Below are 144,179 nucleotides of genomic sequence, written 5' to 3' on the forward strand. Positions count from 1 at the left end.
AGTGAATTTGCAGGGTCATAATGTTTATGCTGTGTAGATCAAAATGAATAGGTTAACGTAGAAAACTTTATGGCTTACATGTTGACTTTTTTCCCAGTGATTATAGTGAAGTAAGGCATTTTAGTTGTGTCTAATAGAGTGGACAGTAGGTGTAAACAGTGTTTAAAACTCCAGAAACACTGCTGGGTGTGACACACTTATGCCAAAACAACACCCACTAATATATCACTACAACATCAGTGTCACTGCAGTGCTGAGAATGATCCACCATCGCAATAATACCTGCTCTGTGGTGGTCCTGCAGGGGTCCTGATGAATTGTGAAGGGTTAAACAATTCAGTCTAATGAACTCCATTCATCTGGCAACACTCGTAATCATTTTGCAAGATGGCGAGCCACTCTGAGGTGACCAAAAACTGTAACAGTAGGTTGTTCAGATGAAGGCTGAAGGGATGACTCTTTCAGCCATTGCATGAAAAGCTGGTCATTACTAGAACATGATTTCTAGAATACTGAACTTTACAATGACAGTAATTCATTGGTCGTCTACATAAGATAAATGCACGAGAGAACAGGATGATATGGAGACTTTCAATGGGGAATCATTCCACACTGCAGTTGGAATTGCTCACCAATTCGGCACTGAACAGAGCAGGATTCTGTCTCGGCATACAGTGTCTCCCCGTCTGAGAGAATTCAGACTGAAAGCATAGATAGAAGCAGGTAGAATCAAAACACTATCCCCAGCAGATAGAATCAAAACACTACACTAACCTTTGCTGAGGAGTATGTTGTGTGGATGGGGGAACAATGGTCCAAGGTTCACTTTAGTGAAGAAAGCAAGTTTAATTTAGTTGGATCAGATGGGAAACATAATGATGTTCGGCATCAAACAGAGGACAGACTGAACCCAAAGTGTGTGAAGAAGTCAGTTATGCTTGGAGGAGGAAGTGTCATGGTCTGGGGGATGTTTCCTGCAGCAGGAGTTGGGCCTCTTATACAGCTACATGGCATGTGAACCTCCTTCAGCAATATGCAGGTCCTTCCCTGCAAACATCTCCAAATTAGCTAGCAATTTTTATGCAACACAGTTCCTCTTGTCACACTGCAAAACAGATACAGCACTTCCTTGAAGCTGAGAGCACTGAAATAATGAAATGGCCAGCCCAGTTCTGATCTGAACCCGATCAATTATCTCTGGAAAGTTATTGGTGATAAAGTTATGGCTAAGAAAGCCATTACAGTTACAGAACTGTGGAAGAGACTGGAAGAAAATGGAACAAGATCAAAGCAGTGTGAGAAGCTGATGTCTTGGGGGTGCAGATGTGTTGAAGTCATTCAAAGCAAGAGGCTGTACACTTCCTACTAATTTTTGAAAGCTGTAACCATCAAAGATTTCATTTGTAAGCTTCGTCTCTGCTGCAGTGGTTACTGTTCTCTAATTTTGATCACTGTATCTTCCACAACATGAAGGTTTTTGTTGAATTGTCTTGGTTATTTCACATAACATGGTAGTAGAACATTGGTATGTCCACAGCTAATATTCCTTCAAATTCTGAATGCTGAAAGTCAACAATATTATAGAAAAAATCAAGTATTTTATGAGTAATTCTCTAATTTTGATCTCTACTATATGTAACTGTAGTGGTAAAATAGACAATGAGTGTAGATACACTATAGGTGAGTAGGTGTACCAGTAAGTGTTCATCATTGTTCACAAAGACATTTCCCAGTATTGTAAAAGACTTTAATTGAGAATAGTAGCTGTAGGCAAAAATACACATATAAAACATTGTCATATAGTATTGCTTATACAGTAAGGCTTGACTGTGCCTCCTAATACAAGTATGCCCAGTTTTACAATTAGCACCAAAGAGAGTTTCAAAGACAATGCAGGAATCATAGATAATAGTAACAAAGCAAACTGTATGAAAGAATGTAGTGAGAAATCCAGACAGGAACATCATGCTGAGCAGTAGTAGCTAAGTGAGACATTGCAGGCTGGAGTGCTGGAGGATGAGATATTAGTTTAAACTTTCCCTCAACAGTTTAATCTGTTTCTCATATTTACTGTGCCTGGTTGGTTCTAAAGTAAGCAAATAGTGCCTTTGTTAATGTTTATTTGGCAAATGTGCACTTTCTACTCTACTGGCAACATAATGTGACCTAATTTGAGAGAAATTTCACAGCAGTCTTGTTTTCAAACTTTAAAACTTTAAAAGCCAGCTTACACAATGTTACTGTGCAAGCAAAACCATGCTAAGCTTGCAATTCTAGGTACTTTGCTAATAATTCATATGGTGATATCTGTCAGCTAGGCTATAACTCTTTAATGTATTCATCATGTTGTTAGTCTGTGGAACACAGTACACAACAAACGTCTGCTCCTTACAACATTTAATGCTTTTATCTTTTATCTTCTTTTATTTCTGCCTGCTCAACTAGTATATTTACAGGCTGAAACAACATCCTTAAAAGTAAATTAACACACAAACGACTAGAAAATAATGGGACTAGGTTCCCACTTTAGCTTTACACTGCCCATCAAAAGTTTGGAGACACTTTTAGACTTCTAATTAATGCTCACTATTACTTTTTCAGTTATTACATATTACAAACAATATTCCTTTGTCTTCTTTTCCAAGCTGTCATTGTGTGTCACTGTGTGTCATCAAGCACACAATGAAAGCGCAGTTTTAACCTTAAAGGTTTGAGTAATGAGAGTTGAGAGTACTTTTGTTAGTGTTGCCTCTATTTTATACTTTTTTTGCACAGAAAACATGCAGTATCTGCACAGCTTTCTTATTAAAATGCTACTGCAAACCATCAAAGGACACCCTCTTTTGATTTACAGCAGTTCATTTATTGATTTTAAAAAGCTGAGTGTCTGCAAACTTTTGATGGACCGTGTATGCAGTAACAAAATTTTGCAATGATAATGATAGCCATCACCAGCTAAATAGGCATACCGTATCTTTCATGAAGCTCCCAGCATAAATGGTGTATTGGTGATATGTTAAACAAAAACTATCATTAAAGGCCCCTGTAGCTATGCAATAAGCACAGAAAATGAAATGACAACTGGCACAAAAATTATAAATTTGGCTTTTCACATTTTTGTTGGACAATACACAACGATTTCATTTCGATTTTTATTCACATCCAAACACTTTCACTTAATTAACCTGGTACTGTATGTAGTGTAGCTGCACTGGAGTGGTCAAAGGCCCTTATTTGCCAATGATTACGTTCCTGAACCCTTTAACATGGCACAGTCTGTCGCTGTTAAAATCCACCAGCAGTTTGCGCAGGCCGGAGCGAGTGGGAGTGAAGTAGATTTTGACCTTGGCTTCTTGCCCAGGCTCCACACTTTTTGGGAACCTGCGAAATATAAATATTTAAACATTAGTCTCAAACTAAAAGCACTACTCATACCCCTCTAATCAGAATGGCTTACAACATTAACGGCTATTATTTAAAAAGTGTAACTGTTCAGATTCTGGACAGTTCAGTGTGACAGAGTTCCGTAATATCAACCAACATGGACTGAGACACTGGACAGAACCCATTCATAGCAACCTAAAAGTCAAACATTACGAGGACACACACAGTGGCTAAACATCTGTTTTTGATCCGCTATTAGATCAGCGGACAACCAACATGTAGGAGACTATAAGTGCTTTATTCCTCTCTTTTCCAGCAAATATAATTTCTGACCATTTCTTTACCATTGATGGAAAATCTTGATTTTCAAAGTTTTTGGCAAGTCTTTCTGGCTTGTATTCATGCACTATTTATCTTATCAAGCCCACAGTGAACTACGTTACAGTGGAAGCATTTTTCTTGCCTCTCATTTTTCAGCCTGCTGTCTCATTCATATATTCAGCTGGTGAATGGTTTTTAATCATCCAGCACCAAAGCAGATCAGCAATAAATCAAACATCTGGGACTTAAACACAAATGCTGACAGCCCAGTGCTTATTAGTGATGTTATTTCAGATAAGAATCTTGCCAAATAGACAGGGTTTAAGGGGAAAATCTCTGCAGTGTGCAGCTTCCATGTTATAAATGCTTTTGTTTGCTTGTTAAGTTTTACATGCCGAGTCAATATTTTAGGCCAGCTCACCTAGTAGGGATGGGCAATATGACAATATTTACTGTTATTATGATAAAGTATGTCACATTACCTCACTAAATGTTGTTCTGAACGTAGAGTGGATATTGTCAATACTTACGGATAATTAAGTGCTCCATGTTTCATTACAAAGACATCATGATGGTATTTGATACTAAATATGGCACTGCTGATTCTTTTTGTCTGTTCCCACTCACCAAACCTCAGAAAGACTAAATATTGTGAAGCATATTGTGTATTGTGAAAATCTCTTGAAGTATTGCCTATCCCAGTACCATCTATCAAATGATTTTGTATCAGTTAACCCACAGATCTACACTATACATCCAAATGTATGCGTGCACCACTTCTCATTAAGGGACTGGGATATTTATGGTTCAACCTTTGCTGACGAATTGCTTGCACACAGCCATGTAATCTCTAAAAAAAAACATGATGCAAATGGTGCAGATGGTGTAAATTGGCCTGAGGAGGAGTAGAATCCCTTTCTTTTGAGTAATCAAGCATCACTGAATAACTTTAGAACCAGAGTGCTATTTCCAAGCAAGATCTAACTTCCCAACATCTGTGCCTGACCCCACTAATGTTCTTGTGGTTGAAGGGGATCAAATCGCATTCCAGCATTAAGCACAAAGCCTTCCCAGAGGAGGAGAATGATTATTGTTGTTGTTATTATTAAGTGCTGTCAAGTTGTTCCTAATTCCTGCAAACCATATGGTTAGTGTTTCTCCAGAATCCCCTGTCTTCTATTTGGCCTTCAGGCTTTTGAATGGCTGGTTCATGATTCCTCTGACTAGCTGGTCGTCCTCTTCCTCTTTTACCTCCAACTGTTCCAATATTAATGGTCTTGTCCAATGATTGGTTCTTCTGAGAATAGTCCAAAGTCTTCACAAACATCAAACTTCAAGGGCATCAATATTTTCCTGTCTTACTTGTTTACTGGTCAGCGTTCACATCCATAAAAAACCACAGAGAAGATCATAGCCTGGACAATTCTGATCTGTGTCTGTAGAAGCGATTATTTCAGCAAAATAAGAGCCTGCTCACTATTAATATTCTTGATTTTAGAAGAAACGTTGGAAGAGCAGCTCTCTGGATTTTGACGTATAGTATCTTTTAAACCATTAAATAATAAAGTTTGCAGGTTTTGTAAATGTGGTACTTGACACTACAGGTCCTCCTCATGCATGCACAGATTAACATAATTAATCTTTCCTCAACAAAACATACCTTTCAGTGATGGTCTTGCCCGCAGTAAGGTTGGCTCCCTCTATGCTGAAGCAGCATGCCTCTAAAGGATCTGGCAGTGAGTTCTGCACAATGAGTTCTGCTGCCAGCTTACGGTTCACTTTGGGCTCTCCCAAGATCTAAAGCACAAAGTATCAATTACTGAAGTACTGAAGATCTAACAACCATTTAGCAGCAAGTTAAATTAGCTTCAAAAGAAAAGACATGGTTTGGTTTCCTTGATGATGTGATATTTAGATAATTTATAATGTAATTGTGTGACAGTATTTTGAATTCATCTTCAGCGTCATTGGTATGGTAACTGTTTTGTGAGTATAACTTGTCATGGTTGTGTGTCTTTACCCTGATCTTGATCTCTGGGTTTTCAAGGACGATGGTGCGCATGGCCAGAACAGCGTCTCTGGTGCTGTAGTCTATCAGCAGAGCTCCCAGGCGGATTAGATTGTCCTGAGTTATAGCGTTGCAGTATTTACTGTAGTTCAACCTCAGAGGCACCTTCCGCTCTACAGGGCAAACAAATAGATACACGTTACATAACATAATGGATAGTACCTGTGCTGATTACATAAGGTTTAAACTAAGCTGAAAAGAAAATAAATGACTACAATTACATAAATGACTCAAAAGGAAGGCCTCAAAAGTCCACTTATGACATTTGTTAAAACGTTAATAAATTTTGATCTCAATAAGAAAAGCTCCAGGATTTTACTTGTGGCCTGTCTGACCCTTTTTTATTTTGTGTGCAAGCCATTTATTTTCTTGCATTGTAAAGTTACATAATGTAAACATATTTTGCAGTTTCATGCACAGACACATTCCCACCAAATACATACACACCCACATACCTCCTCCAGGCGGCAGCTCCACATTCAGCAAGTCTTTAAACCCGCACTCCTGCCCAATGGATCCATCGTAAGACATGGCGCGGGAGGCAAAAACCAGACGACACTTCTTCTCCACCGATGTGGTGTTGTTAACCACGGCAAAGACATCAAAGTCACATCCCTTCCTCATCTCCATGGAGACCTTGATATTGACGTGGAGGCCAGTGTTGACCGGCTGCTTGAGCAGTTTATTTTGGTGGTTGGCTTTTTTAAATGCCTCTCGCTCCTCAGCAGAGCCTGAGCCAGGGATAGCAGCACAGCTGAGTCAACTGTCATGGTGGTCATTAGAGAGCTCACACTGTGCCCAGTGTGTCATTCATGAATATACCTTACCTTCTTTGTACTTATAAAGGTGCGTGATGTCCTCTCGTTCGTCATTTCCAACACTCTTGGTACTGATCTTCTGGCCGACCTGGCTAGTGCCGGTAATCTTGCGTGTGCTGCCGTCCTTATACTTCAGGAATGTCTCCACATCTGCATTTACCTCCGCAAACACAAATGGAGCGTCATACTTAAACGTGAGCTCTCCCTCCTTTATCGCTCGCACAGGGACCGGCCCACAGCAGTACACTCCTAGTACATAAGAATAAAAGAATAAAAAAAAGATTTAATTAATTTTGCTGCCTTTTGGAATTCCTTGAATCTCTTGTCATATTTAATATTTTTTGTTGTTTGTTTAATTGCCAACTTGTAGATTTAAACATTAAAAAAATACATAAAATGCGTCTAGTAGAGATGGGCATTCTGTGACTAATTTTGTTCGTGGTTGAGCATTCTAACAAAAAAAGAGTAATTAAAAATTCTGACTTGAGTGAGAAATTTATATTGTATTCTTCACAGCACCAACGTAATAACAGAAACAGAATTGCTTTTTTTTCTTTATTTTGCGGCAGATTAGATAGCTGCTTAAAAAATAAGTGAAAAACGACCTTAACTTTCATCAAGCTAAATGCTAAAATGCTAACTAGTCACCAGGAGCAACCAGTTGCCTGCTCTGCACATCATGACAACAACAAGCTTTTCTGAGCAAAACACAGTGATTGGATTGAAAAAAAAACATTTGTGAACTTCATGGCATCTCAACTTTAAAAGGTATTTTATAAGTATTTTGTAACAAGCAAACAAGATATCCTCACTTGTTTACTGTGTTTGAAGGTGTTTTGTTGTATTATTTTGACATCACACAAAACAAGTCTGTGTTTAGTCACTATAATTGTCAGTCAAAAAGCCCCTTCCTGTCCAAGTAGATGAATCTTTGGCCTCATTGACCGATGAAACCCACCAAAGGAAAACAAAGCAAGCGACACCACTATGACATGTATTCAATTGTAATTTGAGATACATATTAGGATATTTGACTGCAAAGTTACCAATTTTTCAAATTTAAATTACTATACAAGTAGCTGATTATGTAATGAGTACTGTCTTTATCAACTACTTGTGCCTGTCCTTGTTATTCTTATTATTATTAATATTTTTATTGTTATTATTATTTACAGTTTTCTTAGTCATTTTTGAATCCTCTACAGGTCTGTTTATTTTTCTAGACATCTAAAATTCCATACTTTAAAGAAATCTTATTTGAAATAGTACTATCATCATATTAGAATCTGATTGGATTTACATTATTGAAAACATTGATTCAAAATGTTTGAATGGTAGTGTACATTCTGTATCCATATCTGTAATAAGATTTATTCAACAACTGTAAAATAATATTAAAAACAGTGAGAAAATGGAGTGTGCGTATACCCTCGCTCTTCTCCTGGGGTGTGGGGTCACTCGCCTGCCAGCCATCAAAGCCTGCTTTCAGATCAGGACGAGTCATCCAGCTCTCCACCCAGCAATGGTAGTTCCTACAGCAACAAACAAGAACACCTTTTCATACTCACACATAAACCACAAGCCAGTCATTTATGTACCTCCTATTAAACGCATTTAGAAACTGTGTCTCTGTCCTTTCTATTGCACAGCTCCTGTTCAACTGAACAAAATGTAATCTCCATATCTACACCAGTGTATTGTGTATTTTAGGGGTCCAAACAACTTAATATGTGAATTTTTATTAGTGACACTTTACCTGCCAATCTGGAAGGCTTAACTAAGTTTAATTTTCCTACTCTGGTAGCTAACTCCTCTTATTACGTATGACACAGAGCAAATTCAAAAATACTTGAATAGCTTCTGTCTAAATGGGAGGGTAACAAGTCCAGCACTGTGGGGAGAAACTGAAGCTACATTAGTTGACTGACTGCAGATTAAGGACAGCTCCAGGGCCACAAAGGATGTTTGTAACTAAGAATGTTGTTAGTGCTCTTTAACTGGCAAAATGCCAAGTGACCCTTTTCTACTCACCTCTTGTGTCCAATAATTCTATACTTTCTTCTAAATTCAGCATCACAATCATCCAAAATTATATCACATCAGCTTCTTTCCCTTCATCACCCACAAGGCATTTAACTTGGATTACTGCTGTGGAGTTAAATTTGACATAAACTGGACAAACTTGTGCTCATGCCAAAACATGCATATTTGTTTTTACTAGTAATAAGAGTTACTGTGTAGTCCTTTCAACTGATTTTACTCTGTAAGCCTGCACTTTATATGCGTTATTATTGCCATTGTTTAACTGGACTATGCTGCACCTTTGAGACTGGAGGCTCTTACTGTTATATAAGTAGAGTTTGAATATCTTGGCATGGCTATTAACACTGTTTTGGGAGTAACTGATACAGGAGCATGTGTCCAATGCTGTGACCATTCATCTTGCTGCTTTCTCCAGCAGAACTCATTTCTGACATACATTTCTGATGCAATAAGCATGTTCCTACCAAATCATGTCTTTGCTGATGTTCTGCAGCTGGCCATTTTCATCAACGTAGCGTTCAATCACCAGGTTAGCGTTGGTGTCATGAGCTGAGAGGTAGTTTGTCACCACTCTGCAGGGGATTCCCAGAGCTCGAGACACTGACGACAAAGAAACAGCCAAAATGCTTTACTCTTTTATTTAGGATGACATGTAGGGTCATTACTATGTCAAATTAATCAGTTATTAAAAAACAGGAAAGTGAAATGAACAACTATTTGCATTGGTGTTGGGCCTTAACAAGGTGCTAATTATCAGTTATATTTATGAACCCAGAAATTCCATATTGGTGTATACCTATGTAGTGATGTAAAAATGACAAGTAACACTTTTTTTGAAGGCTAGCGACATAGGGACTTCATAACACATGCATAACCATTTAATTGCCTATTTATAAAGCCATACTTGAGTGTTTATGAACAACTTGTGGTATTGATTGCAAGATTATACAAGATTTTATGAAATAAATGACATTGTATTGACATATGGAGGCTTAAACCAAAGTGATGGACATTTGTACTAGGTTAGCTAGAGGCTGAAATATCTGAAATATCAGTTCTACATATTTTTGCTTGGGTTTAAGTACAAAAGTACAGTTTCTATTAAGGTCTATATATATATATATATATATATATATATATAGACCTTATATATATACACACACACACACACACACATATATATATAAATATATCTGTTCATAAATACTCAAGTATTGCTTTTTAAATATGAAATCCTTATGCAAGTAGCCTTCCAATAAAGTGTTACCAAACAACCAAACCTTTTTCTTACCAGTGCAGGCAACAGCTGCAAATACCCAGCACTGGCCATAGCGGACAGGCAAACAGGAAGTAGAGTTCCAGGTTCTCAAAATCTCCACACTCCCCCTCCATGCCATGGGGCTGATTCCACCATCAAATGTGTCTCTCCAGCAGCCTTCCAAAACTCCATTATCTCTGTCATTACTATTCACCTGTGAATGTGTGTGAGGGAATGTGGATTAGATGTTGATAATATTTAATGTTCACAAATAATAACAGGATCATCTTACACTTTAATATGCTTTTTATGTCCAAACCTGATCATTTAGTTAGTTACTGGTTCTCACCATAGCACTGAGCACTCTGCAGACGTATATAGGGTTTCTGCGGCCAGAGCAGTCTTTTCCAGGGTTCCTCTTGTATTTAGGGTTCTCATCCAAAATTTGCAGACATGCGTCCAGAATGCCTTCTTCAAACTGACAAATACATAAGAGAAATTGCTGAATTCAACACTATCCAATCCATTTGACTACCCTGAACTGGAGCTTTCATGACTAGACATTAGACACTTTAGACACAAACATGAATTCTCATGAATTTTCCACCTTAGCACAAACTGAAACTTCAGTTCTAAATGTAGCATGCAATTAACCCAAACACAAATGCTTAACCCTAACTTAAGCCAAACGTTATGTTGAAAAAAGAAATGCACGACTATGTACCATGTTTGGAGTTATTGTTGTAAAATATATTATAATCTAAAATGCATGATCAATAGACATTAATGAAACACACTGAAAAACATTTATAATTAACCCACTAAAATCCTAGGCTTATTACATACTGAGGCTTGTTATTTAGTAACTACAGGGGTTTAGTGAAAACTGGTTGAACTATTCTTAGGTTATAGAAGTGTGTAATAAAAGTTTAGGGCAGTCGGCAGGCCCTGGTCATTTAAGGGGTTAATGATTTATTTCTCACTTATTACCATTGGCTCACATAATACTTTCTTGTACCATTCTGCTCTTTCTCCACGTTCTTTCTGTCTATTTATCATTGTCTTTCTCTTTTATTTCTGCCTCTTATCTTTTTAACGATGTGAAGGGAGTGTTGCTTTTGGTGTGGATCCATTTTTGCAGGGAGTGAAGTAGGAGGTGATAGCTGATAACATAAACTGTGTGTGTGTGTGTGTGTGTGTGTGTGTATGTGTGTGTGCGTGTGTGTGTGTGTGTGTGTGTGTGCATGTGTGTGTGTGTGTGTGTGTGCTTTATCACCCACATCACCCACCTGGCCAAATTCCCAAGCTGATGGAATGGGATATTTAGCATCACCCCGGTAGATTAATCCATCCTGAGCCAAAACATACTCGTCCAGTTTCTCGTTACTGTCCATGTACACCGCATCTCCTGTCCACCAAAACAAACACAACCACACATCCTGCATGACCACACCCTTCAAGTAGCCTGTGTGTATTTATGTACATATGTTGGAAGAACACAGTATGCTATACAGCATGAGTTCATCAGAGAGAAATGTCAAAAGACACTGAGTGTATGGTTGTGCTGCAAGGGGTGGCCAATATGGTAAAAACATAACACCACAATACTTGAAGACAATTTCATGATACATGATATGTAACATGATATTTAGTTTTGCAAACAAGTTGGAGAAGATGGCAGTGGCACATTTAATAAACGATTTAAGAAGGAACACAAGGAAAAATTGAACAATTGGCAAAATATCAATGATTAAAAACATTATGAAAATCACATAATGCCTCACATTCAATCAGCTCTTTGTTACAGTGCAGTTTATGCAGTTACAATATATTGTTTTTGTTGTTTATTGTTTATGTTGTTTCTATAATTGGTCTAAATCTGTTGTATTTATGATACATACTGATGATACACTGAGAAAAGCACACTGCACAATAATTTATCAAGATAATTACAACATACTGTTTAGTGTTAGTGTTACTACTGCAGTAACAACATATTATTAACACCACTATTTTTTTTGATGACTTTAACACATTCTACTAGTTTTACCCTTGGACTGTTTCCCTGTTCTGTTGATGGTTCTCTTAATAGAAGTTATTTACAGTTATTGCTATGCTGTGAATATGTTTATCGGAGAAGTACGTCGAGTCTGAAGTATCATTTACAAGTAAAAAAACACCATTGATGAACGAACAAACAGTGATATCAGTAACATTAGCACGGGAGGATGCCTTTAAAGGACTACACTGGACACCCCTCGGAGAAGAACTATGGATAAAATAAATGAGCAGCAAACTAAAAAAAGCAATAGTGAAGAAGAAAACTACAGTTCCTGACAAACAAGATATAATATGGCTTTATGAGAGCGAAAACCTACACTCCCAGAGTGGGAACATGCAGCCATTGTTGCTCTCACTGGATGTAAGTGATGAAAATTGTAACCTGCATTCACAAGATTCTAGGTTCAAGTTAAATTATTAATGGTAATAAATCAATTCCGATTAAGCTTATTTTGTCCACTCATTTAGCTAGAACAACATACTTTTGCACTTTATATTGAAAAAAATCTTTCTTCAGGATCAAATCAGAGCAAACAAGACAAATGCAATTAATTACAATATATTAACAACATTAATATTACACAATACTGTTAATTGTGATTAATTATTTTAATCATTTGACAGTTTTATTTTGCTTAGTGTGTTTACAGTAGGACAGGGACTTCAAGATTTGCATGTATGTGTGTGTGTGTGTGTGCATGTATGTGTGTGTGTGTGTGTGTGTGTGTGTGTGTGTGTGTGTGTGTGTGTGTGCATATGCTTTTACTCACGAGGACACCAGGGGTTGAAGAGCAATATCAACTTAAACTGGGCACAGCTGTCCAGAGTTAGCTTGTAGTGTCCAATGGGGGCATCAGGAGCAGAACAGATGGACAAGGAGACTATGTCCCCAGGCGGACTGGTTACTGCAGCGCTCCAACGCGTGTCATCAATAGCATCACTCAGACCGAAGACAGCCTTGGTACCATACTGCTCCACAGGCTGTGGTCCTTAAGAAAATAACAAACATATAAAGATCATTAAAATACAACATTATCAATGCACACAAAGCTAAATACAAAGAAACCAATATACTCTATACTATTGCAGTTATCTGCTAAATAGTTATAGAAATTATTAACCTTTAGTGATATAGGATCTCAGATCACCTAGAGCTGTCACGATTACTCAATTAGACTCAAATACTGGATTAAAAATGTTGATTTAAATATACTTTCTCCAATAACTAATTAACTATTTGTACTTTTTTTAAAAAATTGGACTTTCAGAATAAAATAGTGTTTCATGGACACACTCACACTCATTATTTACTGCATAGTATTTTTATATACAGTATTATGAAGTCTTTTCAAAGGCTTCCTTCTTTTTTTTGTTCAACACTGTATGCATGGTTTGGCATTGTTCAGTTACGTCAATTTTAATGGTTTGGCAATTTTAATGGTTTTGAGTATTGATTACTCAAGTGCTTATCAAATTAAATGGTAGAATATTCAATTACTATAATAATTGAAATTGAAAGCCCTAAATGGTCATAGTACAATCATGGCCTTAAGTGAATATTTTAATAGACAAGGCTGATATCACTAAGAATGAACTGAATACACTGACTGCACTATTTCCAATATAGACATAAATTATTGAACAACTTCATCACAATTGGCCTCATCAGTAATAAACCTATCTGTATTTTATCTGCTGTCATAGCCAGTCTATTAAAGCAGCTGCCAACTGCGATAATCTGTATCAAATGTGTCTGGAAAAGCAATTCAGTGTTCTTTTCAGCTCTGATCAAATGGAACAATTGCAGCAATAAATACTTAAGAGTTCTTTCTGATTTCACCAGGCATGGTGTCACTTTTAGGAAACCGAACTCTGCAATATGTCAATTAAACCATCTTAACAAGACCACATTGTTCTACACTTCTCTTTCTGTGAGGATAAGCATGAAGCCACAACATGAATGGCTGAAAACCAAGACAGAAGATCTTAAAAACCCCACAAGAAATTTCCCGGTCCCTGGAATGTTCTGTGCTAGTGCACATAAATGATCTTATAGAAAGCGTAAAAAGCAAAGCAGTAAGACAAGAATGTGTGGGAACTCATAATCTTAGACTGTGTGTGACCCTGGCATCAGAATAAAGTCTAATGGACACACGCATTGGAATTCCATTATGCTGGAAGTGGGAAGCGTTCCAGGAAATCATTATTTTTGGCCTGGTAGCACGAGATAGGCTCTCTCAGATATACCAATTGAGTATCAGTGTTGCGTAATGTGTGATGGCAGCACTATTACTGTTATTACTGTTACAAGTTTAGCCTTTGGTAGGGGTAAAATGAGTTTGGTAAAACATTCCAAGGCTTTGTAAGTTTCAGCTGATCTCAAGTTTTATTTACTATGTATGCTAACAAGAGATTAGTTCTCTTAGTACATCTTTAATGGGCTGATCTCAGCAAACCTACAGCAACCAGCAGATAAAGGAATAATAATCAATCCCACTTACACAGCACAAATGCCACTTTTGGAAAACTGGATATTGTATTGACTTCTCATTAACAGCAAGGTCTAACTTGATTTAATTCTACTGCATGGCTGAAGAAAAACACATTTTCTGCAAGCTTCCAAATAAGCCAACACAGTGTATATATAAGGGCTTCCTTGACAGTGTGGTTATTTTCCACTAACCAGATGCTTTCTGACAAAAAACATTATTTCCTGTGTTGTAACTGCTGAAGAGACCTATTTGTTATGTTTGCCCAAATGCTTCATCAAGCGTCTGGAATAACATTTGTACTGTACATGGTTCAGCTGTTTTGACATCTGTCCACTGATGAGTTTGGTGCAGTATCAAGTGACAGAGGAAGCAAGCTCAGACTGACTCGTATGACCTCTCAGCAATATGAGCTCTTTTACACTGGTCAGTACCATATGACTTTAATTACCTCTGGATTGTTCTGGCTATGGCTATAAATAATTATGATCCCTCAGCCCACATGCTCAATTATGTCTCTACTTGGAGCCTTTAACAGCACACCAAGAGTGTCTCCAACAACAGCTTGCAATCTAAAAATCACTCAAACATAGAATTTAATGCTACATAAGGTAACATCATGTTAGTAGTGTTGGTTTTAAAGTAACTATCAGACTAAAGTTTGTGTATTAATGTGACCTGACTTTATTTACTGAAGTAAACTAACACCAGACTGACTTTGTATTTTACCTACGCTATTAAAAATAAAGGTGTCAAAGGTTCTTTGGAGCAATGTCAGTAAAGAACAACTCAGGTTTTTTTCAATGAACAATTCCCTTAAAAATCATTTTTGTAAATGAGATGTGTGAGTGTAAAGAGTTTCAGAGTTTGAGGAACCTCCCCTGTCGATGCCAAGGTCCTATATCATTTCAATGTTTTTCTCAGAACTGTACATCCAAGCCAAGAACCATTTAGGAACCTTCACTTTTAAGAGTTTATCAAACTGGGAAAGCTAATTTGATTAGGATGGGCAGAGACCTTAGTTTTTATTCAGTAACAAATCATTGCTGCTGGAACAAAACTTCATATCTCCAAAATAGTAACTTTACAGGAGAAGGAAAAACATTCTTAACTTTTAATGTAGGTTAATGTAAAGAGAATTTATTCTAAGTAATTTTGAAGCATTTTCGTGGTTCCATTCATCACAAAATTTTGACACAATAAAAAAAGGCAGCTTGCGTTTCCAAATTATGTGAAAAAATGAAAAAATAAGATAGAGGTTTTGTTTCCACAGCAACGATATGCAATCAGTGTAAGATATGTATCATGTTGTATTTTAAAAATCCCTTCAGAACATGTAAACAAAGTCATGCTCAAAATATTTAGCTACTTGTTTGATTTATTAAACATCTGAAGAGTTTGTGTTGATAAAAAGAGACTGAATTTAAGAAATCAAGTATGTTAAATAAGCTGTTAAGTTTTAATATTTTTTTGTTGTTGATCCACATTTTGTTCAGACAACAAGAAGTGTCTTTAATTGCTTTTCTATCAAGCTTTGTGAAGATACTACACTTGGTATCAGTATCAAAATCAAAATACTGGTATTGTGACACACACACATGTTTAAGGACATATACCATGTAATTTTTGTGTATTATATATTAAAACTATTAAGCGCCTTAAAAGGCCCACTTTTATTAACCCGAGAATAACTCAACCAGTTAGGAGTCCCTGTAGTTACTGAATAATAAGCCATAGTATGTAATAAGCCTGAGAATTTAAGAGGTCAAATACCATAATTAGTACAATATAAACTTTGTTTCAAAATGTTCCACTCCCCAGTCCATTTGTTCCATATACAGACAAAAAACCATTTTGAATTTATTGTTTTTGTGATGTCACAAAAACCAATGCATTTAAATATATTTGCTATTCAGTCTACATTCACTTTTCAGCTTACAGCAGTTCCATCCAATTTACATTAAAGTTATAAGGACTGTTTCAGCATGGGCTGCTGTCTTAACAGTACAGTATCAAAACAGCCTGTTTAATTTTATGGCATGAAGAGAGGTTGGAAAATAGTCATGTAAAAAAATAATTGTCAATATTTTTGGTATGTTACTCACACAAATGTTTATTAATGATAATAAACTACAAGAAAAACAAGTTAAATACGACCCCTTAAAAGTGTCTCTCTCACTTCATTGTGTGCCATTTCGCATACCACACTATATTTATGGTGACAGATTAACAACTTTGTCGCTTGCTGCCAGGTATTTATGGACACGATAATCTGCTGAGATCTAATTCTGACATTTTTAACTGTCACACCTATGAGTATATCCTATTATATCCCACAACACTTCATGGTAACAATCAGTCTTGTTGTATAACTTGGAAGCTGGTGAAATGTTCCTACAGTAGCAAAGCCTAAATGATATTTCAAACATTAATTGTAAAAATAATTTATTTTCTAAATTGTCCATGACGCACTTACTCATATGTGGTAATGCAGCACTTTTTTTCTCACAATCTATGCAGAAAGAGTGAAGTGAGGAGCTGAAATGTTCTTGGACCTCTTAAGAGTTTCTGCATAACTTCACCCTTTTAGGGCATACTATTTAATTATGACTCACTCTCTCTCTCTCTCTCTCTCTCTCTCTCTCTCTGTCTCTCTCTTATTGTCTCTCTCTCGTTCTTTCATTCTTGTTCTCTCTTTATCTCTAAGTTTCTCGCTGAACATTTCAGAATCATGCTTATCTGAGCAGTCCTGGACTTTAGGCCACATAAGGTAATGTTTTCTTTATACGGTGGCCGCTATTTAATCTCTGTTATTGTCTGGTATTTAATCCAAACTACATCATCTTTCCTGTCTCTGCTCAGAACAAATGGTACAACTCTCTACAATAGAACTAAGAGGACAAGTCAACCACACATGCAACCTCACTGGTCTAAATGCTTATAGCCTTTGGTGATAGGCAGGTTTACCTGTCTCTGCAGTGATCTGGAGCTGATGTACTCCAGGCTCATAGGATCCAGAGCGGAGATTGAGGTTGATGGTGAAGGGCTGACCTCTCCGCACAATCAGCCGGTCAGTGCCGTTCAGCTCGGTACGGTGGTCTGTGTTATTGAACTCACACGCCAAGTCCCAACTGCCAATGTCTAGAGCTGAGAAGTTGGAAAAAAAGAATAATTAAGATTGAAAAGAGTGCCAAGGCAACTGGAATGAAAACACTTGAATCGATCACAAGCAACCAGTTCACTCAATCCATACAGTCCATATGTGGAAACTAAGCTGAAAATGGCTAATTTTAAATTCACTGTTTTGCGCTGTCACCTAAAGCAAGATATTTACATATATCCACCTGCTAATCCCACAGCAGTTTAGCCCCACCTGTTCAGGCAGAAGTTATAAGGAGTGTCTCACTCTGGGCTGCTTTTTGAATGAGACACAATACAGAGTAGCCAATCAGAACAGAACTTATTTACATGTATCATAAACGGACACAGAACATCATGTACCCTGCCCGGGAGAGGGTCACCGGGACCTACCCCTGGAGCCAGGCCTGGGGGTAGCGTCCCTCGGCGAGCGCCTGGTGGCCGGGCAGCCCACGTAACCCGGCCGGGCTCAGCCCGAAGAGGCAACGTGGGGGGACCATGTGGGCCCACCACCCGCAAGGTCCAGCATGGGGGAGTGGTGCAGTGCCGTACAGGCAGTGGGAGATTGCAGGGGGGCCCTTGGTGGCCTAGGCCCCTGCGGCAGAAACTGGCTCTTGGTACGTGGAATGTAACTTCACTGGGGGGGAAAGAGCCGGAGCTTGTGCGGGAGGTTGAGAGGTACCAACTAGATATAGTTGGGCTCACCTTCACCCACAGTATCGGCTCTGGAACCAAACTCCTGGATAGGGGTTGGTCCCTCTCCTACTCCGGGGTTGCACAAGGTGAGAGGCGCTGGGTGGGTGTGGGGATACTCACGAGTCCCCGGCTGGCGGCAGTGCAGTTGGAGTTTGTCCCGGTGGACGAGAGGGTCGCCTCAATGCGTATTAAAATCGCAGAGAGGAAAACTCTGACTGTTGTGTGTGCTTATGCACCAAAAAACAGGTCGGAGTATTCGGCCTTCTTGGAACAAGTGGGCGGGGTTCTGGAAAGGGTCCCGACTACAGACTCTATAGTCTTACTGGGAGACTTCAATGCTCATGTTGGCAATGACTGGGAGGCCTGGAGAGGCGTGATTGGGAAGAACGGCCTGCCCGATCTAAACCTGAATGGTGAATTGTTATTGGACTTCTGTGCCAGGCATGGATTGTCCATAACGAACACCAAGTTCGAACACAAGGATGTTCATAAGTGTACATGGTACCAGAGCTCCTTGGGCCAAAGGTCAATGATTGACTTTGTTGTCGTTTCATCTGACTTGAGACCATATGTTCTGGACACTCGGGTGAAGAGAGGTGCTGAGCTGTCAACTGATCACCATCTGGTGGTGAGTTGGATCAGATGGCAGGGAAGACTGAGGGTTAGACCCGGTAGGCCCAAGCGAATAGTGAGGGTGTGCTGGGAACGACTGTCGGAGGCCCCTGTTCGGAATGATTTTAACTCCCACCTCAGGGAGAGCTTTTCTCATGTCCCGGAGGAGGTAGGGGACATAGAGTCTGAATGGACCCTGTTCAAAACCTCCATTGTGGAAGCTGCCAGGCATAGCTGTGGCCAAAAGCTTGTTGGTGCCTGTCATGGTGGTAACCCAAGAACCCCCTGGTGGACACCGGTGGTGAGGGAGGCCGTCAAGCTGAAGAAAGAGGCCTTTAGGGACTGGATGGCCCGAAGGACTCCCGATTCAGCAGATAGGTACCGACAGGCAAAAAAGGTGGCAGCTGCAACGGTGGCAGAAGCAAAATCCGGGGCGTGGGAGGAGTTTGGTGAGGCCATGGAAAAAGACTTTCGGTCGGCCTCGAGGAGGTTCTGGACAACTGTCCGGCGACTCAGGAGTGGTCGGGGTGGCTGCGCCCAGGCTGTATTCAGCAGGGGTGGAGAAACTCTGACTTCAAACGAGGATATTGTCGGTCGGTGGAAAGGGCACTTTGAGGAACTCCTTAATCCGGGTGATATGCCTCCCTCACGGGAGTCAGGGCCAGAGGCCTCTGGCGTGTCAAGTTCCATTTCCCTGGTGGAGGTCACTGAGGTAGTTGGCAAGCTCTTCAGTGGCAAGGCACCGGGGGTGGATGAGATTCGTCCGGCTCTGCAATAGTGCATGGACCTCGGGAACAGTACCCTTGGACTGGCAGACTGGGGTCGTGGTCCCTATTTTCAAGAAAGGGGACTGGAGGGTGTGTGCCAACTATCGGGGTATCACACTGCTCAGCCTCCCTGGGAAAGTCTATGCCAAGGTGCTGGAAAGGAGACTTCGACCGATAGTTGAACCTCAGATTGAGGAGGAACAATGCGGATTCCGTCCTGGCTGTGGAACAATGGACCAGCTTTTCACCCTCTCATGGATTGTTGAGGGGGCATGGGAGTTTGCCAACCCAGTCTACATGTGTTTTGTGGATTTGGAGAAGGCTTACGACCGTGTTCCCCGAGATATCTTGTGGGAGGTCCTCCGGGAGTATGGGGTGCCGGGGTTACTACTCCAGGCCATTCAATCTCTGTACGCCCGGAGTGAGAGCTGTGTTCGTATACTTGGCATTAAGTCGGACTCTTTCAGTGTTAGCGTTGGACTCCGCCAGGGTTGTGCCCTGTCTCCACTCCTGTTTGTGATATTCATGGACAGGGTGTCAAGGCGTAGCCGGAGTCAGGAGGGCATTATGTGTGGAGGCCGGAGGATGGCGTCTCTGCTATTTGCAGATGATGTTGTTCTTTTGGCTGGATCACATGGATGCCTCCAGCGCACACTGGAGCAGTTTGCAGCTGAGTGTGAAGCGGTTGGTATGCGGATCAGCACCTCCAAGTCTGAGTCCATGGTCTTAGCCCGGAAAAGGATGGTATGCCCACTCCAGGTAGGGGGAAAGGACTTGCCCCAGGTGGAGGAGTTTAAGTATCTCGGGGTCTTGTTCACGAGTGATGGGAAGAAGGATCGTGAGATCGACCGCAGGCTGGGACAAGCGGCAGCAGTAATGTGGTCGCTGTACCAGACTGTAGTGGTGAAGAGAGAGCTGAGCCGTAGAGCTCGGAGTAGAGCCGGTACTCCTCCGCATTGAGAGGAGCCAGCTGAGGTGGTTCGGGCATCTGATCCGGATGCCCCCTGGACGCCTCCCGGTGGGGGTGTACCAGGCACGGCCTACCAGAATAAGACCCCGGGGTCGTCCTAGGACCCGCTGGAGGGATTATATCTCCAAGTTGGCCTGGGAGCGGCTTGGGGTCCCCGGGAATGAGCTGGAGGAAGTTGCGGGGGACAGGGTCACCTGGGATTCTCTGCTCTCCCAACTGCTACCGCGACCCTATCTGGACTAAGTGGTTAACGATGATGATGATGAGTCTTAGGGCACAGTAGTAAAAACTGTTTAATTCTAAGGGATAAAAAGTTGGAAAATAGTCATATAAAAATGAATTATGACTGGTTTTAGTACGTAATACAACACAACTGCATTAAATAGACTTCCAGGAATACAAGAAAAATGTTGGATATGTGGGTTTAGAATGTGTACTAAAGCAGCAGCACACAACATCAGTTACACTTTATGGTTCTTCTGATTAAATCAGATGATAATTTGTAAGTTTAACACTATTTTCACTATACACACTATTTACTATAACACTATTTATATGCATTAAAGCATCACAGGGCATCAGCCTGAGTAATGAATCATAATAACATTCAGCAAATATGCACTCATTTCTTGGCCAAAATACATTTTTGGCCTTTTATCAAATAAGATAAAATTATTTGGTGCTGATTTCACTGTTTTACATGCTTAAATGTAATGTTAGAAATGAGGACACATGAAAAGAGCTCATATAAAAGAGTCACTCTGCACTAGGTGGTGAAGTTAAACTCCCTGCCCTTTCTTTTTCTTCAGGGAATGAAGGAGTGAGAGGAAGACTGAGTCATTTTTCCTCTCCCTTTTCCTGATGGAGGAATCACTGTAATGTTAGTTTCCTTGAGACAGGTGTGGTCTGTCCCATAAGAGGAAAGATCATTTAAATTCAGGGGAAAACACAATGAAAACAAGGGACTGCACTTTCAACCTAGTTCTCATACATGTGACGCTGTGCAAAGATCTTAAGCCAGGCATGTCAAACTGGGGACCTTCTGGGACAAAGTGCTGCAGAGATTAGCGTTTACCTTCTTCTAACTCTCTGAATTTAGTTCATGAAGGTCTTGCTATTTAGCTGAAGAGCTGAATCAGGTGTGTTTAATGAGGCAGCGTGCTGAAGTCTGCAGTGTTTTGGCCTGTGGGGACTGGAGCTTGACACATGCCTAGAAGCCAGGAACCAAACCTGTATTTTTCAAACTAAGATATTAGAAGGGACAACCATCTTCTCAAAAAAAATCTTTTCAAATGTAGAGATGTAAACAATCATTGAGAGTGTTGTTATGTGAAATGGTTAATTGTAGACAAACCTATTGGAATGGTGGTCATAGGAAGCAGAGGTCTCGATATCTACAATGCAAATATAATGCAAACGAACAAAAAAAAACTGGTGTTTTATCTATTCTAATGTGACGAAGCATTTATGGGCAAAAACACACTTACTGAAAAGATAAATAGTTTTAAAAAGTTTTCATGGCTGCCTAAGACTTTTGCACAGTACTGTATATTCTTTATTTACTCTATTACTCTTAGTCTCTGGCAAGATGGCAAGAATTTCGCACAGTATTTAGAATCAGGTGTTGCATATAACAGTGTTTCTCAAACAAGTACTCAGAGCCTCTCAGATGGTCTGCATTTTTGCTCTGTCCCTATGTATCAGGAGCATATGGGGGACCCTGAGGGCTGGTTTGAGAACCAGTAAATACAGCATACAACACTGAATACAACACAAAACAACAGGAACAGCCTACATGCCTGACTTTAGAGCAACAGTCAGTACTAGATCTAGACCAAAAAGTTTTTTTTCATTGTAGAATTCATGAACATGTGATGGTGTTCAGTAAGTATAGAGGCCAGTTATATAGTACAAGTTTCATCTGTGTTTTATTGTGAGGTATATGGGTCTAAACAAGAATGTTTAAGAGATTAGAGAATTCATTGAGAATGCATTTGGCTCATGTCCAACAGGTCAACAGATGTGAGCTTTAAGATGCCTTCTTTATGGGCCTCTTCAAAAGGAAGTAGTTCACATCAACACATACCACAGATAAAAATGCCCATTAAAGACCTTCAGTATACACCCATAAAATCTTCCTATTACACTTTTAAAGGTGCTGAAAAAAGGGTTCTTTAGAGCAATGCCATAGAAGAGCAACTTTGGTTCTCTAAAGAACTTTCAACATTTCATTCTTTAAAGGCTTGGTCCTCAAACTAGTCCTGAGGTTCATCCAGACGGTCTGCATTTTTGCTCTGAATAGAGGAAAAATTCAGACAGTCAGTGAGGCCCTGAGGTCCAGTTTGAGAACCGTCTCTAGAAAAATTGTTATTTTTATTTTTCTGTTTAAGCGGCAGCTGTCTTTTACATTGTGTAAAAATTTCAGGATGAATGGACATATAGAAATGCTTCAAAACAGAAACGCTCCAAAGCACAGATGACCAAGGACAGAAGTTGTAATAAAGTAAAAGGGTGGACACACTTCATTGTTATAGAACTCTACATCCAAAATGATAACTATTAGGAACCTTTTCACAGTGTAGGGTTTGAATTTGGACGTCTTCAAACTAACTGATCCTTGTAAGAGCCGTAAGAAAAAAACACTGAAAGACAATTGTATACACACCCAACAACACACACACACACACAAATGTGTATATATATATATATGTGTGTGTGTGCACATGATATATGATACTGATATATTTATATACATAGATATACATGTCATGAATGTGTGTAATGTATTCTAATTTGACTGGTTCTTAGTATAGAAGTGTGTGGGTGCATGTGCGTGCGTGTTTATGTTTGCTTGTTTGCTTGAAAGTGTTACCCTTGGCCAGCTGACACAGGGACACACCTCTGTTTTACTTCCAGTCTGCCCTCTGTGTAGAGACTGACTGTTAAGTGAGTAAATGAATGAATCAGTAAAAGAGGCAAGACTTCTGTAAACAGTGAAGAAAAAGAACAGGGTCACATTCAATGACCTTCTTGTGCTTCTAAAAAAAAATGTTTTTGGAAATGTTGCTGCAATGTTCCGTTTGTGTTTAGCTCAGGGCTGTAGGCTCCTCATAATCAGCTCCTGTGCATAAACTATCTGTAAAGTCGCTCTCGCTGTCCGGCCCCTGAGTTAATTCAAACTTTTCAAATAACAAGAGCGTCCCCATTATAACTCAGTCTGAAAAAACACTTGGGTACAACTTAATTTAGCCCTGTTAGACACACATGCCAGGCTCCACAGCTGAAACTGGTTATTCTGCACAGGTTTCAGCTGTGTTTCATTGGGAGCTATAGGGGTCTAAACAAGAATGTCCGACAGATTAGAGAATTCATTAGCATGCGGCCAGCAGGCCAACAAACGTGACCTTTAGCTGCTCTCTTTAAGGCCTTGTCAGACACACACATGTCAAGTCATTATTAAATGTGATAGTCAAACGAGTCCATACATGGAAACTAGGCTGCACAAACAACCCATTCTAAATATGTTGATTTTGTGATGTCACAAAAAACAACCACATTTACATATAGATGCCACTTGACATTATAGCACTTTAGCCCCACCCATTCAGATTAAAGTTATGAGTGTTTCAACCTGAACTGCCAATCAGAACTGTGCTCCTTTACATAGACAGTCTTCAAAAACAGTAACAAATATAACCTGTTTATTCTATGGGATAAACATGCATAGCTGTGTAAAAATGAATTGTTATTTGGGTGCATGAAAGCACACATATATTGTAACTGGAGCTCAGGGAAAACAATGAATAAATAGCATACAGTAAAAATGTAGGATACGGGCACTTTAATATCTTCAGTGTCTAGACCCTTCTTTAGTTCTTTAGGAAAAAAGTTTTTTAGTAAATATATAGAAGCATAACAACTCAAAGAACTATTTGAATGCAAATGCTTAGGTGGTTCTTTGCATGGTTAAACGGTTCTTCTGTGTGATTAAAGAACATTAGAAATGGTTATATGTAGCACCAAGAAAGATTTCTGCATGAGCAGCATTTTCTGGCCTATATAGAACCAAATGTATTGTCCAAAATACACTTAAGCACACGCAGAGCCACAGCCTGTAGTTTCTAAAAGTCACACCTCCCACAGATAAACTGTTTTTGAGGTTGTGGAAGTGGAGAGAGAGGAAAAAGGGGTTAGGACGTGCTGACACTCACCCATGCTGATGCGTGAGATGTGGTGATGTCCTCTGGAATGCTGGAATGATCTGCCTCTTCAGTGCTTCAGCAGTGCATGAGCTGTGGAGCGAGACTTTATTTGTAGTGCAGCAGCACGTCACTGAAATTCTTAGGAGCTGTGCGCGTGTGTGGGTTTGGGGGCGGGGGCTTGGTGTTGGGGGGCTAGTGTGTGTGTGTGTGTGTGTGATGGGGGAGGGGTAAAAGACTGAGTCTCTCAACACTTGAAGGATGAATGGCTGGAAGGCATATGTGTGCAGCAGCAGGTTGCTCTGTTGAAAACCGATGCCTTCCAGCCATTGTCTAATACTGAAAGGAAGGAAAGGAGAAAGTTTGTCAGTTCATCTGAAAAATGTTCTACTTGATTACTGAATGTGTTGCTATTCTATTTTTATTCTAATCTATTCTATTCTATTTAAAGAGTTAAATGAGGTAATACTTTATTTAATACACAGCCCCAGTTCATACCATTGGGCCTCATTCAACAATTTCTTCCTAAGTGTTTTCTTTAATGTGTTCTTGAGAAAAGTCCTAAGAAAAAGTCTACATCGGGTTCATGACATGTTCTTAAAACCACAGAATTGTTCGCAGCTTTGTGCTCTTGAGTGTGTGTAGATTCTGTTCTTACCTAAGAACAAATAATTTACATTACAATGTCACATTTGACACAGGCAGGCAAAGGTTCTGTTAGGAGTCTTGCCTAAAGACACTTATTAGTATAGGGTAGGGTGCTTGCCCATGCAGGGGATTGAACCCCAGTCTACAGCGTAGAAAACAGTGGTGTGACCCACTACACTATACCAACCATTTAACCCCAAAAAATCCCAAATAAGAAAACATTAGTGAATATGAGTTTATATGAGAGTAAAGATTAAACATGAATGTAAATAATTTGGTAATATTAAATACTATATACCATGCAAGCTATGTTGTTATAAGAGAGAAAAACTAATATGCTGGCCAATACAGGGACCCTTAGGATCAAATGAGATGCATTTTGAATTTGAATTAAGCTTTACTTCTAATTCTGTTTAATCTTATAATTATTTTATTCGCTTTAATCTTCTCAGCATAAAGGAAAAACAAAATTACACCATTCAGAATTTTACAGAAAACAAGAACTGGAAGTGAGGTTGGAGGAAACAACCAACAGATTTATTTCCTATGAGACTCATCTGAACTTATATTGTTTAGAAGCTTACAACGTAAATTCTTATGGTCCAAGACAGACATGAGGCTGTTTTTAAGAGCATACTTTTTTCAAGAACACCTTTTCTTTTCTTGCAATTGTTCTGAAGAGAGGGTTAAGAAATTAAGAGTTTTTCCAGAGTAACAATGTATCATAACTAAATAGGAAGTTGAGAAATATTTTCTTTCTTGGTGCCTGACGTGTGTGTGTGTGGAAAACGCTTCCAGCTCTCTGAGAAATAGATGTTCTCTAAACAGATGCAAAGAGGTGTTAAAACTAACATGCAATGTGTCATTAAGTTGGCTTGAAAAAGCCAGCTTCTGTTCTTTGTTTTCTTCCTTATTATTATCATTACAAAGTCATGAAATTGCAATGCCACTCCTCCTACAGATTTCAAGCTGGAGCCATATACTATACTATACTTGAATAGGTCTCAACTTACTGTGTTTGTACAGTGCTTGTGCAAACATTTTTCCCCCAATAGGAATGAATGGGAAAATGCGCAACATCCTGAAACATCTTATATAATACTTAACCTCTTATTCTACCACAGTCAGTAGACTCTGCAGCTAAACAGACACTCTTTTATGTCACCTTCATACAAGTATGGTAAGCAACACTTAAGTAACTGCCTGGGAAAACATAGCATACCTTACCATACAATACAATAGCAATCAAAAACATTCAACTTTGTCTGCAGCTGCTTTAACTTTTGAAATGTTATTAGCTGAATTTGTCAAGCCAACTTAGTGTCTAAAATCTTTTCCCCTTATTTATTTTAACACATCTGTAGTTAAGGACAGCACATTTTGAAAGACAAACAATGCATTATTTTCTATTAACATATAAAAAATGTCTGTGTTCAATTTTTTTCAACCAAGATATGTTGTAATTTCTTATGTCCTTATGGTCAGAATACACTATAATAAAACCAAAAAAAGAAAAACTCAATAGTTACATCAATTCATTTATAGTTCATTAGTTCAAACAAAAACGTCAAATGTTTCAACATGTTTGTGGTGTTTCAACACGAAATGTGTTAAAATTGTGATAACACAGCATTTCTGACAGTGAAGGAAGTGGACGTTTCAGAACTATTACGTTTGTTTCACTCCTATGAACTTCCCATAAAGGTTTCATCAACTCCATTTGACCTCATTCTGGAGGAAACCAGTGAAACAGTAACATTGTGATTAGGAGCGTCGTCTGGAACTGTGACGCATCATGTGGGCCTGGTATGTGACGTATACACTGCTCTATTGTTCTTGTCTGTGTATGAATTTACAGAGCAAAATCAGGCCTATTTACTCAGACAAGATGTCTACTCCTGTCACTGTAGAACCACAGGTATAAATAATAGTTTAATCACTGTGAAAAGATATATAATGTTTAATGCATCCTTCTGATTTCTCCAACCCTAAAATCCCTCTGAATGTAAGACAAAGCTTAAAAGATGGAAAAGATCAGACTATTATTTTTCACTATTGGTCAAATTGTGTATTTGTTTTCCAATCATAGCCCAATCACAGTCTGTGGTCATTTTGAGGACGTAGGTTTAAGAAATAAATTTCAGGATGGGCTATGATTGGGAAATAAATGCACAGTTTGATGATTGGGAAATAAATGCACAGTGGTGAAACACTTAACGTGAATATGTCAGTACTAGAGGTGTAAAGGTGCAAAACTCAGACATGATGATCTTAAGGCATCAATTCAGCTGTGATCATTTTAGAATTTTAGAATCAATTATGATTAAATGAAGTTTGCTCCTATTTTTCGAACAAAATAAGAATTTGGACTATTTTCAAGTGAAAAAGTAATAACAGTACAGTTTATATTTACAGTTACTTTCTATCCATGCCTCTCAGTGAGTCAGCTCTTCCTCTTTTCTAATCCAGCTAATTCACGTTTGGGGATGTGGTGATGATTTACATTATTTTTTATAATTGAATAATTTGCTGTTTTTGTGACCAATGCTTTTATGACAGTTGAAGCGTTGACTGTTTTTGCCTCTCTGGAACTCTGACAGTAACCAGTCATTTCTAGTATCATCAACAAGACACTAGAACTAGAACAACCATCAACTAGAACTACTGTGTTTGCTCTTGGGTGCTTGCCAAAAGTCCTACAGAGCAACTTATGATTATCAGGTTCCTGACACACCATCTCTTGGATGCATTAGGGGTGAGCTGCTGGGTGGGGCATGTCCAAAGAATAGGGTTACGGTAAGTATTTTAGTATGTTTCTGAAGAAAGCAATAGTTCCCCTTTCCTGCAAAAACCTGCAAGAACTAGTAGACCCTTCCAAACCTCAGTAACAGGGGGCATATCAGGTAAAAGGTTAGGTTGTCAATGGAGCATCCATAGGTATGTATCCCACAATACAGTTCCACAGTACCAGGTGTTTTCTCACTCACACACACACACACACACACACACACACACATCATCTAAACTGCTTATCCTTCTGGGTCGTGGTGGGTTTTCTCACTCAGTACAACTGAATTAAGTACTGGGTAACCCCTTAAACACTACAGATGTTTTTTCTGTTTTCTGTGTGTGTGGAATGTTTTAGTATGTTAAAATAACTTAAACTGAACCTAAGTGTGGGCCTATATACTATACTATATCCCACAGTCTCAAAATTAAACAAGCCAGTGTAGTGAATGTGCAGCATTTTGCTCCATTTGTAAGCACGATCCTCCTTTAATATCACATAGCCTTTTGGCTCTTTTGATATGAGTTCAAGTGCTGTTCTCTTTTTTATTTTCAATTACACTTGCTTAGAGTGCAGCAATATCCCACTTACAACAAAGCAATCTGAACCTGTTAGTAGGTTTGGGAACAACATCTGAAATCACACAGGAGTCTGTTAAAGAAAACGGATACAGTTATGAGATTTTTTGGGAGGAAAGCCTTTATCTGTAAGGAACGGTTACCTTTTAATGGGTGCTATGGGGTGGGACTACAAAATATCACTAGATGATTACACTTATAATATTATGCACAACTGGATATATCTAGTTAGATGTCAATATTAACATTTCTATTTGAATTCAATAAATACAAAATAGTGAAAAAAGAAGCAATGAACAGGATAATAACTGTCCAAAAAGCAAAAGAGAAGAAATTGCTCTTTGATGAAAGCCAAACGGCTCTCAAACACCAATATAAAATCCACACAGCTCAGATCAACACTCGTACACACACACACTCACACACCCACACATCCACACACAGAGTAACCAACAATGTAACCATAACCTTGCCTTAGCTAGTAAGGTGAAGATTCATTTTGAATTTGGTTAACCAAAAGGCTATAAAAACAATACACTGCAAAAGAGTCAGCAGAAACTGCTAGTGTCCACAAAAGCCATCAGAAATAATATATAGTATGCTGCACAGTGATACACCATCCCAAAACTGTCACACTCTCCAGGATAAGGTGTTCTGTGGTTTGTTAAGCTGAAACATCAAGCACTCCATGTGGTCCATAGCACTGAATGCTGTATATAATATTCACAGTTAAACTTCGGTTGATTTTCCCACGTGATTGTTCCCTTGAACCTGCATTGTAAAGAAAAACATTTATTAGACAACATCCATTTACAACAGATATAAACTATGATTCATTACAAAATATGACTGGAGTATAGTAATAAAACTAGGAATGCACAGAATGGAAAAGTCCAAGTTCAACATTGGCAGAACATGCGATCAGCAATCAGCCAATTAATTACTTTTTACTTTGGCCAACCTGTGTTGCAATTTTATGATGTGCATAATGTGAGCTAAGTAAGTACATTCGAAATGTTGTAGCATAATTGCAGCCACACTGCTTTCCTCCAATGTAGTACCTTATCTGATTCATGTTATATTAATTGGCAAGTTTCATTTAAGAATTTAAAATGTCAGTTTAGTCCATTCAAGAGCAAATAATGTTATTTATGTTGCAACTTTGCCTAACAGAAAGTACTGTAAATATGCTTATGTAGTTCATGTAGCCAAGACACTGTGAGGTTCAGGTTATAAAAAGGTATATAAAGATATATAAAAAATAACCATTGGCCAATTTGTCTGAGAAGCTGGAACTGTAATTTGGCCATAAAAATTCCTGATCTGTGCATCCCTAATTTAAACCATAAAAATCCAAAGATCAGCTAGAACCTTTTGAAGTCATTCTCACACTTGTACCTTTTTGAGTGGTTGGTCCCTTATTTGGCTTTGTGGTTTAGAAGATATTTTGGATTTGTTTTTGTTCCTCTCCATGTCGTTGGGCCCTGCTTTCCTCACACCAGTGGCAGGCATCTCTGAAGAATTTTCTTCATGTTCCCCTCCAGTCACAGACTGGCAGCTGTAGCCAGAGCTGCTAAAGCCACTCACGCTCTCTCCTGAGGATTCAGAACTGTCCACTGAAACAAAACAGATGAGACTTAGCAAAATATCTACATTCCATGCAGGCATTCTGACATTACAGTTCTTAAAGACGATTCAGCAATGGCCATTGCTCAAAATGTAGACAGAGACTGGATGCCATGTTATGACTGCCTCACCTAGTAGACTTTGGCTGCTATTTTCCTGCTCTATGTCATACTCTTCTAAGACTCCTGGACTAGAGAATCTTCCATGGCCAGACTCAGAAACTGCTCTTCTACTGGGACCAATCAGGTAACCCACAGGTGACATGCTGCCCCGACCAGAGGAGGAAGAGGAAGATGATGTACAGCTGGCTGAACCTGTAGAATTTGGCCTCTGGACTGGGAAGCTGCCCTGAGAGTCAGCCATCCCAGAAAAAGCAGCTGCCTTGCAGTCTGAGAACAAGGAAGAAATGCACATAGAATTAAATAGTTATTCAATCCAGTGATAAAAAACATGCCATTCCACGGCTATTTTGTTTTTTGTCGATAGCAGCTGAATTCAGATTGCTGTTGAACACACTTTATCCACAGTATGTATGTGTTGGTGCAGGATAATATATTTCATCTTTATTTAAAATGCTATCGCTGTTAGTACATGAGGAATGTTTTCACTGCTTTCTCACCTCGTCCTGTTAGAGCACAGTTGATGGCACGATCGCAGATGGCAGCTTCGCTGGGCATAATGTCCATAAAAGGCTTGTAGCCAATTCCCATAAACACCCTCTCTTGCATACGGATCTCTGTGTGAAGCAACCAGTAATAGTAGAAATAAATTTTGAGGCAGATACACTCTGATGTCAGTCACACACCTTTCTGGCAGTTTAGAAAACATGTATAGTACTGTGCAAAAGCCAGAGATCATCTTTCATTTATTTCATTTCCAGTCAAAAATTCCATTATGTACAAGTTATTCATTTCCAATATTAGGAAGAAAAGCAGAAACATGTTTAACAGAAACTTTATATACTACATTTTCAGTATTTAGTGTGTCCTCACTTGTCTTTATTACAGACTTTCTTTCAATTTTTTAAAGAAATCTGCAGATATTTTTTCCACACATTCAAAGACGCTGTTTACAATTTCTGCTTCTCACACTCCAAGTAATCCCAAACACATTCACTGAGTGTATTCACATGCACTTAATAATCTGATAACAGCAGAAAATCAGATTTTGTTAGTAAGAGCTTCTTCACAGCTACACATCCTTTCAAACCCACAGCGTTAGGCTGTCTTCTCACAGTGGAAAAATAAACAGAAATACCAAGATAAAAGCTTTAAGTACTCTTGTATCTCATGTTGATAGAGTATCTGCTGGTGATAGTTTTGGTGGTCTGCTGTTGTTAGTAGTCCCATTCTTTGATATCTTTTAATGATCTATTTATACTCCAGTTCTGGGAACTTTTTTTCACTCATTTTCTTTGACCTTCCTGTTTCTTACGCAAGTGGATTGCCTCTTGTCAAAATTCCTCTGAAACCTCTCCTGAAAAAATAACTTGTACCGAAAGGCCGTCTTTTGGGACATATGAGAAGGAAGAGCAAGACATTAAGAAAGGGTGTTAACACAGAAGAAAAGGTTGTGGTAGGTTTGAGAGATGAGCTGTCTAGTAATTTAATACGTCTCACAACTCCACCCCTGTATATTCATCTGTTCATATGATCTCGGTTGGACAGTTTCACATTTAGTTTAACGTCAGCTCAAGAGCACTAAAGCATAAATACACTTTTCCATATCTGTGTTGGGATGTTTGCAGGGTATCTTAAGTCTTGATGCTCATGACTTTATATATGAAGGTTTCTGATTTTACTGTCAAATAGGAAAGAAGTTCCTGTTCCAAACTGCTCTCTTCTCAGTGGAAAGAAAATGAGTGACTATAAGACAATGAGCTACCAAACTAATGAGATTAAAAGTGAACGCAAGTTCCGATAAAGATAAAAAAGCACAGTGTGCTAACCCTTGTTGTGAACAGCCTGCTCCCACAGGATCCTCTCCAAGTCTTTGGTCCAGGCTTCCTTTATCTCCCGGGTTCCTGCCTGAAGTGTATACGTGTCCTGAGACTTTCGCCTTCGAAACCAGATTTCAAAGCACAGTCCAGAATCTCCACAGTTATGGGTCATACCAATGTCCGAGGTCTGGCAGAGTACAGAGAGATAGAAATGAACAGAACAGAAAGGAGAATTAGGCCCAATCCCATTTCACCCCTTGCCCCTACCACTTAGCCCTTAAGATAAGATAAGATAAGATAACATAAGATAAGATAATCTTTTATTAATCCCACAACGGGGAAATTTGCAGTGTTACAGCAGCACAGAAGACAGAGCAGCAGGAAATATACAAACAATATTTAAATAGAATAAACAATAAAAGTATAAAGATATATATGTATATGTACAAAGATTATAAGAAAAATATACAAAGTATTAAATTTAAATTTAGAAATGTAGAAATGTATGTATTGTAGTGAGTATTGCACAGTGAATAAAATAGCAAATAAATAAACAGTAAATAAATGGAGAAATATTGCACTTGACATAATTGCACATAATGGTGGTAAACATGTTGACAATGATCCGCAGTGAATATACTATGCATGGTGGATTGAGATATTGCACACAGTAAAGTGCTATGGCAGTGATGTTGAGAGTTCTTGCACATGGAAAGTAATTGTAAACTACTGTCTACTGAGTGCCGTGACTGTTATAGAGTCTGACAGCGGCTGGGAGGAAGGACCTGCGGTATCTCTCCTTCACGCACCGCGGGTGCCGCAGCCGGGCACTGAAGGAGCTGCTCAGTGCTGTCAGAGAGCGGTGCATGGGGTGGGACAGGTTCTTCAGCATGTTTGTTAGCTTAGTTCTCATTCTCCTGTCCCCCACCACCTCCACTGGGTCAAGAGGACATCCCAGGACAGAGCTGGACTTCCTGATGATCTTATTCAGTCTCTTCCTGTCAGCAATGGAGATGCTGCTGCCCCAGCACACCACTCCCTAAAAAATGGCTGATGCCACCACAGCGTCGAAGAAGGTCCTGAGAAGTGCCCCCTGCACGCCAAAGGACCTGAGTCTCCTCAGGAGATGTAGCCAGCTCTGGCCTTTCCTGTAGAGGGCAGCTGTGTTGTCAGTCCAGTCCAGCTTGTTGTTGAGGTGAACACCCAGGTACTTCACAATCTCAATGTCCATTCCCTGGATGTTCACAGGCACCGGAGGAGAATGTTTGGACTTGCGGAAGTCCACCACCAGCTCCTTGGTTTTTCCTGCGTTGATCTGCAGGCAGTTCCTCTGGCACCATTCCACAAAGTCCTGCGTCAGTTCTCTGTACTCCCTGTCATTTCCGTCTGTGATGAGGCCGACGATAGCAGAGTCGTCAGAGAACTTTTGCAGGTGACAACTGGCAGAGCTGTACTTGAAGTCCGCAGTGTAGACGGTGAAGAGAAAGGGAGCGAGGACAGTTCCCTGTGGAGCCCCCGTGCTGCAGACCACCGTGTCCGACTGACAGCCCTGGGTCCTCACATACTGCGGTCGGTTAGTGAGGTAGTCCAGGATCCAGGTGGTGAGGTGATGGTCCAGGCCCGTGCACTCCAGCTTGTCCTTCAGCAGTGTGGGTTTGATGGTATTGAAAGCACTGGAGAAATCAAAAAACATGATTCTCACAGTGCTCCCAGCATTCTCCAGGTGAGAGAGAGAGCTGTGTAGGAGGTGGATGATGGCATCCTCCACTCCAATAGCCCTTAGCCCTGTTTTGCGCGTTCACGTCTACGGTTATGGTGTCCCAATTTTAGTTGAGATAGAGGGGTAGGGCGAAGTGTTAGGGCTACATGGCCCTCCAAACTGAGATTTTTCAGAGGCACACTCCAAACGGAGTGTTATGAAAAAAAAAGAATAACCGGCAAGATGGCTGTGCGAGCGACAGAAGAAACCCACAAATGTGACAATTTTCTACTGCACCATTTAAGGTGGAACGGGAAAATTCGAACAAGAAGCTAGCGAATAGATGACTTCAGCTTCATATCATCAAATAATTGGAGTGGGTGATAATAAATGATTGTCTTATTCCCCTCTTTGAGAGCATTTGATGCGCTAAATGTAACTAAAGCCCAGCAGCGAGGTTGCTGAACTTCTCCCTTCTCTGCTATCACTGAAGACGCGCTGGGTCACCTGCAGAGCAGCGCTAGAAGGTCGTTAATGAAGCGATGTTTTGTTTTTGTTTTTTTTTTTTAAGGGTTGTCCCGTTTCGTAGGGCAAGTTTTTAACCACTACCCCAGTTCCAAGGGGTTAGGGTGACACTGGAAAACAAGGGGTGGGGTAAAAAGAAGAAATGGGATTGGGCCTTAATGTATGTGTTCATGCACTTTTCTTTATCATTATACCTGTGGTGCCAGTGCACAAATTGTACTCTGGCTTTCACTTGTTAATTGTTATCGTAAAATTGACTTTTGTCGTACCGATCTCAGAAAGCACATAATAATAATAAGTAATAAATTCATAAAAAAGTGGTATATTGCATATTATAACAAATCAGTATAACTTTTACTGTGTGCTGAGAACATCTTGAATAGCATTACAAATGAGTGTTTCTGTGGGTGCTTGGGTAAATCAAAAGATTTGCATTATCCAACTAATGTAAACCATTTTAGTAATTAAATCCAGTGTTCAACCACATAAGGATCAAGGATTCCTTAATGTGTTTTTAATATATTGTATATTACATGATGATCACAATATATAAAAAGTTTGTCCATCATCAAGTTGTCATTTTGTGTAATATGCTGCTGTAAATGTATTTATTTGTGATGTTGTGAAAACAGGTAGCAAATGAAAACGAGATTTCAGTTTTTGTGCTCCTTCAAAAAAATACAAGCTTTAGGATGATGCTGCGTGGATCATCAAATCATAAAAAAAATTCATACTAGAACATGAAAACATTTTTTTCTGAAATGTTGATGAAAAAGCCAGTGGTACCACATTTAAAAAATATTATCAAACCTTTTGAGTACAAATTGTGATATTGTGCTACACGACATTAGACAGGACTAATTCTGCTCTTTTCCACTGAAATAGAGTTGATCAGTGTCCTAGAAGTACTGACAATATCCACAATATGCTCAGAAAAGCATACTGTAAAATATTATGATCACAATAATGTCATATTGCTCATCCCTCATTCAAATAACAGTAATAAAAATAAAATCGGGAAACATGTAAATATCAGATTACCTTGAATGACTGTTTGTAGATATACGTGTCATTCCCAAACTCTGTCTTCTTGGTCTTGCTGAAGAGGATAAGATCTTGGAAGAGGAAAATATGCCTGTAACATTTCTTTTTTCTATAGGAAACCAGGAACTCATCTTGGCGAATCAGCTGCCCTTGTTCCTTCAGGTTCACCTGTGTAGATATAGTTGATTTTTTTTTTTTATAGTTGTTTAAATATCAAGGCTTCTTAATAGTAATAATGCTACTGTCTAACACCTTTCATATTTTTCATATATTTAAAACACATCACAGTGTATCAAACTACATGTATACACAAAAACAATCCAGGAATAACGTGCATAAACAAGCTATGGCATTAATAAGATATACTGGGTAAATGTTGCAGTATACAAAGTGGTGGAACATACTCTCTAAATGAACGTTGGGATTAATCAGTCCTCAGGGGATAGATCAGACTGCACCATTCCTGATTTAAGTGGCCAAAAATAAACTTGGTAAACCTCATGCTTTGTTTGTATGGATGATATTTAAAAGGGGAAATTTGAGCTGCCCGCCAAATCATCTACTTGCTCACCAAAGCTACACTATTATAATTGTTTCTATATTCATGCATGAGTTAATGAAGAGAAGATTATATCTCCCGCTTCCATTACTTTGACAAGAATGACACCCTCTCTTTTTGTGCAGAACTAACCTCTTTAACCAGACAAAAAGTGAGAGCTGGCACTGTGGAACAAATTATTTGAGGCGCAGTGACTTTGTGTCCAACCCCGAAAATTCATTTAATCCTCTAAGTGTGAAAGATTTACTGTCCGACCCCCAACTCACATCACAATCCTGGATGTCATCCATGGCAAGGAGATTGTTGCCATGGCGAAGCTGGAACTGGATGACCTCAAGTGCAGCCTGTATCTCAGCTCGCTCGCGACCTCGTTGTGATCCCAAATCGCACTCCTGCAACATGTCTTGCAGTAGCAAGCTGTATTTACTGATGCGCTGCACTGGCTTCAGCAAGTATGATGACAGGTCCATCTTATCCCCCAGCTGCTGCTGCTTCTGCTGCAAAAGTACCAGAGAAGTATATCTTGTCCGGAATTACTGAGGAATGAAGACAGATTAATCATTCCTTCTTGTTTTGGCCTTATATGGCTTATGTGGATGAATTGTTCTTGGATATCATTAGAGAAATAGCTCAACAGGACGTTTCATGATATTCTTATCAAGAAGTTTGTACAAGTCCGTGCCTTGTGTCTACCTGTTAAGGCACAGGCCTTACCTTGAAGAACTCTTTACCGTGGTGAATGAGCAGGTTGTCTGAGTGAGGTTTATTCTTGCTGTAGAGAGCGTAGAGACCAAAACTTTCTTTCTGGGTTTGGGAGAGGAAGCAAATGTCAGAATACATTGAGGAAATTAATGCAACAGAAAAATAACTGGTCAGAATGGACCACTGGAGAATTTTTATCATGTGATAAAAAGTGTTTCTGTTGGTTGTATAATTGTGGCCGCACAAAGTGAATCATTTGAGGACTCTACTTTGAATGTGTCGTATGCAAAGAACTAAGGATGCACCAACAATTCAGCCACCAAAAATCTTTGGACAAAAAAGGTCAAAATGGCAGAATTTTTCTGACTGCAAAAATAAAACAACAAAACTAAATGAGCGCACAACAAAGTGAACAATACAACAAAGAGACTGCAAATACTAATGTTAATGAAAATGAGAAATAGTGATTAAAAATGTGTTTGCTTTCCTGAGCCAGTCAGCACAGACATGTTCAAAGAGTTTGAGCAGCAGCTGTGTGGAAGTATTTCATGGTGTGACTTGTAATCACTGTTCATGACTAAGATCAATAAGGGCTACAACACCTTGGATTATCAACTGTACTCTTTTGTCAAGGATTTAGGACTTCATGCCACATACAGTTATTATTACCGTATGTAGGCTACAGTAAGTTTATTTATGTAAACAAATTTTTTATTGTCAGCTTCTTTTTGCTTTCGTTTTTCGTCCCAGTGTGTCCCAACATTCAGTTTTAGTTTCAACCTACAAATTTCATCGCAATGCTACAAAAAACTTACATGTCTTAGAAAACAACGTCCCACACGAAAAGGCTCTCTTAGACAAAGTTCTAGCTCTTTAAGAAAGTGGTGTTGATGAAAGTCTCTGAGCTTTTCCAGGTTTCCAAAGATGCTTCCTCTCTGGCCCCTCAGGTCTTGCGGTACATCAGGGCGCTCCAACTCTGGGAAGTAGTGCTCCATGACATAGCCCAGCGCTTTCACATACTCTCTTTCAGTCCGCAACAACTCCGCCATGATGTGCTGCAGCTTACTGCCAGAACAACACAGCAACAAGAAGAATCAACCATTTTTAGACTTCAACTCCTTAAAATCTTATCTAGGTATTATTCAGTTATTAAAGGGACTTCAATGCAAACTGGTTAAGCTGTTGTTAGGTTATAGAAGTGTGTAATAAAACTTTGGGCCTGCTAGCGGGCCCTGGACACTTAAGGAGTTTAAGGGGTTTTATTCACAGCCTTACTTTCTTGCAGAGCACTGTTTCAATTTTCATTTCATTTACATTCAAAATTTATGCTTCACAACAATAGCAATATTTACAGGAGTGCATAGCATAGCAGTGTGAATGGTAATCTACAGGAACAGTTTGCTAGGTCTTATCAACAACTGCACACTAAGGGCTGTGGCTTATGTGGTGAGCCATTTCGGTATCTCTCCAGGTCTTTCTACCGTTTTAAGTAAGAAAAAAGGTCACTATGATTAAGCGGTGAAAATGAAGATACTGTGAAACTGGCTTTAACCGGCTAGTAATTGTCTAGCTAAAACATTGGATCTAATAGGCCTATGTATTGTCTAGCTAAAACATTGGATCTAATAGGCCTACGTCTTGAATACCCAAAGTGAGAAATCAAATCCTGCTTCCCATTATGTCTGATTAAGGTCAGGGCTTATCACACACATACAACACATTTAATCATCAGCATATGTTTGCCACAGATGCCTAACTGACATAATTTCCTGTTAAGATAAATGGAAACAGAGAACAGTCCTCAGTCCTCATTTCACCAGAATAAATAGCCAGTGGGCTGTAAGTGTCTGCACATGTTGGTCTTACTACTTTGGAAGACTCATTCCTCACAGTAAGACTGATTACTTACAGTAAATTACTGCTGTTTTCCAGGGCTATAGTAGGGCTGTTGGCTGAGCTGTTTTCTAGTTTGTCTGGACATATAGCGTCTTCTGGGAAGGAGCCTGAGGATCGGTCATTCAAGTGGATTCCACAGCTTTCGTCCTCCTTCATCCAGCCCTGTCCGGGGCTGGATACGCTGGAGCAGAAGCTTTCCTGTCGAGATATCAGAGATTGCTCTTCATCCTGAGGAACACTGGGCTTGTCTTTGCTATCAGTTTTTGTCCACTGTGCTTGTGTGTTGGGAAACTCAGAGTACAGTCTGTCTTGATGAGATGCTACAGAGTCCTGGTCATCCAGTAACACCTTGTGTTTGTCTGTAGAGTGTTTTTTGCATGTAGGTATTGGAGAGCAGGTTGATATAGAACCAGAGGCACTTATGCAGGAGCCCTCGCTATGCCACCGGCCTAAGGCTTGTTTCCATGGTGACCTGTCACCCTTGGCTGCAAGGTGAACAGCCTTGAGGTCAGGCTCACTCTTGTGTTTGCGGGAGAATGTCCTTAATTTTATTGGTAAAACATTTTGTAATGAGGAAGCATTATCTATGCTTGATATTAGGACAGAGGGAGGATGGATGGGTTCTTTCAACTGGTTCTGAAGAGCACTGGGAGAGTTTTCCTCACTTGTTGACCTTATGAGCTGTGGGTTTGTTTGGGTTTGCTCTGTCTGTGTTTGAGATAAAAGTTCAGCTCTGACCTCTTCCTCACAGTTTTTAGTTTCAATCAAGCATACGTCTGAGACCACCAGAGGTGCATTGCCTCCTTCGCTGGCTTTCCCCTCAGGCTTATAATGGATTTTTAAACAGCTTACAGCTTCACTGTCACTTCTGGCACAACTTTCCTGGCTCTGTGTCCGACTGTCTGCTCCACTCCACTCAGGGTTGGCCTCCATATCACCACAGGAGGAGTTGGGTATGGAGGGTGAAAGGGCTTGCAAAGAAGCCTCAGCATTTGCCAGCACCCCGACGTCCGTTTGTGAAGGTCTCTGAGGCTTCTGGATCTCATCACACTCCAGCAGCTTCTCCTCCAGTTTCTGCTTGACATCTTGGCACTCTGCCCAAGCCTCCTTCCACATGCGCAGCTCTCCTGAATGTTTCATAGCCACAACATTACTCTTCTCCTCTTCAAAGCGCTGGGGTGAAAAGGCTTTAAATCTCTCTTGGAAAGTCTGCAGCTTGCTTATATTGACCTTCACTGGGTAGCAACCCACCTCCATCTGTTCCAGATAGTGACTGCATTCTTTGGTTTGAGATAAAACCTGACAAACAAAGACAAATGTTATTTAATTTGTTTCATAAACTTATGTCACTTGATCTTCAGTACCATGTCATTAAGTTCAACTTCTTTGTGTAGAAATGTAATCATACCACAAAAGCTTGTGTGCTAACCTGCTCACAGAAACCATGCAGACGAATGAACGACTCCAGGTCCGATTTATGCTGCTCGGCTTGTAGCAGAAAAGCAGCCATGTTGGTTTTGAACTTTGTCACGTTACTGTGAAAACTGTCAGTCTCAGGATAGCATGCTCCTTGGATCTTCCTCTCCACTTCTTTCATCATGGTCATTCCTTTCTCTTTTCTCACCTGTGGATAACAGAAATTCCTTCAAATATGCCTGCTTTGGAAGTTCTCAGAAACAGCCTAAAATGTCAAAGTACTTAGAATTTCATTTAATCTAGTATGAACACAGCGTTAAATTGTCTTGCCTTTTTTATGCATAGTTACCGTTGGACTACAGTTTAGCATTAGCCAAGTTAGCATACTCACAAAACATTCCAGTCAAAGCGGCTTTTAAGTACAATGTACTCATTTATCAGTGTCAGAAAAAAAAGAAAAAAAACATTTTAACAGAAAATGATGCAAAAGAATACAACACTGATTATAAATCCAAATCTAAAAATAATAAATTGACTTTTGTCCACCCTACTGCCACTTATGCACTTGTGCCACTGCCACAAGTTATAGCTGTGTTCATCCAATAAAAGGTGTTCCCAAAGTTTTCACTGACAACAGGCCTAAAAGGACTGATGTGCAGACATCAAGAAGCTGTTATTGAGAAAAGGAAACAGACAAAAAATAAGAAAATTTTGCCCTAGAGTTAGTGATTGTTAAGTCCCCTTGTGTGTTTTTTCTCTGTTTTGAGTTCGTTAAGTGCAGGTCCATAATAGGCCACATGGGGTGCCCTCAAGTATACAAGTTGTTCATGGCTCTCTCCTCTCTGACATGACCTGGACTTTCGTTCCACTCCACTCTTCCTTTTGTTTGAATGTCTGAAAGCTTAGTTAGTTCTGTGAAGCTTGTGAACTTTGTAATTTCTATTTGTATTCTGTTATTTGTATTTTGTTATTTGTATTCTGTTCTGGTCTAGGGTCAGGCCCTACCAGAAAATGTGGGTTCTCTCCTCAGACCAGCTGCCAGACAAAACATCCAAGACCATTTAACCAGAAAACTGCTTGAGTTCAGGGACAAGCGCATGCCAAAATAACACACAAAACTAAAGATTTTAACTAAACCTGAAAACAAAATAAATTCAGGAGAAAATGTTATAGAAAACAAATAGCGCTCGCTCCCTACTTTTCCCAGAAATCACAGTTATCAAAGTTCACAAAGCCCATGTGGCCAATCATGGACCTGCACAAAACAGAGAAAAAACACACACAAAATCCTAGCACAAGGCACAGAGAAGGAATATTACGACTGGGGATTATAGCATAGACCTCAACATCACTGAATGTGTTTATGATTACTTGGTTTGCCAAAAGCAAAAAATGTCTAAGATAGTTCTCTGGAGGTGTGGAAAGATATCCCTGCAGATTTCTATAAAAACCTGCAAGTAAGTCTCTTGAAAAGGAAGCTGTAAGAAAGGCAAAGCATGGACACACTAAATACAGAGAATTCTGATATCATATTTAGTTATTCAGGCTTCTCTGTAATTTCTGCTTTTTGATTTTGTGGCCACTTCGACTGGAGATTTAATGAAAATAAAAGGCTGGTCTCTAATGTTTGCATAGGACTGTATACAAGTATCCAATTCATTTAATTATGAAAAGTAAAGTTCATAATAACTAATGGTAAAGTATTATGGTATCCTTTAAAGCTGACTTCATATATATGTGCCTTTGCACTCACAGACAAGAAGATTCATACTCTTTTACTCTACCTTTGCCTCAGTGAGGACAGAATGAAGGTCTGTTAGTCTTTGCTCCAGTCTCTCTCGAGTTTCTTCTGTTAGGTCAGTGTCTCTCTGCCATCTCTGTCGCTCCTCCTCGCACCACTCTCTGCTCTATTAAGTACATGGAATTTGACTCAGAATATACATTCAACATTCCGTTGCTGTTAAAAGAAAAACGTTTCTCCAAAACAGTAAGTTTAAAAAAAAACTTAAGTGGTAAAAGCATTTTATTCCAGTTCATTTTGGAGCATTTCTATTGGTCCATTCTTCATCAAATTTTACATAATGTAAAGGACAGCTCACAAGTTCAAATGATGTAGAAAAATAAAAATCAACAAAACTGGAGATACATGTTTTTCTTTGGACAAAGACGATTTGCTCATTCTACTTATGTGTTGCTTAAAGAACAACCATGCAAATGGTAGTTACAACGTAATTGAGCATTGAGTTATTTGTTTTATTCTACTGAGCACTGAGGTCCTACAGTGTTGAGTTGGTCCTCTGTTTCTCTCAGCAGGAGCACATGGTCGAGGTGCTGCAGTGACTGGTTGGACCTCATCACCAAAGTGTGAACTCCCTCCTCCACCTGGTTATACAGAGAAGTCACAGACTCCATGGAGTCCCTGAGAGAGAGAGATGAAATGTATATAAATGTTAACTTTATAGAAGAAGGAAAAAAGTTTTTAAGTTGAATGTATATTAACATAGCAAGATTTTATTGTTAGTAATTTTAGATTCTTTCTATTGATCCATTCGTCATGAAACATTCACACAATGCAAATGGAAGCCGATGTTTTCCAGGGGTGTAAAAAACGAAAAAGAGGAAAGTGCAGCTCACCGCGACCCAGAAGGATAAGCGGTTTAGATGATGTATGTATGTATGGAAAGTACAGCTATGAGGTTTTGATAAACTAGCGATGACACTGGAGAAGCAGTTGTGAAATATAAGATACTGTCACGATATTACACATCTGCCCCTTTGTCAAAGCGATGAATATAATAACAACTGCTTACTTGTAGTCTTCAGACTGGGCAAATTTAAACTCTTCCTTCTTCATTCTGGCTAGTATAGCGCCACCCTCCCTTTGAAGCATGACCATTCTTGCATCTTCCAGAACCTCTTTCATGGAGCTCTTCTGTTCTTGTATGCAGCTCTTTACATCCTGTAGCATTGGGTTTGTTAGTCAAATTATAGATAGCATTTAGCAATTTAAGAGAATGACTCAGTATCTGTTTTTACCTCTGCAGTGTCAGTTTTCTTGCTGCTGTCCAGTTTCTTTATAGCTTTCTGTAATAACAAAGCCGCCCCTTGTAGGTCCAGTTCGAAGATGGACAGTTTCTATGGTGAAGAAAGTAAAAAATAAGTAAATAAGGTTGCTGAACTAAAGATGGAGCCTCAAAGTGATAACAAACATCATATACTTTATTACACATGCCAATACACCAAAGAACAGGAAATGGAAGTAGCAGTCACAGAAACAGTTACAATTCTTCTTTAAACAGTGAGGTGCAAAAGTCAGAGCCCTTTATTTAACTTCCAATCAGAACGGCTATGAATAAGCATTGGATCACGAAGCCATCCATGGCCAGGAGTCCAAGAGAGCCCTCCCTCTCTCTCATGATTGAGCATGATGCTAGCCAATGTGGATGTCTGTTAATGTAGCAGAATTGGCAATTAGTGTTCTCCTCCAAACATGTTGAGCTATCCAATGACGTTGCATTATCAGCAGTCCGAAAAGATGCACTTGCGCTTCACATGACACAGAGATAGAAGGTGTTAGCCTTCACCCTCCCAGCTTGGTAGAATTGTGCGAGAAGACCTAGCTAGCAGAAGGAATTTGCAAAAGACTAAGTTGGGGAGAAAATAGGGCTAAAAACTGCCATTAAGTACAAATTATTTATCTTTCAGTGTGAAGAAAAAATAGCAGAGAAAATACAATACTGTGCACAAGTATTGTAGCGCATGAGAAAAAATAGATTTGAAAAGATATTCATCTAATCAATAAGCATTTATTTATCCCAAAAAGCACTAAAAAGGTAAAATAAATACAAATAATATTAATACAAGCAGTGATTTTATGGACGTCAGTGTGCTTATTTAACCATTTGCAAATCTCTCCTTGTGGCAGCCCAAATATCATCCATTACCTGGTTTGACTCTCAATCTTTCATCAATCCTTTATTACTTTAGGATGTGCTGGTGATGAAATTAAATCCATGCAAGACATCTGGAATCAAACTTTGTTATTCAATCTACTATTTTTACTTTTCACTGCAGTAATGTTTGAATGTCTCTGTTATGGAGTTTTCACTGACAGAAATAAATGGTTTTGAACAGTTTACTAAGATGCCTAAGACTTTGGTACAATAACTGCATATTTGACAGAAAACTACATATAATCCTCAACAACTAAATATGATATCACATTTTTCCATATTTAGTGTGTCCACCCTTTGCCCTTATTACAGTTTATATTCTTTTTAGGAGACTTGCAGGGATCTTTCTTCATGCCTTAGAAGTTGATCACATTTTTTGCCTCTCTACCATCTACCTTCAGTGATGTTGAGGTCTGGATTCAGGGGTATCAAATTCGCTAAAAACGTCAAAAAATCTCAACAAATCCATGGGCCAGAGGACGTCCTTCTTCATCTCTGCCACTTTTCTGATGCCGTTGCTATCTATCCGACTCTGCGGTGTTTTGTTTCATAATGGTACTTAATGTGGTTTTCCTTCATTACGGCCACATCATCTCTGCAAACGAGACAGATAATGGAAGTAAAAAGGTATCTGAGCTCCCACTGTCTTGAAATCCCCAGCATTCACTGTTCACTTCTGACTTTCAGCAAACTATTTTTAGCTGGTTGGGCTGCTGCTGAACCACAGCTAGTGTGTCTGGTGATGTGACTGGTGTGGTAGGATTGAAGTGTAACTGCTGTCCCATAGATTGCTGTTGGGGGGAGGGGGGTTGGAGTGCACTTCACGTTGCAGTGCATGTTGGGGATTGTACTGCAGCACACGATGAAATGGGCTAGGTATGGGCTAGGTAAAAAGGTATGTAGCTGTCAAGAAGCCATTGTTAAAGATTAGACTCCATGTGTCAAACACTGGGCATACGGGCCTGACTTTGAGTTGTCTTCTCACAGTGGAAGGAAGGACAGAAATACTTGAATTTTTCAGATCTGAATCAATAATGGAGCTTGATTTTCTCCTTTTCATTTCAAGGATGAACGTAATGTTTATCAGATGATGACAGTTTTGGTGGTCTACCAGGTCTTGCATGGTTGTAAGTCCATGTTCTCTATATCTTTTATTATTTTTCACTCATCCTTGTGTAGGTGAATTATATTATTATCTCCTCAGAAATATATCCTTAAATGAGTAACTTGTACTTAATGGCTGCTGTGAATGTAAATTAAATAAACACAGGATGTTCTCTGACTTTCACATAGTACAGTATATTGGAGTAAAGATAAATGGTCATCTCCTAGAAAACTGGACTGTGCATAGTTTTAAACTAAAATAAACTTACTCTCCCAGTAATTCAGATTCTGATCACTGGCTCATTACCACAGATACCTGGTTGCAACTAAATCAGCTACAGTGGACAATGGTCAAAATTTAATTTTTGGCTCTGTACTCCATAATAATTTGATTTAAAATTAAAGCAAGTTTTTATATCACGAAGACAACTAGCAGAGGAATGGTACACTCTCAGTGCTAGTGTGTGTGAGCATCCATCAAAGCAACAACACATACTTACATACTCCCCATTTCTGTATCTACTCATTCTATCCTTCATTCATATAGCCTGCTACACCCACAGAGCCAAGAACACTTACTGCCTCACACCTATGCTCTCCTATGCATACTTGCACACACTCACTCAGACACCCAACAGTAACCATCAGCCATGTGGAACTGTGCTGAAATGCCTTTCCAAAACCTTGTAGTCTAATCTACGGCTATGCTGTACTGAAGAGCACCTCTCTGACCACTCATGTAGTTGCCTTAAGAACATTCAACTTTTTGGCCCTGAAAAATTCCACAGTTGCTAAAATGTTATGGGTATTGGAATTACTTTAATCATGAGAAGAAAAAACAACCAAGCAACTTCTAAGACTGAACTTTAAAAGTGTGGAAAATATTCCTGCAGATTTGTCTGTTGAAAAGTATATAAGTTATAACAAAGAAAAAGGGGTGGAATAATTAGATGTTATATTTATTTGTTGAGGCTTCTGTGTCATTTTCTGTTAAAAATATGTTTTCTGCTTTTTTTTCTTATGTTGAAAAATGAAAAAAAAATTAAATTAGTTAAAAGTTGTCTCTGTCTTTTGCACAGTATTTAATTATTTAAATACCCACGATTCTGTGGCTGTTCTGGATACTATGCTTGTCTTAGTTTATGGTGGTGGAATGTGGCTTTGATAACTTTGCCTGAACATTTACTTGGAAATTCTACTTGCACAGACATCCATGCTGTCTTACTTTACCGAAAAGCAAGTGGACAAAATGATTTATAGGAATTTCAAGTGAAAGGCCTATGGGTGTTGCACAGCCACTCTCAGCATATTTTAGACATGTAGAATCTAGCTGATGACGTGTAGTACATCACTGTGCTTTGCCTGGACCAGTGCTCTCCTTCACTTTAACATGAAAAAAAAACACTCCGATATCCAATAACAGCCCATGGAACAAAAGACCGGGCCCTTTATTCACTGTATGTTCTTACCTGGTGGAACTGAAGCCAGTCCGTGTGATTATAAGGGAAAGTTCCTTCAAATTCAGAACTCAGTTGCTGTCCATCAATGGTTTTATGAAGAGCTTTCAGTGATGTAACAATATCCATCTGAAAAAGAATCAGGGCAGTGTGTGTGAGTTAAAAAGCACCAGAAGATGAAATTCAGCATGTAGATAACAGCAATTTTGAGGTAGAAAATCTGTAACTGGTGGTACTAAATCACTGTTACCTGTAATCCTGGTTGCCTCTCTGGTCGAGGACTCTGGTCTTTATCCACCAGCAACAAAACAGTGTGCACAGCATGGAGGGCCTGCTCCTACAAGATAGGTCAGGTCAGTGTGCACAGATGTCAACCTCTAGAGATGGTAACCCTTATATTCACAGTTTCAAAACTATGTACATTCACCCATGTATCACATTTCTAATCTTAAAACCTTAGCAACAACAAGTCAAGTCAAGTCAGGCTTTACTGCCCTTTCAGCTATATACAAGGACACAGTGAAACGAAACAACATTCCCTCCAGGACCATGGTGCAACACAGGAACACAAGTGCGAGATAATACAATAAGAGGTTTATGCAGTTTTGATTTTTTTCTGTGATATATTCCTCCAGTAATCATACTAATCAGTTTCAAACAGTAAAAATGTACTTTTACCTTATTTGAGTGTTAAAGAGCTAAACAGTCTGTCACATAGTTGAATGCACATAGAAACACAAGGTACTCAAGAGGTAGGCAAACAGAGAGAGAGAGAAAGAGAGAGAAAGAGAGCTGACAGACTGAAAAATCTCTGATGACGTAGCATCAATCTGCTAGGTGAGCTAGAAGATAAATATCTTTGCTAGTGCATCCAAGGTTCAACATTAACAATTGCCTGAAAACTCTAATTGGGAACAGCAGCTGTGACAATCACTTGCCCATTCAGTTTGTGAAGCTGTGGAGAAAGTTCATGCTGAACCCTGGTATCTTTGTGTTTAGACCGTTGTGCTATGTGCTCAAGTCCATATTTAAGGAACACCAAAACTAAACTTTCGCATCTGTATTAACGATATGCTTATCACAGCATAACTGTTTAGTTCTAAGGAATGACACTTTGATGTTTTGACTTGTTTATCATGTGTTTAGTTTTGTTTGTGTACAGTGTGCATGCAACAACAAAATTTCACAAAATCAGCAGACTCCCCCTCCAGCCTGAGCACTTGGGCTAGGACATCTAATAAAACACAGAGTGAGAAACAAATCTGATTGCATCAGAATTACTGATGTTAATTGTCCAAAGTTTACGAGGAAAACTGCATTAGACCACATTTCCCATATCCTGGCCTTATATGGTCGTATATTTCCAAATTTGTGGAAAAAACACACTTTACACAGGTGAACTGTATGGGATGACACCTATGAGGATAGGCCATCTAGCTTTAAACATGACATTGAAAATGGAGAAAAGTAAGTTTACAGAGATTTAGAGATACAGAGAGTTTAGGGTATTTGTTATTTAAGGTTTTACTGGTCCCTGCTGGTCTCTGTTATCTGGGGAATGGGGATTATTTAATCATGACATGTTGATTGAAGCTATGGAGATACTAGACTCACCTGCAGCAAAAACAGAGCTTTGTAAAGCACTGAGGGATGTGACCCCTTCCTGCTGTCAATCACAACTGTTAATCCAAGGTCTCGCACCTCTCTCCTATAATGGAGTACATATAGTGTTAACACCTGTTATTATCTTAGCCGTTTCATTATCATATTGCTGTAATATCAAAATTTCACAACACTTTTTTGTTTTGTTTTAGAAAACATCAGCTTTATATTGTACAAACATCATGACAAATAGATAGACAACAGTCCATAACATATATATATATATAATATATATATTATATATATATGGATGAGTATATTTTATTCATATAAAATAAAATAGGAATAAAAAGATTTTGTTACAATAATTTGTTTCTTTGTGTTCTGTTATAAGTATGAGGTGCAATCAGTTTATCTGCCTGTTGTCTCTCTGAGCAGGAGATAAGAGAATGGCGAGGACTCATAAGGTCTTGAAAATGAAAGCTTGCAACTGTTTTAAACTTTTACAAATAAAGGTTTTTAAATGATTATTAAAATGTATGTACAATTCAAGAAAAATACTTTTTATATTGTTTAGAGTTTGTTTAAACTCTAGACAATATAAATATAAAAGGTTCTTCTGAATCATATCTGTCAGTGAATGGTCTCAAGAACCAAAAGAAGTGCTTCAGTGGCATCACTCCAAAGAACCTTTAAAGTACAGAAGTGGCTAAGGGCTTTTAAAAGTACTATATAAAGCACTGAAAGTACTAAGGTGCTCAAAATACACTATGCTGGACTAATACATTTCAGACAGGGCTCTAAAGGTTGCACTGAAACCGGCTTGTTTACACAACCACTGTTGGGATCAAAACCCTTCATGCTGACTTAGAATAAGGAATTAATGATAAGGCATTTCCTGTGAATTCTTCAATAAATTTTGCGCTGCCTTTTACTGCACTCAGAATATGCTGATGTTGTTAGGTGGAACAAACACGTATATCATAGCTCATTTTGCTCTGCATTGAAAATACTTAAATAAATAACCACTCTGAAGCCTACAGTCATTTGCTGTTATGTTACTTAGCAACTTGTCGCAACCTAAAAATATTCACATGTATATATACCGATCAGGCATAACATGACGACCTCCTTGTTTCTATGCTCATTGTCCATTTTATGAGCTCCACTTACTATATACAGGACAGGATACACAGGACACTATACACAGGACGCTGTTGGCTGGATATTTTTGGTTGGTGGACTATTCTCAGTCCAGCAGTGACACTTAGGTGTTTAAAAACTCCAGCAGCGCTGCTGTGTCTGATCCACTCAGACTGCCGCAACACACACTAACACACCACCACCACATCAGTGTTACTGCAGTGCTGAGAATGATCCACCACCCAAATAGTACCTGCTCTGTGAGGGTCTATGGGGGTCCTGACCATTGAAGAACAGGGTAAAAGAGGGCTAATAAAGTATGCAGAGAAACAGATGGACTACAGTCTGTAATTGTAGAACTACAAACTATATAGTAAGTGGAACTGTTAAAATGGACAATGCCTGATCCTGATCGGTGTGCATGTATATATATATATATATATATATTTATTTATTTATTTATTAATTTTTTTTTTTTAAAGTGAACAGTGTCATCTGAATGTTTGTGAAGCTGAATTTTGAATGAGCCAGTTGTGAATAAAGGGTGGGTGTGGTACCTGGGTATGGACTGCAGGTAGAGGAGCAGTCTGCAGAGCTCCAAAAGAGAGAGCAGAGGGGACCCCCAGCCTTTCTTCCCCCCATAGACTTCAAGCACCGCTCGTCCTGCTCTGTCACGGCTGCCTAGATTTACACAGCAGAAAAAGTAATGCTGGATGTGCATGTAGTGTAAAGTATATATATATATATATATATATATATATCTATATATATATAGCTGTTGTCGGAAAAAAAAAAAACCTCATATCTCCATTTTGGTCATTTTTCAGTTTTTGACATAATTTGAAAAAGTCTGTTGCCCTTTACAATGTATGTAAATTTCATGATGAATGAACCAAAAGAAATTGTTCAAAATGACTTGGAAAAAATTCCACTGACTTACATTAAAAGTAAAGTTTGTTTTTCCCTTCTCCTGTAAAGTTACCAATTTGGAGATATGAGGTTTTCTTACAACAACAGCGAAATATGTTAATGTTTGTGGCTCTAGATATAAACAAAAAGATACAGAACTGCACAAAATCTGAGACCCCTCTTTGGTCTCAAAGACCACTCTTAACCACTATTTATTTAATTTCCAGTCAAAACAGCCAGACTTCATTTTTCAGGAGATATTTCTGAAGAGAAAATCCACCTACATCAGGGGAAGGAAAACATCTAAAGAAATAAGTGAAAAAAGATTAAACATCACAGAGAAAACGGGACACTGTACAACTGTGCAAGACCTGGTAGACCACCAAACCAGATAAACAGTACTTAAAGCTTTCAGGATACGAGAAAATCAAGCTCCACTCTTACTTCATATCTGAAAAAATACACAGATGTTTCAGTCCATCCTTCCACTGTGAGAAGACAACTCAGTGCTATGAGTCTAAAAAGATGTGTAGCTATGAAAAAGCTGTTACTGAGAAAAAAATAAAGAAATAAAAAATAATTGTGGAAATATATCCCAGTAGATCTCTTTAAAAATTGCAAGCACATGTCTCTAAAAGAATGGAAGCTGTAATTAGCCAAGCAGTGGACACACTAAATACTGAACATATTTAGTTGTTGGGGCTTCTGTACAATTTGCTATGCATTTGTTTCTGATGCTGAAAAATGAATAACTTGTATTTAATGACCATTTTAACTGGAAATGAAAGAAATGAAAGTTGGTCTCTTGCACTTTTGTGCAGTATTGTAACTCATTACTTGTGAACCTATGAACACGCACAGAAGAAAGAAAGCATTCTGAGCTTGTGGGGCACAGCCCCACCTGCTGGGGGAAGGAGAAACGGTGATAGTAACTAAAAACCACAAAGTAACTAAAAACCACATTACATACAAATTATATGCAAATATACAAACTGCATCCAAATTATCCAATATACATGATGTACAAATTATGTACCCAGTACTAGTACAGTATGGTGACACTCCCTTTTGTTGTCAGAAGAAGTGAGAATAATAACAGGAATGTATTGAGGCAGAATATTACACATTTTAACTACAGGTAGATGTCCTGTTCAGTTCACCTGGCAAACAGATGATGCCCAGCTGTAAAAGGCCCTTGATGGAGGGGTCTTGGGAAAGAAGAATAAGCTGATTTCCTTGTCCAGAGGAGATTTGTGCTCGGGTTGCTGAGAGGAGCGCCATGATGGGGCTTTGGAGCACCACCCCATTCAAAGGTGGAGGAAACTGAGGCTCAGCTGTGCTAGATGTGGATGTATCTTAAAAGAGAAAAGACAAAAAGTCATAACTAGTTCTCTTGCACTTCATAGTTCAGAAAAACCTAAAGGACTGTTTTGGGTAACCTACTTTTTGAATGAGGCACTATACAGGGTAGCCAATCAGAACAGAGCTCATTTACACATACCAGTCAGTTACAAAATAGCCTGTTTAATTCTAACGGAAAAGGGATAAGTTAGAAAATGATAATGTAAAATAAAATATGGGTGTTTCTGGTATATAAAACCACACAAACATCATAAATGGATCTCAACACATTTTTTACAATTACTAAAATACTGAAATACTGAAATATTAAAAAAACATCCTTCTCCTGCCTAGAATTCATATCAATAAGGCACTGTTTCTTGGAGTGCAGGTTTAACCCAATGCGCCCCATACATTTCTCTGAAACTCTATACATTCTCTATGTAGCATAAGCATTGTAAGTTAATACTATTACTAGACTGATTACTTCACTTCAGCTACACAAGGTGGCGCCATTGGGCTGGGTAGGTCTGTCTCTGACTAAAAGACACCGCACACAACTGAGTGCTTGTTGTCTTCCAGTTCCAGTTCAGACATCAAACAGCCCTCTCCTAAAAATGGGGGCTCAGTTATTTCTGTCCATCCACACTGCCGTTTGCTTCAGCATAAATGCCCTCATTCTGTTAAAGTGGGGAGAGGACTGAAGGAATTCTCTGCTGGAACGCTGTACACGCTCCTGACCTTCGACTCTTGACCCCTGTGTCATTATGTGCTCTTTTTGGATGACCTTTTCAACCTTGTCATCCCAGCACATTCTTCTCTCTGTGGAGGAGATGAGACCAAGGTCGTCTGTAAATCAGCCCATTTGTAAAGGACTGGTTTTGGTACGAGTATGTAAAATGACATTGTGAGGACCCTCTCGCCGGATGCTGTCCAGACGTGCCTCCCCACACAGTTCCAGGGTCGTCTATAAGGCTGGCGTGTTTTCTCTTCAAACAATCACTCACATTAATCATGCTTGCACAAGCTTATGAGTAATGTGGCGGTCTAAAATAATAACACATTAGGCAGAGGGCTGTCTGAGAACAAATAACATCTCGTTCGAAAAGAAAAGTGAGTTTTTTTTCAAATGAAATATACCATGAAAATAATATTACACCACTGTAAGCTTACATAAAAAATAATAGGTTCATTTAATAAAAAAAAAATCAGGAAGCTTCATACCATTTTTAGCCCCTTTCCGTCTGTCTAGTTTCGGGGATGCTAGTAAAAAGGGAGTGTATTTCTTGTTCTGCATAGAGTGGATTGCAGGAACCATGGGAATGATCTCTGGACAGACATCACTGCGACTCCTGTTGGTCATCTTGTCCACCGGCAGACACTCTCTGGCTGTCTCTGACACTGAGGATACAGAGCGGCCTTTGGATCTGCTTTTCCCTGAAACCTTCAACACTTGTACAGGTGAGCCTGGGCCTCCAGCACATGCTTTGTTGTCACAGAAAGGCTTTTGGTCCATAGGACTGTATTGATGTTGAAGCATGTTCTCACTGTGCTGCGGAAGATGAAAAAGAGAAGGTCTCTGCTCTGTGGGTTGTGTCAGGTCTTTAGGCTGGGATGCTGGTCCATATGGAACCATAATTTGCTTCCTTCCTACACCTGGACAGTTGTAGGCATTAGCCTCTTGTCTGTGGCTGCTATGATCAGGCAAAGCCCTTAGTCCCATTTTGGGTAAGTGTTGAGTTTTGGCATGTTTCTGGCTGCTCATCCGCATTTGGGAGGGTTCTTGCCTTCTGGCTTCACTCAGGCAGGGATGTTTGTTGTCAGAAACTATCTTACGTTCCAAAACAGTCTTATGAAGATCTTTAGTAAGTAAGGGCTTTGGCTGTTGACATGTGAGAGGGCTTGGCTGTGAGTTCTGATGATGTTTTGTGTTCATATTAGGCTGAACTAAGTTTTCATTTTGTTGGCCTGAAGTCTTGTAGGATTGTATTGAGTTTTGGACAGGCTGGGTTGAACCCTGGCCTGTTGAACAGCTCTGAGACTCAATTCCAAAGCCTTGTTTCTCAAAAACTATTTCTGCTTCCCCTAAACCTGGCCAGGTTTCTTTTAGGGGTGCCATCACACTTGCTTTCTCAAAACTCACAGGGTTTCTTAAAGCTGCTAGGTAAGACTGACGATGCCTACACTTGGATTCTGAACCCTTCTGTAAGTCTTGGGACAACTGCTTGTTTTTTGAACATGGAACGCAAAGCTCATTCATCATTCCTGAAGCCTGGACACAAGGGACACCATCCCTTTTTGGAGGAGGGGGAGCAGGCCTGAAGGACACTGGAACTGTAGGTATTGCAGCTTTGTTGAAGGCCAAAGTCTCCTTCTCCTTGGCAAAATCCAAGAGATCGACATACTCTCCTTCCAGCTCTCGATTATGCCTGCTGTCCCAGGAATTAGGGGACACCCAGCCAACAGGCTTTCCCACAGAACTGCTCATAGCTTTTCCTTGATCCACCTTAATAAGTCTGCTGCTGCTCTCAACCAACCGAACTGAAACTGCAACCCCATCTTTTGCCGGAAGAATCATGGTTTCTATTTCCAGAGGTGCCATGTTTACAGGAAACTGGGACTGAGGCTCTTGCTCAGGAGACTGATTATCTTGCATTATTAGTGCTGCAGTTGAGCATGATGTCATTTCTTCAGACCTGATCTTAGCCTTTGGCTTGTCCAGAAATTCTGGGTTGACCACTTCCGTCCAGGGCACCTTCACAATCCCCTGATCGGAGGAAAGCACACACTGATGTAGCTGGTTACCATGACGGCCCTCATTCACCTCCTGTAACCAAGCCTCAGTAAATATACAGGGGTAGGATGTCTCTGGTATGGGAGTCTCCTCCACTGTTGGGCCCTCTTGCACCCTGAGACCTGCTTGTAACACCAGATTCTCCTGTGCCAAGAGGTCCTCCTGCACAAGGAGGCTCTTAAGGACTATGCGGGCTGACTGTTCCCCAAAGGGCTCCACCTGTAAGTAGAAGTCCCCAGGACGTAAGAGTAAAGGATTAATGGGGGCTAGCTGGATCACCACACGGTCTCGCAAACAGAGTGGCCAACCTTCACAGCGGAACAACACATCAGAGTACTCAGCCTAGGCAGGGGAAGAAAAGGAGAAAGAACATGGTTGAAAAATTTGAGCTTTCATGAACCTTTATTTAAAAATGGAACTGTAAATGGAGTGAATTTCACTGTCAGTGAAGAATTACCACACTTTTAGTCTACACTTAGGGTTAATCTAAGTCTGCAAAACTAAAACTAAGCCCATAGCGTTGCATCATATCATTTTGTTTCATTTTATTTTTCTACAGATTCTAAAAGTTTGTATATGTCTACAAGGTTGGTCAGACTTATATCATTGTTGCACAGTTGAAAGAGTAGAGTTGAAAAAGGAGAGCTCATTGGCTTGCATGAAAATTCTTGAATCTCCTTCAGAGAAAATGTCTTGGAGGACTTTTACTTCTTTTGAAGATGAAACAAAACGATCTTGTGCTGACTGGACAAGGAAACTAGCTTTCTTGGATCTGTGCCACAAAATCCACAAGGACTAAAGGACAGCAAAGAAATGTCTTTAATACCGTCTCATAACCTTGTACTGACCCCTGTTTTTAATGTTATAATACTGAAAAATTACATATTTATCACTCACAAGAAATTTTCAAGCATGTGTAGAACTGAACAGTCTACGTTTTGCCTTTACTTTGTGAATTAAATTAGGTCAGGTAGGTCTACATACGACTACATGTTGCTTAGTTGTTGTTGATACCAATGAGTTAGTAACATTGAGCACTCACACAGGCAGCTTGCTGCACGCTCTCTAGGATATGTTTGGCCGGAATGAGGTAGTCCAGCAAGCACTGTAGTGCATCTCCATGGTAACGCTCCTCGATGGTGCGAAAGAGCTGGCTCAGGACAGTTGGGGCAGTGGCCTCAAATGGAGGAAAAAGAGACGACAATGCGCTCTGAATGGACCAGTCCAGAGAGGAGGGGTTCTGAAAGAAAGAGCGAAAGGGAGAGATAGAGAAAGAGAAGCAAGAGAGAAAGAGGAAAAGAGAAAACTCAGTCAAGTGTCTTGTAAATTAGGAATGTTGCAAGACAAGTGTAATTGTAAGGCACTGTGTCAAGCCCGTAAGGCTCCATTTATTAGGGCAGAAACCGGGGATGAACAATTGGAATAGCCAGGAGTGGAACTGTTAGATTTTTTTTTCAAACACATTACTGACAATCTAAAAATTATTTTTACTGTGTTTCAGTTACACCTGCTGCTGCACCAAAATATAGAGACATTATTGTGCTAAATAGCCAGTGGCCTCTTATGTTTGATATAGCACTTTATTCGACTCTTATTCTAATAGGAAACTGTTTTCTTTACAAATTTAAAATCCCAGATTGGCCCAGCAAAGAGCAAATAATATTATTTATTGCACCTTTGACTAAAAGAAAGTTCATGATTCATGTTCATATAAGTAGGCAACTGATGTTTCATTTATTAATTGAAAATGCTAGTTTGGCCAACAGAAATCGGCCAAAAAAATCAACCAGCAGTCAATTTGGTTGTTAAGAAACCAGAATCTCTGGCAGAAACTCGTTTCATAGTGAAGAAAAAAGTGTAGTCCCTGAAGGAAGTTAAAAACAGGATTTTTACAAGTTCACCTCAAATTGCACTAAAGGGAAATTGCTGATAAAACATGAGAAATCAGAGTTTCATGGTTTTGGCTTTATAAAATCTGACATGGCGTGCTGAGGTTCAGCTTAGCTCTGTATGTGCAAAGAGTGTGTTCTTGGAGTGTTGTGTCTTTTTCCAGACACAGCTCATTTGAGATGGCTAACTGCGCACAGGAGACAGTCCGATTGGAAAAGATGAAAGAGAACAAAGAAACACATGATCTGAATCACATGGCTGTAATTGTGTGGACACATACCACTTTAAGTAAGTTTATGTGTGTGTCTATGTGTGTGTGAACAATATGCTGAACTCCTTAGAACACTGAGCACCAATTATGGTAATCATCACAAAAAAATAAACACAGTACCGTCTGTCTTTCAGGAGTGCCGTTACTTTTGTGTGTGCAGCTTTGAATGCTGTTTCTAGTTCGCAGTGTTCATGGTTTCCACTCATGCTTTGTGACATCTTTGGACACTATTTTGGATTTGTTTACTCTATTCAGTATTCTCTTCAGGTATTTTCATCTTCATGTCATCCCCAATTTATGCTCTGTTACAAACCCCGACCACTTAAGATATGTGCATGTTCACTGCCTTAAAATCACAGTTGTACCAACTGTAGCATCACGAGTCCGACTGAGGGTTTGACTTTGAGACTCTATATGTTACAGCAGTTACAGCAGTCATAGCACTGACACTTCCTTTGGCCTTTATACTAGGGATGCACCGATCATGAATTTTTCCAATTTCTTTATGCTCAAGTTGAATTTTTTATTAATCTTTTAACCCAAAGCTCACAATGTTTGGAATAAATGAAGACAAGAAACACATCGGCACAGTACATTCAGCCGTAACATAACATTACTTGCTCTTTAACGTGCTATAACAGCATTATAAATTTGTAAATAAAAAATCTGTTGCCATTTTATCAAATAAAATGCTACATCAAAAGTAAAAGGCAACTAGCTATATAGGACAATGAGTTATGCATAATTAGGCTATGACATTTTGGTACAGGTGTAGCAGCAGCATTCGAAAACGGTGCAACTGCATGAAACACATATGGACAAATCATAAATAAACACACACACATGGTGCAGTTCATAAGCCTTTCAATAGTTACGATTTTGGTTTGTTTTGATTGTTGGTTGTTGTATGCCAGCATATTAGATTTGAAATGACTGTGAAGTGACAGCACAGACAGCCTAATTCAAGTATATGTACCATGAGTGATCCATGTAGGGATTCTAGCTGTTCAGTTATGTCTGTGTGTGTCATGGCCTCGTAAGTTCTGGCACAAGAAAGACAACAAGAGGTTTACAGTTGATTTTAGATGTAGTATTTTCACCTGCAGCTGCGATTGTCTCTCACCATAAGGACCAAAAAGTACCAATGCCCATTAGGCCTGCCACACTTATTATATCTAATTGCAATTATTTTCCACAGTTGTTAGCTTTCATTATCATATGTTACAAAAGGAATGTGAATAGATTATGTTTTCAGTCAGGCTGATGTGACCAAAACAACAGGTTTGGTACATTTTTTTAGAAACAGATTACTCAATGGTGAGTAATCTTGGTAAGCCAAAATTCAACCACTGAGCAGCTCCACTGAGAATGCTCTCTAGGATGGAGGTGTGTCAAAGACTACCATAAAGAGAAAGATACACAAGTGTGATCTCTGAGGGTCCACCGGAATATGCGAAACACTGGAAAGCATCAAGAAAAGAAAAGCCAGGTTATAGTCTTTATCAATGATGTGACTAGCAGCATGAGAATGAATGAAGTTTACAGAAGCATCTTAAAAGGGAAATTCCACTTATTTTCTGTCTAAATTTCTGCATTAAATGGTTAAGATATAAAAAAAGTCATTCAGAGTGATCTGATGTGAAATTCTACATTCTAGAGAAAAAGACAAGGTCAGAATTTTTCACAGTGGTGGTGAAAGCAACCAGATGCCTGACTCTAATATCTCTAAAATCTACCTCACAGAAAGTTATACGCTGCATGATGTCTGTTTTATGATCGGTTTTGGCCTGATTCAACAGTGATTTTCAAAAGCCATTCATGGTAAAGAGGTAAATGTAGGGCATTGTAAGGCAAAATAGTATCCAAAACAAAACATTTTTGTAGATTTACCACTATTTCACAATTACCAACATTGCATATACATTACACATGCGTAGATTCAGTGCTAGTTCTGGACAGTAAATGTGGCAATACTTGCACTGTAGACATTGTGAAGTCTGGTTCTTTTTACCACCACTGTGAATAACAAGTCAACAACAAGATTTGTTAAGTTTCTGTACAGTGAACTATTTCACACTGATTGACTTTGTGTGTATTTTAACAGTTTAATTATACAGATATATTGAAAAATCAGAATTTTCCTCACATCCAACCCAAAAACATACCGCTAAACATTTATGGTGTTTTATGTGGGTTAAAAAGTGACCTGACCTGAATCACATTAAGCATATTTCACTTACTGAAGATGGAAGGCAAAAAAGCGACAGAAACAAACAGAAAATGGCTAAAACACAAGGAACGAAGTCTTCTATGATTTGCCCTGAAGCCTTATAGAAATCCTGCAGACAAAACAGGTGTCTAGAACAAACAACAGCATTACATGTGATAAACACCTACTCCCTAAACCTCCAAACTTCCCCTTCAAGCTGCATTTCCTGCCATTGGTGTGAAAATATAACACTAACTGTTTTTGAAGTCCTAATACCTCTTCCTCTCATGGCTGCCATGACCTATCATTTTGCGGTTGCCATTCTGAATTGAAAACAGGGAGATGATAAAGAGCTTCAGTTTCTCCACTACAAAGGCCACATCCCCAGCCAAGGCCTGAGTGTGGGGCTCATTGTATTAGTCATACAGTAACACAGACAGCAGAGTCTGCGAGTCCCTCACCTCACCTCAGAAGAATGCTTGCGTTGGCATTCTTCCTAAGCCTGTTTCTAGCCATAATGAGCTTTATTTGATAGAGAGAGACATTGAGCCGTGTTGATGTGTAGACTGTGGAGTGGAATCCGGAGATTTTGTTCAAGATTGTAATGCTTTGCAGCTGTAGCCCTTCACGAGAGAAGAGATATGATCCTCTGTTTGTCTTTTCATCAAGACCCGTGCATTTACATTCAGAGTCTCATTGCAATAGCATGTTCTTATAATCAAATACTCAGTGTATACACCTTTAAGCCAGGAGAAGTAAGCATACTTGTACTGGAGCTCAAGAACTTGTAAGCTGTAGGTTGGAAACACTTAAAGTATAGAAGCACAAGTGAAATTTATACAATATGACTAATAATGGACAAAAATGGATGGCTAGTTAGGATAGAGTATAATGTTTATGTTGGTTTGTAGCAAGACAATTTATTTCAGGTGAATAGCCAGAGCTGAGCAGTTGACCTATTTCCCTGGCACGTACATCTACTTCAGGGTGGTCCTTTCAGAGCGATGCAACCTCCGGGGTCCTCTGGCTGACTCTTTTGCTCTCCCTCTTTTCTTTTTTTCTCCCTCACTCCTGCTCGGTACACTCTCCTTCTTTCTCTGTCTTCTCTGTCAGTAAACATGCTCTATTTCTGTGCTGCTGTCCCACTACCTCTTTAACTGTGGCTCTGGTCCCGTAGGTCTACTCCCATCTTCTCCCTGGTTACACATCCACACCCCTGCATTTCAAACACTCTGGAGGCCAAACACGGTTCAGCAGAATCTGGTGGCTCCGCAGTGAGGAATGCTGGCAGACTGGCATGCCTCTCCTCATCCGCTATTTGCATTCAGGAGACTGTGACTGTTTTGGTGCCATTTTAATGGCTTGCATGGGTGGCCTCCCAACCACTTGGCCAACACCTGAGCATTAGCCTCAGGAAGCGCCTGGCTGTTCTTTGGTCAGGTACCCTCGTAAACTTATTTCTGCCTCTTTTACGCTCACTCCTTTCACAGAGTGGTCAGGTCAGGAGTGGTCACCAGTTAACAGCTGGCTCCTTTCCAGAGCTGAAGTATAAAGATACTGCAATCTTCTCTAGGGCTGGTAATTATCAATAACATAATATGATAATTAGCAATAATAGCAATGAAATTAATAACTACAATTTATCATTTTCTCCTTTTTCTTATTTTTCCTCCATTTTCTTTTTGAGGCAAACATAAAGGAATGGCCGACCTTTTGTGGTTAGCTTTAGCCTGACATGGACACCAGAGTGCTTCCTCTCGTACTGCTGAGGTGCCGCCTGACTTGGTCAGCTGCTTCAGACAAAGATGTGATCGACCAGCTGGTACTGAAAAGTGAATGACTGTAACATTTTACAAATTCCAGTAGTTTCTGACAGTCTGAAAGCACATGTATATGGGACGCACATGAGACAAATGCTGAAGTTGGCTTCTTATTCGATCTTATTTCCTGTTCCACATTAAATGGTGCAGCAGTTATGTTCAAGCATCTGTATTGCTGCCAAAATGTTTCTGCTGCTCCATTTAAGGTGGAGTGGAAAATGATGAAAAATTGTCCAAAAAACAACAAATAAGAAGCCAACTTCAACCTTATGGAAATTAAGACATTATACATTTAGCACTATTTTGCTGGGCCTGAGATGCTGGAGTTAGCAGGCAATAGTTTAATCAATATATTACTCAATTTTTTTTTTCTACTATTTTGCACAATAAAAATATTTCAGATTTACTTTGGTTGTTAAAAATGTTTTTTAAAGAGTAAAAGGACATTCTAGGATACTCCTACATCCTTGCTTAAACATTAAATGGTTTTATAAAAAAAAGTATATATATTGTGATGCATACCAAAACTGTCAAAAATTTTTATTATACCATGATATACATTTTTAAAAGTTCAACAGACACAAACGAGTTGAAGCTTTGCTGCAGTGCTGTGTGGTGGAGCTCAAAGATTTACTTCAGCTCGAAGCTCATTCATTAAAATGAACAAACAATCTAAAGAAGCGAACACAAGTTCTAATGTAAAAGACAGCATTAGTGTCAATCTATATGTTTTAAAAACTTGGGCTCTATTTGTACAGACCTCACAGTTTTGTCGCCCCCTCTGGTGCAAACGTAAAGTGTCCAAGATGCACTGAATATAACCGTAATATACACATTTAAATAATTTTAAAAAATCAATATTTATCAAACATTTTGTCTCGATTTACCAAATTTGGATTTTTCAAAATGACTTATCGTCCTAGTCCTACTCTTCACACCTTTCAGTTTTTACTGCTAGATAAGATCTTGCCAACAGGCAGTTGTTCAGGATTGTTCAGCCCATTCATCTCATTCTCTCAGCACCATAATTCTGACCTTACTTTCAGATCAGTGTGTAATATTACTACTTCCATGCTTTAACAAAGAAGACTATGCTTTTGCGATAGATATTATCTAAAATATGATCTCATATCCAAGACTCTTCATGCACCGTCTTAATAGCATGATGGATTCAAACAATAGCCTTTGCCTTGACTTGTGCATCTGGCAAATTAACCAGACAGGAACGGCCAAAAACCTCAAAACTTTCTTGTGAACTGAGGTCCTCTGTGTTGTAAGACAGAAAAGAAAAACAACCGATGTGACTGGCAAGTGAAAAGAAAAATCCAAGTGGACGAAACATGTCTTCAAACAGGCCTCAATCCAACATGTGTTAAATTTTCAGCAAGACAAGTCTTGTACTTTCAGCTGTCAAATTCCAACAGCCCCTCTCCCGCTCTCTCTCTGTTCTCAGCAGGTCTCTACCCTCCTCTCATCCTTTCTTCCTGTCCCTCCTCTGTGTCTTCAAGAGGACAGTGTTGTCTTTGTCTCAGTGCCTGTCTTGTTAATTCCTCACAGAGGGAGCTTTGGCATAATGCTCCCCATTCACACTGTTTCAGTCCCATTCGAAATCTTTCTAACACTGCAACCCAACAAAGACATTGTGCCCAACTCGAATTGGAGAGGGATCTAGAACCATCTGTCTGCTTACCCATCCATCCATTCACCCATCTGACCATCTGATGCTTCAAACTTTACTTCTAACCCCTTGGCTCTCGAATCTGCCTTCTAAAATATGTACTAATATGTCTCACATACTGTGTTTGTCCATCTCTCTGTCTCGCCCTACTTTTTCTAACAGTGAAGATGTGCCTAAAGCTTTGACATTTGGGGGTCTCTTGGAAAGAAACCTATTTCTAAAGGCTAACATGACTAGCTTTGATTCAGTTTGGTTAACAGGCCATATAAACTATGTATCATATGTCCAATACTCTGTTGTCTTTCTGCCTCACATGTGTGCTAAAGAAAAAAAAGGCTCAGTGACTCCCAACTGAGATCCAAGAATGCCAAACACAGGGACTTGCAATTCTCCAAAGTCTTAAATTTCATTTGATTTTAATTTGGGGTCAAGGAGCATATTTTCAAAACAAACACTCTTTTTTCCAGTACATGTAAAGTCTCAGCTTAGAGGACTGTGAAGAAACATATATATGGAGATTCTAGGACACTTGAAAACTCAGAGCTCATAGGTTAACAGTAAGCTAAAGAGCTTTCTTTGATGTTTCTCTCAAATTCTGGCAGCAGACTCGACAATCATATTCAACGTAAGTGTTTCTCAAAGAGACATTGATATGGAATGATGATGCAAAACTTGGCACCTGGTGCCAACTGAACGGAATGGCCAGGAATGGAGAAACACTGGGTAGAATTTACACTGCTCGACCATTGCTTTAACATGCAAACTTAAAACCTCAAACCAGGCCCCACCTTTTTGCAGCCTACATTCAGTATCTAACAATAGGAAAGAATAGGGTGTCCTTCAAAATGTTCTTTTTATGGCAACTAGACGCCTAAAAGTGAAACTTCTGAAGCAACAGCAGTGCAAGATGTTTTGTCGGTGGAGTCCAAGGATACTAAATTACGGAACATCTGGCTAGAGGAGCATACCACTCTTGGTAAACAGACCACTCTCATCAGCCTGCTCTCTGTGTGGCTCTACAGGCCCTTCACAGGGTCAAAACCCACAGGAATCCATCTATAACACATGAAAGTCCCCCTGCATGTTGTCATGCCTCTCTAGTTTTGGATGAAAAAAAGAGCAAGTCCTGACTAGGCCAGAAATATGCTTCAGTAAACAACATTCAACAAGAATTTAAAAACTGAAACTTGGACTGGATAGCTGAAAATTCTTGGATAGGGCAGCTCAGGTTTGGGAGTGTTTCTCCAGTGCCACATTGTCAAAATAGGTTTTGTCTCTTTTTTTCTCTCCAACAGCTCCGCCCCCACTCCTTTTTTCTTTCCTTAATGCATCTCGGTTGGCACTTGCCCAACAGCTGTACTGCACCGACTCAATTAGCATGACAAAACAAACCACTGAAGCCTCCTCCTCCCTTTTAGGCCCTCAGGCAGAAACCCATCAGCTTTATCAGGTGAATCTGTCCCAGCACTCCCATTAGAGGAAAATAACTGTTTGTATGCTTTTGAGGTGGCTTTTTCTATACTTTCTACCACGTTCAGCAGACATGCCAGTATCGTGGGCGCGAGCACGCAGTCCAGTTCAGCTAATTTAATTCCCTCTTTTTATTGTCTTACTGTCATCTTAGCAAATGTTTGCAGGCGGTGTTTTTAAGGACATTTGCAGTCTTGGTTGTAGTGACATAAATAGAAACTTTGCTTCTAATGACTGGATATCTAGCAAGGTGTATGTGTGTGTGCTGAGTCACGATCTTACGCGAGTGTTTTTGAGGTTTGTGTGAAGCCATAAAAGACACACTGGTGCAGTGTGTGTTGTTTGTGTGTGTTCATGGGTTGGCCAGATGCTGTTTTTTTCCACTGACCATTGCTGCTAGACAGAGAAGCCTGCTGCTGCAGGCAAAAACAAGTGTGCAGAGACCTGCCCCTCAACAGCTGGGAGGAGGACACACAATACTTCAATCACTGGGAATCATAAGGCAATACTTCAATCACTGGGGACTATAAACCATAAACTCTTGAACTGGAGTCCAGCACAGTTCAGAGGTTTCCCTGATCTAACACATGCTCTAAACCTGGTAATTAACTAACGGTGCTGAATCAGATGTGTTTAAGCAGGGAAATTCAGCTCTCTGGGACCAGTGTTGGGCACCCTTACTATAAACACTCAGATGAAATATTTGTTTGTTAGCTTTTTGTTTAGAAGTAAACTATTTTACTGAGCCAATGTAATAAGAATGAAATGCTATTGCATCCACTCCCAGCTACATCTAGAATCCAGAATCTGTATCTAGAGTTTTGCTGCTGAAGATACAATTTTTAGATTAGATTAGATTAATCTATTGATCACACCACATTTCTTTTAGAATTTCAACATAATTCCTACATAATTATATCATGTAATCATGTAAACAAAGTCATAGCAAGTGCTTTGATGTGAAATACTCCATTCTAGGGAAACTATTTGCAGTTATTCAGTGAGGTGGCTTTAGGAACCAGACATCCGAAGTGTTTAATGCTACTAAAAGCTACCTGAGAGCAAGCAATCACATGGATATAGATACGCTGCCTAACCCCTGATGTTATTATGATTGTTTTGAGATACAGATTTGTCCTAAAACACATTTTAACTTCTTAAAGGGCCAGCACTCACTAGCATGCCCAAAGTTTTATTATACACCTCTATAATCGAAGAACAGCTCAACCAGCATTGAAGTCTCTGTAGATACTGAATAGTAAACTTTAGTATGTAAGAAACCTGAAAATACTCAGAAGAGTATTAATAAAATAAAAATTCACAAGACACAAGTAGGTTCACAGATCATTTGGATAGAAAATAAAATGGCTATATTTGCATCATGACCCTTTTTTCCTATTCCACATTATTTAAAACTGAAACTCAGAATGACTGCCTACATTTCAATGACTGAATTATGCAGATATTACTTCTGGACCCCTTTATCACCTTAAAGGCTTATTATTCAGTAACTACAAGGACTTCAGCGCCACCCAACTGAGCTATTTAATTTCTATTGATTCATTTGTCATGAAATGTCCATACAGTATAAAGGGCAGCTAGAATGTTCAAATAGTGTCTATACATACACAGTTGTACGCAGAAGTCTGAATACCCTTGGTCAAATGATGTGTTTTATTGAAAATATGTACAATACTCTACAAAGAACATACTTCTGCACATTTTAATGCACAATTATTGTTTATTTGTTACAAATTAGAAAAAAATAAAACATAAAATGTGGCCTGTGCAAATGTTATGGCACATTTATGCTTTTTTTCCTCAAATAAATAAAAATTACTAAAATTTGCAGAAAAATACCTTATTTAAATTTGTTCTTTGAAACTAAAAAATCAGTTTAACTTGAGCATGTTTTGTAATATACATTAAAAACATAACTTTTATGTGTAATGTGAATTTGACAGTAATTTATTTTTAGCTAACTGGTAAAAGAAGAGATATTATAATGCATTATGGAACTTAATTATATGAAGTCACTTTATAAAGTGTTCATTTTATGAAGTCACTTTATAAAGTGTTATGCATATAAGTACAACTACTTAAGAGCAATTATACAAGCTTATGCCTGGTATTATAAAGTAATATGTGTGCCATATGATGCATTATTAATGCATTTATAAAGCATTATGAATACAGGATTTACAGGAAGTTTAAAAAAATCTACTGACATCAAATGCATGTGCTGGAGTTAAAAGGTTTTGATATGACAACAATGATATCAAACTAGTTCAAGCACAAGCGCTGTATTAACAGGTCTGCTGCATCACTATGCCTCAGGGATGTGTGTAGTAATTACAGACACGAAACTCCTCCCAGATAAAATCTCAGTACATCTGTAATATGTCAGTCTTGCCAACTACATTATGTGTAATGAAATAAAGTCAGATGCATGAAATCAGCCTTGAAAACTGGGTTGGATCTGCAACCGCATTTTGACAGTTATTGCAAATGAAGAGCTATTTCACGATTAGCCATAGCCCAGGTTTCATATAATGCATCAATCTTGGAGCAGTTCCCAGCATTGGAATAAGGCTTCATCTGCATGCCTACTGCAGCAGCTCATTTAAAATGACCAGTCATGCATTGTTCCTTATCTATTACACTTGCAGTGTCCAGACTTACAATGCTACTAAACAGAACGGTGGAGCTAAATGGTTTTGTCACACATTTTCTATGAGTGCAAGCAGTAAACAAGTGAACACGTCTGGGAATCATAAACAGCTGCTCCTCATATTCTCACCCACACATTATATGCAAGACCCTGAGTCATAATGAAACCTAACCAGGATGGTTCAGTGCATTCCCACACATGTCAGTTCCACTTAGGATCTGTAATTACATTGGCTGAAGAACAGGACTGCTTAGTTTGAATTATTGTATAAGCTGTTGAGGAATATAAGATGCTGAGTCTCTTAGAAGACAGACAAACCAAAACCACAGGGCAGTAAACAACCATCATGGTTCAGTATTGCTCCAACTTTGGGTGGTTAATAACCAAAAATACTAATAAGTGAACCAATACTCATTTTCTTGTGATGTAGTTTTCTGTAATAGAATACTGCATGATTAGCTGAGCATTGTGTATATGAGTTAACAAAAAGTGAATGTGAATCATAATACATTTTCCTACCATACCGTGAAACATAGCATGATGGAGGATCTCCGAGCTGGCATTTCGACTGATAATGGATGGGGGTTGAAGAGGTAACTGTTTAATATCATTTTTCTCTGCCCACTGGTGCATTGTGATGCAATCAAACCTCAAAAAATGGATTAGAGGATGGCAAAAGTCATTATAATTCAGTTTAAAAACACAGGAAAATACCAGTTTCCTCTTTTAAACAGTATGCTACGATGAATGATACTTACTATCATTAGGGACATAATAAGGTAAAAAAGTGGCAAATTTCAAATTGACTTTAATGCATACATCTGTTTTACTCCATAGGTTTTGTGTGGCTACCCAGCTTTTGGGCTCCACACTTATTTGCATAGCCAAATCACAACACAGCACAAATTTCTCCTTTCTCTCTCTCACATGCACAAACAGGGGGTCACTTTTACATCCTGATTGTTGTATTCAAACTAAGTACTAAAGGAAATAAACTTGAAATAAAATGAAAAAATGTGTTTTGTGAGGTTATGTTGAGATATTCATCACCTAGCTCAGGTATGGAGTAATGGAATATTTTTGATTGATGAGATAAGCTGAAGTAAGCTGAAGTAGAATGAAGCACTTTTTCTAGGAAAATGCTTGACAGGAAGTCAGATAGTTATTAAAGAGAGGTTTTCTGAGGACAGAGCAATGCTCCCCACCCCACCCCAGACATCAAAGAATCCACACCTCAGGAAAACAGACTTCTGTACTTTTCTAAAATGTGTTAAAGGAAGTGTAACCTCCCCAGAACACCCATAATGAGATAATCCTAAGATTACCATCTAAACATATATGACACATTTTAGCATTGAATACTTAGCCAAACTATTTTCTCTACCAGATGTATGTATGGAGGTATGGTTTGTTGCATGTGCTGTAACCAAATGGAACTAAAGCTCCATTTTCCCATTTTTTAGAACCATTTGAACCCGACAGCTGTCCATCACACTGTGTGAATATTGAATGACAAACGGACCAAATGATGTGTACATCGAATAAAACTATTTTTTTCTGACATGTAATATTTTAACAATGCAGTCAATATAAAGATTTATAACATAAGCAAACACATATTTAGCAATGTTGCCAAAAGGCCAAGAATTAAACATAAACATTCCACAAATTATGAACCTTATAATTTATTGTCCTGTTTTTGTTTGCCATTGTCTTGCTTTTAACTAGACAACAAATCATGTAATTAGAACAATCAACCAATGAAATTTCCTTGGTTTCTTTGTTTTTCTGGCCAGATGGTTTTATAGTGCTTTATGGGAAGTAAAATTCATCTTTCCCTTCTAGAAAATTGAGATCATAGTATCTCTTGATATCTCAATAACATCTTGATATTTCAGTATTTTCTCCTACACAACAATGATCACATTCAAAGACAAAGCAGACCTTTCCTCCTGCTGTTCAGATATTTTCCTGAGCAAAGTAATCTTAAATGTGCCTCCTTTAGAGATGTCAATAAATTCACACACTGTGCTCAGATTTGCCAACATAATGATGCTCATGTTTATCTGCAACTAAACTAGACAGACATCTCAATATGAACTCAACCATATCTCATCCAAGACTAAGAACTTTCTTAGTTTTGATGTTGTGAATAACAATTTTTTTTATCTGGGCCAAAAGCATCTAATTTCTGCATTTTGTCCAATGGTACTTGTCCAAAAAAAGTTTAGGAGAATCATCTTTAAGCCTCCTGAGCATCACAGAGCAGTATTTGAGCAATAATTTTTTTCTCTGGGTTTTTATTATTATCATTAATAATGTCTTTTCGGCACTGTGTCAATTTGCCATAGAGTGTGAATAAGTTTTGCTGTATGTGTGAGAACTTTTTGCTGACTAAAGCATGATTAGTCACTGTGGTTTAGCTAATGCGTGTTAATAAAACTCCTCTACAGGATTGAAAACACAAAGGAAGCACACACACACCCTTCAAGTATGTGTGTGATCTATGTTAATTGCACTCTAATCAAAGAGGCCGGCTATTGTTACCACTTAGAAAAAAGTGAAGCTTTTTCCTTTTGCTGTACAAAGAATGTGCAAAGCTATCCAGAACTCCATCATTTGTATACTGGAGCTCAACTTTTCTGTCTCCAATATCTGGTTTCCAGCAGACATACAATTTTCCTGTACCATAATTATAAATATGAACACTTTAGCAGATCACAGTTTACTTTCATTGCAGTAAAACCCAATAATGGACAACACTGACTAAAACAGACCCACCAAATAGGCTACTGCACTTCAGGCAACAAGTGAGGCGACAGGTTGTCCTTGCACAATCATGTGTCTACTAGCCAGCTCAGGTCTCATGAAGCTAAATACTCCTGGAGGCTATCTCAGCTTTATTCACACCTCATAGCACACTAATTCCTATTCAAAAGCATTCACCCTAAACCCCACTGTAATACCCTGTTGAACAGCCCATCAATCTGTTTGTAAGTCACTAGGTCAGTAGCACAAAACAACAAAACAAGACCATAAAAATATCACCAAACAAAACAGCATTATCAATTTTCATACCATTTTGCCGATGCTTTCCACACTATCCAGCTGTCATGTTCTAGTTCATTAATCCATAAAAAATGCAGATCAGTTTTGCAGATGGGCTGGTATTTATTTCCATGGTCGTTTACATCCAAAGTGGCTGTCGTATCTGAGCTAATGTCCGGCTTGCAGAGGCTGGTGTATTTTGGCTGTAGTAACGTGCCGCCATCCTACAGTGAGTTTTCACTCAGTTTGCACGAGAGTAGCTAAAGCAGAAAGCTGTAAAGTGTCAGGCAGCCTGTTGCTTGGCTTGCTGCTCTGTTGCTTCCTGACTGCACCGTGCTTTTTTTCATGGAGAGAGAGAGTGAGTGAGAGAGAGGGAGAAGGAGGGAGGGAGGGAGAGAGAGAGAGGGAGAGAGCGAGGGGGAGGAGAGAAGCTTTCTCTTTCAGAGGAAATCCCCCTTAAGGCTTTTCATACTTTTCCTCAGTGGCAGTTCTGGACCTCGTCTCCCCCCAAACTCGTGTACAACACACACTCACGCATAACACAGACACACAAACCACACACACACACACACACACACACACACACACACACACACACACACACACGCACACACACACACACACACACACACCCACACACACTTCATTCATGGACAAAAAGACCACTAAAGGCTCTCTGAACTTTTTCATTTCCTCTGTTCTTCTATTCTGCCACTCTCAGTCTCTCAGGCATTTAAACACATCAGAGAGAGAGCGAGAGAGAGAGAGAGAGAGAGAAAAGACAGAAAGATGGCATAGAGAGAGAGAGAGAGAGAGAGAAAGGGTGAGAGAGCAAGAGAAAGAAGATGAAAGAGAGAAAGAAAGAAAGAAAGAAAGAAAGAAAGAAAGAAAGAAAGAGAGGGTAAGACAGAGAGAGAGCAAGAGAAAGAGCTTTAGAAAGAGAGAGAGCAAGAGAAAGAGCTTTAGAAAGAGAGAGAGAAAGCAAGAGAGAGAGAAAACGGAGAAAAGGGAGAGAAAGAAGAGAGAGAAAAAAGAGAAAAGAGAGAGAGAAAGAAAGAGTGGGTGACAGAAAGAGGAGGGCAAGAGAGCAAGGGAAAGAGGGAGAAAGAGAAAGAAAATGAGAGCAGGGGAGGGAGAAAAAGAGAAAAAAAGAGAATCAGGGAAAGAGAGAAAGCAAGAGAAAGAGGAGAGAGGGCGAGAGAGGGGGAGAGAGAGTGAGAAACAAAAAAGGCAGAGAGAGCAATAGAAAGAGAGAGAGAAAGCAGGCAAAAGAGAGAGTGACAGTGACAGCAAGAGTGAGAGAGAGAGAGAGAGAGAGAGATACAGTGAGGGAGAGACCGAGAGAGACAGCAAGGTAGTGAGAGCAAGACAAAGAGAGACAGAAACAGAGAGAAAGACAGCATGTGCAAAACAAAAAGAGATCGTGAGAGAAGAGAGAAAGAGAGGGACAGAGAGAGACTGAGACAGACGGAGAGACCAAGAAAGAGAGCAGACCCCTTGGAATGTACGGTTACACCCTTCTCTCACACTCTATGCACACAAACACATGTGAACACACACACACACAGGGGCTTGTGTGAGAGAGCTCTGCAGACCTGTTAATATTATTCAAACGCTCTCCTGACGTTTTCATGAGGAAGCGAGAGCAGAATAACACAGATGAATTCTGAGCCAAAGCACTCTGAGGAATGTTCATGGCCTACATACCAGCAAAGTGGGTTTCAAATACTGGACTGTGCTCTGCAGCTTCAAACTTCTCACCCACTCATTCTGCCCTGTTTTCTTCTATTTTCCCTTCTGTGATCCAGCATTTCTCTGTTTATCTCATTCTCTCTCTCTCTCTGTCCCTCTCTCTCTCTGCACCAGGTTGGTACAGATGTGTATCTCCAGATGTGCATGAGAAGAACTAAGATGGACAGATGTTTTGGCCTGAGATTAAACAAAGGGCCTGAAAAACGTATCTGCACTGGCTCTCTCTTTATCTCCTTCACAAGGCCACGCTCTATCCTTTTTGTTCAAAGAACGGCAATATTTATTCACACAATATCAAGTATGTTGTTAAAGGGAAATTCCATTTTTTTGAAATTTGCACACAATTAAATGGTTAAGATGTAAACAGTCGTTCAGAGTGGTTTGATGTGAAGTGCTTCATTCTAGGGAAATTTACCGAGTCAGAATTGTTCACATCAGTGGTTACAGGAACCAGACGTCTGAAGCGGTTAATGCCTACAAAAGATCCCTTACAGAAAGTTCCCTTATAGAAAAGTCACATAAATTTCATGAGAATAAGCATGTGTTTTTTTTTGTACACTATATGTGACAAATATATGTGATTTACTTATAAGGGTTATTACATTAAATTGTTATGAATACACTGTCTGATGCCTGAGACATTGTTTTATAATTGTTTTGAGACAAACTTTTATCCTAAAACATATTTTTTCATTTGTTTGTAGTGGAGAGGTACCTACAGGGTGCTGTAAGGCAAAACAATGCCCAAAGAAAACTTCTTTTTTCAGATATACTACTATTTTACTATCATCAGCTTTGCACATAAAAACTCAAAAGTCAAGTGAAGGTTCACTGCTCATTTTGGACAGTGAACAAAATAGTTACAAAGCACCCTTTCACATCACACCACTTTCATCAAACATAGCTTTGTTTACATCTCAACAAGTGAAATTTTGCAGAAATTTTGCAGAAAAATTGGTGCAATTCCCAGAGTTTCAGAGAAACAGAGTTTTATGCTTTTATGGTGAAAACACCCTTCATATTTTTTCCTCTGAACTGCCCTATTTCTGTAGAAACACACTGAGGGAGAAGGAGATTAATGACAGCATGTGCACTGGAGGGAAAGACAGCAGGAGCGAACGCTGCAAACAGCTGAGAAGAGAAAAGTGGGGTGGGGGTCTATGTTTTTATTCCTGCGTCCGTCTGATGTCCAGAAATGAAAAAAAGCCGGTCTGCAGAGGATGTCAGATCAAAGATGCGCGATGCAACTGACATGCACTCTAAAACCCCAGCTCATCTAAACCAGATGTGCCGAGAGGGGGTGGGGGTCCCAAGGTGGGACAACAAAGACATATGACACAGACTGAAAGAGAGATAATGAGTATGGGGAGAATAAGCCTTAATCTAACTTCTCTGCTGGGCATCAAGAAAGGATAAGAGAGGAGACAAGTTAGTGAATGAAATAATGCTGGATTGACAGATCTCGTTAAAGGGTCCAAAGAAGGGGGGAGCTGGCAAGTGGGATAGGATAGAATAGGAGAGAGTAAAATAGAGTGCAACTTTATTGTACAGCTACACTATATGTTCAAATGCTTGAAGACACCTGATTGTTTCTTCTGAAATTAAGGGTATTAGATGAACAGCCTGCACTCTTTACTCTAGAAGACTTTACTCTAGATATTGGAACACTGCTGTGAGGATCTGACTGCATTCAGCCATAAGCATTAGCAAGATCAGATGCTGATGTTGGATGATTAGTTCTGGATCACAAATACCACTCTGACTCCTCCAAAAGGAACTGGACGGAGCTCCATTATTCCAGAGAACACAGTCCCACCGCTCCAAAGCCCAGTGCTGGGAGGCTTTATAGCTTTATATGCTTGTTATTGCACATAGTGATTTACTGGCAATGCTTACGCAAGTTGCATGGGCAATAGTGCAACTTTATATCCAACTACATCGGAAGTCTCTCTCTGTCACAGTAAAACACATTAAAAAACAATATTATGCAAATTCTCAAAAAAACAACGTACATTGCTGTTAGAACAAATCTTCAAAAGGGTAACTTTACAGAAGAAGGAAAAAATATTCATAACTTTCATTAGATGTTAATGGAGCAAGTTCTTTTGGAGCATTAATTTTGTCCATTCATCATTAAATTATAACACAGTTTAAGGGGCAGCAGGAATTTACAAATTGTATTTAAAAATAAATAAATAAATAAAATTAAAAAATGGAGAATAATATAAGTTTTGTCCCAACAGTGACAACATGAACATCATATTGACCATTTTTTCCAGTTTTTCCTGAAATGGTCATCCTGAAACGTGAGGGAGAGAGAGAGAGAGAGAGAGAGAGAGAGAGAAAGGAGAAAGAGAGGTGGGGGGGTCACTGCTGTAGGCTGTAAGTACAGCTGGGATTTTTTCTATAACACAACAGTCTTAATCTCTAAAAAAGCCCTCAGGCTGTCCTGAACCACTGAGGGAAGTGTATGTGTGTGTGTGTGTGAAGTTCTCCTAAACCCACTAATCACAAGTCAGCATGTTTTTCATGAACTCATCAAATGCACACACCAACACACACACACACACACACACACACACACGCACACACACACACACACACACACACAGAGACTGCTGTCACAGTTAACACGCATACCAAACGCACACTCTCCTGTCTCTTCACGCTATAAACAGAAGCAATAATCCCTCTTACACACATTTAAGTAACACTACACAGATACCCCATCAAAGGCATCTGTTTACAATCCATAATCTCACTAAATCCCAGTAATCCATACAGACGAGATTTGACATGGAGAAAATTATTTCATCTCTTTGAGTGAAGGCATTTGATGTAGAAGGCTAAATCCTAGATTCAATGTCATTGATATATTTCAAAGTCAACAAGGGATTTGTCAGCAGTCTGTAGCTGCTGATTTAACATTTCATTTTAAAAGGACTGGTAATCTTCACCTGCAAGATTAGCATGTAAAGGGCATGTCATGCTAAACTTAACATTTCCAGTTAGCATGTAGCTCATGAGCAACAGTCCATGCAGCTGTTTTCTACAGGTTTAAACTATTTACGATAAAATGAACTGTAAATACGCTTAAGTATGGTTGAATTTACTGAAAGTCTTTTTATGAGTACAAGAACAGCCTGCATTAATGTGAGTTATACAGCACTCTTATTGAAGACACATGCTTTTTGGATCCACAGAAACTACTCTAAACAAAGATCGGGCTGACCGTAGCACATTCTGATAACACAAGTCATTCTGTAGCTCACGGGTCTGTTTAGGCTGAGTGTGTATGTGTGTGTCTGACTGACTCCCTGCTGTCTTTGAGCAGCCTCAATAGAGTGAGTCATCTGAGCCAGGTTTTATTGAGCACTTTATTCTAGGCCTGAAAGCCAGTTCGGCTTCCCTTTCGTTCACAAGGCTTCAAACCCAAACTGCAGACTTCATATGAGTGAATCAATATGCACGGATGTAATATACAATAACTGTAGATGTAGCTTTAGTCCCTAATTTGAAAGTACTCATCTAAAAACATTGTTTTGTGCTGTTTTATCCGTGTAACAGTCTTCTTACCAAATCAGCAATGGTCAATAATGTTTAGAGCAGCCAAGCTTGGTGTTACAGTAATGCCACAAAGGATGAGAAGGCCCTGGATCAGCATGACTTATGACTACTGAAATCCATAAAGTCTAATATACACATTGATGCGATATGAGCTGTTTAAGGGTGTGTCCTTTAGAAGGAAAAGAGGACAAAGCTGTTATCTGTTTGTCTTCTGTCTCCTTTGTTATCACTGTCTGCCCATCTCTGGCCCTGCAGTGAGCTCACTTCCTACAGCCATCTTAACCCCTTAAACCTCTTAAACTCATATACAGGTGCACACTTCAGTTCCTCACTCTCATAATTACTACAGTTTGACTGAGAGAAAATGTATAGTGGTTACTAAATTTACAACATCATGAAAAGTCACTACCCTTTATTTATTTAATTTCCAGTCTTCATCCAAAGCAGAAACATATTTATCAGAAACATATATAACATATATTTAAAAGAAATATAAAATCACCATTTGCCTTTATTAGAGCTTAGACTCTTTCCAGAAGACTTACTTTCAGTTTTACAAAGAAATCTGGAGGGATATTGTTCCACACCTCCAAAGTTCAATCTTAGTTTCATTTTCATGGTCCAAATAATCCCAATTACAAATTTATGCATCAGTCCAACGCTTCTCATTTCTCAGATGTACAGTTTCGGTGTTCTATTTCCTTTTCTCATTATGGGCTTCTTGACATCTACACGTCCTTTCTGACCCATAGCTTTGAGTTGTCTTCCCACCATGGAGAACAGAAACACCTGTAGATTTTTTCATATCTGAAGCGAGAGTGGAGCTTGATTTTCTCCTATCTGTCAAAGACAAAAGCCATTTATCTGATGGTAACAGCATTGGTGGTCTATCAGGTTCAGGTCCAGCTTTCTCTATTTCTCTAGTTCTTGTAAAGAAGCAATTTGTAAGATTTTTAGTTTAAAACAAATTTAGTTTTAACTAAAATTATCAACAGAATATGAAGAAATAAGCTAACCCCAGCCTGTCCTGTCCACTTTGCACCTCAAGAGGCGATAGTGACTCACTGTAGTATTGAGTCTGCCATCAGTCCAACATGAGAGGATAAAGAAGCAGCACTGCCCATTCTCGGCAAGAAACCACAAAGAAAAGAAGTGACATAAACAGAAGCAAAACAAGAATTCACAGTGGCATTGCTTTCCACCACTGGGAACAGCACTTGGTGAGTAAAGGAATAAAGTTTGATACTGAACTTGCAACATTTCTTCTATACTGGTAATATAAACAGTGGAGAAGTGAAGAAGGAGGAGGACGGACTGTGTGGAGTATGAATTTGACAGGTTGGGTCATCTTACATTTTGCTCCTTTAATAAATAAAAATCTCCAGTTTCACTTATTTTCCTATGATTTTTACCTTCCTTAATGCAAGTGGATTATCATACTGTATATTTGATCTCAGAAATATCTCCTGGAAATTAAAAACTTGTCCTTAATGGCCAGTCCAACTGGAAATTGAATAAACGAAGGGTGGTCTTTGACTTTTGTGCAGTACTGTAAGTCTTTCTCTCAAAATAGACCAAACACATACACACATACACACACAAACTCTGGTGACCCCTCTTCCATGACCCCTTTTTTCTTCCTATAGAAACCATTACATTTTTCCATTCACTATGAGTGACAGGGGACAAACCCAGCACTTAAAGATTCTTACAGCAAGTCTTAAAGAAGGAATGCAAAATCTCTCCAGCATTTAGAGATGAATAAAGAAAAGGCTTAACACAGGTATGCATTGTCTATCAGTACCTCCCTTAGGAGCACATCTGGACTGTAGAAGGCACAGGGAGAGTAAAGTAGGAAGACTGTGAACGGACTGTGTGTGTGTATAGTCATTTTTAGTTTATGTGTGGGATTCTTTCTTTCTCAACTGCTGTGAGGTGTCAGAATCACTTCTGAGACAAATGTAATAATGTAGTTCAATTACTCTAGTAAAGTATACAGCATATCCTTACTAACACCATCATATTTTGTTTGGTCACTAACCACCTAGCAGAAGCTTTCTCAAGCTGAAAATCTCTTTCCATCTGTTTCTCTTTAACTCATCTTCTCTCCGTGCAAGCACAATATGCGACTTAATTCTAGCATGGAGTGGTTTTATTTTAACAGTGAGATAAATCTGTGAGAGACAGGAGGTCATAAACTGAACAATGTCCAGGTTTTAGTTCAACCTCAAAGCCTCTTGGTCTTACAGGGAAATTCACATGGACTTAGATGTTACAAAGGCTGAAATGAGACATGACAGATTTTCCCTGCTTACGCTTTGGACAAAAAGGAATATATTTAAGAGATAATCCATCACTATCTTTTCATGTCTGCCACTGCAGCAAAAAGGATAGTATGGTACTAAAAGGAAAGTGTTGCTAGTTCAGAGGGTCTACAAGAGACATTTCAGCTGAATTCCTTTCAGGCCTCCCATAAGTTGCTGTGATAGCTCTCTTGTTCAAATACAGCTTTTGTATCACTTGTATAGCGTTCACAAGCCACATATCTAGATGCTAAGGGTATAATTTGAATTACCACCACCAGTTTTAATGTTGTTTTAGTCCATTTTAGTTTCCTGTTTTTATTTATTTGTTTTATTTGGCTAGTTTGCTGTTTTTTACCATGAAAAGCAGCGGTGGCAGTGACACACAGGCTCATTCGAACTCAGGCATAGCCATGCTACAAAGTGCGAAGGATTGAGAAGCTTCTGGAGCTACAGGCCCATCTCTCCGAATAAAGTGATTTTCTCGCTCAAACACACCTACCAAACCCGGTAAGTGCCTGCTGAACTGAATCACGTGTGTTTGTGCAGGGAAATCACAACATTGCGTGGGACTAAGGCCCTCTGGACTAAGGCTCTCCTAAGGACCAGAGCCAGGCACCCCTGGTTTAGATACACCATACAAGACCATCACAGCAGTGCATCCAGCCAATCACTAATGCGGCCAGGCTTTTCTCTGGTTCAGGCAGAGGACAACAGGTGTGTATGTGGGTGTTGGCGTGTGTGAGAAAAAGAGAGCAGGGGAGGGAGAGAGAGAGGTTATATGGTGGCATTTTCTAAATTTGAAAGTACTCTGAAGTACTGATGAGAGTATACTGTATACTTATAGCATAAGGGGATTACAATGAAAATAATGTGACCAGTGAAGTTGTAACTTTCATTTTACATCAGATCTTGCGCATTAGTGACACAGTATGCATTAGTGTTATATTGGTGTACACTGCTAAGCATATATTTAACATAACCTGCACAATGTCTCACACATCTCACTCTTTAGTTATTCCAGCTTAATTAGAGACAGTGATTCATTGTGTTCCGGTCAGCAATATGTGTAGCATCTAGGGCATGTAGGATGCACAGGAATGAGACTAGCCTTATTTTGCTAAATATAACAAAAATCAACACAGAACCCAATATTAAACTCTGAATATAGTCTACATTCTGTTAAGATTAGTTAAACTGACATGCTGCCCCTTTCATGGGATTTTTTTTCTGTTTCCCAACTTTGTCCAATTATTTACTAGCCTTGGGTCAATAATTGAAATGATCGAATATAACAATATTTTAAATAAGTGTAGATAGAACACAAATTAACATGCTTTTTTTCTTTCATATGCCATATGATTCGTTTTTCAATGCTTTGCCTTTATTTAACTCTTCCCTTTGTACAACCATTCTAATCTAGGGCTAGTTCAAAAATCTATACAACAGAAAGAGTTGCAGTTAATTAGAGGTTATAGAAACATTACCAACACATTAACTACTTACATACTTTGGGCACCACAAGGAAAAATGATAATGTAGACTTTTAGTCTGAAAATAATGCTAGGAAACATGCAAATTAAATAAAAACTATCTCCGGTAGAGAGTAAAATGGACCAAACAAGTGCAGAGAACCACTGGATGATAACATCCAGTTATGGAAGTTACACGCCATCTGTGCAGAATACAGTTATCATTGTCAATTATTAAACAATATTAGTAACTAGTTTAAATGGTTATAATATGGTAATTATATTACCTTTGGGGAAAATGCCAGCACTGTAATGCTCACGTATGACACTTCAAAGCTAAATGATGTCGTTCTCACAATAATTCTGCAGATGATAAACAATTGCCTGAATTTACATTGCCGTCCAAGCTTACTGTCTGTTTGTGATTTTGTAGTATAACCTCTGCATATAAATTGGGAATTACAATCTCTCTCTCTCTCTCTCTTTCTCACTGTGTGTGTGGTTTAGAAAGTTGCAGGCATTTGCAGGAGCTCGTGGGTTAGGAGCGGTGGAGAAACTACAAGAACATCAGTATTGTGTGTGTGTGTGTGTTTGTGTAATTGACACACCCAATTTAAACACAACACTACAAACTAGACACCTCAAGCATACCAGGTACACCCAAAGACACCATGCACTTACCATTCGCCTCACGGTGCAATTTTCTTCATGACTGCTTTTCTCAGTCTCAGTAAACATATAATCGCCCCTCCAAAATGGCAGCATTAGCACTTTAATATATACTACCAAACTAAAGTTTGGAATCTCCGTTCAAAGTTTGCATTCACTGATTTTATTAATATAAAACCAAGTGGTTGTAGATACATGTACAAATAATTCTAATATGATGCTAAAACTCTACAACTTCATAGGTTTCAACTAAATGTGGTAAAATGTGAAAATAAAGAAACGTTAGTTGTATCCAGAAAGATGAGTTGTAGACGACCCCATAATGACTTTGAATAATGTATAACATTGAAAATTAAGTTATAATAAAATTAGCATCCAGAATCCTGCATACTTGAAATGTGATGATCAAATCTCAAGGGTAGATGTTTTGTCAAGAAATAACTATAAATAGGTACAATAAAATAAAAATAAAGCTACAAGGTTGTGATGACAATGATGATGTGATGGAGAACCCCCATTCACAGGCTAATTGTCCAGACAAGTTCCTATAGTTTTATAGGAAGAACATTTCACATTCCACACAGGCTACAGGACCTATTCTCTCTGTCTCTCTTTCTCCCCTGTTACAGCAAAGGAAGATATATGTGGACATTCTGTACATACATTCCTGTTCAAGGACAGATACCGATTTAAACGGTCCATTACGGTTAACTACACACACACACACACACACACACACACACACACACACACTCGCACACATATAAACACACAAAGACACAGAGACAGACACACACAGACCTTAATTGTTTTCATTCAGAGTGCTGAGTAGGAGCTAATTCACTTTGGCATTTTAAGTTGATGCAGATGCAACTCAGGCTGGTTGGATGTACAGACAGAAAATGTTCTGTGTGTTTGTGTGTCTGTGTGTGCATATGTGTGTGTATGTGTGTGTGTGTGTGTGCGCACTGCATGAATGGCAGCATTGAAACAGGAGAAGTGGAACAGGATAGCTATCAGTAATCTACAGCAGGAGTTACCAAGCCAGGGAAAAGGCCTCTTCCAAAGACTGAGATGGTAATTAAAAGTAACAAGACAATTTAGAACTATGGCCTATCTTATTTGCAGCTCAGTGGAGCTGCAGGGCAGCCAGGGGTCAAGCTTTACAGCTGATCTGTGACCAGCTTTGTGTTTCCTATTGCAGTGATTGAGGCTAAATTTAGGGGGAAAAAAGCTCTCCAAGGGTCAATACTCAAGAAGAATTGGTAATGGATGTCATGCTAATCCCAATTCCAGTACATTTCCATAAATAGCTTTATTGTGCTTTTATATGAAACAGAAACAACAGTTTGTCCGATCAAACAGCAGATTGTGAGTGAGGCAGCAAGTTGTTTTAATCAATCTGCAGTAAAGTGAGTGACTCTTCCGCAATGTAAGGGGAAATTAGGTCAGCGTCATTACTCTCCTCCTGCTTCTCATCACCATTTTAATAGCTAAAAGATGTACATGGAAAAAGTTTGGATGAACAATAAGAAAAAAACTGCTGTGTCTGCATTAGCTTCAGCAAAACACATTATGGCTGGGAACAAAAGATGCAGAACCAATTCTAGATGTGGAGAGGATCTCACTTTACGGTGGTCGATTTATGGAATAAACTCACAAAGTACTAAGATGCTAACAACTAGGACTGTCAGCATCAAGCATATTAGTAATTGAATAATCTACTAATTAATCAAATAATAAATTTAACAATTAATCAAATAATGAGCTTTTTAAAAAGGCCAAAAAATAAAATGTAGTTAACTAAGCAATGACGAGCTATGTACAGCCTCTGAAAGATTCCAGAATACTGCACTGGCAAAAGACAAGCAAAGAAGCATTTATGGCAAAAATGCACATAAATGAGTTAGTCTATCAGGTTTCCTGCTATAAAAGAGACCTGTAGACACACAATTATTGAGAATGTACCTTTTAATCAATGTTATAAGTTTAATCAAGTAGTCCTGACAACCCTGCTAACAATACTGAAAAAAATTGCATATCACTGCTATCGGAACAGAACCTTGTATCTCCATTTTTGTCATTTTTCAGTTTTGGCATAATTTGAAACTGCCTGTTTTCCTTTACGTAGTGTGTTAATTTCATGGTGAATGGACCAAAATAAATGTCCCAAAATGACTTGGTAAAAAAGTCCGGTTCCACTGACTTACATTAAAAGTAAAGTAAGTTTTTCCTTCTCCTGTAAAGTTATCCATCCTTCCACCGTGAGACGACCAAACACTATGGGTCTTATAGGATGTGTAACTGCTAAGAAGCTGTTTCTGAGAAAAGGAAAAAGAGACAAAAAATAAGAAAATCTGCAAATCAAACAAAAAAGCTGCTGGTGTTCTCCGAACAATGAACTGACCACCAACATCCAGAGTCCAGACCTCAACATCAGTGAATGTGTTCAGGGTCACTTGGCTTGTGAGAAGCAGAAAATGCAACAAACTTCTAAGGCCCAATCCCATTTCACCCCTTGCTCCTACCACTTAGCCCTTAGCCCTCTGTTTTGCGCGTTCACGTCTAGGGTTAGGGTCCTCCAATTTTTTGTTGAGATAGAGGGGTAGAGCGAAGTGTTAGGGCCACATGGCCCTCCAAATGGAGGTTTTTCAGAGGCTCACTCCAAACAGTGTTATGAGAAAAAAAGAAAAACGGCAAGACGGCTGCTCGAGTGACCAAAGAAACCCACAAACGTAAGAATTTTCTCTGTTAAAAAATTACGATAACCACTGTTTACTGGTCACAAAGGTCACAAAGCTCTAAATACATGCCCACACAAACACACTCTGGCTGCCCTCTTTCTTGACCTTTTACCATCTTTTCATTAACCTTTTCTGAGGCACATTAAAATGTTCGTCAAGTGTTTTTATTACATTTGCCTGAAACAGTAAGTGTCTCTTTCTTGCTTGCACACACACACACACACACACACACACACAGACACTCCGTCCACACCTGTCTGGGATGCAGCGGAGATTTTACGTGGTATTTGTAAGGAGGAGTTCAGGGCTGCTGTGCAGCACCACTCAGCTATGTGCTCTGTGAGCTTTTCAACTGATGTCACTGTCTAAGAAATCGAACAGCACCCCCTACTGGGCCATGAAAAGAGGTTGTTTCACAAGCCAGAGTGCTATTCACATATAAAAGTGAGGTCAATATTATGTCTAGTCTTCATTCTGATTGAATGTCTGAAACTGATGTTGTTTCACTGTAAAACTGAGAAGGAGTAAAAACTGATTTCACATATCAAACTCCACCCATGACTGGAAATGTCCGACTCAAAGCCCTACACCCTTATAATCACTTGTTTATTTTGAATCACTTCTAAAAAGAGAGTCATTAGAATGATTTCACTCCCTTAAAGCCACAATTATTCATTTGCAAATCATGACACTACTAAGACTGATCACCAATTATTGAGCTAAATTGTAATTATGTAAGGTAACTGCAATTATTTTCCACAGTTGATACAATTCACAAACATATGTTTACACTGCAAAAACACAATGTAAATTGGGTGCATTTTTATCACGTTAGGTTGATTAATCGTCTGCTAAAATGTCAGAATTGTTACAGACCTAGATACTACACTTAATTCAAAAAGATACTACACATAACCCAAAAACTAAAGGTTTTCAATTTACAAATAATCTGCTATAATTTGTTCAATTCTGAACAAATTATAGCAGATTAATTCTGGCCTACTGAATTCAATATGTGGCACAATATGAGTGTGTGCGTGTGTGTGTGCGTGTGTGTGTGTGTGTGTGTAAGAGCGAGAGAGAAACAAAGAGAGTGAGCTTGCTGTGGCTAAAGTAGATCGACAGACAGATCTGTTTTCCGGATCTTTCAGCAATGTTTACTCTGCACTTGTATGTGCATGTACGTGTGTGTGCACCAGAACGCACCTGTCCTCCTGATTCTCTGTGTTTGTGTAGCACTTAGTGTGATGAGAGTGAGGGTGCTGATTGCACAGGCTTTAGCTTTGGGAGATGGAACCATTTAAAATGAACTCTCTCTCTCTGTCTGTCTCTTTTTCTCTCTGTCTCTCTTTTATATCAAATTAGCACAACATCAATGTAAGGTGACATTAGGTTGTGTCATTACACTTTCTGGAGTGTAATGACAGAGACTTTATGTATGTCACAGTGATATCATGCTGATAATATGACATAGCTTGCCACATCAGGCTGGTCGAACAAAAGGTAGCATTTTCTGTGGGTTTTAATTAAAGTGAGTTTTACGATTTATAAGATTCTAAGCTAATAATAAGCTGCGTCACATCATCAGCATTATGTCACTGTGATAAACGCTAAGCTACAAAGTTGCCTGTTATTTTTCCATGTATGTGCCAAATCATTTCACCCATAAAGCGTCATGGCACAACACGATATCAGAAAAACAAGACATCAAAGTTGGCAAAGGTTGAACAATGCTTATGGGGATAAGCCTTTATAAACATTTATGTAGGTTTAACTCGTGGCAGGCTTATGTAGCTGTCATGTAGACAACTATGCAAGAAAGAGTTGTTCCTACAGAAACGGTTGTTGTGTGGCATTCAACTAAAAGCTTTTGCCGAGTGCTCACAGTGGTTACAGATATAGATTTGCCAATGGTCACTATCATATCACCTTGTCTTCACACTATTTAAAACCTACATGTGCCCATTATACTGTGTGTGAAAGGACCAACATAGATTGTCTATAACAACCTGGAACTGGATCTTGATATATTAATGTATATTAAAGTTAAGAATGTTTTTCCTTCTATGACACAGTTTCCATGTCGAAGAGACAAGGTTTTGTTATGATAGCAGTGTAATAAGGAATGATCCCATGTGTGGAGGTAAGAAAGCTGAAGTCAGAACTGCATCAGATGTATCAGTGGGCCAGCCAACACAGGAGGCCATGAGGGCATGATGGACACTAAAATATCACTTGACCTTAGCACATACAGCCTGCAAAATCATTCCTTTTTAGCAGGGAACTGCACATGCACATACACACATACACACGCACACCCACTGTTAGTGCTTATATGTTTAACAGATGTCCGAAGCTTTAATGAACAGGTGAAGTTGTGTGGCCCGTGTGTTTATTTAGTCATAAAGTTTAAGAGATCATTACTTTGCCATCTGGGTCACATCAGGGGCCACTCTTACAAATGAATACCAAGAGAAATATTCTTTTCATATTTTATGAAAATACAACACTACACTCTTAAAAAGGCAGTTCCTCAAGGGTTCTTTAGTAAAGACAATGGTTCTATATAGAACCATGAACACTCAAAAAAACATGCTTAAAGGGTTCTTTGCATGGTGAAATCGTTCTTCAGATTGACGGAGAATGTATTGTATATGGTCCTATATAGAAACTTTTTGAAAAGGGTTCTATGTAGCACCAAAAAGGGTTCTCCTATTGTTACAAGCTTGACATCATAACAATAGAAGAACCCCTTGGTACAAAGAACACTTTAAGCATGCAAATGGTTGTTTGAGTGTTCATGGTTCTATATAGAACCACTGCCTTTACTAAAGTATCATTGAAAAAACATCTTTTTAGGACTGCATTGTAACTGAAGCACTAAAGCACATATTACCCTCAATCCATCAAAACAAGCCATGGCTGTTGCCCTGACATAGCGCAGTCCATAACCACACTTGTGGGGACAACAGTAATTAGTCCAGGTCCAACAACAATGACAAGCGCACTTTTAAGACATGTCCAGGTGAGGCCCATAAACCCAAACATACATTCACACACTCGCAGTAGACATGACATTAGTCAGCACAAGTCTGAGTTATACAGCGATAAGAACAAGCTCAGGTTTGGGTCTGGTGAGTGAGTGACACAACCATGACACAACTACAGATTTACAGATTAAACCCTGACGCTCGAAAACAATCTTACAGCTTACTTACTCTCAAAGCAGTCAAACAGAGCGCTCTGTAACAGTCTAATACACACTTAAAAATGATGGGTCTTTAGTAAAGAAAATAGTAAAGAAGTAAAAAAAAACTTTTTGCATGATTAAAGGGTTCTTTGCATCATTAAAGGGTGCTTTAGACTGATGTAGATTTGTAGATGGTTCTATATAGAACCTTTTTGAAAAAGGTTCTACATAGCACCCAGAAGAGTTCTTCTATAGTTTCAGTGGCAAGCTTGTAACCATGGAAGAACCTTTTCTGGTGCTATATATGTATATATATATATATATATATATATATATATATATATATATATATATATATATATATACATACATATGCTCTCTTTAAAAAGGTTATATATAGAGCCTTCAAAAAGGTTCTATATACAGAATATTTTCTAGCACATTTCTTTCTGAAAAACCCTTTCATGATGCAAAGAACCTTTTAATCAAGCAAATGGTTCTTTAAGCATTCATGGTTTTATACAGAACCATATTCTTTACTAAAGAATAAAGAACCATCATTTTTAAGAATGTGGAGCCCAAATATATCAGGGGTACAATTAGAAATAGAATGGCATGGAAACAGCAAAAGGCCTTTTCTGCTTAACTTAAAGCTCCTATTCATGCAGCTATGGTGTGCTATTTCTCATGCATGTGACAGAAGCATTTGATGTCCACGCTTGTTTCAAGAGGAAAAAACCAGGCTGGGCTGTAGCTGAAAGTTCCTGATCTTTTTTTAAAAAAGGCCATTCAACTCAGATGCAAACAGATTCATTCTTGTTGACTTTATTACCTTTAGTGTGAGGGATCAAATACCTTCATTTTTAAACATGAATAGTTTTACATTTTTTCCGCAACAACAAGACAGAGGTTTCAGTTTTTCAAATCTCTGATACCAGGAACCATTACGGAAATTTGAACAAACTGATTCAGATCAACAGCTGAACATATTCTCCTTCCCAAGGAAAGTCTGTGCCAAGTAGGCTATATTACTTCTTTTCACACTTTGTCACGCTGGCAAACCTCCATCAGTTATTACAAGAGCGCAATAAGCTCAGCCTTGAGTAAACACAGAGCCAACTTTGATTTTTCAGCAGACATTACCTCAGGCAATGAGTTTCCTCTGTGTGAATAGCCAGATTTACTTGTTTTACCGTCTGTAAAAAGGAAACAGTGAAAGAGAACAGACAAGGAACCCAAACAACAAAAAAGAAAGCCATAATTCATTGCTGCTGCTCAACAAGCGTGAGAGCCCTGGCACCACTGTCCATGTCAGCTCGCCAACATACGGCGCTTTGATAGCTCTACAAATAAAAGATAAAAGGAAGCGAACACTTACCAACGGTTTTCTCACAACGGTCTTCTCTTTTGAATTTATTCCAAATTCCAAAGAACGCGCGTGTCGCTTTAAGATCTCTGCCGGTTTAAATGACAGGCACGCGGTGCGAACGAAGCGAACGACAGCCGTCGTGTCAACAGGTGTGAAGAGCTCGAGAGACTCTGCGGCCCTCTGATTGGACGAAGACTGGAGGAGCGGTTAGAGGCCATACAGAACGAACGAACACAAAAAGGCTGCGAAGTGTGAGCGGTAAGTGCAGATTTGCTAAGTAATTAGCCGTTTTTGGAAGATATGCTACATAAGCGAGCAAAGTTCCGTAAAGTTAATTTTCAGAATTCGCTATAGAAACGCTAACGCCGCCAAGACCTAAAGGAAAACGACAGTAAGAGCAGGATTGCTGACGACTGAATTCGTAATGAGAGCGGATAGCCTGTTGTTTCTTCCTGTGGTCTGTATTTAATATTCACCGCTCATTTACTTGCTAAACGGTTCTGTGACCTGAGTCTGACCTCATCCTAGTCGAGAAAGACTCCCAGGTCACATGGTCGCCACTAACCCTTTACCTTAACTCAGGGGTGTCAAACTTAACTGCTAAAAGGGCCTTATTTAAATAGTCTTAGCAAATCCGTGGGCCAGAGAACGACCTTCATCATCTCCGCGACTTTTCTAACTCTCTGTTTTGTTTCATAATGGTATTTAATGTGGTTTTCCTTCATTACGGCCACATCTCTGCAAACGAGACGGATATTAGAAGTAAAAAGGTATTTGAGCTCCCACCGTCTTGAAATCCCCAGCGTTCACTGTCCACTTCTCACTTTTAGCACTAGGTGTTTTTTTAGCTAGCTAAGTGTTTATATTGGTTGGGCTGCTGCTCAAACAAAGGAGTATGTTTGGTGATATGACTGGTGTGGTAGGATTAAGATGTAACCGCTGTCCCATGGATTGCTGTTGGGGTGAGGGGGGGTTGGAGTGCACTTTACGTTGCAGTGCATGTTGGGGATTGTAGTTCAGCTCACTGTGAAATGGGCTAATATTAATAAAAAATGTAAATATTTTCGTGGGCCGGACAGGATCGTGGTAGGCCTGGTGTTTGACACGTTATAACATGTTATAAATCCGATATAACTTGTTTTGTTTCATTCTGTTTCCCTTAAAATTACACCAAACTGTGCAACGTTTACAGTGTTGTAAACGTTAATGAGACGGAAAACACTAAGTTATTATACTATTAATTTAATTTCATATGTATTTTGCAATGTTCTTTCAAAACAGTCTGAAACCCCCAGAGAATGACATTGCATTTAATTGTAAACCATGAGCAAACTACACAAAATAGAATTGAAATTGAAACACTTAAAAAGGGACTCTGCTATTTTATAAGCTATCAAGGATATATAGCACTAAAATATCACTAAAACAGAAAAGGCCATGTCGCTGTATGTTAATATAATGGTATACCGGTACAGTACCGCTAAGGATGCTCTGCAAAAATTGTCCCTATTTGACCCTCTTATACAACAAATATAGACCTACTACAAGTGAGGGAAATCTGCTCAGTCTTGCTAATTGTTTTCTAAGTAGCAGGCCTAGTTTTGCATTAACAGTTTGCCTAGCCTTCAGGCTAACACCGTTAATGTTTTTTCAAATCATGTTTATGGTCATGTTTTAACATACCGTAGCTCATTTGTTCCACTAATGCCCGAGGCTGAAGAAAACGTGTTGCTGCAGTATCGCTTTCCTTACACTGGAGGGCGCAGCTGGCCACGTGTTGCTCCAGCCCTGTCATATGCCTTTACCTAATAATACCCCTCTGTTTAGCTCTGAATTTAGCTTTAGTGATTCATCGTGTTGGCTGCACTAGGCCTGTATGGAAGTTAAATGACAATGAAATCACTTGACTTGAGCTGAGCAATATCTAAAGTGCTCACACGTTCAAATGTATGTTGGTGTCTTACTGAGTGTGTGGGCCTATTTTGGTGTGTATGTGTGAATGCACCATGACTCGGCCTAATTCACAACTCCCACTTGATTTTCCCAGGTTTGCATAGAACTGGCTCAGCTGATCTGAAGTTTCTAGAAGAAAGCATAGTGTCCTCTTTAGAATAAATATAGCTGGTTGAGATCACATGAGGAACACTGCGGCATGGTTCCTCTGAGGCAGTGTGTACCAGACCTCCACCTGTCTGTCAGATACAGAGAGGAGCTCGCTGTATTTGGGTCAGAGAACCGTGGGAGAGCGCCTGCACACACATGCGCACACACTGGGTGTTTTCTGTTTTTTTTTTTAAAACTGCACTGCAGTGAGTGAGGAGCAGTGATGATGTATTTGTGACTTTGTTACAGTGAGTAATAATGCAGGATCCAAGCACCTTGAGGAAGAGGACGATGATAACGATGATGATGACGACAGCAGTTGGAACATGGTGAAAAGAATCAGATCATGAGAAAAATGATGATGATGGTTAGTGAAGATGTACTGAAGAAGTGTCACATCATGAGGGCAATGACGGAGAAGCATTTTTAAATCTCCAATTTGTAAACAGAATTACAGTAGCACTCTAACATCTGTGATTTGTTTCAGAGTTCCAGACACACAGCACTGTTCTTCAACTAACTTGGGTGATGTTGGCCTAAAACTCTGATGTATAAGTAGGTCAGCATGCCTGCATGTACCAGCACAGTTCCGTGTTAAAGTGGGACTTCTCTCATCTTTTGTTGTCTCATAAAAAAAAGGCTGCGCAAGTTTACTTCTCTCCTCCACACTGTCTTTCTAGGGCAGAGGGAGGACCAAGCTGCCCCATTTCATTTATTTGGTATTCTTTCATATCATTTTAGCACAGAAGTCAACAGTGTGCGCTAAAGGAATAGCCGAAAGAGCCTTTCTCATTGCACAGCTCTTCCAGGCTACACTCTGTTTACCCAGCATGCTGTAAGCCTTCTCTTAACTTTTCTACTTTTCACTGAATAATTTAAGTGTATTTTTCAGCTGCTGATATTTACCCTGACTTTACTCTTCTCAAGTTAGCAGCAACGTGGGTAACTTTAGGTTTTTTGACCCTAATCACATGTGATTCTGAAAAATGGACCATCAGCCTCTGACCTGATTTCTGAGTACACACTTAAAAAAGATGGTTCTTCAAGGGTTCTTTAGTAAAAGCAATGGCTTTGTTTAGAACCATGTGTTCTATATAGAAATGGGGGAGAACTGTTGCATTCTTAAATGATTCTTCACATGGTGAAATGGTTCTTGAGATTGATGGAAAATGTGTTGTGTATGGTTTTATATTGAACCTTTTTGAAAATGGTTCTATATGGCACCAAATAGCAGAACACATTCCCCATCAAGCTGAAGAACCTTTTCACCGTACAAAGAATCATATTATTACACCAAGTGCCTGAACCTAACCTAAATAAATGATATGCATCATGCACCTGAACTTGACCCAGATACCATAAAGAATGATGTTTTTGTAATACTGAATATATAATAATACTTACTTACATATGTTCCATATTTCCATATGTATTCACCTAGCCCAGAATAGCATTTTTGTCAGTCTGAACATGCTCGGATTGAGGGTAAACCCCAAACGCTCAGGCTATGACTCATACTGCACATGACTAGCAGGCTGATTACTAATTACTTTCATATACAGTAGGAAATCCATGTAGTAGCCTATAGCTTGACTTGTTTTGCTCTGAATCTTAATCACTGACCTGAAAATGTGCTTGACCTCGCTTTCATCATCCTCGCTGGTTTCGCTGTTCTCAGCAGCCTAATAAGGACAGCAGAGTTATTCGTCCTGTAATAATATGTAAATATGCTAATCTCCCTCTGATTTAAATATTTATGCACTGCAATGTCCTCAGTTTAACCAAACATGATTTAGAGTAAAGAGAAATTCTAACTCTTATGATACCACAGTCAACTCATAGGGAGGCCTATTTTCTTCCATAACAGCACTGAATCTATTCAATTAATCTGAACATTTGGCAATGTGTTTGCATTGATTAAGCATTCATTAGAGTCAAAGCATTTATTGTTTTGCTTTCCAAAGACCTCCAGTGGGTTTACCACATGCACAGAGGCAAAACATCTTTCTTTAAGGAAGGCTAAAATTTTGAAATTGAAACATGTACATTTCTAGTAAATTCTGTGTGTTTGTGCTCCATTTGGCAAGATGAAAGAGCTTACTTGTGCTACCACTCTACACAGAACAGAATTCACTGGTTGGAGGCAATGTTGCCCACCTAAAAATCATAGTGTGAATATAAGAACTAGGGATGTTCTAATTCAATCCAGTTGTTGGTTCTTGCACTTGGAGTCTACTTTCTGCTGCTTACCACGAGCGTCATGCTATTAGAAGTATGCACAAAATACACTTCCACCACATTTTTCACATCTGAATCACAATTGGTTGAAAACGAAACTATCATGAAAATGTTCTGCTTTACAGGCCACAATACACCACTTTTGCGTTGCATCTTTAGCAGAAATTATTCAAAACCAGGAGAAAGGAGCAAGATACTGCCTGTGTTAGAGCAATATAAAATCTTAGTGTATTCGCAGCACTGTAAAATGGTTACGTCACCTAAGTAGTATTTATATATAAATACATAAAAAAAAATCTCTTTTAGGGTTGACACAATTATTCAATTACATAAATTACATAAAAATAAAAAATAAATAAATAAAATGTGTGTTTTTGATGAGTCGACTTAGTAATTGGTTTGCAGTTTGAATGATAACACGGTATAAACCCATGTTTGGTAGACTGAAAATTCTCCACAAGGTGGAGCTATTACCTATTGTGAGCCTCACTGAAAGAGGAAACCCAGGCCAACAAGATCTCACAAATACTTGGATGTGGGTGGTACTCAGGCTACTTTAAAAGTGAAGATTTCTGCAGAAAACAATGCTATATAATAATATACATGGGCCCGGGAAGTTCTTAAATTGACTGTCTCATAAATACATATATATAAAATGCTCACTAAAAATATAGATAAAATGCCATATTTAAGTTTGTAAAAGGGGAAAAAAGATTGCTTGATCAATCATCAACATAATCTATAGATTACTTGATTACTCATATAATCGGTAGTGACAGCACTAATTTTTATAAGAAAAAAACTTTTTTTTTAAATTACATGACACATGTATACTTTATGTGCTTAATTGCATTTATTTTTAAATAGGTTACAAAAAATCAGTATCGAATTGTGACCCCAAGCCCTGCTTCTGTGGTGACCTCTCTCCTTCACACTCCTTCATGAATAAGAGCATGTATGCTACTGTTCTCTAAGGTTAGCTGCATGGTGTGTGTGTGTGATTGTGTGTCTCCTTTGATGTCACCTCCTACCTGTCCCTCTCAGTCTCTTCTCTCTCTCCTGCAGTTCCCTTTGTAGTGCATCCAGGACTCTACCCGTTAGCAGCCTGTTAGCAGTGGACATTAAATCATATTCTCACTGGCTGCGCTTTTATGGAGGCAGCCAATAGCTGCTCTTCATTTTGACCTATTTCCTGTAACAGTAGTATAGAGTATGTTTAGTATATTCTATTGTGCAGATGAAACATAGAGCCTTTATCACAGATAACTCAGCAGACTGTGATAAAGTAATGTAGCGCTAGACTTGTTAAAGAAGCAGCCTTAGTGTTGCTTTGGTTAACCCTTGTGTGGTGTTCATGTTTTTGTTACTCAGTGGTCTGGTGGACCCACCGCATTATTGTTTTTTTTAAATCAATACAGCCATAACAATTTATGTAAAAATACCAGATGAAAATGGGTTCCACAGACCCGAACACCACACAAGGGCTAGAAATATGCCACAATGGTCTAGCACCCCAGGACCTCAGTAGTATGCATAATGACATTCTGAGGTTCAGGCCCTTTTAATGATCACACTGAAGAGATAGTCACTTCTTTATTTCTCTTATATTACTAAAACCTAATCGGGTACAGCTTAAGCCATTTTTCAGAAAGAGACAAATTAAGCAAATTAAGGTAAACACAATATAAAGAGTTTAGTAAGGTGTTGGACTACCAGCTGCCAGAACAGCTTCAGTGTACCTTGACATAAATTCTACAAGTCTCTTGAACTGTTCTGCAGGGATATTATTTCCTCAATTGGTGTTTTGATAATAGAGAGTGCTGTCTAATACATCTACCCTAAATTTCCCACAGGTGTTCAATTGGATTGAGAACTGGTGACTACAAGTCATAGAATTTGATTTACACTATTTTCACACACATCAAAGCTTTGACCTCGTGCCTTGTGGATGGGGGCATTGTCATCCTGGAAGAGACCAGCAATGTAAATGTTCATTATCAGGATAAAGGCGATCAGCTAGGATAATAGGTATTGATTTGCAGTGACCCTTCCCTCCAAGGGGACAACCCAGACCATAGCAGTAAAATGTCTCCTGCAGCATAACAGAGCCACCAGCCCCCTCGCTGTACGAATCAAGTATTCAGGCCTGAATCATTCTCCTGGTATACACTACACATGCAGTCACTCATTTGCTTATTTGCATCATGTGGTGTATTTGCACACCTGTCTGGCAGCATCAGCACTCATTATGCTTCTAAACACACATTTTGTTGTTTTGCCCTGTTTGTCACCTTTTCATTATGATGGATATGAGTTCATTCACCTTTTAGACCTATGGGAAATGTATGTGTCAGTGGTTGGCTGTGTTGGCAAAAATAGTACAGTTTGTAAGATTAGAGATCAGAGTAATATGAAAGCAGCCCTTTTAGCTAACCTTAAAGGGCCTGCATATCAAAAGGACCAAACATTATTTTTATATGACAATTTAGATTTAAACAAACTGTGCCTTTAGGATTAATATAAGATATTTAAACTCTGTTCTGATTGGCTTTCCTGTATTGCACCTTTTTCTAAAAGCACTCAAAGCTGAAACACTCCTTTTTTGTTGTTGCTTTTTGCATTTTGTGACATTAATGTAAAAATCACTTGTTATATCAGTATTCCTAGTTATGATACAAAATTTCCCAGTTAGAAAATATTAAAACAGTTAGCTTAATACAATAAATGTGTATTAGACTAAACACAATTAATATTTATTTAGGTTTGGTTAAATAAAGTACTTTTAAAGAGTATTTATAAACATGAGTTTTCATATCAAAAAATGTGCAGAATGTCCAAAATGTATTGTGGTTTGGTGAGCAGGCTTTATGTATAATGTGCATTGAGTTATACAGCCCTGTTTCACTCAGTGGCCCACATGTGCTGCTGTTATGCACTGTGACTTGCTTTACCCACAAGGCGCTCAAATGTACTGCATCGTACAGAAATAGTATGGACTGTTTACAGAAGCTGCATTATGGTTTGGTTCCACCACAATTAGTCATGTTTTGCAGGCCTGTTTGAGATAATATTATGCTATTGCAGTGTTATGTAAAATCTGCTTATGTTTTATTGTTGATGATGTTCTTGTTTTTCTCTTTATCAGAAGGCCTGTACTCATGAAGTTGCATCATAATATAAGCAGCACTTGGGTTCCTTTTAGCCTACAGCCAGTTAAATCTGGGGTCAAATTTAGCCCATCTCTCTCTCTCTCTCCTCTCACTCTCTCTGCTGCTTTAGCTGACACACACCCTCACCCGCTTTCTCTCTCTCTCTCTGTCTCTGTCTCTCTCTCTCTCTCTCTCTCTCTCTCTCTCTCTCTCTCTTTCTCTCTCTCTCTGCTGCTTTAGCTGACATACACCCTCACCCGTTCTCTCTCTCTCTCTCTCTCTCTCTCTCTCTCTCTCTCTCTCTGCTGCTTTAGCTGACGCACACCCTCACCCACTTTCTCTCTCTCTCTCTCTCTCTCTCTCTCTCTCTGCTGCTTTAGCTGATACACACCCTCACCTGCTTTCTCTTTCTCTCTCTCTCTCTCTCTCTCTCTCTCTCTCTTGTGCCACATATTTCTGTGAGCATGCGAGGTAGGACGTAACAATTAGTTAATGGAACATGGAGAGGACAGAATAGATCTCATCTGGTCAAAAAAAAAATCCTCATCTAATCTCCTTTTAAAACTCCACCAGTTAATCCTGCACTGGCCTGGCAAGAGACAGCGCCAGCCAACTCACTGTCATTCAATTAAATATATATAGAGAGAGACGAAATATCCTGTTGTACCATTTTGGGGATTTGGTGCAACCTTATGGGAGGGCTCCTGTATAGTCTAGGTGACCCCGCACAGTGGCCAGGATGACAACATGGACCGTATTTGTAGCTGCATTTGTAGCTGCATCACCAGGAGCTATCCACCTGCTATGATTACTCCTGTGTTACATGTTATCTATTTAATCTTTGCCACTAACTTTAAAATGGTTCTCTTCTCTAAACAAGCTCCTGAGACAAAACATTTGTTGCAAGCATTGTTTCTTCTCTAATACTTGGTAATGACAGTAGCCATCCTGCAGGATTACATCAGCCCCTTCAGATAGTTCCCTTCCATTTTAGTGCACTCTTCCTCTAACTTTGTGCTTTATGTCATGTTTTGTTATGCAGAACATAACATTCCTACATTCCAGGATGACAACTGTGGGGTGTCAGTATGTGACTGGTTCAAAAGACATGATGGAACATGGGAACAGTATCACCAGATCTCGATCCTTCAATCTGGAACAGCAAGTGAAACTCTGAAAGAGGCACACACACACAAACACAACTGGTGGAAATGTGTATTCAGTTTGTGGAAGAATAGGTTAAAATGGAAAGTGGTGCAATCCTTAACTGACAGGATAGGCACTGTTATTAAGTCAAGGGGATGCTCAACCAAGTATTTGGTACAAAATGATGCATGCAACAATTTTTTGTCTGCTAAGCTTGTATCTTACACCTATTTTGTCTATATTTTCCTATTTTCATGTGGACTATATTCTGTCTCCCTGCAAGGGCATAAAGGTATCCTTCCTCATGTGCATCAAGAAGCTGTGTGTGCATGATAGAGTGAGAGAAAGAGAGAGATGGGCAAAGCGTTTGTATGTTCTTGTGGCTGTGTGTACTCCTGTCTTTGAATCATTGGGGTTTGTGTGCCTGTGTGTGTGTGTGTGTGTGTGTGTGTGAGTGTGTGAGAGAGAGAGAGAGAGAGAGAGAGAGAGAGAGACAGGCAGGCCCTGGGCTTAGCAAATGCTCACTCCATCGCTGACGTGGGTTTTAAATAGCAGCACTGGCGGCTTCAACCCAAACACTGCCAAGCCAACATCACAGGGTTTAACATAGAAACAAGCTGTGCTGGACAGAAACACAGCTACAAGTGCGCATTCACTGACCTGCTAAATGTATCTGAGTGAGCTAATGAGATAGCAAGCTGACTTTTTTGAATGTTTATTGATCTAGTGTATTTTTTTAAATTTTTAAATAAAATTTGTGATATTAGTATTTTTAGTGCAGTTGTATTTGTTTATATAGCACTAAATTAGGACTATATATAGAACTATATATAATTGCAGATCATAATAAAATCCTGAATGAAGTGAATGAATCATGAACAAGTTTCTTTTATTTTTTTACATAATTTTTGAGATGATTTGTTTTTTTGTTCTACAGAATCAAACTATGATACATAAGTGAGTGAGTGCCAGAAGAGAAGAGCGTTTTATCAACCATCTTGTCAACCATGCTGTGGCTACATGTGTTTAAGAACCTGAATACTTTAAAAAAATCCTAAAAGCTTTTGATTCTAAGGACAAAATACTATATGATAGTACAAAGTAGGATGTGCAATGTCCTAATTAGAGCCTTACATACAGAACCGGTTTTAAAAAAGGTAACTAGGCCAAGAGTTACAAGATGCAGGTGACATAAGGCATTTCACATTAAGAGATTTTGTACGTGTGGTTGCAGAGAGAAAGGCCAACGTCATCAGAGATGCTCAGCTGGGAATAAGGCATTTTTCTGACATCTGTTTCTGCTGACATTTCCAGTTGGATTGAGAGTAGTGGAGAGAGAGTGATGGAGGGAGTGGCAGTACGTTCCAGCCTCATCTCGAACTGCACAGCTATAATTAGAGCCAGTTCACACATACGCACGCACACGTACACGTGTTAATACTTATTTGTGTTATACATGTAATTATCATTACTTGACAGGTCTACATATAGGCTATAAAAGGACATTGCCAAGAAAAGTGCCTCGATTTCTTTCAAGAACATTTAAAATGCTCTAGAAAGGTATTTATCCCAAAATAGTAGCTTATAGTTAGGTGAGATTGATTTGCATATAGATTTTGGTGAGGGAGCTGTTTCTCTCCCCCTTTCTCTCTCTTTCTTCTCTGTCTCTGAGGAAAGTGTGGATCTCACACTGAGAATAGATGTGTTTGACTCAATAAATCAAGCGCAGCTTTGGAAGTGATAATTAATCAGATGTACACAGAGAAAATGTTAAGATCTTTTCTCGTCCTTTCAGAAAGGTGTTGGCAATGCAATTTATAACTGCCTTTACTCATGGGGCGAAATGTGTTCTAGCACTGTGTTTACCTTAATACAGCATAAAATTCATAGGAAATGTACAGCTGCTGGTTACGCTTCTTCTTAATGAAACAACTTAGCACAGCGTGGGAACGAGAGAATAAATTCATAGCCTCAACATAGTAATGCATGGGAACAGGACAATGAAGTTATAACTATGACTTAGTAAGGCATGGTAACAAGATGATTAATTCACAGGAACAACTTAGTAAGGCATGGAAATTACATATTTAAATCATGGTCTCAAATTAGCAAAGGCAGGGAGCAAGATAATGAAGTCATAAAAATGAAGTTGTGGTCATAACTTGGTAAGGCGTGGGAACAAGATAATACAGTCATAGCCACAGCTTGGTAAGGCCTGGAAATGGGATAATTAAGTTGTACATAGTAAGTAAGGTTGAACACAGTAAGGTTTGGGAATGACATAATTAAGTTGTGGCCACAACTTAGTAAAGTGTGGGAATAAGATAATGACATAATAATTATTTTGTGTTGATGACTTAGCATGAAGTGGGAACAAGATCATTTGCAGGAATGACTCAGTAAGGTATGAGAATGAGATATTTAAGTCATGGCCTCAACTTAGCAAAGTGGGGAAACAAGATAATGAAGTCATAATAATTTAGCTGTGGTCACGACTTGGTAAGGCATGGAAATGGGATAATTAAGTCATAGCCAGAACTTGGGAAGGTTTGGGAATTACATAATTAGGTTTAGCTACCACTTAGTAAAGAACACAACTTAATAAGGCATGTGAACAAATACTGATGTCATAGTAATTATTTTGTGACCATGACTTAGCAAGGCATGGGAACAAGTACGTTGTGTTGACAATCAATAAGACGTGGGAATGGGAATTCCACGACTTAGAAAAGTCACAGCCACAGTGGAGTAAGGCATGGGAACGGGATAATAAAGTTATAATAATTCTGTAGAAATGTATTTTATTTATTCACTGGTTTAAAGAAGAATGTGGGAGGGGCAGTGAAAGAAACAATAAGAGAGTAAATGAAAGGATAGCAAATGAATACCCAGTAATAGTTATCAGTGACACAGCTAGCTCAGATGTTAATGTTCTCTGGACTGTGTATGCACAGGCGCTTCACACCGAAGAAATGTGTGTGTGTGTGTGTGTGTGTGTACATGTGTGTATACGTGTGTCTGTGTGTATGTACTCAAACTGAAATATTAAACAGTGTATAAAAATGACCTGTATCCCATCTCTTTGTCTGGCTGCTGCAGGACTGAAACTGTCATGAACAAAGACTCAGCTCATGCAAGTGAAAGGTGGATATATTGGGTGCAGCTGGTACCAGACACAGTGTTTTCTCTCTTTGTTGTGCTGCCTGTAGTCCTTTGGTTGGCATTTCATATGGACAGAGAAAAGAAAATACCATCAGAATAGTAAATGACATGAACATGAAAACACTGAGGTCAGGAAAGAGAATTCTGACAGAAAATGTATGAATATTAAAAAGGAGAAAGAGAAAACATTATTTGCCCTGCTGTCATGTTTTTTTCAGGCACTAGCTAGATTCTTCCATATAGTTGTTGTGGTGATCAAGGTTAATATATGCTACAAAACCTCCACAAAAGCAATATGGATGAGTCTAGCTGGTGCATATGTAGTAATGTATATGCACTCACTGGCTATTTTTTTTTAGGTACAGCAACCTTGTATCTACACGCATTTAATTGGGTTCACTCACATATAGGTGCACTTTGTAGTTCTACAATTACAGACTGTAGTCCATCTGTTTCTCTGCATAATTTGTTAGCCTTTTTTTTTACTTCATTCATCAATGGACAGGACCACCACTGAGTGGGTATTATTTGGGAGTGGGTCATTCTCAGCACTGCAGTGACACTGATATGGTAACATGTTGTACTGGTACATGTGGATCAGACATGACAGTGTTTTAAACACAGTAGCTTTTAAACACTGTGTACATATACCATCCACCCTATCACATGCACTTACCTTATTGGTTCACCTTGTAGTTGTAAAGTTAGACATAGCTCGTCTGCTACTGCACAGTTTATGTTAGGCATACTCTAGTCCTTCATCAGTGGTCAGTTTCTGTCCAGAGAATGCTGTTGGCTGGATATTTTTGGTTGGTGGTCAAGCAGTGAGTCTTTGTTGCTTAAAGACTCCAATAACATTGCTGTGTGCAATCTACGCTGTGCAACTACCTCATGTCACTACCATGTCAGTGTCACTGCAGTGCTGAGAAAAATCAACATCCCAAACAATACCTCAGTGGTGGTCCTGTGGTGGTCCTGACCCTTGATGAAGTGTATGGTCTTGTGGGGCCAGGCATGATTTTGCAACAAGAACATGTGTGGTGAGAAGTTCTGGGCTGAATGTGGGTGTGAGCATAGACTTATTAGTGTGGGAACAATATGAATGTGATATTTCTAAACCAATCCAATGCCATGGAGCTCAAAGTAGGGGGTTATGGTGCACTCATCAACATTGTCTGACAGACAACAAGCCTGTCGTTAGCTCATGGATGTAACTGAAGTTAGCATGGCTAAACTCCAATAAAGCAAATAAATGTGTGTCATGTGTGCAGGGAGCACATTACATGCAGTAAAAATAAACCTCACCTCTTGCAAGGTTAAAACAGTTAGGAACTGTTAGGAAATGCTAGCGCTTCGCTATCTAGCTTGTTTTGCTTGCATCATCAGTTGTACTCTGGACAACAAAAGAGCATGGAGGACTAGAGGAATTTGGGGCGGGGTTTGTTAGCTGTAGATTTCACCACAGTCCAGCTCCAAGTTTAACAAGTTGTCCCCAGATGTGTATTGTCCTTATGAAATCACAGCTGGCCCAGCAAGACAACAAATTATGCAGAGAAACAGATGGATTAACTACAAAAATGCATGTTTATGGTAAGTTGACCTGATAGTGAGTGTAGATACAACATACCTAATAAAGTGGCCAGCCAGTGAATGTGTATGTATGTATGTATGTATGTATGTATTTTGTTCTCTCCTTTGCTCGTGCTCTAGCCTGCTGTAAGACACTTGCTGAATCTGCCACTAACTGCTGCTCTGAGACCTGTTTTGCCTTCCTCTATTAAAGGCTTAGATTTGGCCTGGCACAACTGTTCCTAGATCAGCACCAGAGTCTCTAACACTGGCAGCCATGTGTCTCTGTGCCATCTGCTGATCAGATGGCAGATCACATAAGCCCTTCATCTGGTTTTGACGTCCCTATTAATCTCTCTTTAATTGAGCTGCAGCATTTTTTTCCACAAGCAGCAGTGAGAATGAGGGCGTGTAAATGGCAAATAGCATACAAGTCTACAGTGTACTGAATATATCTGTATTACTAATGTTTTATCTAAATAAAGTGAGCAAATATATGGGATGCAGAAGAACATTATTGCACAGATGATTATGCAAATGCTTTGAAATACTTTTTATCTGCTGGCACAATAACTGGAAAGCTCCTAACTGAAAAGCCCTATCTGCAGTTGTGATGGAACATTTATAATGTTCAGAAATATAACAAATACACAACCCTAAATGTCACGGCGTGAAAAAAAGAAACTTCTGAACTAATGCTGTATGGCTTTATTTGCTTTTTTTCCTGTAAATTCCAGTGCAACAAAAATGATTGCACTGGTCCTGTATGCTGGAGACGAAGTACAGTCTGGGATATTATAAGACTAACTTTAGTAATATACATTCAGTTTGATCAATCCATACAGCAAACAGATTTCCCATGTCCATTTCAATTCATAATAAACTGCAAAAGCTCTAAAAACAAAAAAATCTAGCTTCACAATATCGGTTGGTATGTGTTTAGAACTGCAGCATTGATCAGAACTGATGCATCATTCACTGCTAGTTGCAGACCAAATGTGGCTAAACCTGCACCTGGAAATGTACTGTCCACCAGTGTTTTCATCACTGACCTAACACACTTTACCTTTAGGAGCGTCCAAAGTATACATTCACCATATTTGGGTTAGAACTAAGTTCAACAGGCTGGTAGGTCTTCAGGAGCAAGTGCCCGTACAAGATCCATCCCGCAGAACCATGTGAAAAAGACTGATTAGGAATATGCTGAGCCTGTATTGAGTGAAATTTGCCATCTTTTTGTGGACCAAGAAATCAAACCCCTACAAATTGAACAGCAGGATCTATACTCTCAGCAAAAAACGTTTTACATAGTAGCAAAAAGTGGTTAACTATAGTAGATTTTTTTTTGTGCTGTATAGATGCATTTTTTAAAATAGAAAATGGGTCCATATAAAGGAAGACCAAATTTTCCACACCTTTTTAAGATGAAAGAGTTTAATGTAGTATGTTTAACATTGTTAAAGTTTCAAAATGTACTAGTCCATATATGGAAAGACAGCCCATTTAGATCTCAGTGTTTCTGTGATTTCACGAAAACAGACACATTTACATATATCAGCCTATTCAGTCTTCAGCAGTTTAGCCCCATCCCTGCACATTCAGAACAGAGGACATTCATACAGACAGACAGACAGATTACTTTGCTGATCCCCAGAGGGAAACTAGAGTTTTGCCACAGCAATTCATATAAATCACTCAACACACATAACTTTAAGGTAGCTACATACATATATATATATATATATATATATATATACACACACACATCAGTCTTAAAGGCAAAGTAGCAAAAACAGCATGAAGAGCTGGAAAACGGTCATGTACAAATGAATTATGACTGGTTTTGGTACATAATACCACACAAATGTTGGAGGAGCAAATGTTGGAGCTGAGAGGAACAACAATAAAATCAATCAGCCAAAAATGTGGAGTTTAGGGCCTTTCAAGGGCCTGTGAAAAAACGTTAGGACCCAGACTGGTGATGCAAAATGTAAGCTTTGTGAAAGCCATGTGAAAATGATGAGGTGGACTGAGCAACTGTTCCTTAAAGTGAAACGCATGTTTATTGTACAAAATGCAAGTGCTTTCACTGGTTTAACTTAAGGTTTGGCCAAAGTGAAAATAATAAACTAAATCTTGCACTAACTACAAAACAGACACTAACTAAACAAAAAACAAAACAGATCTTTTACCTCCCTGAATGATACAAAACAAACAAAACCAAGCCAAACTCTCGACAGAATGAAGCTATATTACAAAATGAACAAGAGGCTAATAGGTTTGAGGAAGGCTAAGCTAATTTTAAAGCCAAATAACAAAGCAATGTCAAAAAGCCAAACAGTCAACACAGAAATGAGCAAACAAATGAGCTGAAACAAGCAAGCCAATGCTGTTGGTGGAGCTGAGGCGGCCTCTTTTATTCTTCAGGACAGCTGTGCAACCTAAAGGTATGGAGTGGAATACGGAGAGGAGTGAGTGGGAGAGAAACAAAGACTCAGACTGGATTATGAAATGGACTCTACATAGTCTTCCTAGTCTGCAGAGACACAAAACACAAAAACAGCAATACAAAAGTTCAGCACGAAACAAGAGCCATGTATGTTATGTTCTTTATCATAAAGAAAAAAACAAAGAATCTTTGAACTTACCAAAGAATCCTTGATTAACCCCTTTTTAAGGGTGTACATGTGCTGCTTCAGTAGCACTTTGTCATAGCACGCCCCAGCCATGACTCAGTCTGTAACAAACATAACCCTGAGGTTCAGCCAAAAAGCTGAAAGCTTAGCATAGTCTCCGCCAATGTCCCCAAATGCCTGAAGGGAGGCGTCAAGGATTTTTGTGGAAATTGGCTCCACGTTAGCAGACTGGAGAGAGAGGTTCTGAGAAACTAGCAAATCTGAGAAGGTCCCAGGTGTGCTGTCATGCCATAGACTCTGACCATGGAATCAACCGTGTATCTGCATTCTGCATTCAGGTAGCACAGGTTATAGGGACTCTATCAGGGGAAACATGCAGGTATCCACTGGCATTTTCTCCAGGCCGTAACGACCCGGTTCTGCCATTTTCACTAGCACTCTCGCTGCCTCATTTGAACACAAGCATAAAAGGAGTGTCTTAGAGGCACTGGCAAGCTCTTTCACGTAATCCCTGCAGGCTGGGAATGTAGACTCAGAGGCCACTGAAGCGCAGAAATAAAATACACTAGGCCTGGGCTGGGAAGGCAGGGATATCCAGGCCTAAACAAGCTAAGGCCAGTTTAATAGTGGTCAGAAATGTACTCACTGACTGGACATAACACAGAATCCATCGCAACTATGGATATGGCATCAGTATCAGGAAGGATAAAGTTTCATACTGCTGAGGCATTACGGCTAAAGACCAAACGGCAGGTACAGTATGTGCAAAAGGGTTAGCACCCAGGTATAGTGCCGTGAGTATAGATGTTATTTCAGTCCTCGTGATATGATGATGAATCTTATGCAGTGGATGAAGATTTCTTAGCCTTGCCTAGAGGACTCATTGTGGAAGTAGACACAGTGCACATTTGGCAAGCTTGTCAAAAAGCATAGCATTTGACTAGGAGTCTAGGCCAGCAAGACATTCCTACCACTGGCACATCATACATACTATAATCCAGATATGAAATTAAGAGACTGCTGTCCTGTAATATTTGTGAAAAAACAACTGTGGTAAACTACATGAATATATTGTGAAAATAGTACTCATCAAAGTGGACTCCCCCAAGACCTCTGCTACAACTTGGATCCTGACTGTGAGTTGCTGATACAATTCTAGGCAAGGCAAGGTTATTTATACAGTGCCTTTCATACACTGCTGTCATTCAAAGTGCTTTACAAATGAAAATAATTCTATAGTATTCAATGAAGCTTTAGTTTTGTGATGTCAATCAATTATCTATCTATCCTCATCAGCAAGGTTAGATTTTTTCTCTTGATACATAAACAATTTTGCAGTTTTAGTGACACCTGCAGTAAATGATGAAATGATGTCCATTGACTCCTGTTGCTTTGAGAAGTCACTGCCTGTATTCATTACGCATCTCAGAGTAAGAACACTGATCTAAGATCAAGTCTCACTGGTTCATGTAATTCAGTTCAGTGGTGCGTAAAAGGCACAAGCTGATCTCATATCAGCATTCTTCCCAGAACCTTGGAGAATTCTTTAAACACGGTTGTAAATTCAGTGTGTGTTAAGAACCTCTTTGAAGTTAAAGGAACCTCCACATAAAAGGCTTTATGCCAATTAAAGGTTTTTACTAGAACTGTACATCCAAGCCAAGAACTACTGCGTCAATATGTCATCCAAATTACATGCATACACAGTCATATGCCCTGGGTCACATTACATGTTTCGCTGATTTTCTACATGAAAATGTGTTAACACATCCTCTACAAACAACACATTTCTGCACATTTTAATTACTGTTTATTTGGCTCCATGTTAGCAGACCAGAGTATGGAGTTTAAGTCTGTGGGACTAGCAAATGGGAAAAGATCCCAGATGTACTGCAGTGCAATGAGGCATCATACAAAATATGTGTACATGAACAATAATATCAATATATTTACATAAAAATCGAGACATAAATTAAATTAGATTATTTATCAGAAATATATGAAATGCCTAGTCTGACCGTCTCATAAATACTTTCTCCAGACACTTTGATCCTCCTTTTATACATACGCCCCTGTTGGACTAGAAATTATGATAAATGTGTCATGCCCCACAACCTGGATTTCCAGGCCTCTAAATCACCCAGACAGTGACTCAGTGGAATAAAGGGGAAGACGGGGTGTTTTTCAGATAAGCGTCAGCCCGTTTCTTCTAGCAAATCAAGTAATCCCAGAGGTGTGCTAGGATGGGCTTTACTGCCTTACTTCAAGTGTGGCTCACACGACCAATCTGTCCACAGTGTCACAGTTTCATATCAAATTTGCAGCAGACCCAGACTTCACTGTGGATATCACAGGGCTGGAGTTGTGGGTGGTGCACATTCCATGACTTTTCCCAGCGCATCCTTATCAGTTAATGGGTTGAACAAACCGAAACAGATCTAATTGGCAGATCTAATGTAGGCTAATCATGTGAGTGGTGCGTTGTATGGTGAGGTGATTTGATGAATAGCTAATTATCATGTGGCTGTTCATCCCCTCCTCCGCTCCTCTGCTCCACTCTTACATTCATTTCTCAATCTGCGTCTCTGCAGCTGCAGCAAGCGAGCAAAGAGAGAAGTAGGCTTTCAGTCAGTGGGCTAAAAAGACTTTTTTTTAAAGTGAATTCTTGAAAGGAGAACTCTTCTGGGCCAGGTGAAATGCTTTTAGGAAGGTTCTCTCTGCCATGTACTAAACAGATGAGTGTGAAAAGATGAGAAAGTACAATCAGGAGGTTATGAGGTTTATCACTATAACCCTGCTGCAGAATCAAAAATAAACTCTAGGGGCTTGTTGGCCCTATCATTGAGAGATTGCGAGTTTGATCCTCAGTGATGCCACAGCCACCCTTGGCCTCACTCTTTCAGTGTAGGTACTAGGACGGTTGTCTCTCTTCACCCGTCATGATGCAGGCATCTGTTAACATTCTCCTCCAAGTGTGTTGAACTTTCCAAATATATTGTGTTGCGTTAATTTTAAAGGATGCAGCGGCACTTCACGTGCCTTGGAGGAACCGTGTGCTAGCCTTCACTATCTCAGCCTTGGAAGCAGTCTGTGATAGGGGAAGAGAGGGTGGGAACTGGCCACTATAATATTGGATTTTAAAAAATGAATAAATGAGTTTAATTGAGCATAAACACTTTCAATAGTTTTCATTCTTTTCAAGACACCGTGTTGAGAGTGGCATATCAATGCTATATTATGATTAATACCACCTTTATTAGAGAAAGATAAGAATGTGTTTTCCATTATTCATCAACAATTATTTGTTTCAAAAAACTTGTAATATCCAAAACTGGTACAAATAGATATACAACATCTGGGAATAAAAACTCTTCAGATAATTGTAACGGGCCTATTTCAGAGGCAGAAGATCTTGTCTTTTAAACCGTTCCATTTAAGACCCCACAACCCTCTCCAGGATACTACTTACCAATATGGGAATACTCACCGTATTTTCAATTTAAATTTATGTTTCACATGAATTTATGTAGTTCTCTTGGTAACACTTTATTTGGAGTGGTTCATTGTAGATAATTAATAAACTCTTAACAGAGTATCAGTAACACATCAACATCATATCAGTGAAGTATCAGTAGTGAAGCATCTAAATACAGTGAAGTAAATATCTTGATGTTTCTGTTGATGTATTATTTACATTAAGTAGATGTATTGTTAATATGTTACTTCCATTACGCAAAACCTAACCTTACCCAACCTCACCCAAACCCTAACCCTGGCCCTAACCCTAACCCTAACCCTAACCTTAACCTCAACCCAAAACCTAATCCTAACCCTCATATGTGTTTGACATGTTACTGAGAGTCTGCTGAGTGTTTGTTTCATCTAAAAAGCACCTCTCAAAATAAAGCGGCACCATTCTTTTCATCCCCACTTTGGTTTTTGTGAAATGTGCCAGTCACACTAAAACTGGCAGTTTTTCAGTTAGCATTTTAATTTATCATTTATCATTTCGGTTATGGAAAATTAGCCCAATGAAATACAAAATTCAGCCTTTGTCTTTAGAGACTAAGGGCTACAACATGAGAAAAAACAGATAACTTGGATACAGAGGGAAATAATTAGATGTGCTGACCAAAATGTTGTGTAGTCGTCTCTGTCCATGGTGCTGATCTGCTCTCTCTCTCTCTCTCTCTCTCTCTCTCTCTCTCTCTCTCTCTCTCTCTCTCTCTCTCTTTCTCCCCCTCTCCCTAAGGGCCCTGTGCTGAGTGTTGCAGCATCACCGCTCGTCTCCAAGCCGCGTCTCTTCAATGCAAACGTGAATGAAGGGCGCAGTGATGGGGATCAGTGTGTGCCGGGGAGACGCCGCCGCTTCCGTTCGCCTTTCGGAGAGACGCCGAGTCCGAGGAGAACCGAGCTCAAACTAACACTTTAACACGTGATTTTTCCGTTCGTAAGGCTTTTTTTTCAGGAAACAGAGCAGCACACGCGAGACAGACTGCTCACAGACTGAATCCAGCGCCATCCGCTGCCAGGTTTAGAACCAAAGGACTGCTTACCGTCAAGTTTTCCCGGGATAATCGCGTGTGGTTCTGTTTGCTGTAGGCAAACCAACACTTGAGGATAACTGCTGAAAAGGTAAGACGCGGCTGGGTGGCGTGTTTATGGCAGCGCGGCTCGTGCATTGAGGATCACAGGGTCACAGTATCAGAAACAAACAGAAAAGTAGATGTGGGCTCCGCGAGGAGAGCTTTTTCCGTCTTTCTCTCTTTCTTTCTTTGCTAATATTCTCGCTTGTTGCGCGCGGTTTGCATCAGTTTGTCTGCAGTGATTTCTCACTCCTGTTGTTGTTTGTTTTGCACTGTGTTTTGCTCGCTGCTGCTTCATGTTCCCTCTTTAAACCCGAGCAGTCGGGTGAAGCACTTATCCGACCAGTAATCGTTTCCCCTCAACTCGACCCAGTCGGGCTGGTAAGTGACTGTCCCGGTTAGATATGATAGGGGCGAATCAGAATGATCAGATAGTGATGTGCTGGCCAATCAGAGGCATTTTCCGCTTGTTTCCTCCGCGTTGGCGCGACAGTTGGGGGTCAGGCGGTGTCGTGATGGAGCTGGGAAGTGGCGTGTAGTTCCTCGGGTTTCAGCAGAGAGCCCTGCTGAGAGATCTCAAAGCAGCGAGCTCTTCTGACCGTGTTTACTGGGAAAACAGGAAGGCTGAGCAAAGGTTTAAGCCCCTTTAAACAGGCAATGCTGATTGTGCACTCTCAAAAATAGAGGTACCAGGAAAGGACCACCTAAAGAACTTTTCAGTGGATGGCCCTTTAAAGAACCAGTTTTGTAGGTGTGCAAGTGTGAAAAACCTTTTTAGACTTTAAAGTGCCTTCACATAAGGTAAAGGTTCTATACCAATGAAAGGGTTTCCAGGAAGCCTGCATCCAAGCCAACGACCTTTTCTGAAACCTTTAATATTGTGAGTGAGGGCAAAGAAATTGTACAAACACATTCATGTGACAGCCTACACGAAACTGTCACTGGGGTGGTACCCTCCAGGGTACATCTCAGTACCTTTAGTCTGGGAACATAATTGTACCATAATACATTAAAACATTATTTGCTAATTTGTATTGACTCCACGCACCCCATCTTGTCTCCAGGCTTTCAGGTTGTTTTTCAGAACAGTTTTATTGTTCTGTTTTAAAACATTGTGTTACAAAAAGGTACAAAAATACGCCTGGAAAAACTTATTTAAGGTACACTATTGGGCCTTAAAACCAATGTTGTACCTTTGAGGGAACATTTACTTTGTTTGTACCTTGTGCCTGCATAGAACCTTTATTTCTAACAATGTAGCTGAAGCTATTTCAGGCTGTTTGAGCTTTGATATGACCTACCTTGCCATTTTTTTCTGTAACAGCTAAGCTTCAAGTTGCCCGCTAGAAATCTTGTTTTTGGTCTACTTTGGATGCTTGTTCATGCTTTGCCTCGCAAAGCACCCCCATGTGGCAGAAATACCCGTACTGTACAGCATGTCCATTCACTCACCCTATCTGATGTATATTTAGGACAGAGTAAAGAACAAATCTGAGCATTCTTAAGAACTTGCTGGTGGTGTCTTCAGCAAAGAAATGAAATTTGTCAGTAGTGCTGTTTCATGTGGTCTGCCTCAGTTTGACGTCCTTTTGGCTTTAGCGCTTATAAAAATCCAGACTGACATCTTCTGAATTGGCCAGTCGATAAGAGGACAGGAACCAGCAACAGCAGCAAAGGCCATGAAAGGACTGCTAATCCTGGCAAGATCAATAGCCTTTTCAATAGCGTTTGCCCATATTTACATGCAGCTGAGGCCGACTACTCCTTCTCTGAGGCTATCTCTCTCTCTCTCTCTCTCTCTCTCTCTCTCTCTCTCTCTCTCTCTCTCTCCTCTCTCTCTCTCGTAAGACGTGTTCATAAATGTCAGGATTAAGGCACTGCATGTTTTAATGTCATTAAAGTATTTTTTCTTGAGGTTTAGTCTTTATAGAACATCTTTGTAGTAAGGAGTGTCTTCAGTCCATTAAAAGACAAATCAGTTTAGAAAGGACCTATAAAAATCTTATTTTATTTCATATATTGCATGGATTACCTTTTTAAAATAGTATATAATAACTTTGCTTCTAACTGCTAGCTTTGGGTTATTAACTCTTATTTGAAAAGAATGTTATCAGGAAAAAAGGCAAAAACATATTTAACAAAAAATTACACAGAAGCCTCAACAACTAAATATAATGTCATATTATGAATATAGTGTGTCAATAATTTTAAATATTATCTGTCTACACTTCGCCTTTATTACAGCTTCCATTCTTTTTAAGAGATTTGCTTTCAATTTTTCAAAGAATTCTGCAGGGATATTTTTTCCACACATCCAAAGTTCAGTATTAGAAGTTGGTTGCATTTCTGTTTTCATAATTCCAGTAATCCCATTTACAGATTGAGACTCATCAGTCTCAACAGTCTCAATCTGTTATTGATGTTATATAACATCTCAGATGTCTTATGATGTTCTAGTGCAGTGTTTCTCAAGCCTGGTCCTGGAGGCCCACTGCTCTGCACATTTTAGTGCATTTCCTGCCTTAACACAGCCACTTAAACTCAGTGATGTGCTGATAATGAGCTGGTCGTTGGCTCAGGTGTGCTGGGACCTGGGAAAACACTAAAAGGAGCAGGACAGTGGGCCTTCAGGAGCAGGCTTTAGAAACACTGTTCTAGTGCAATTTGTTTTCTTCTTTTTTTTTGGTCTGTTTCTTTTCTCAGTAATGACTTCACATCTTACACACACTTCTCTTTGAAGGGGAACATGTCAATGATATCTTTGAGAACACCTTGTGTTGAGAGGACACAGCCATAACCAGTTAGTTTTAAGATTGAAAGATTAGAAGAGGTAAAGTCTCAGGAGGATGCACAAAAGTAACGAGTGGACAAAGTAAATATGAATAGATTTGCTATTTTCTCCTTTTTTTCTTGGCGCTACAAAAAAATTGTAATTAATGACCATTTTGATTGGAAATGAAATGAAAAAATGGTGTTCTCCTACTTTGCACAGTGCTATAGACATGCAAATGTCCATCAGATCATCTTCTTAAGTCTATTTACACCACATTCATTCTGAAACGTGATATTTTTTATGTGGTAGACTGGCCAGAGAAATAGCTTTCTGCAGGCGGTTTTAGCTTTGATATGACCTGCCACACCACAGTGCTGATTTCTGTCTCTAAGACAATCCAGGAGCCCAGATTGCTTTAACCTACACCCTGGTGGACAAATAGGACCTATTCACCCATGAAAAGCCCTTGTGGCATGCTGCAGTGTAAAAGTGAAGGGCATGTCGTTGTTGTGCTTGCTCGAGCTGGACCGAGCTAGTTAGATGATAAGGTTGTGTAATGCTGGCCTATGTATTATGTATGAAGCGCTGTGTATTAAACATCTGCAGAATTGGAGGTGCAGATATCACCTCTTAGATCCTGACCTTGATTTCACAGAGTTGCATCAATTGGGGCTGAGAATGGGGGCTTTAAAAGATAAGATAATATTGTCTTTTTTTCCCCACAGCTTCTTTTTTTCTTTTTATAGGATGGTTTTGGTGATTTTCTCTTGCATCTGCTGACAGTGATAGGCCTAGTGGGGGATAGTGAGAAATGTTTTCACGGTGAATAGATATAAACTGAAGACAAGAAAGAGGCACAAACAATTCATTTATGCTTTTCCCAACAGTGCAGTAGTGGCTGTGGAAAAAGGGGGAAAGCAAATAGTGATGTCATTATTGACTGTGTGGTCAAGAACGGTGGGAGATGAAATACACACAAGAGACACACACACTGAGCACTGTTCTATATTTGAATGACCTTAGCTCTGGTAAGATCCTATTTCGCTAAGACCAAGCACAAGATATAGTCACAAGAGCTGCTAATATGAATTTCAATCTGGTCCTAATGTGGTCTTTGACTTATACATTGTTTAAATATAATGAGTATTTCAATGGATGGTCCAGCAGCATTTGATGTTTACTGTATAATACCATGTGCAAACAAAAAGGGATGCTTTGACAGAACTGTGAGGGTGAACGAGCAAGCGAGTGAGAAAGAGAGAGAGGGAGAGAGAGAGAGAGAGAGAAAATAATGCATGCTCTATTCATTTAGCTTCCTTAGCATTTTAGGCTGTCTGCTGTATTGTCAGAAGTGTGAATAATTGAAGCTATGAAAATGTCAAGCAGGCCGTCCTATGTGCCCGGAGCTGTGTGTGTTTCTCTAATCAGCGTCAGAAGCAAAATCGCACATTGTGAATGGAAGAGGGGGGGAGGTATCTGAATTTTACATTGTGAATAGACTTAGAGTTACATTCAGACAGCTAACTGGAGAAAGAAAGATAGAGAAATGGGCTTTTAAAGTGTGAAAAGGCATCTTAATGCTTCTTTCTAGGGCTGCCACTGTTGAATATATAAGTAATAGAATAAAATGCTGATCATTTGATGATAGTCAAGTAATTAGAATGTAAAAAAAAAGGAAGAACAATAAAAAATTGATATGACTGAGCAATAACAAACCATGCAGAGAGTTTCAAAGACAGTACTGGGAAAAAAAGATAAACAAGGAAAGCTTTTAAATAAAAGCTTTGGCAAAAAATCCAATTAAATTCTAAATTTCCACTTAGCCCAGGTGTAGTCAATGAGCCGAGATATTCGGTGTCCAAATTTTGTTTCCTTAGTTTATAATTGGAGCTACAAGGCTAACGTTGCTAACAAACACTAGATGTCAACAGTCACCCAATTACATCCCTAAAACGTCTCTCAACCTGCATCCAGGTCTTCATTAAAGTCACACAGACCTGGTGATGTGGTTTAGGACAAAGTTTGACTTTCTGCAAACTATAAAAATGAACAAACTTCACAAGCCAAATGCAGCAGACAGGTTTCTAACTGAAGATGTATATTTATAAACATACACAGTGAGGTTTTGTTCATTTGTATAGTTAGCCATGTGCAGTAAACCACCTCGACAAGCGGATGTAGTTTGAATATGTTCAGAGGAGTTTTGCCAGTGTATTTATGGAAAAGATTTGGGTGACTATTGATTTTTAGTGTTTGTTAGCAACATTAGCTTCATAGCTCCAGCACTAGACTATAGAAGCAAAATTTAGACAATAAACATGTCTACATGGGAAAGTGGGAAATTTGTGAATTTGTTTGACAAACCAACCCTCTAAAATTCTTTTTGTGAGAAAGTAAAAAATGCAATGTGGCAAAATAGGTATAAAGAAGTGTCCACTGGGCTTATTTAAATCGTTTGAAAACTGCAGCGGCCCTTTACATTCTGTGGAAATTTCACAGTGAATGGAGCTAAATTACTTGGAAAAAAACACTTGTTACAGAAACATGCATCAAACGTAAGGGTTTTTCATCTCCTGAAAAGTTACAAGGTATGAAACACAAGGTTTTGTTCCAGCAATGATAATGTGCATTACTGTAAATCTAACTGATATTTTTAAGTGAATATTTTTTAATGACATGTAATTGAGGGATCATGACAATCTTCTAACACTATAACAGTTATGAACTGAAGCAACATGGCGTATCTGTTATAAGACTGTACATTCATCAAAGTGCTCCTCTAACCCCACCCCCCACCCCCCAACCCAAACTGATGAAGCTGAAAAATTCCTAATCACTGCATGATAGTCATGCTGAAACAAGAACAACACATTTATCTCCTCACACCTTGACAGTGATCAGTAGAGGGTAAGCTCAAGTTGTGCATAAACTGTAGGAGTACACTGTGAGCCTAATGAAGCTGTCTATCTCTTACACACTCATACACACGCTCACACACATACACACACACACACACACACGCTCACGCACACACACACCCATCAAGATGTCAGAATCAAGGCTGGTTTGGATATGCATCTGACTGGCAGTCAATAGAGAACAGACCAGGAATCATTTTAGGACAAGAGGCCTGGCATTTAGTCAATTTAATCACTGTAGAATACAAACACACTCTTGGAGGTGGGTATGTTGCGTGATGACCGGAATCACTGCACAGAGAGAGGGGCTTAGATAAGCCGCCATTGGGTAAAAACTCAACCTATATACACACACACACACTCTGTGAGGGAGACTCAGCTGTGTCATGTATTTTTATCACATCATCTTCATTTGACAGAGGCGAGTGCTAATTAAACCTCAATCTGCTTCCTGTAAACTCTGCTTGCAGTGTTGCAGCCTCTTCCATATAGATGGTCTGAACTCAGTACCCTCACACTTCATTACAGCTATGTAGGCTGCACAGTATGTTGTTTCTTAATGGTTTTTGTGATAATGCTTCACTATGCTTTATTGTGATGATTGCAAATATGATATAACAGAAGGCTGCGATATGCAAAATTCACCTTCAATTTAAAAAAATTCATCACAATTTTTACTACATGCTATGAGCATCTTCACTGATCATACACTGTAAAAAAGATACTTTTAAATTACAGTAATTATTACATGGCAGCAGTTTCTCCAGTGTACTGATGTTTATTTACAGTACTGATACTGCAATTCACAATTACAGTGCATTGCTATAATCAAGATATATAGGTGATTAGTTTTTTTATTTACTGTTTTTATTGCACTGTACATTTATTCCTATTTTCAGAATGATACTATTTACAAAATACAGTAGCCTACTCTAGATATTTTACTGCTGACACGAAACATAAGTTAAATAATACATATTTTTAAATTTCAGCTGTTTGTGTCTATTTAAAAGCAACAGTATGATCATACTATTAATTACATCAGCGTTATCCTGTTTATTTTATAGGTGTAAGGACACCTTGCACAGAAGATATTAAAGGTTTTTTTTTCTAAATTTCTGCATAATTCAGCAGCTGAGATGTAAACAAACTCATTCAGAGAAAGTTTGAAAAATCAGTGGGATTTCCCTTTAAAGCAGTTATGTGCACTTTTGGCAGTATCCGAGATCACAAAGCTGACAGTAACCCAGCGTCTGTTTTAGTATTTAATATGACACTGAGTGCATGCCATCATGCTGAAACAAGTACAACACATTCATCTATTGTTAACTGAAACACAAAAACCATCATGGCTGAAATAACAAAATATATAAAAACATAGCAGATATTTGGGGTAGGAATAGCATAGCAAAAAAAATATAGGTGATTACGCCAATTAACAAAAACTAACAAAACCACTTGGCATGCTAGGAAGATCAACCCCTTAACTACAATATTTAAAGACAGGCTGCTAAATTAAATATCACTTCTCAATATATTTTGAAAATAACTGCCAATTACTATAAAATAAAATCGGACATTAAACTTATTTGACATGCAACTTGACCAGGATCCCCAAGAATGCATCATTCTTTAAAGCAATCTGCTGTATTTGAGGAATGAAGTACATTACTGTAGTGGTTCCATTGTAACTTTACAGCAATCCTTTACAGTGTTGTCAGCCACATGAGTGTTTTCGGTGGGTATTTTCATAAATCAAAGTATTCATATAATCCAACAAAATTATTTTGGTTAAATATATTCAGGCTAATCTACATCCAAATCACATGACCGATTCGCCAATGCATTTTTAAAATACTGCAAGGCATGTATAACAATATAATCACAACATTGCACATCCATACAGTACAATCCTTAAAAACACGGTGAACAGCAGTATGCAAAATTATGATTTCAGTTTGAATTCAGATGGCGCTGCTGTGAGCATGGATACAATGACGAACCTTGAATGAGTGCCCAGTAAAGCTTTAGTTTCCAACAACAGCAGTCTGTAGTTGACACCAAGTTCTTGAGTCCGCAGCATGATCAGCAGAGAAACTGCACTGACTGCAGAGGTTAACTGAGCTATGAAACACTATGATAATGACTATAGACTGAGGAGCGTTTTAACGTTTCTGACATTGGAAATCTTGTTGGAAGATTGATTGGGTGTGTGTTTATTTTTGCACTTCAGGCACCTTCAGTCAAAATTGATTAGCCTGAAAGGTCTTTGGCTTTGTCACTATGGTCTCCAGCATACAAATTCCTTCAATATCAAGAAGAATGATTTCTGGTTTTGGTTTTTGAAGCTGGATCAAATGCTATCAGTGAGGTTTGATCCTTTAATTTAACTGTGACCTACACAAAATGCTATTAGCAAACTGTTTGTATAGACTTTATGGTGTGGATAACTTCATTTTAACTACACTTTAATTACTTTGACAATACATGATTTGTGGTAAGACAATTGGAATGATGCCAAATAAAAAAACAGCACACAACTTTTTAACTACTTAAAGTTTGAGTCCTCACGGTGTATCCATATTAACATCACACACACAGGCTTAAAAAGAAGGCTCCGTGTTTAGGTCTTAAACGCAAAATTAACATTATCCTGATGAAGATATGATCATCTTCGGAAGACCCGTTCTTCACCAAGTTTAGACTGAGTTCTCTTTGAATACTCTTTATGCTCTCAATCAATGGAATTATCCACTTGGGGAAGGGGTCTGAAGCACAACTGACATTGAAAAATGTTCTTCACACCTTGCGTGCAATTACATATTTCCACCAGAGAGGTCTCCAAATCGCCAAAACTTACATAGTGTAGCTTTAAGGGTTGTTTACAGCCTGTCTGACCTCCTGATAAACTTTGCCATTTAAACAAAGACCACAGACAAACAACTTTTACCATCAAAAACTTCATGTTTAATAAATATATCAATGATTTGATGGTAACAAAACAGCTACTGCATGAAATCAATGGGTCATTTCTTTTTCTTAGTAAATATTTACTAAATACTAATGCATTTCTGACTTGACTGTGTAAATCCTACCTAGCAAAATGGTCTGTAAAAAAATGAACCTTGCCAATATTGTTAGGTCACATATATTCTTTGCTCACTTCTATGTAAAGTTTCTGTATAAACAGCTTATATTTGTTACATCTATAATCTTACATTAGGTAGGTAGCCTGGCTGATATCTACTACTCTTCACTATATCCACAATGAACTAGCATGCACTGCGCCATTCCAAATCCATTAGATAATTAATATGTTTAACACTGAGAAAACTTCAACACATCACCATGAAACCTACTTTTGGGAACAGCTAAAATTTCTCAGACACTAACTGGGTGAATAGAGGTGACCATTTGACTATATTTGCTGCACAACAATGTTTCCCTTGACAGTTGCTTCCATAGCAGTGAAATTATTCTCTCCTAATGTAAAGGTTATCACAGCTGTTACATCCAGCTCAGTTTTAATCTGAGCATCAGTGAAAAACGGTGCAGGTGTTATGAGCCCTTGGGCCTCTATGGACTCTTTTTAAAACCTCCCTTAGAGGATAAAAGAGGAGAAAATAGAGGGAGAGAGGGGGGAGAAGACATATTTTTAGTAGTTTGACCATGGCCTGTTTATAGCTGCAGCACGTGACAGCTGGAGAGTGTTAAGTGAAGGAGAAGAAGCATAAACAGGTTTGTCTTTAAGGAGGCTGTGTGCTTGTTCCTGCACTCCTTCTGTCATTACAGGATTTTTTGATTGAGCACATGGCAGTAAACTAAGCTCAGTGCTATCAGAATAGCTGTGCCTGCTAACAAGTCTACAGAGGATTTTTCCTAAGAAGGATTGGCCAAAGCATCAAACATCACAAGTTTGATTCCTGGAGATGCCCAGCCAGAATTGTCCTTGCTCTCTCTGGGTGGGTGGGTTAGTCCTCCCTCTTACCCCATCACCCCAACGCAGATGTCAGTTGGCTAATTTAACAGAATTGGCAGTTAGCGTTTTCCTCCAACTGTGTTGAGCTGTCCAGTGATGTTGAATTTGCAGCAGTTTAAATGGATGTGGTGGCTAGCCTCATGTGTCTCCGAGCCTTTGCACCCTCAGCTTTGCAGCATTGTGTAATAAAGGAGACCTAGCTAGCGGGTATGAGTTGGACACAAGTAAATTAGATGGGAAATAGTGCAAAAAATTCCTCAAAAAAATGATTTAAAGTAATTTTGGACCACTTGCTGCTTGCATACTCAAATGACGTAACAATTGGAGTTATGAGGTTATAATCTGACAGCAAATATATACAACAGACAAATGTGAACAGTCTGGCAATAAACATACAATATTTGATTTAAGCATAGTTTCAGAACAAATTTCACATATATATACTCATCTGTGTTAAATCTTCAGGATATTCTAGTTTTTCTGCTTTTATATTTGAGGCTATAGGTATGGTAAGATCTCAGCACAGACCACATGTGATGTGACTGTGCTGTGATATTGCACAGTACATGCAGTAGTCAATACAAGTCTAGAACTTTGCACATTTTCTACCTTTTCATCTTATTCCCTATCATATGTTGCTTTTGTTCCAAGCTCTTCTCTTCAGAGAGATTCCAGTAGAACTACACAATGTTTCTTGTTTTACTGTCAGTCCTAGCAATTGTCAGTCTGCAGTGCTATGTTTCTTCTTTCTGCCCGCCAACTGTGCTGTTTCTTTATAGACTCTTTTAAAGACTAGAAGACATAGTTATTCTATTGTGAGAAAAATCATAGTACAAATTTGCATGCCTGGAACTGCATGTTAGTGTCAGGGGAACAATAAATTAACATATAGAAGCTAATTAGACTGCATATAGACACACAAACACACACACACACACATGCCTCAGAGTCTGTTTGTGTCTCAGTCGAGCCTCATTTTTTTGTGGCTTTATCACCTTAATTCACAGCCATGTGGTCTGTAAATGGCGTTAACATACATCATCCCCTTTAGGATAGAGTTCAATTTGTTAAAAGTATGTATTTTTATAATAGCCTTTCCAGGGAATATTTTATCTGTATTTAGGGGGTTCAAAAACAAAAAAACAAATAGCTTCTCATTCTAAAATGGCCTCAACTGTATTTAAAGAGTTCATATAATGAAAAATCTTGATTATTAGATATAAAAGGGTTTAGATGATGGGGGCTCGATCCTGGAAATGAAGCTGAAAAAACATCCTGTTTTGACTTGCGTGAGATGTCACAACCATGAACACATCGGGTGGATCTCATATCTCTAATGGCTGCCTTCTTGATTCCTTTGTCCTACCTACCCCAGCCTGTGACCTGGAAACAGAGTGCACTCTGTTGTCTTTAAGGATATATCAGTTCTTTAAATGCTTTCAGAGGAATCGAGGAGAGAGGAGAGCAAGAAAACACACATGGACCCTATGTGTATATTGCAACGCATGACCTACATGTGTGTGACAATTTGTCTGCCTCCACCTTGTGTAGTCATTGGATGATCATAGTTAATGGGATGGTACTGTCACAGGATGGTGACAGTTAATTAGACTGTTGATGTGGTTGAACTTTAATAAAAAAATCCTGTGTGAAAAGTCAGTTGATAATATAAGTGTTTATTATCTGTGAATGTGATGACAGAGTGAAGGATGTCTCATTTGACAGCGTGGATTCCTCTGTCCTTGCATCTTTCCCTTGCATCTTTTCCTCATTTCCTCAGAGGGAGGAGCTAAGACATGAGAAAAGGAGACAAGGATGAATGGTTAAAGATATTAGATCCACACATTTCCATATAACTGCCCATTCGGCTTACAGGAGTTCAGCTCGCCCAATTATGTTGAAGTAATAAGAAGTGTTGTTACTGCACACTCTGTAGAATCTGTAGCTTTTCAAATGAGGCACAAAACAGGGGGCTTGTGAAGGGGTCCGCCAATCAGAACCGAGGTTTTTTATATTTTATATTTAAGGCAGAGTAACAAAAACAGCCAAACTCTAAGACATAAAAAAATTTTGAAAATCATGTAAAATTAATTACACAACATTACAAGCATTAAATTGGGAAACACCACATACCACTAAATACTAATAAGAGTTCTTGGGAAAGACTCCTAATTATGCAGTTGCCTACTTCTGTGATTCTAATCGAACTGTAGAATGGATAATAACGCGCAATACAGTCATGTGCAAAAGTTTAAATAACCCAGTCAAGACAATTTTTAACTGATTTTCTAAGTTAACACATCCTTTATAGGGAGCGAACTTAACTATGACATGTTTCTGCATATTTTATGCTCAATTTCTGTTTATTTGCTGAGTTTAACATATTGGAAAAAAACAAACACAAAAAATTAAGGTTTAATGTGTTTTTTCCCCCAATATGTTATATTCAGCAAATAGGCAGTAATTGTGCACAAAAATGTGTACAAGTATGTTCTCTGTAGAGGATGTTTTAACTTATTTTCATTTAGACATACAACATGTAATTTGTCCGAAATGCCCAAACTTTTGCATACAGCTGTTAGAAAAACAAAATACATCAGAGATGTAGAACACTTAAATATTATAATCCCCTAACAGCAGGCAGTACTGTTAAAAATGGGTGTATTTTTGTGGCTGAACACTTCAGAGGACACAAACAATTTAGAGACCTTAAAACTTGCCTTTTTTATTTAAATAGAAAAGACTTAAGATTTTTCCGGTGAGGGTAATGCTAGTCGCAAGGGAGTCAGGAGTGCTTTCTTTAATCTGTTGCTGTGCTAAGATGCTGGAACAAATCAGCATACATTTCTTTCTGTTCCGTCATGTAGCACTCACAGCGGCTTGGATCAAAACCAGACAGTAGCTCCACTCGTAGCCTAGTTGGTACAGATGCTGTGAAGTAGTTTAGCTGTAAAAGGATGGAATGTCTACTGACAGCAGTCACCTGCTATGTTTTCGGCCGGGAGATAGTGTCAGTATCAAACCCTTCACATGCGGTTTAACTTTATCTGTAAGAGGCCTCCTGCAAGATTTCTGTAAAAAGCTTGTCTTGGCGTTGTCTGAGTGTGTGTGAGTGTGTGCGCAGTGGGTCTGGGACATAGTGGTAGACTCAAAAGAACCCAGCTCAATCCTTTGGGAGAGTATTAAACCAGAACATTAAAGTTTGATGACTTTCATTCGCTTATCTCTCAGCACTGGCCTTGCAAATCAGGCCAATTAGCCTGAGACTGGGGACGCACGCCTAAATTGGATGCATTTCTTTTTTTATAATGTACCGCTGCATTAAGGCTGCACTTGATTTCTACAGAGTGGACAGAAAGCTCAGATTAGGAGCTCATGCTGTGATTATAAATTATGGGACTAATTTTTTTTCTACCACCCAGGTACTTTAGCTGCTACCGTATACTTTTTTTTTCAACATTAAGGTTTGCTGTTCTGTTTTTGTTTGGCGTAAAGGTGATTTAGGTACAAGTACATTCTTAGCACACACGGGGTAGATCTGTTGTGTAGATCATTCTTCTTGCCCTCATTAAATTCTTCTCTCCTTCTTTCCTACCTTGCCTCATTCATTCATTTATATGCTGTGACACATTGCAAGACAGGAGATCCATTCTGATAGTATCCTCATCTCATTTATTCATAGGCTAAGCCCTTGCTTTTGACTCCAAGCATTTTAACTCAAACCATTTTGATTCTATCTCCTCTCTCTCTCTCTCTCTCCCTCTCACACACACATACACACAGTGGTGTTTCCGTGACTGATGGCAGCAGTCGGCAAAAGTGAGCTCAGCTATAATTCACTAATCTGTACTCCATACGTTTCTCCGTGCACCTGTGAGGTGCCTAACCTTGGATTCGTTTTTTGATCACTCTCTCCACTCCAGCAGAAAACGAGGCAGCGACTTCAAAAAGAGAACCAGCCTGTGTTCAAGGTAGAGGGGAAAGAGTTCCATTCAAGGTTGTTTAGCTGAGGTGGAGGTTAACGTTAAAGACATCAGCGGAGAGAAAGTGCTCAAGAGAGGCATCTCATTTGCATGACTGCTATAACGCGACTATGCCCACATGGAACACATCATTACTGAGTTAATCGACCTTGGAAAATATCACTGCCTCTTTCCAGCCATTATAAACCCACTCACCACTAAATTAAGTAATTGGTATTGTTTCAAAATGTGTCTGTCTAGTCACTTGCCATAATTCATAATTACCAGTTTGACTGCTACTTGTGTGAGGCTATTTAACTGTCACTTCACTATTACATGACTATTAGCGCTGTGTTTGGTTCTTTAGTCAAGGCAAGGAGTGAATGATTAGAACCATGCCAACTCAAAGAACTCTTTGAATGCTTAAATGTTCTTTGCGGTTCATAAAATGGGCTTTTTATGTGAGCCATTTTAATTATGGGACAGTTGCCTCTACAAGGTTATGATGGTCAGTTAGTATGTTCTCTATGGAATTGATTATCATTATATTCTTCTTGATCTTGATATTATTATTATTAATAGTAGTAGTAGTACTATTATGTACGCTATATGGCCAAAAGTACGGGGACACGTCTCTTAATTTCATTGTTTCTTTGTTTGCCCTTTTCCCGCCTTTTTACTTCCCGTTCCTTGAGGTGTTTTACCCAGTGTTGCTTGTGCTTCCTGGTGACGCAGCGATAACTCCACAGGCCACTGATTAATACATCAGTGGTTTGAGCCTGGCTCTGGGTCACCTCAACCCCAACGTGCCAAATTCACACTCCATTGCCTAAATAAATTTATTTAGCACCCTTTCTCACGAGTTTTCATCTTTGCACTTGGGTCCGCCTCTCTGCTGTCCCATAACACCTAATTACTGAGTTCACTTGTTTCAGCCACACCTATTGCTAACAGGTGTGTAAAATCAAGCACATAGTCTTCATAGACAAGCATTGGTAGTAGCATAGAGTAGACCGAAGAGCTCAATGAGTTTTAACATGGCACTGTCATAGAATGTTGCCGCAAATCAGTTATGAATTTTCTGCCCTGCTAGAGGAGGTGAATTGTGTTCTCTGGAGTGATGGTTCACATTTGACTATCTTGCAGTCTTGATGGATGAATCTGGGTTTGGCGGATGCCAGAATGCGTAGTGCCACCTATAAAGTTTGGTGGAGGAGGGATAATGGTATAGTTCCAATCAAGGGTCAACATGAATGCTACAGCATACAAAGACATTCATATGCTTTCAACTTTGTGGCAACAGTTTGGGGAAGGCCCTCTCCTGTTCCAGCATGACTGTGCCCCTGTGCACAAAGCAAGGTCTATAATGACATGGTTTGATGAGTTTGGTTTGGAGGAACTCCAGTGGCCTGCACAGAGCCCTGACCTCAACCCAACTGAAAACCTTTGGGATGAACTGGAATGTCAGTTGTGAGCCAGGTCTTCTCGTCCAACATCAGTGCCTGACCTCGCAAATGCTGTTTTGACCGAATGGGCACAAGTTCCCACAGACACACTCCGAAATATTTTGGAAAGCTTTCCCAGAAGAATGGAAGATGTTTAAGCAGCAAAGGGGGCCAAATCCATATTAATGGCCATGGTTTTAGAATGGGATGTCCAAGAAGCTCTTATAGGTGTGATGGTTAGTTGTCCACATACACTCTGCTTGCATTCACTCCCTATTACAGAAATAGTGACCTACATAGTGTTTCAGCCACTGTGTAGTGCTGTTTAAATATCAGTAAATCTTTTGGTTGCTCCATGTTCGTTCCCTAGGCAGATTGCTATATAGCAAATTCTACATGGTGAATAGTAAAATACGTTAATAAATGAGCCATTCTGAACACAGTGATCAAAGTGAAAGGGTTTTTAGTACTATCTAAAAGCCTTTTTGCTAGGAGCGTACCATTAGCCCTTTGCCCATTATCCCTGAGATTAGTTTATCATTTCTAAACTCTGCTTCTCATTAAAACTCCTTCCCACACATGACAGCATAGTAAACAGTAAATAAAGAGTATCTGACTCTGAGAGCTAGAGGTTGGTGGTATGTCTGAAAGCTGGAGTCACTCCTCTTCTCCGTCCCAGATGGCCTTATTGTGCTGAATTTGTGCAGTTAATCCACTTTTAGTCTGTGTTCCACACAGCATACCCAAAATACACAATGTCCCAGGTGCTCCCATGATTAGTCATTTCATTACAACTGGGATCACTATTCTTTGTTATTTGTAGAGGGGAGATTAGGGGCACTTGTGATGTCTGCACTCCCAGGAGTGAGGCCAAGAAAGGGGATGGCCTATTATTAGTGCAGACTTTTTTTTTAATTTTACTTTTGGTTTGTTTTTAGTCTGAAAAGCTTTCTTCATGCACTCCAGTCACAGGATACATCTATTTTGTCTATATAGCTCCCAAAAGGGTTCTTCTGTTGTTACATGCTTGACATCGTCACAATAAAGTTACTTTTTGGGTGCTACATAGAACCATATATAGCACATTCTCCATCAATCTGAAGAACACTTTCATGATGCAAAGAACCATTTAATCATGCAGACGGTTCTTTGAGTGTTTATGGTCCTGTATAGAACCACTTTTACTATATCTTTACTAACGAACCCTTGAGGAACCTTCTTGTTTAAGAGTGAGGGAGGTATCAAAATACATGTTTTTGATAGCATAACTTGGCACAAATGACAACTAGTTTGGTGTGTATGGACATAGTGTACTATGATGCTGTTTGTTCCCTGCTGCCCTTTGTGTTTATGCCATTGATCAGATTTCAGGAGCTATGATACAAGTACATGTTGCAGGGTTAAGACCTGACCTACATGCAGTAATTCTATTTGAGTGAAGATTATGAAGGGAAAACAATGCAAGTGAAATTGGAACATGCATAAACAGAAAACAACAAACAGCCATCAACATTACTAAACAAAGATAGGTTAACACTGAAAACCTTGTTAGTCTTTGGTTAACAGATTCTTGGTCTTTCCTGTACAAATGCTATGCATGTTTATCCATTTATATACAGTAAATTATGTAAGTAGGCCAGAAACACTCTTCTTAAAGATGCTGTTCATAAGACTACATGACATCTGCCTAAGACTTTTATGATGACTGACATAAACCTAAACGTAAGACTTATTCTGACAAGCGTCAGCTGTCATGAAGGTTACTTTTGTCAATTTTGATGTCAAGTTGACCTATCCAATGACAAATTTTTGCTGACAAAATGCCATTGCATGTTATGGCAACTGGCTTCATAGCTCAGCGCATTCTTGTATGTCACATAATAGTGGTAATGCATCAAAGGTCATTATGTACAGAGTGTTATGTAGTTATATACAGCGTATGGTGTAGGGTTGCACAATGAAATCGGAATCATATCAGTATTAACACATAATTGCTTTTAAGAAAAGATGTGTTTACAGATGTTCACATTTGACCAACTTTTCAAACTGGTATTTGATGAAATTTATTGTACTCCAGAAAAGCTTACCATTTATGCTATGCTGAGCTACTGCACTATGTCAGGATTTTATTGCTTTACTGCATTTATAACCCTATAGAAAAAAAGAGTTTTGTAACTTTTTGTAACGATAATCCAAGTGGATTTATTCTCAACTTTTGCATTTTAATTAATGCTCATGTATTGACCTATAGGTACATGAAAAATATCAGATATCAGAGATTCCTGTATCAGTGCATCCCTAAATACTACCAAAAACTATAAATACAGTGATTTTCATTTGACATTTTACATACTGCATCGTACTAATTCCAGTAAAACAGTACTAATTATTAGTATTAGTATTAGTACGGTATTGGCAGATATTTGCTTAAATAAATTATATTGGCATCACACAGATGTCTTAGTTTGACGGATATTTCATTGCAGTATTTATTGATGTATTTATTTTTACTACGGAGGAGCAGAATGTTTAGGTGACGCTGCTAAAACGTCTGCATTTGTAACCCTCTAAAAGTAAATGTTACGTTTCTCTGTAATGCTAATCCAGATAGACTTAGTCCCAATTTCTACTTAAATACTTTATAACTATTTATGTATCAGCATCAGTGTCAGCATCTGCCATCAATTCCCATCGGTGCATCCCTACCGTAAATTGAGTTTCATTTTGCTGTTCATAAAATGTTTAGAAATCCCTATGGCCATGTCATGACACTGTAATAACAGTGTAGAGCAATGCAAATCACGTTTAAATGTCCAGTATGACTCATCACTGTGAAGTGGATGCAGTGTCGCATCTTTGCCGTAATGTCATTTCACTCCAGAAAGTGTTATGACACAACCCAGTTTTAACATAAATCACAGTCATTTTGCATCAGTATGATGTCAACAAAGTTGAAAAAAGCAGCGGATGCTCATTGAAATATTTATGCAGGTTTATGTCATGTGTCATGACTGGCTTACGTAGGTGTCAAGTAGCCTTATGAATACTGCCCTTACCCTTACATGAAGTATTACCAATAATTCACATATACATCGCTATACAAGTATCTCATAAATGATAAAGACCCACCAGCAGAAGTATATGAAGAATTCTGTGAAATTAAATCAAGAATAGTGAGGACTGGGTTAGCAGCCCACCCATACAACACCACAGCATGCTGTATAATTACATTCAGATGACTCAGGGTTTTTTCTAGCATTCAACCCCATTACCAACTGAAATATGTGCTCAGGATGTGAGTGGGCGCCTTAGCATATTTTGCTTTAAAGCATGGGATGAGGTCTTATTCTGCCTGTTCACAAAAACATGAACGGCAGGGAGAAACAGCCAATTAAAGGCATGGGGTGCATGTGTTTAAAAAATGGTGCTATTCAGTCAGTGCAGAGCAGCGTGTTTCATTATCTACATTCATTGCTCCTTCTAGGAACCTATTCACTTGCTGCCATAGCCAAGCAGAATGACCTGTGAACTTTTATAGGGCAAAACATAATTTATTAACAAAATCAATCTTTACATTGGCATGCACTGCATGCATCCCAGTACAGTTATACACAGCGATAGCAGCCTTCTGCCTAGTTCAACATATAAACATTCTGCAGTAGTCATTCAATGTGAAGACTGCGATTCTATTGGGATTAACAAGATCATTTTAGGGGTGCTGGAAAAACTACATAGATTGTTTAACAGAGATTGTTTTTGAGAGTGACATTTTCATGTGGCTGAATAAGTAAAGATGCACCACACTGAATTATAGCAATAAAATAAATAAAAGAACTGGTGGTAACGTGCAACAAAGTTTTGCCAAGCAGCTACTTTTGAGACCTTGTATGTGTATTAACACATGATAATCAGCTAAATGTGGTACAAAGTGCCCAAAAAGCAGATGTCAATGACTGAGATATAGCAAAATCTCTAATTGGCTCAGTTGGAAGTAGGCTGACTACCAGCTAATTGTGCTAACATTATATTATATTATATGTGTGTCAACATTATATGATTATTAGCTATGTGTACATAAAAGTAGCCATATCACTTTGTACAGACTGAGCAAAAAAAAGAGATCAGATGTATTCCAGGTTTTAAAACTCTAAACCAAAATAAAATGTCTAAGCATTGGCCGTATCGTGAGGACATAGCAACTTTGATCCCCGCCAGTACCACTGCAATCCAAAGCCAGGAGTCCAAGAGTGCACAATTGGCTTTGCTCTCTCTGGGTGGGTAGGATGGCTCCCTCCCTGACACCCCCAATCACTCAGAGCTAGACAAAGTGGGTGTCTGTTAGCTGACATAAGAGAATTGGCAGTTAGCATTCTTCTCTAAGCATGATGAGCTGCCCAATGACATGGCCATTGTTTGGTAGCCATCTTGTTCGATAATGCTACAAACATAATAGGAATAGCAGTAGAGGTAGCAACGTGGCACGTATTTACAGCAGCTTCCAGTGCTTTGTCCCCTTTGGAGAATTGTTCAGCCAACTTGCTGTAGTGTGTTTCAGGAGAAGTATGAAGAAGGTTAATGAAGTGTGTTTCACACGAAATGGGAAAGAGGCGTGTATCAGTCAGGAGGGGGTCACAGTTCAACTAGGTTGAGACCCACTGTTCTGCAGTATGAGTCAGTGTATTTTGGGAGTGTCTCACTATTTGTCTCCTGGCTAAATATTTCACCCTCAGTCTCTGATACCTCTGATGTTCTACCTTTTTAATAGTCTGCAGCAATTCACTATTCAGTACCATCTGCTCCTAAACTGACACATTTACGGCCTTAATGAAGACCACTCTATTCAGACGGTACACTCCTAATATGCCACCATCCATCTGAACACGTCTTTCTAACCTATTCATTGTTGATATTCATGATTGAGCTCCTGCAATGTTACAGGTAGTAAAAGCCAGTATGAACACATGCAATACCCAATTTACAAGACTTACAGTAATATCCAGTGTGAGCACTCTTTTTAAAACCCAGTGAGAAGCTGTTCACAAAACAAACAGCACACAGTTCATCCACTGAACTTAATGTGAGAGACAGTGTGCGTGGGGGGCGTGCGGGGCTGAAGCTCAGTGGTGGATGCATTGATTCATTCATGCTGAGAGGGAGAGCATGAGTCCAGAGAAGAAGAGGGCCATTTTCTCACCATAACAAGTGGGGATTGATGCTCCTGTTTGCTTGCAGGGATAATAGTGTGCATCACACATGTGAGACACCCTTATTGATTTTTTCTGAGCCCCTGATACTCCTAGACCTGGGTGTTTATATGTGTGTGTGTGGGTTGGTGCATACACATTTATGGGGAATTCTCGTAAAAAAATGTAAAATAAACCATTTCAAAGGTAGTTGACTTTTTTAGTTGACTGATTTTGTAGTTTTTTTCGTCTTCAGGCAAGTGGATTTCAGACTTTAAGATTTTAATGGAACTCAAAAGAAGGATTTATCAATTACTTTCCCATGAGGAAACCATGATGAGTAATATGAGAGTAATTATGGATTCTTAATGGCTGTTACACAGTGTATTACATTACAGTATGTCTGTGTTAGTCAATCTTAAATACTGCTTTGATCCTGCACACATATATGGATTCTGTTTAGTTGATTATCCATCACAGTCAGCTTCCTCCAGAGGTTCTTGTTCACTCTATGCATGTATGTGCGAGAGTTCTTGTAGCTTAGTGCAAATCTTTTCCTCTTGCTTAATCAAATCCACAGTTTCAAGCTGTTTGGCCCTTGGTGGTAATGCCTCATGAAGGGATCAAGTTAGAATATTCTACAAAATGAATATTAATCAAAGTGAATCAGAGGACTCACTCACATCCTCTCATCTCGTATGCGGTTCAATTTTCTTCACAGACTTTCCTGTGCTGAGTGTGTGTGTGCTCGTTTGTATGTGTATGTGTCTGTGACATAGCCAGAATTTAATTTCAAGGGGTGCCTGGTTACAGGTGGGAGCAGCTAGCAAGCATTATGTCCTAGAAAGATCGCTGTAGTAAGGACTGTCAACCAGCCTACATCATTCTTGCAAAGTATTTAGAAAATAACCACATTATAATAACCGCACTGAATTTGTTTTTAAGCTTTAAAACTCAAATTTAACTGTTTACTGTAACAAATGGCAGCATGTCACGGTGGGTATAGGCTAGAGCTTTAATCAAACCTCAAATTTTGGTCTGAACCCAAATACAGCCTGAGAACGTCCTGTCTGAGTCAGACCCGACTGAACCACATCATCAAGCTTTGAGTCCAAATCTGACCTGATCCTGACAAAATTGTGCCTGCACCTGACTTGACTCAAATAAAATCAGCAAGTGTTGAGTCGAAAACTGAACTGAGCTCAACAAAATTCAGTCCAAAACAGAATCCAAATCAGTCCATTATCTGCCAAAATGCTGAAGACTTCATGTTTTAAAGGATAGTGCTGGTTAAGTTACCATGTAGCGATAATAATAGCCATCATTATATCACAGGTAAGTAGAATAATAATGAATATAAAACAATGATATAATAAAACAATCAACTGTCAATAATAATGTTTACATGCTTTACCAAATGTATTCATCAAGCAGTGCTTTCAAACAACATCTCCAAAGTTTTTAGTCTGGGTAAACTCTGTGCAGTGCTGAGAAAGCATGTTAGCCTTCCCCTGCTTAATCCTCTTTCGGTGCATAGAGCACATTACATATAACATACAAATATAATTTTGGCTGAGAAAATAAAATATAAACCTCCTTGTAGCTGCACTAAGATGTAGCTGCACTAAGAACTGATTTGTGTTTATCAATTTTCTCACTACTGTGGGCCTCGTGGGCCTCACAGACCTCACTGCTAAATTCTGTCAGCAGTCCCAGTGGCTGACTCGAACAAGCCAGATAAAAAAAACTGTTGTAAGCTAATGAAAGTAGAGGAGAAGAATAAAGTAAGGAGAGAAAACGAAAGCAGGTGGAAATGCAGGGTGAAGTCTATTAACATTAGAAGGCGGGCTGTGAGAACCCAAACATAAAATTTGAGCCCGACACCCAAACACAACGTGTGTGTGTGTGTGTGTGTGTATTAGCCCCTTTCACAATGCACTGCACTACAGTCCCCAGCATGCACTGCAACGTAATGTGCGCTCTGAATCTCCTACCCTAACAACAATCTATGGGACAGCGGTTAACCCTCAATTCTACACAGTTCCACACAATTCCACACTAGTCATACCATCAAATACACTAGCTACATTTCAGCTGCAGTTCAGCCAATATAAACACTTAACTTTAGCTCATCAGCTCAGAAATTGAGCCCAAGTATTAATGAACTTGCAGGAAAAAAAGATGCCAGGTGTCTAGTTCAGACCTAACTTCGGGGAAATTTAAATTTTGAATATTTCAAGTATGCATATAATATTTCAAGGTCTACTATAAGTGCCTATGTTTTACTGCTGAAGTTTTTGCATATGTTAAATAAACAATGGCCAGTTTGAGTTATAGCACAACATGAATTAAAAATGAAATAAAACATTTTTTGTCTGGCCCACAGATTTGTTGAGATTTTTTAATAATGGCCCCTTTAGTTTGACACCCCTAGCCTAGTGTGTAGACACATTCAGTGGGCATGTAGTTGGAGTAAGGGAGGCTGTCCCACATTGACTGGTTGAACATTAACATAAGTTACATTAGTTCATCATTTCACCTGAAATAGCAAACCTAATGACCTCACAGAAAGCTAAATGTGTTTGCTGCTGTTGATGTATTCACAGATGCAGATGGCGGATGACCTGTCTCCTGACCTCTGCCTGGGCACACAGCTCTCATTAACTACTATAATTCCACAAAGCATTCATTAACTTTCCCTGCTTAAATCTGGTTTTGCAAAACTAAAACCATTTGAAAAATAAGGTCAGAGACAAAATCATATAGATGTTCCATTATTATTTTACTTTTTATGTCTTTCTGTTTTGATGGTGCCTCTAAATACAGTGTCTCAAAAAATGAATTCATTTTTGAAGTTGATTAGACTTTCACTTATGTTCTGCTTTTCATCTTGATGCAGATGCAGATATTTGGGCCTTTTTATTCCTGTAGAAAGAGGGAACCTTAAAATAGGCTTGAGTCTGGGCCTGACCTAATTGCCATTGCTACAGTTGTGAGAGAGAGAGAGAGAGAGAGAGGGAGAGAGAGAGAGAGAGAGAGAGAGGTAAAGGTAAATAGAGAAAGAAAGAAAGGCTTGACACAAAGAGTGAGACAAAGGAGAGCAAAGAGAGCAGAGTTAAAAAGAGAGAGTCAGTTTTTGAGGGAAGAGGGACAGAGAGGAAATCAAGGACAGAGATTCAGCAAGGAGAGGAATGAAGGTAGGCAGAGTGTAAGGCTGAATGGGCTGTCACTTGTAAGTCACCTATAAAAGTCCACATGGACACACATACACAGTGTAGCCTCGAATGGCCGCAGTCTGATACAGTACCTGCCACAGAAACGGCCCTGGACAAAAATAGAACCAACTATATTCACCTCCATTTCATCATTTTCTCTCTCTCTCTCTCTCTCTCTCTCTCTCTCTCTCTCTCTGTCTCTCTCTGTACGAGAGCAGTGCTTCACTTTAGAGGTTATTTCCTGTAATCTCTCTTCATGGCAGGCAGATAGAGCTGTTTTGGAAGGTAAAAGTGTAAAAGTGCAGGTCATGGAGTTTCATTGCCACCATCCTCTTCATCTACAGAAGTGTGTGTGTGTGTGTGTGTGTGTGTGTGTGTGTGTGTGTGTGTGTGTGTGTGTGTGGATCTGTGCGTGATCTGCAGCAGAGTGAACCTATTACAGCTGTTTTCCTGTCAGGAGTGCTGCTCTGATTGCCTTAAATCCACTTCTGATTGGCTGATAATGCCAAAGCGTGCCCTTCAAAGGACTATGGGGTCAGATCAGATAGTGTCCTTCCTGTTTTTCTCTGTGTTCTCTTCTGTTCCTCCTGTTTTTCTTTGGCTCCTATTTATTTCTTATAAAATGACAATTAGGCTATGTTACTTTTGATCCGTACTTAATTCTAGGTAATAGAAACTACGTAGAACAATAAACAGTGCCAATAAATAAACAAACAAAAAAGTGAAAGACAAATTTAACAACCATATTGTCTGCTGAATCCTGTTTTAGCTGTTTGTATCAGCAGTTACTTGTACAAAATAAAATAGAAGCATTTTTACAATACAATCATTTTCATTTGCTTTTGTCAGTCTGCTGCTTGTTGATTTATCCAGAATTCTCTTGTGAGCACGGTCCACTGTAGTCTGCTGAATTACAGACTTTGCCAGCAGCAGCTGTGTTTTCTTCAGAATGTATGAGCCTCAGTGATAAACAAATTTATGGCATTGCAGTAACTGAAAATAAATTTCAATAAAATTCTATAGAACTTGGCCTTTAAAAGCTGTATTTGAACAAAAGGGCTACAGTCATGGAGTCATAGCAACAGTGCATGAGCAGCTGCTGGGCTTCAGGGTGAAGCTACGGATGGTCAGATGGGTCAAACTAAGAAAATGGGTTAATGGCAGTAAAAAAATTAGTGGGGTCAATTACTTAGTGCTGTCACATAATCTCATGGTCTATTATAAATCAATGTATATTCTGAGTCATTACTGCCCATGTTAAGAGACGATGACTTACATCTCAATCAACTATAAATGAATGTGTATAAAATGTTATTGTGACTAACATTAGGAGCTGGCAACTTTCACAGTGTTGACATTACAATTACAATCTCAACACTGAAATTACAATCTTGACCAAAATAATGATTCCGAAGGAAAATCCTAAATGTATCAGTGTCGCACTGCTATTTTGGCAATAATTAATTAATAATTATTTTTTTCTTTCTCCTGTAAAGTTATCATTTTAGAGAGACCAGGTTTTGTTATGACAGCATCAACATGGTTATGCCATTTTCATTATATTTTTAATACTTTATAGTGCATTTCTCCTCTGGCAGCTGAACTAACCCTGTGAATTAAAAATGCCTTTGTGATGAGAATTTGGTTTCATTTTCAGATTTAGATTTCATTTATGGTTTTAGGCTTGACAACTTTGCAACTTTGTTAATGCATCTGTGTGGGAGAAAAAGTGCAGAGTGGAAGTAAATTGAGCTAAGAAGCTCAGTAAGCATGTTTTTTTTTTTTTTTACTTCACTGTAAATATGAAACAGAAGGGAAAACTGTGCAGGGCAATTTCCATGTGCCAAGAAAGTCTAGTATAGTTCTGAAAACTAAGTATTCTAAAACATGTAGTTGGCAAACAAATCTAGAATACAGTTTTTCTACACTACCTATTGCTCAGCTTATATGAGTGAAACTGCATGTATAAAACTGAGTTGCATCGGATTCAAACTCCTTTAGAATCCTGTCATTCTAAACCTTTCTAAATAGTTTACCTTCTGTTTGTTGGTAAAGCTCTCGATTATTTTATACATGTTCCTTGCATGTTTCCACAGCCATGTGAGGAACAGGACCCTCTTCTAGCCCTGTTTTGGTGGTACAGTGATATTCAGAATTATAATTATATTTTTATTGCATACACGACTAACAGTACTGTATCCAGTAGAAAGGATTAAGCATAATTGCGCCTGGAGTCTCTACAAACAGGAACATCTGTAGGAACCTTCTGCTAATGATGGCAATCCTGAACATCTGAGTCATGCAAACAGCCCTGCTTTCTGTTGACAAATTAAAGCACATGGATAAGGTCCTGATCATATGCTGGCTGCCAGCAGATGCCTGTATGTGTTTTCCCAGTATGAATATCAAAAGCATTTCAGCTGCATGCTGGTGTTATCTGAAGCTTCATAAAATATAAAGGGTTTAGCTGCCTACCTTTAATATATGGTGTACACAACCTGCATGACTTTTCAGCTTAGTCTATAGCAAAGTAACGGAATACATGAAACAGTGTGACTTAATCAGCATACAGAAAATTACCTATTTGATCCAGTTATAAAAAAAGAAAGCATCACTGTTCCACAGCACCTCTGCTGCTTGCTTTCTCCACAGCCTAGCAGACAAATATGTACTCTGAGCGAACATTCCTATATCAGTAAATAGTTTCTGTCAGTTCCTAAATGGTAACAGGACCCTGCTTTTGCATGCCTATGTTGGGTGTGTTTTTGGACAACTACTTCATACACATGCAATTTATGATGCAAAATATACATGCGTTTGTGAGATTCTGCTGATGTGGTTTCCTCCCTTTCACTGAAGTACATAAATGGCTAATTGCACCCCTAGTGGAGAATTGTAGGGTACAGGACAAACGTTTAAAAATTATTGTTCTTCTTAATACAGGGGTTCTTAACCTTTTTCAAAGTATGGCCATTTTTTAGGCTTAAAAACCACAAATCTCAAGTTTAGCAATCACTTAATCTTATAGTTCAGTCAAGACCCTCCCTCAGTAACAGGCTTATCCAATAGATACGCTTATCTAGTCAACATAAAGCCACAGTTGCGGACAATCACCTCGCTGTTTTCTTCATAGGGTGGAGCAAAAGTCAGCACCAGTGGTACTGATATGAGGTGGTTTTGGAAGGAACATATAGTTCAGTAAACAGTTAACGTTACCTGATTAACTTGTTTTTTTGCATTTGTGAGTGATAAGCAACATTATGCTGAAGGAGGAATGTGTCTCTGTTGCTCTGTTTGCTATATACCAAATAAAGAGATCCAGAGACTTGTGAGGACTTTTGAGGTTTTGTGTAGAAGCCTATGCAAAGTCCTGTAGTAGTTTTGTATTTAAGATGACCCTAAGCTTGTAGATCTGAAGCAGGACAGTTAGCAATGTGCCAGGGCAGATTTAAAGAGCTGTGTCTTAAAGGGGCAGGTTTAATAGCATTCCCTTTTAATCTGCTCAATCTTGCCTTTGGAGATGATAAATCTCCTCAGACATAAATCTACATAGCCTCCAGTGTATAATTTAGATATACTATTCACTTATGCTCCTCAAAGCTGTTATTTCATGTCTATTTCTTTTTATGTTCTTTCCAAAGCCGGTCAAAGAAACATTTACAGTCTCTAGTGCTGGGTCGTTAAAGATGTTTGAGGTTCAAATAATGATTCTCTCTAAAGGCATGTGAGTTTTGTGCTGCTACCACTTTTCTCTGTTCCTTTGAGAGAGTCAGCCATTCTGTGCAGCTTTTAAGTACAGTTGGTGTTCAATTATAGAATCCGAGGTTTTATTAGTCCTTTGCCATGTTGGATGCACTGTTAAGGCCAGTTGCAGCGATATGACAAACATTACATCAGAGAGTTAGCAGTGAGCGGTGTACTGCCAGGCTTTTAAAGCCTCGCAAATCCAACTCGCTTCCTGATTTCACACAGCTTTAATGCTGCGCAAGCATGCTTTCAGTCAACAAAGAAGTGGAATTATATATAAAAAACATCATCTTGGGACTTGGGACTCAAACTACCTTGTCTATTGCATGTTAGGGTTTGTTGTCATTGAAAAAACTGAAGATGTTCAGTTATTGCATTGCTTGATGCAAAATCATCAATAAGTAGAGGTGCAAGTAGAGTCTGAAAGTGGCAATTCAACTGCATTTTGGAATGTTAGAATCAATATTTGTTCATCCTGTCACAGTTGTGTATTAAATGTGTTTTTAGAAATATAATTGAAGATTTCATGATGCATTGAATCATTTCCTAATGAATCAAAATCAAGCCATATTCATTGTGATGTCCCAATAAAACCATTTTAGATGCTTAAGAAAACCTGTTGAAAACCTATTTTTCTAAGCTAACAGTGGATCATTATTCAAGAACGCCTCTTCACTTTTATTAAGAACCATATGTAACTACTGAATTAAATTTAAAACATGTAAACAGGTTCTCTAAGCCAGGCAAAAACAACAGAGCTGACCGACTGAGCTGCACCGCAGGCAGTGTCTGGAAAAACATTAGCAAGGATAGCTGGCAGCTATGCCAAAGGCTATCGTTACTCCAAAACATTGGCTCTTCTTTCCATATATCTCTTTAAGACTCTGGTGGTAACACCCTGGACTAACATTAACTTAGACTGTAACTGACTACACAGCAGGAGATGAATGATTGCAGAAAGATGCCCAAATCGGCCATTCGGGTCAAGGGCTACTGTTAGCTGTTTGTATGATGTCATCTGCGCTTATTTGTGGCAAATACCTATAGGACTCACTACTGTTGCCTCCCCTCAAAATACTGCCGTTACAGATTTTTTACTGCGGGTTGTCTCAAACATGAAGTAATCTAACCAGGGGTACCGCCAGGGATTTTGGGCCCCATGAAAAGATATCACATTGGGCCTCGCCACAAGCCATGCCAAGCCTGAAAATCTAACACTGTGCAGAGTAAGTAGTAGGGGTATGGGGATGGGGAGACAGGTCCGCTGAGCCTGAAGCTGCATCTGTTGGGCCAGGCGTCAGGCAGGGGCAACTGATTTATTATGAATAGCTATTATTAAGGTTTGCTTGCTTTGATAAAATGTCAGTTAAAAGAGAAGCGAAATGTAAACACTCAGAAGTTTCTGTGAAGAAATATTAGGGGAGCAAAAGTAGCCAATTTTACTATGGACAAAGCTAACAGGTTGATTCCCACCAATCACGTACTACACCTACCTTTCTTTGTGAAAAACTGGGTGACATACTGTCAACCTTTCCTTTCTCTTTTCTATCTTTCTTCCTTTTAGTTTTTAAAAGCCAAACTTTTCTTTAGGGAAGCTGAGACGTGATGCTCCACCGACACTCCTCACTCGCAGGTCACTGCTAGCAAGTACCGTTCACACCTGATTGGGAACAAGACTGAACCATTTCCTATAAAAGGAAGGCAATACAGAGGCTCTTTAGATGTTTATCAAAAACAATCAAATAAAAAGAAACTATTAGTTTTCTAAGTACACTCTAAATAAATTATTCTATTAATAATGATTTAATATGGAAAAAAAAACCTGATGTTCTTAGAATTTTTAGGGCCCCTGTCGGTCACAGGCCCTTAGAGTCATCCTAACGTTGAGCAATTAACCAGTAGAGCACAAACCCCCTTCAGTCCCACTATGTATTCATTTCCTATCCGTAGTCAGCAACAGCTGCACGGGCCTGAACCCTCTATTCATCTGCCAGTTGCCCCTGAAAGTGTCCTTATGTTGCCGTCACAACGTTCGACGACTTATTGTTCTCTTTGAACAATACGGTGGCTAATGCTAGCAGAACTCTGAGACTAGATCAGAGAGAGGCAAACCACACACACTCAGAGAGCCCACACAAACGCACACACCTCAGAGACAAGTGAGTGTTTTCACAGCTCTGTCCCTGTGCTGACCCTGAGAGGAAGGCTAGGTTGGGTCATGTTCAAGCTGCATGTCCAAAATTAGTACAACAACCTCATATGCTGGACTCACAGAGCGCATTGTGAGGGCACTAGCTTACCTTGCAGTTTTTGTACTCGGCATTTGATTAAATAAAGCTAAAGCAGGATTAAGCGTCAGTGAGCTTGTGTAATGTGGGTGTCAGTAATATAAACAAAGCACATGATTGATATGCTGATGCTGACGGTCTTTTTCTAGTGATTATTGTTAGGTTTCAAGGACAGTGGCGGCCTTGATCAAGCCAAAAAGGGCCTACAGTGCCCCTGCCACAGTACAGTACAGCTGTATATGATTAGTATGAAATCGCGCCATATGGCTGCGGGACATTCTTGTTAATTGGTCTTGTGAATTCGGCATTTGCAGTACCGATATTGCCAAAGTGTGCAACATAAAAACCAATCACTGAATGTCTTACTGTGTGCTGTGCTTATTGTTCTGACCATCAGAGGTGAATCAAGGCATTCACAACAACCAACAAACAAAATCATTTTAGTCAGCAATAATGCATTCCGTTCTTTAGAGCTGCACTATGCAAGATTTTTTGTTAAAATTGTTAGAAGTAGTATTACTGAGTCAGGATGAAAAAAAACATGCTAAAATATGGTGTGTGTGAAATAATACTTAAAAATTCATTTTGTGGGTGTTTTTCAGGCCACGACAAATGTATTTACGTTTAAATATATCAACGTCACACACAGAGGCTCTTGCTTAATGTTGAGGTCTCAAATGTAAAATCTACATTATACTGAGATTGAGTGCTTTTTCAACACGCTCACAATCATCAGACTGAGAGGTCTCCAAATCCCCCAAACTTACATAGTGTAGCTTTAATTGCATCAGACGTTCACTAATGTGTTTTTTTGTTTTGTTCTGCTCTGTTTGGTTTATTGTTTTTGATTCTTAAAGTTCCTAAATGATTCTTGAAATATACATGCATTTCTACGAAATCCCTTTATTTGGTATACAAAACAAAGTTTTAAAAAGGTTCTTCACACTTTTACATTCACAACATGTATTATAAGATGTGTTGCATTTGGAGTATGTAGCAATATAATTGCAATATGATATTTTGTCTCTCTAAATGTACCTTAACATTGCTAGAATGACAATTAACAATATTCATTGCCAAAACATAAAATATTGCAATGTGACTTTTTCCCAGCATCATTTTGTCCTACTGTGCAATGAAAATGGTTATCATTGCTTTGTACATTTTAACCCAACATGATCTGTGTGTAAATTTACAGTGACAGTAGCCAGATATTTCAAAATAATGACATGTATATTGTATGTGCTAATGTATATATTTACTAATAAGAACCTGCAAGCTCATCCCATAATCATGCACTGCATAATATCACAAAACAAGAATTAAACCAAACCAGTAATCATATTATTCACATAATAGCTGGTTACTAAGTGAATGACTTATGGAGGCATGGCAACTTTTGATTTGGTCTACTATATAATTAGAATGCATATACTGTTTTGATTACACCATATAATTATAACGCTTAGGCTGTGTCAGGTTGCTGACTAATGACTATAATGCTGGTTTAAAGAAGTTTTATATGATATATAGGGCTGCTAAGTTAAACACACTGAAGTGTGTGGATTGTTTACATGGTGAGTTGGCGTGGGTGGCATTGACAAGTGAGGATTAGAAGAAGTGTAAAGGAAAGCATGGTGGCAGTGTTTGAAGAACACAGCTGCACAGACAGTTCTGTGTGGGTTTTTTTTTCTTCTCTTGCTCCAGTTTCCAACCACATGGAGATCTCATTCCTTTTTTCTATACATTTGTCTCTGTCCCCCTCCCTTTCTCTCTCTTCCATCTTCTCCCAGGCTTCAGCCTGAGGCGCAGGTGTTGTTGAGTGCTCTTCATTACGAACTGCGTTCTGCTGAAATAGCCCCCAACCTCCACCCCCCTCGCTCTTGGACCACTCTGATAAGTTACTGGCTCATCAGTCCTGCCACTCTAGCTCGCCCAATGCTGCTTGTCTAATAGAGCAGATACACTCGGGTGCATCTGAAGAGTCGGACTGGAGATGCACTCCAACTGCTTACTAGGCACAAGCAGCTTCACTCCAGTGGAAGACATTACACACTGAAGGCAGGCGTCTCGCACTGTAATGGAAATGAATCTGATAGTTCTTGGGGTTCTGCTGCTTCATTTCAGCACATCGTCATGCCATGCTTTGTACAAAGAGGCTCTAGAGATGGTAGATTCCGAGCTATTAGTGATATTACACATCTCACAGAATTTAAATATCATGTAAATTATCGTCGCTGACCCTCGTAAATTCTCCTTTTTTTCTTTTCCTTTTTTTGTTCACACATCGAAAAGGGCAGCTTTGCAATTTGAAAATGTCAGCTGCCTTTTATATTGTGTGAACACTTTATAACAAAAGGACCAATAGAAATGTTTCAAAATCACTTGAAAAAACTTATGACATGAATGTACATGAAGGATAAAAATGTTTCATTTTTGGAGATTTTGTTACAGCAAAGAAATCCTCAAAAAAGTCTGCACAACAATCCACAATTGGTAAACAACCTCCCAAATATAGGGGTGGGAATCTCTAGGCACCTCACGATTCAATTCGATTACGATTCAGAGGGCTGCGATGCGATTATAAAACGATTATCGATGCATCTCGATGCATCTTTTTTTTCTATAGAGCATTTATATTTTCTCACTGTGTGAGCTCAAGTTTCGAGTTCAAGTTTCGAGTTTATTTGTCACTCGCACAACAGGTCAGGACATTTATGCATTGAAATGCTTGTGGTGAGGCTCAGCTAATCACTCTACAGAAAGTAAATAAGTAAAAATAAAAATACAAGAAAAACTAACTGAAATATATTAAATATACACAAAAAAATACACAAAATATACACAGAATATAGAGACAATATACATTTTAAAGTGACTAAGTGACTCAGTGTTGTTATTTAAAGTGACTTGGTACTTTTAAAGTAAAGTATTTGTAATGATCCATAATGAATTTACTTCCAATATCTTTTTTAATAAAACAAATGGAAGTGATGTGGCAAGTGAATGAATTAAATATTTAGAAAATCGATTTTTGACATTTGTGAATCGATTCAGAATTGTTCACGTCCGCATCGTGATGCATCTAAGAATCTATTTTTTCCCCTCACCCCTACCCAAATATCAATATTTTTTTTCTCTGTATTAAATACATATGACCCAGGGTCTAGTAGAAACAAGAGTGATGGCTAGTCTTACATGTAAAATGAATGATTCTTATTTTTCACCTGATCTTTTCACCTTGCCTGGTGCAGCAAAACAATGGCAGCACTGATTCTGCTGGTTCTAGAAGAAGATTGGCTGAAGTGAGAGAAAGTGAGTTAGAGAGAGAGACAGAAAGCGAGAGAGAAGCATTCAAGTCAGACTGCATTACTGTTTTAGTTTAGGTTACTTTCTGCCATCTTTTGTGAAACACAGGAAAGAAAATTGTGTTAAAATGTACCATTTTGTATCTCTGAAATGGCAAGTTTACATGAGCACTAATATAAAAGGAATTTATTCCAAGTCATTTTTTTTTAACCTCCATTTTTTAGTCCATTCATCATAAAACTTTCACACAATGGGCAGCTGGCATTTTCAAAAGGTTTAAAAAAATCTATAAAAAAGCAGTTTTTATACAACAGTGATAAAATGCTGAATACAAGCCTTCATCGTGCTCTTAAAAGTGGTGTAATAATTCATATATTCATTTCTATATTTTCTTTATAGTTGTCACACTTACTGTGTGAATAGTTTGTTAATGCAATTAACCAATTCTGCCAATTTTTTGTTTTGATTAACCCTTTGAAAGATCCGTAGTTCTGCACTAAAGCCCAGCTGTGCACGAGTGGTATGTTGCAATGACTCCGCGAATGTAGTCCTCACGTTCAAATACAGCTTTCAAAGGGCATAGAAGGCTCTCTGATAAAACATACACTTCATCAACGCCATGGAGTTGCTCTTTACCAAAGTACATTGAGTCTGAAGTATAATTTACCAGAAAACACAACGCTGATGCCAGTAATATCAGTAGTCGGACAGACTACACTGGACAGTGCTGGCCAGAGAACTATGGATAAATCAATGACCTGCAAACTAACAAAACAACAGCAAAGTACAGTTCAGTACATAGCGTAATGGTATGAGAGTGAGAGGCTATGATCAGCCTGTGTTCACATGATTTTCATGTTCAGATAGTGTTATTGAATTATTGAAAGTAATAAACACGTTCTCATGAAGCTTATTTTGTTGGATTATATAGCTGTCGCAAAATGAACTACTTTTAAATGAAAAAAATCTCTGTTTAGAATGAAATTTGAGCCAATAAGACAAACATAATCGTGATTAACTATACTATAAATCATAGCAATTAACTTTCTAAGTAACCTTCTATTTTGAAAAGTATATATGTATTTGTGAAACTGATTTTCTAAAGAGAAATTAATGTCATTGGTCAGCAAAGAGTGCAAACAGAGCTGAGAATATTTGAGCCATATCAAAATGAAATAATGTTATGATTTCATTCCAGCCATAGCCAGTCTAGGTGGTTGACGGCTCTGAAAATGGCATGAAAATGAAATGAAATGGAGAAGAGTGAAGTGGCTCGTGTCTGATCAAAATGTGATGGCAACGTCTGGCCTAGGAGATTATACCAGGAAAGGTTTATTTTGCCAGTTTCACCGTTGGCTGAGAGAGAGAGAGAGAGAGAGAGAGAGAGAGAGAGAGAGAGAGACAGACAGACAGACGAGAGAGAGAGCTGTATTACAGTAATCTAAAACAGATTGATGGAGCAGAGACAGGGGAGAGGAAGCCAAAGCAATGCCAGCTCTCTATTTGACTGCCAGTGTGCGCTCTCTCTCTCTCTCTCTCTCTATCTCTCTCTCTCTCTCTCTCTCTCTCTCTCTCTCAGATACACACTCTTTTGCCCATGCCTTCCCTCCATTGCTCTCTTGCCCTCCTGTGGGTTTTGTTGCAGCAGTGCCTCTCTTATGATTCCTGTCTTTTTTTTTCTCTCTTCCGTTCCATCTCTTCCTTTCTCTTCATCTCTGTCACTTCGCTGCTTCATGCTTTTGTCATTCCGTGTCCCTCCGTCCCCGATTTCACGCCATCCCTCTCTTCCGGCCTCTCTCACACTGCTCAGCCTTTCTCCTCCCATCCCATCCCCCCGTTTCTCTCTCACTATCTCTCCCTCTCTAGTGCTCCTCTGTTCCCCCAGCCCTCCCTCTCTCACCCACTGTGGTCTAGCTTGAGCTGGATTCTGTCTCCATGACGATGGCTGGAGGCTTCTCTGTTCTTCTCAAGGTCACCTCTATGAGTGTCAACCGGTCTGGAGAGAAAGAGAGAGAGGGAGAAAGAGAGAGAGAGGGAAGGAGACAGAGAGAGAGGGAGATGGAGGGAGAGGGAGAGAGAGATGAGTAGATATTTAGGCTTTCTCTAATTAAGATTCACTTGTGAGCAGAAGGCTAAAGGGCTTGAGTAAACACAGATATAATTCTCTGTAAACATGCTCCAGTGTTAGGATCACTGACTAGAATGTGTAAATTTTACATTTAAAATGTGATTCACTTAAACTGTTGACAGTTATAAATTATGGAATTAGGCATATGCTCTCGCTCTCTCTCTCTCTCTCACACACACACACACACACACACACACACACACACACACACACACACACACACACAAGAACACTTGGCAGGGTGAAAAGCTAATGTAAGAGTAGTGTAGGTGCCAGACATGAGTGATTATGATTGACTGCCATAGGCTCTTTGTGTGCATGCGAGCGTGTGTGTGTGTGTGTGTGTGTGCATTATAGCAGGAAGCTGTTACTGTAGTAAACAGTAACATGCAGAAATGGAGTAGCTTGTTTTTATGCTGAGGATGGAAGCTCACATTTACCATATATGTCACCTGTCATCGGTCGGCCATCTCCACTGTGTCCTGCGTTTATAAGAGGCTGACCTGTATTTGCTCCACTGAGCACACATCAGATTGGCGATGTTCCTAAACTGAATAAAGGCACTCTTAAGCTTCATGGCTTGTATTTATTCTTTCATGCTCCATCTTCTGGCTTGGTATGAGCAGAAGTAGGTTAAGGTCAGGTTTTTTCCAGTGATATAACAATGAACAGAGTCTATATGGATGTAGTATGTATTTTACTGGACGTTTGGGATTTTGCTACTATTTGGTATGGGCAGAAGTAGGTCAAGGTCGATCACATAACCAACTTTAACTTTTAAACGTTAAAAAAAAAAAAAAATCCATGTAATATTGGTCCATTCATAAAATGTGGACACAATGTAAAGGCCAGTCAATAATGGAGATACAATGTTTTGTCTTGACTGCGACAATATGTATGTATTTCCATTTCTCAGAGCAGCTTACAATTTAATTATGTTTCAGTGGGAGGAAAATTTTGTGTTAGGAGTCTTGCCCAAGGTGTAGCATGGTGTGATTTTTTAAATCTACCAAGCAGAGGGCACTATGCTACACTGGCCACGTATTTTATCAGAATTTTGAATTTTGCTTCAATTTATTATGAGCAGAAATAGGCAGTAATGAATATATGGATGGCATATGGATATTTTATGTACATTATTGGACATCTGAAATGCTGCTACCTTTTTTATGTGCAGAAAGTCAAGATATTTTTTAGGTTCTATATCCATATGTATCTATTTCACCAGAATTTTAGAATATTACTACAATTTCAAAAACAACAATGAACAATGAACATGTTCATTCATATAGTTGTATTATGATATTTTTATATCTCATATTAATTTATTTTGGAATTTGCTACATTTCGTTATGAAAAGTAGGTCAAGTTTTTTTATATATATTTTTTATTGAGGAAACAATGGACAATCTTTGGGTTTGACATGCATTACTAACAATTTTAGAGTCTGGCTACTGTTTGCTATGACTATAACAAACAGCTACTGGTACAGGCCTTGTATTTGAGGACACATGTTCTCCACCTTGCTAAAAGAAGCACAGGCAGTACAAACCGGATCAGATCATTAAACTAGAGCAATAAGTGGAGCAAAAACTGGAGCTATGCTACGACAAAGCCAAATACAGTATTCCCCTAGCTGACTGCTTTTCCACTGCAGACGCTTTCAGGGGAGTACTCACCACTAGCAATGAAAGATAGCAGGCCTACTGCGCGAGCCAGTCTGGACGCAGATAGGTCCCTGCCTGGTCTTAATGGGGCTGTAAACTTTTACTGTTAATCTGTTTGTGCATTATGGCTTCTGCATGAATGTATTATTGACTGCCAAATAAAGAACAGTATTGGTCATTTCAGTTGACCGATATTTGCCCTTTTTGTGTTTTTTTAGTTAGATCAGAGTTGTGCTGAACTATTTTGGAAGACATGATGTCAAGTTATCCCTTCATACTAATCAGAAGTAGGACAATTTTTTTTCA

At 39.1% G+C, this 144,179-nt stretch overlaps 2 protein-coding genes across 3 annotated transcripts; both read right to left on the minus strand.

Moving 5' to 3' along the window:
* Positions 1-1,823: 1,823 nt before the first annotated feature.
* Positions 1,824-24,964, minus strand: tgm2b (transglutaminase 2b). The gene is made up of 13 exons (XM_036571003.1): positions 24,837-24,964; positions 17,410-17,589; positions 12,724-12,942; positions 11,182-11,300; positions 10,242-10,370; positions 9,926-10,106; positions 9,099-9,234; positions 8,020-8,123; positions 6,601-6,840; positions 6,229-6,504; positions 5,726-5,886; positions 5,366-5,502; positions 1,824-3,381 (listed from the first exon to the last, which is right to left on the minus strand). Exons 1-13 carry the CDS (start codon positions 24,838-24,840, stop codon positions 3,231-3,233), a joined length of 2,037 nt encoding a protein of 678 aa, XP_036426896.1. The 5' UTR covers positions 24,841-24,964; the 3' UTR covers positions 1,824-3,230.
* A 1,902-nt stretch (positions 24,965-26,866) lies between these two features.
* quo (quattro) lies at positions 26,867-70,386 on the minus strand. Of its 2 annotated transcripts, XM_036571005.1 has the most exons (23): positions 69,635-70,385; positions 55,590-55,787; positions 52,978-54,889; positions 51,573-51,767; positions 50,061-50,184; positions 48,373-48,466; positions 47,009-47,095; positions 46,771-46,887; positions 43,281-43,379; positions 43,055-43,203; positions 42,525-42,663; positions 42,029-42,151; positions 40,258-40,452; positions 38,842-40,127; positions 37,748-37,997; positions 36,945-37,034; positions 36,497-36,727; positions 35,669-35,839; positions 32,413-32,590; positions 31,084-31,200; positions 30,596-30,853; positions 30,237-30,454; positions 26,867-29,609 (listed from the first exon to the last, which is right to left on the minus strand). In XM_036571005.1, exons 1-23 carry the CDS (start codon positions 69,635-69,637, stop codon positions 29,568-29,570), a joined length of 6,276 nt encoding a protein of 2,091 aa, XP_036426898.1. In that variant the 5' UTR covers positions 69,638-70,385; the 3' UTR covers positions 26,867-29,567. The 2 variants fall into 2 exon arrangements, with proteins under 2 accessions (XP_036426898.1, XP_036426899.1); XM_036571006.1 differs by lacking the exons at positions 26,867-29,609; positions 30,237-30,454; positions 30,596-30,853; ... (1 more) ...; positions 32,413-32,590; positions 35,669-35,839 and having other exon boundaries at positions 36,664-36,766; positions 69,635-70,386.
* Positions 70,387-144,179: the final 73,793 nt, after the last annotated feature.

This window comes from Colossoma macropomum, unplaced genomic scaffold, assembly GCF_904425465.1.
Source record: "Colossoma macropomum unplaced genomic scaffold, Colossoma_macropomum, whole genome shotgun sequence".
Classification (NCBI taxonomy): Eukaryota; Metazoa; Chordata; class Actinopteri; order Characiformes; family Serrasalmidae; genus Colossoma; species Colossoma macropomum.

Coding starts and splice junctions, on each gene's coding strand:
- tgm2b (XM_036571003.1), bottom strand. Junction 8,124..9,098: donor ATCAGCAAAGACATGATTTG/GTAGGAACATGC, acceptor TTGTTGCTGTAG/GAACTACCATTGCTGGGTGG. Junction 3,382..5,365: donor GGCAAGACCATCACTGAAAG/GTATGTTTTGTT, acceptor TATATTTCGCAG/GTTCCCAAAAAGTGTGGAGC.
- quo (XM_036571005.1), bottom strand. Junction 40,453..42,028: donor CTGTCCTCACTGAGGCAAAG/GTAGAGTAAAAG, acceptor TGTTATCCACAG/GTGAGAAAAGAGAAAGGAAT. Junction 30,854..31,083: donor CTGTGCTCTAACAGGACGAG/GTGAGAAAGCAG, acceptor CCTTGTTCTCAG/ACTGCAAGGCAGCTGCTTTT.